Consider the following 113094-nt stretch of genomic DNA (forward strand, 5'->3'; position numbering starts at 1 on the left):
GGCCAGAAGCCCTTGGAAAAGCACCCATCCCGACAGACCACGCACGGAACCTAGGCGTCATCCTGGATTCCTCACTTTCAATGAACAGACAAGTCAACGCCGTCTCCTCATCCTGCTTCAACATTCTTCGCATGCTCAAAAAAACATTTCGTTGGATCCCTACCGAAACTAGGAAAACGGTCACCCACGCTCTGGTCACGAGCCGACTGGACTATGGAAACACCCTCTACGCCGGTACTACCGCTAAACTCCAGAAAAAACTCCAACGAATCCAAAACGCCTCAGCCAGGCTCATATTGGACATCCCGCGTAAAGAACACATCTCTGGTCACCTGAAAAACCTCCACTGGCTCCCCGTCAATAAGAGGATCACTTTCCGGCTCCTAACCCACGCACACAAAGCACTCTACGAAATCGGACCAGAATGCCTCAACACACGACTGTCCTTCTACACCCCCTCCCGCCAGCTACGATCTTCCAACCAAGCCCTTGCCATTGTACCTCGCATCAACAAAACCACCATGGGAGGTAGATCCTTCTCCTACCTGGCAGCTAAAACCTGGAACTCACTTCCCACTCACCTTCGCCTTACCCAGAACCACCTAGCATTCAGAAAGCAACTTAAAACGTGGATATTTGACAAGTAATCCCCCACCCCTCCTTAAGCGCCTTGAGACCCTCTGGGTATGTAGTGCGCTATATAAATTATCTGACTTGACTTGACTTCATTTCAGTAATTCATTTTCTGTTTACGCAGGCCTCCGTGGAAAGCTCTGATGGTTTGGGGAAGACACGGGGGTGTCCTGGTCTCGGGCCACCAACACTCGGAGACATTGTTATCCGACTCATTTGATTTTTTGAGTGCAGTCTTCATATTCAAACCCTTGTCCCACTTGGAAACCCCCCCAGAAAACACACTTAGTGTGGACTATTGAAAAGCATTTACTGTTTTACAAATACATGTTTTACAAGTAAACATCTATTCTAGCATGCACTAAGCGCATGCACTAAGCAGGTTTGGGCTCTGATCTTCCAGAAATACCAATCAATGGCAAAACAGCTTAGGCAAATATTATTTCATAAAACTGGCAATGAACAGAAATATACAAATACTCTTGCAGGCATGCATGCTTATGTGTGTAGTGTAGTTGGATTTTAACAAGTGCAGACCTGAAAACAAAGTGCTAAACCAAAATAGAACTCAGTATTCAGTATTAAAACCTAATTGTTCAGCCTGAAAAACACCATACATATCAGAAGTCATATGAGGATAATAACAGTGTATTTCACATTTTTTTCCTCAAATGAAGCCCATACACTGAAAGGGAAACGGATCTAGCGCTTTCCAAGGCTCAATCTGAACCTCATGTACTCCTTTGTATTATAAAAGCACAAATAGGGGGGGGGGGGGAGGATGCAACAGCCTCCTCTGAGAGCTTCCAAGCCCAAGATGGCCTAGTGTGTGCGCAGCAGTGACGGACATCTTGGAATGGTTACCTTTTTTGATCAACGAGTTCAATGTATTCAGGGAAATCTGAAAAGTATAAGTGAATACAAACATTACCTTTACTAGAGGGAGAACTAGAATACACCATTAAAGTTAAGCATTTTACATTAAATATATAATAATAATTCATAAATTACTGGTTAACATTTTTGCCCAACAATAAAATATTTATTTGAGGTACATTTACTAATTAATACATAAATGTCGCTTTTTGCCAGTTATTTCTCCTTTTCAGTTCAGAATATCACAATCAGCTCCGTTCTAAGATGGCGGCCGCCTTGCCCCGGTCACTCAGCCGTTCCTCCGTCATGGCTCCTCGGTTGGCGGAAGTGAATGGCGCACCAGGGGCTGTGGAGGTCTGTCTTGAAGTTTGTATCCACGGGGGGTGTCAGGGCGCCCTGCTTCTGGTTTACAAGGCCGGTCGGTACTCTGGGTCTCTTCCCGGTGTCGAGGGGTTCGTGGTACCGTGCACAGAGCGTGCCTCCCCGGCAGTGGTTGGCAGATGTGGCCCCTGACACTCTTCAGACTTTGCTTCGGGGGCAGAAGGGGCCCAGACCTGCCCAGGTCAGTGTAATGTGTACTATACATAGCCTAAGTTAGTTTGTCACCTGGGAATACAGTCCCTCCAAGACGCATCTGCAGAGGTTAATGGATTAGAGTTTTCTATTGTAAGCCCGTTGTATTCTGGGACTTGTAGTCCCGATTGAGCCATGACTGCAAATACCAATATTCAAAGCAAAAAACGTGCCCCTGACGTGTTACCCAACTCATAGAGTAGGTAACCTTGAGAGCTCTGCATTAGCTCCAGAAATGTAAGCATGTGAGGGCAAGATTACCTGTACGATTTAAAAGTTTGTTTATTGACATTTTCAAGAAGAGTAGACACTTTAAGGGCTCCTTCTTAAAACTGAAAGGAAAATACCCCAAAATGTTGTCAGGTTTAGTGTCAGAATACTGGACCACCACTTGGTAAGTGCTGTATCTTTCTGAACAGTATTCTAATGTCAAGGGCAGTAAATTTAAAAAAAATGGACAGTCCGTAAAATATGTTATTTTCCCTTTTTGAGATATCAACTTAAAGAAACAGACACGTGAAGAAATCACTTAAAAATAATGTAAGAGTTGACTAAATTATTTCTAAATGATTAGAAAAGCAAACTGGATTTTATTTGCCAATGAAAAAAAAGAACATTGTCCATACCACATAAATTTATGTTCTCTTACCAGCTCTTGCCACTTCTAGAATAGCAAATCAAATGAATGGCCTGTCTTTTTTTCTGACCAAGATAGCAACCTCATCAGCATGCCACCCAATGACAGAACCTAACCCTCGACCATCTGGATGGTTGCAAACCTGTACCCTGCGAAAGATGTCTTTCTGGGGTGGGTTGGGCTGGGTGTCATCTCCACGAGTAGGACTCCGCGTGCCATGGGAATATCTCCCTGTGTATTGGAGTGTGCTCCTCTGTGGCACGACTAGTTCCACTTTCAAGCTTGAGCCATTTATCAGAGCATTCAAATCTCCCCGGTCATTGTGTGAGTAGCACGTGCAGTGCAGGCTCAGTTTGCATTCTGTGATTTGTAATTCTGATTGTATTACTATATAAATTGGCAGCAAGTTCCAAGATGCAAAGTAAAAACCTAGCCAGAATGGTTTCTCAAGCATGGACCTGGGGGCTGTAACTTCCATTTTTTTAGAGTTTTATATAGCATGAACTAGACCCGAGACATTGGGCATCAGAGCGCTTTACATGAGCACCAGTTTCGTTACAGATGGACGCATTCATTTTTGATATGCACGGGGAGACTAAGTAATGTGCCCAGAACCACAAGATGTTGAGCGTCGTTGCCGAGACACAAACCCAGTTCCCCAGTTTCGAGGTCGACCGCTCTAGCCTTTATTGACTTTTGAATATCTGAATCTTGAGGGTGATCTTTCAGTAGTAGCTCCTCTCCAGGGTATTTAAGAAAGACCACTTTATCTTTAAAAGGTGTCCTTGTACCAAAGGGGCCTCCCAGCAGGAGACTGGAGGGTTATCCCTGGGGCTTGAGACTTTCTGGACCCTAGGTGTCTCTCTGGGTTTCAGTACCTTTACTAGGCCTAAAGGGTCGTCTTCAGAACAAAGGGATTTCCCGGGCATTGGGATGTGTTGTTTAAGTTGTTTTGCTATTGTATTGTTCATCCAGGAACCAGAATGACCACCTCATGCTAACGATGTCTCCTAGTATCTCTCTCTGGGGCGAGTGACTCTCAAGGTGGAGAGAGGAGTCTCTTTTCCTGCCTGAGGAGGGGGTGTCTCTGTCCTAGGAGACATGTTTCTCTGGGCACTCTAGTTTCCTAGGTCTTGCATTTACTGAGTTTCTCAAGCATGGATTTGTGATACCTGAAAGCTCCTGGCTTGTGTGAGTGGAAGTGGACTCCCTTGTAACTAGGCTTTTTCACTGAAGATGTCTGTCCTTCCATTGGCAGCAGTCGTTGGTTAGCTCACATAAAAACAGAAATATTTGAAGTGGCAAAGCCTCGTGCGCATTGCACCCACCTCTGAATGTTTGCAGACTTTGGTATATTTGCATTGCCGGGGAGTGAGCGCATGAAATGTGTTTGCTTTCTATCTCAAACTGTTTGTTCCTCTGTCCTTTAGCCACAGTGTGATCAATGTATTTTTTTCTTTCATTAATATTTTCAAAATGCATGACCCCTGTAACGAAACCTTTTATGTTATTTATTTCGTTTTTTATCAAATATACATTTAAATCAATCAAAATTATTATTTTTTTAAACATTCAAGTTGTGTATTTTATGCCAAATTTAGTTCCTGTAGGCTTACATAACCTTCCTGCTGTGCTCATGTAAACTGTTAAGAAATAACTTATTTATCCAAGACATGGGACCCTCGTCCGGCTGTGTTGTAGGAATCAAGGTGCGCCCGAGAGAGCTTCAAAAAGGCAGAGTCCTTTCTGGGGAGCATCTGTTCCTTTACATTGTGAATATTACATAGCAGTTCTGGATGGTCTTTTCCTTGTTTGGGTTGCATGGCCATGATCGATTTATATATTTTTGTTTTGCGCCTGTCGGGGTACAGTATGTCGGACGGAATGCCACATGGGGCTGGAATTAATTCCAGCTTTTAAGGCTTCACTATTTTTACATAATACACTATACTTTGGGTAAGGTCAGAGGACAAAATTTAAAGACTCAACGGGATATTCAGCCCCAATATAAACGTTAAACACAGCATATATCCCGGGGTCTACAAGTAAAGAACACAAATACTATGACTATCCAAGACTCATTCTGAAGCTAAATCCTATGGGATATACAAAAATTGTATGGATTCCCATCACTCGCCATTCCAGGTGACATGCTTCATCATCTGGGTCTCCTTTAAATAGGGCTTCAACTCCACCCTGTTGATGGAGGAGCCCAAGGATGTTTTAAGTCTTAATACAGATGTGAGCAAGTGTTATTATAGAGTGTATGGGAATAGTGCAGTGCAGTTGAAAATGTGAAGTTTAAAATTGAAGCGTGTACAGACCACAATTTATTCTTGTCCGACACGATCAGTGGTTAAAAACAGAGCATAAGAACAGTTTCAACAGATAGCTGTCCGTAAATAGTCAATCGGTCAACATGTTTCAGCACCCATAGGCAAATGTACACCCAGTGCTTTCATCAGGACCTATTAAGTATTGATGCTACTGCAATAGTGAAAAGTAAATAAAACATGAACGTGAAAAATACCATAAAAGATTTACTGTGGAACAATACAACCTTCCAGCTTGGTTCTCACAGTTCACAATCCTCGTATCTCTTGAACGATCTACAGGAAATACAAGAAGGTACATACAGGTAGAACAGTCTTGGAAGACATTGTGTTTCTTATATAAAGCCTTTGTAACTATAATTAGTTGTCAGGCTAGCCCTCATAGTGGGCACTCATCCACCGAACCTTACCTCAAAAGTTTGGAGGAATTACCTCACCCCACCTGGCAACAGCTCAGGGTAAAGGAGGCACCGCTCTGAAAAGGGGAACAGAATACACCGATATAATAATATGTGGTGCACTGTTCACCTTTAACGTTTCCCACACAATCCGAATGTCTGACACACAACATGAACAAATGTAACTCTAACACACAACATATATCATGTACAGTCCCCAAAAGTTTTTTTTTCATTTTTTTCTTTAGCACTAGATAGTGCGTTTGCAATAGAACATTCTATGCTGGAAGTCTAGGCAAATAAAAGCTTCTAAAGGAATAGCAGTCCTACAGTAAACAATAACCGGTCTCCCAAGATTATCTATTGGTATGACCATAATCCATAGTGATATACTGCCAAAATATAGCCGCATCCGCAGCAGATCAAGGACTGTAAGAATGTCTAATTATACAGCGTAAAACAAGGAAGCAGGGAACTACCAAAGTGAAAGCCTTCCCTTTGTAGATAACCTATCCCGCGAGTCAATACAACGCGGTACATGAAAGAAAACCAACTACGAACTAGAAACCATCCTGATGACAGGCACCCCCAATCACCTGTGAATGAATGAGTACGGATTTGTAGAGCGCTGGCTACCCGGAGGCATCCCAGCGCTTTTTGACCCATAACAGAGCAACAACATTCAGCAGAACAGGAAGGTCTTCAGCCGCTTTCTAAACAATAAATGATTAGGTTCAATCCGGAGGTTATCGGGAAGTTGATTCCAACTTTTTGCTGCATGAACTGCGAACCGGCGGCCACCTGTACGAGAGCGCTTGACCCTCGGAACAGAGAGCAGATTGCGATGGTTAGATCTTAGAGCTCTGGACGCTTGATGATGGCAGAAAAGAGGGCGCAGGATGGCCGGACCGTTGTTAGTTATTGACTTATGGGCCATACACAAGGCTTTAAACCGGATCCTTTCCTGCACCGGTAGCCAATGCAGAGATCGCACGGCAGCCTTCGCCGAGCCATGTCTCGGTACCTCCAGGAGCATACGGGCTGCACAGTTTTGGACGGACTGAAGTATCTTAATAGTGCCTAAGGGTGCACCCAGATATACCGCATTCGCGTAATCAAGTCGCAAAAGAATCAGGGACTGGACAAGGATCTGTATCGCCTCGAACGGAAGAAGGGTCAGCACCTTCCTTAAGATCCTCAGAAGGCCATAACAAGTCAAGGCGACCGTACGAGCTTGAACTTGAAAGCCCAGAGTGGGATCAAGCCAAACCCCCAGACTCTTGATCTGGTTCTTCGGAGTAGGAGAGGGGCCCAGACATCTCGGCCACCAAGAGTCAAGATTAATGGGGGCCTTATATCCCAGCAACATGAACTTGGTTTTTGATCCGTTGAGCTTTAGAAAAGAGGTATCCATCCATTCGAGGACCTCGGTAAGACAAGGGGACAGATTGTTGGTCCCAGAATCCACAGCATCCGCCCTAGCAAGGGAAACAACCAACTGCGTGTCGTCGGCGTAGGTGACCAACTGGATTCCCCAGGGAAGAACCACATCAGCCAAGGGCCTCATGTAGATGTTGAACATGGTCGGGCTCAATGAAGATCCCTGAGGAACGCCGTAATGCAGTGGGAGTTGTTCGGATGCTGCTTCATCTTCAAAGACTGAAAAGGATCTCTTCGATAGAAAGGACTGGAGCAATTTAACCGCATGCGCGCTAGCGGTTTTCCCGCTGTACGCGGCGGTTTTAAAAAACCCGCGTTACATGAAGAGCTCAGCTCGTCATGAGCGTCGAAGGTGTTAAGGGCAGTCCCTGCGATGCCAGCCTCTCGCAAACGGTGAATCAGGAGTGTGTGGTTTACCGTGTCGAAGGCTGCGCTGAGGTCCAACAGGACCACCGCCGCGCAGCCTCCTCCATCCACAATTTTCCTAGTCTCCACCACAGCAACCAGAGCCATCTCTGTTCCATGCCTAGTTCTAAAGCCCGTTTGAGTGGCATGCAGGGCTCCCTAGTTTTCCAAGAACGCTGATAATGCAAGGTTGACATGCTTCTCTGCGATTTTACTAAGCCCTGGCAGGAGAGAAATGGGTCGATAGTTAGACCAGTCTTCCGGGTCTAGGCTGTTTTTTTTTTTCAAAAGAGCCTTAACTCTGGCCTGCTTCCATGGAGGGGGCACTACACCATCCACCAGAGAGGAATTGATGACATCCCTAATAATAGGAGCAGCAGTGGCCGAGGCCTGTTTAAGTACAGATGGCGGAGCGATGTCTAAAGGGGAGCCGGATTTAAGATTCCTAAGGAGTCTTTCCACCGTGGGCAGATCTAACACAGGGAAGGACTCAAGTGCAATGGGGGAACAGGCACAGTCAAAGGGACAGTGGTCTCAGTAGTGTCAAAAGATGGAAAGGCTGAGTATATGTTGGCAACCTTCGTGGCAAAGAAATCGGCCAGTTCAACGCAGCGTTCCTGGGGGTCAGTTACTTCATTAGAGGGACAAGGGGGAGTGACCAGGGACTCAAATATTTTAAAAATTTCCCTAGGTGAATTAGCGGCATCAGCTGGTAGTTGGTAAAGAAATGGTCAATTAAGTGCCCCGCCAAATGGGTGGGTCCAGCTATAATTTGTTTGAGTTGCAGCATCCCCAAACCTTCCAGAAGAGCTTGCGAAGGAGGGGCAACTGGATCATCAAGATTTATATTAAAATTTCCCAAGATCGTAAAATTGGGAGTGCTGCTGATAATATGGGTGATTTTATCGTAAAGATTGTCGCAAAAGCTAGTGTGTGCACCAGGGGGCCTATACGCCACAATCCCTGAAAGGGAACATGTGGGAGAAAAAGTGATTGCATACGACAGACTCTCACACTCAGAAAGCGGGCTCTCCGAGGTACGACACCCAAATGAATTTCTATAGATAATTGCCACCCCTCCTCCCCGTCCACTTTGGCGATTATATCTACTAATTGCATAGCAGGGGGGAAGGGCGCAAACTAATTCCAGGTCAGAGGCCTCTGTTAGCCAAGTTTCCGTGAGAAACAAGACATCCGGATCTTGCTCCTCGAGCAGCATGCGTATTTCATGTGCATGTTTCGGAAGGGAGCGACAATTCAAAAGGAGTAATGAGTATATTTTAGGTTTAATAGTTTTCAAGGTGCCAGTATCATGAGGACCCAACAAACCCTTACAATGAGGGCAAGGAATCATTACCTCCTTAGGAAATATCAAGTGAGGACAGGAGACAGCAGGATCAACTCTCAACCTGTGATCGTATGTACTTAGATCACCGGTAGAACTCGGGCCACTCTCATGCTTAAAAGCATTCACGGGCGCTTACCTGGCCGTCGGTACCTCTGACGGTCATCCAAGCCGTCGGGAAGGTACCGACACCGGGAGCCCGAAGAGTTTATGAAGGATAGCCCATTGTGTTCCTGTCTCGGAATCGGCCGCCGCGTCATCGCGCCGAGCGTAATCCCGCTCATCTCGAGATTACGCTAGTACAACATATAATCATGGGAATTGTAGTCCCATAGATAGAAGTGCGTAGCTAACAAGAGTATAAATATGTATTTTCTTGTTTGCATTCATAAAGATATTGCCACAACAAAAGGCATATGTTAAATAGAGAATGTACCGGTATGCTGATGACGTTTTTTTTAAGATGATCTAATAAGTAAATTACAAACAAACGTCCGAAAATTGCAAAAAATGACATGAACGCTACCACAAAGTAGTGAATTATCCTGTTCTTTAGGTAGGGAATATATGGGACAGTGTTGGTGATATTAAATAATCCTCTATCAGATAAAAACGATGTATGTCAAGGGGAAGGTATAATCACTTAACAAGATCTCTATTCAATGTAAAGATGTCACTCCAATCTAAAATGCAAACAGGCATTGCAAATACCAAATACAATTTAATTCAAGGCCATAGAACCTACCAAAGAGCTAGAAAAAAGACTCTATATGTATTGTCGGATACAACAGTATACAGTGTAGAGGGTTTGTGTTACAGGATGGTCCGTGGAATCGAGTCATTAAGACCCTTAGTATCGCTTTTAAGCCTGAACACCCATTTCTGTTCCCTCAATAGCAGGAATTTGGATATATCAGTTATATGTTATGGAATGTAAGGTTTCTCTAAGATAGTCCAGGACAAGTCCTCTGGTCGATGGTTCATTTCCAGAAAATGAGTGGTCAGTCGTGTGGCCTGTTTTTTGCACCTCACGGTGCTCATGTGCTCCATTATTCTGAGTTTAATTTTTCGAGTGGTCATCCCCACATAGTTCAAATTGCAGGGGCAAGAAATTAAATAAACCACCTTCTCACTGTTACAATTGGTAAATTTATTCTGTATCCATGGTCGGTCGGTCCCAATCTCAATGGACTTGGATTTTTTGGTAAGAGGACATACTTTACACGTCCCACAAGGAAAATGGCCCTGTAAAGCTGGTATGCCCCATATGGTGTCTTGAATCTGTGGCTTAGGACTATAGGGTCTAGTGTGTACAAGTTTGTCTCGCAAGTTGCTATTTCTTTTGAAGCCAAACAAAGGTTCGGGTAGACGTTCACCCCCCCCATGTTCAGTATTTTCCAGTGTTTTTGTACCGTTTTCTTGACTTCATTTGACACTGTACTGAACGTATTGACAAAGGTCAATCTTGATGTTGTTTCCTTGGGCGCACAAGGTTCTAAAAGAGCTTCTCTGTTGTTGTTACTTGCACGTTTGGCCGCACATCGTACCAATTGTGCAGGATAGTTCCTTTCCACCAAATGAGATGATAACTTCTGGGCATGTTTCCGGAAGTTGTCTCTAGTGGAACAGTTCCTGCGGATCCGCAGGAACTGGCCATAGGGTAAATTGTCTTTCAATGCCCTGGGATGGTGACTCTCATAGCTCAGAAGAGAATTCCTAGCCTTGGGTTTGGTGTTCAATTCGGTCTCAAGGCCACTAGGAGAGGCTGTGATCAATAGGTCCAAACATGCCAATTTGTGTTTGTTTACCTCAACTGTGAATCTAAGAAAGTTATTACGACTATTCAGCCAAACCAAAAAGTTGTTGACACTGATCGTATCACCTCGCCATATGACTAGAATGTCGTCAATGTATCGCTTCCAAAGGCGTATAGAATCACGGAACGGGTTGGAATCAATTAGCACGTGCTCCTGTTCGAACCCATGGACATAAAGATTCGCCAAGCTGGGAGCAAAAATGCTTCCCATGCTTGTACCTGATGTCTGGAGGTAGATTGTATCCTCGAATATGAAAAAGTTATCTTTCATGGCGATTTGTGCACAAGCCATGATGAAATGAGTAGGTGTTATAGAGTTTAGATCCCGCTGTTCTAGTAACACATTCACTGTGTCCAGTGTCTCATCTTGCGGAATCGAGGTATATAATGACTCAACGTCAAATGAGACAAGTAGATCTGTTTCAAAAGTAAACTCAACCCCGGGTAACAATCTCAGCACATCTTTGGTATCCTGTAAAAATGTCGGCATTTCTTTGACCATGGGACTGAGGAAGTGGTCTACGAAAGTAGACAGTGGTTCTAAAAGTGATCCAATCCCAGAAATGATTGGACGACCCACTGGTGGTCTGGTGGGTTTGTGGACTTTAGGAAGAACATAAAAATCGGGCATCACTGGGTGCTTCCAGCATAGAATGTTCTATTGCAAACGCACTATCCAGTATCTAGTGCTAAAGAAAAAATTGAAAACCCCCTTTTGGGGACTGTACATGATATATGTTGTGTGCTAGAGTTACATTTGTTCATGTTGTGTGTCAGACATTCGGATTGTGTGGGAAACGTTAGAGGTGAACAGTGCACCACATATTAATATATCGGTGTATTCTGTTCCCCTTTTCAGAGCGGTGCCTCCTTTACCCTGAGCTGTTGCCAGGTGGGGTGAGGTAATTCCTCCATACTTTTGAGGTAAGGTTCGGTGGATGAGTGCCCACTATGAGGGCTAGCCTGACAACTAATTATAGTTACAAAGGCTTTATGTAAGAAACACAAAATGTCTTCCAAGACTGTTCTACCTGTATGTACCTTCTTGTATTTCCTGTAGATCTTTCAAGAGATACGAGGATTGTGAACTGTGAGAACCAAGCTGGAAGGTTGTATTGTTCCACAGTAAATCTTTTATGGTATTTTTCACATTCATGTTTTATTTACTTTTCACTATTGCAGTAGCATCAATACTTAATAGGTCCTGATGAAAGCACTGGGTGTACATTTGCCTATGGGTGCTGAAACATGTTGACCGATTGACTATTTACGGACAGCTATCTGTTGAAACTGTTCTGATGCTCTGTTTTTAACCATTGATCGTGTCGGACAAAAATAAATTGTGGTCTGTACACGCTTCAATTTTTTTACTTCACATTTTCAACTGCACTGCACGATTCCCATACACTCTATAATAACACTTGCTCACATCTGTATTAAGACTTAAAACATCCTTGGGCTCCTCCATCAATAGGGTGTAGTTGAAGCCCTATTTAAAGGAGACCCAGATGATGAAGCATGTCGCCTGGAATGGCGAGTGATGGGAATCCATACAATTTTTGTATATTCCATAGGATTTAGCTTCAGAATGAGTCTGGATAGTCGTAGTATTTGTGTTCTTTACTTTTAGACCCCGGGATATATGCTGTGTTTAACGTTCACTATTTTTACTCCTGTGTATCCTCCTGACTGCTAAGATTAGAGTTGGTACTCTAGATTTTTATAGCAGTTTAAATCCACTTGATCCACGTTAGGTATCGGTTTCTTGGCTTGTCCTTTTATCCAAGACCCTGTCCTGGCTTTTCCCCTTCTTCCCTCCTGCGTTTAACTAGCTGTTCCATCTTTTTGATAATTCATGGACTTATTTTGTCAGGCAATAAAGCTCTTGTGTATGATATTCTGTACCTGCAGTATGCTGATTGTTTGTCGCTTTGTTTTTATGTTTCGTTATTAACCAATTTTCAGATTTTTGCGACGACCCTTCTGCCTGGATTCTTTGAGGAGCACAATTTTTGCCTTGTCTTCTGGACATGGGAAATGTGGCGTTGCTGTGATCAGAACAAGCGGCCCAGCCAGTAGGACAGCTTTACTGGGGTTGACAGGAGAAATGAAGCTGCCCCAGCCTAGATCTGCTACTCTGAGCCTCCTCTCGCACCCCAGCTCGGCTGAGCCCTTGGACAGGGGACTCGTGCTCTGGTTCCCAGGTAAGAGGCAACTTTCAACTAGGCCTGGGCGGAGCTCACGGAGTTCTACAACGCAGGACTCTGCAAAGTGCCGAAAAACCTCTGCTGCGCTCCACGGAGTTGCACAAGCGGTGGAGTAAGGCAAGTCACACTGCTCGAGCTGATTTTTAGCGCTAGGAGTTTGTCCTGTGCTGTAAAATCAGCAAAAACAGCACCATGCACAGAGCAAGAGGGCACTGCTTCTTTCTGACGCTCAAGTTGATGTTCTACTCGAGCGTCAGCTTCCTGAACTTGAGCGTTAGGTTACTCAACGCGAGCGCCAGCGGCCTGCCGCAACCACCCACATTGAGAAATGTTGCCAAGAGGTGGTCTAGCGTACACTTTTCTTTGCTCCCACTCTCCACCTTAACATTTGTGAACCATGCGAGAGGAAAAACTCAGAAGTTTATCGGAAATCCGCGTTCCATACAGAGCGAGGAGTGGGCAAAACTCTGCAAACTCTTCGAGCAGAGCAGAATTTTACACCCAGGCCTATTCTCGACTAGAAGAAATGTTAAGTCATCTCAGACTCACCATGTAATGCTTTGCCAAACTGACTTTCAATTGCATTTTACAGCTCCCGTTTTTATAGTACATCCTGGGTAGAAAAGGGACACGATGACTTAGCGTGCTTTCTCACAAGAGCTCATAGAAGCATATTTGCCTTTGCAAATACCACCATCCAACATCTGTTAGACTGCTCACTCTGTATCTACCAAAAATAAACAAGGGCATTTATCATTCTGTATCGGTGCTAGTTGGTCTGATGCCCACACACCACCAACCAACATCTGTTACACAGCTTGCAGTATGTCTGCTTAGGTCAACATTAGCTTGTGACCACAGCTGTTACCTGAACCTGCTTCTCCTGTCAGGGTAGCTCTCCTCAGCTTCCATCTTGAGCTATATTAAAGCAGTGGCGTTGAAAATGGATCCCGGTTACTTCAGTACTCAGACTGACACGCACTTACAAAAAGTCCTACTACCATAAATGTGTCAAAGCTTCACTTTACATGCGCTCGACATACACGCAGGATGTTAGCTCAAGGTTCAGGGTCTCACATAACAGCGGAACTTTGTACCTGAGGGGTCCATGGGCCACTCTTTGACTGATCAAGGATAAAAAGGTCTGATCATGCTGGGAAACATCCTTTACAACGCAACTTTTACAAAGCACTATCATTACGACACAACTTTTACAACGCAAGTCATTACAACGAATTGCGCTGGAGGGCGCTCTAGGATAGGGAATAGGTTAATTTACTATCCAACACCTTCCCTACTATCCACGGGGACTGGAGTTGGAATAGTAAATTAAACTATTCACTATCCAGCGCCCCCCAACGCAAGTCGTTGTAACGACTTGCGTTGTAAAACCTGCGTCGTATTGGCATGCGTTGTAAAAGCATGCGTTGTAACATCATACATCTGATCATACTACATATCATGAAGGAAGGTGCTCTGCACCCTCAGCTTTACGTAATAAACCCTAAACAAGGAAAGTAGTCCACAGTTAAATATAAGAGCACGCTTCGTGCGTCCCTCCAGGTCACAGGACGGACCAGGACCTGATACATATGTCTCTCTAATTAGCAATATATGTGTCTCTGTGAGCAAAAAAAAAAAAATTGAGAGCAAAACATAGCAATCATGAGGTATGGCGTATATTGTGCGCATTATCAGCCTGATTCATGAACGGGCCGTTTTGCGAGCCCCTAATAGCGATTCATAGCGAATCGCTATTGAGGACTCGCAAAACGGTATTCATGTAGGAATTGCTAAATTAATAGCGATTCCTACACATTCCTTATTTGCGAGTAACAAGTTGCTACTCGCAAATAAGGAATAACTCCCCATTCATTCCTATGGGCCAAAAGGCCCATAGGAATGAATGGGGAGTATCCCTTATTTGCGAGTAGCAATTTGCTACTCGCAAATAAGATAGCGATTTAAAGGGTGCCAGGGGTGTCCTAAGGACACCCTGTAGCACCCCTTAAATGCAAATTGAAACAGGTGTTGCGCACACACATGTCCAAAGGACATGTGTGTGTGCAACATGCAACTTAGAAAAATGCTTTTAAAAGCATTTTTCTAAGTTTTTGCTATTTACCGAGAGGTCTGACCTCTCGGTAAATAGCGGCCCAAAAGTGCAAAATCGCAATTTTTGGGTTTCGCCTGCCGAAGGCTGCGCTCTGCGCAGCTCTTCAGCGCAGGTGAAATCCTATGTCGACAATAAGGAGTTCTGGAACGTCCCCCGGCTCTCATTGGCTAGCTCCATAAATGGAGGCTAGCCATTGAGTGCCGGATCTGTCCGTCAAGGCCGGACCAGATTCGGGGGCGTTCCCGAGATTTTTTCCCAGGGCGTAGTTACGTTTTTTCCCGTTCCCTCCCCTTTCACTGGAAGTCTGTCCATTCCCGCCCCCTCCGTGTGCCTTTCCGCCCCCCCTCCCCCCCCTGTCCTGTGCATGTTTCCCGCCGTCCGTGTCCTCTCCCGCCCCCTCCCGCCGTCCGTGTCCACTCCCGCCCCCTCCCGCCGTCCGTGTCCTCTCCCGCCCCCTCCCGCCGTCCGTGTCCTCTCCCGCCCCCTGTGTGTATTCTCCAAGGGTAGTCTCCCATCTTTGCCCGCCATCACTGCCTCGCCGGTTTTCCTTCTCACTAGTTGGTTTCTACCCATGGCGGCTCAGGGGCTGCCGGATCTCGCGAGAGCGGGTGCCGCGGGACGAGAGCAGCAGGCTCGAAGCGCCCTGCACAGGCCTCTGCAGCAGGGGACATGGAGCAGCAGCAGGAACCGGAGACCGAGGTCGCGCCCGCGGGGAGCCCGGCGGCAGTGATCTCGGAGGTGGCAGAGAGCCCGCGCTCTCCCAGGGCTGGCCTGACGCGGATCTGTGACTTGCTGAAGAAAAAGCGGAGGCGACGAGAGGAGCGGGGCGAGCAGCGCAGGAGCCGCACGGCTCACACCGCCCCGGCCACCACCAGCAGCAGCAGCGAGAGCAGCGGCAGTGAACCCAGCAGCGAGCGAGAGGAAGAGCCGGAGGAGGAAGAGGAGGTGTCCGAGGTGAGACCCGCTCGCAGCTTATTTCCCATCCCTTAGCATCCCCTTATGAAAACCGTACCCCTGTCCGGCAGAGGGACCCTTCCACGCAGAGTGGGATCTGCCTTTCCAGGGTTGCAGACAGGGGGCAGCACCTTTCAGCCGGTGTCCCCCACTTGACCGTGAGTGACCCCAGCTCTCCCCGGTGATGCAATCCTGCAGCAGATCCGCAGTGGTCATTGACCGACTCGCCTACTTTCTACCCCCTTGAGTAACTCAGACGGTGACACCCAGATCCATACTTGTAGGATAGTACCAAGAACGCGACATGGCACTTTCCGCTGTGAGGATGATACACATGGATGTTTACATATCAATTCCACGTAAACCAATCAAGTTCAAGAAATCATCTTTTGGTATCGTATCCGATTCTGTTTAATGCTTTAGTCAGCAGATCCATTTGTCGGTGCCAGATGGTCGTTGATCCTCATTTGTTACTAAAATGTCGATGTACGCTGGCATTGCCTCGCTTTAAAAAAATATATATTTCAGGCATCTGAGGCTTTCATTGCATTATCCTACTTTGCTGAATCGCTTTTAGCCAATTTTGTTGCTTTTCGAGTACTTTCGCGTTGCGCTATTCCACTTACCTGCAACGGGTGCGGGGCATTCGTGTCAGTTTTACATTCTACCCATTCGCACATTAATGATCGTTTCCTAGGTAAGCACGATAGTGGTTACAAAACACGAATTATAAAATGCAAACCGTCATCTCTCAATGTTCTTTATGAGGAATTGCTTTTTTTTAAATACCAGTAGACGTATGCTCATTTATTCTCAGAGGTGGGTTTCACGGTATTGAGTCACCTCACATTATCCAGTTACGTTGCAGATAAGGAGGAACGGCTCATTATTTGAACGTAACACTTAAGAGAGTGTCTGAAGGACTTCCACGCCTTTCATCTTCGTTAGGGCGGGAACATTTCGTTGGAATTTATTTTCTGCAGTCTGATATTTAACGCCTCCACCTGAAAGTCTTTATCCTGCAGCTGTATACCAAGCTCCACCTTAATGAGTTTTTTTATTGCTGTGGGACGAATCAGGTTTTCGTACCTGTTGTGTTGATATATCAATTCGGCAAATTATTGCTAATATGTTCTGAAACTCGAGACATGTTTTATTTGTTTCCCTTTCCGTTGTTTTTCTCTTACCTCATCTCATGTTTGCTTGTAAAGTTGACCCAGACAGACATTGTCTGCTCTGCGTCATGGAATTGGACCTTTAATAATGTTGACTATTGGTTCAATGCTCAGTTTATTTTTGTCTCGACTCAGGTTTACAAGAAAGGTGTTTTTAGCTGTAGCCATGGCCGTCATTTAAGTGGCCTTTTTTATTTTGTCTATTAATAAAAAATATAACGCATGAAAATACTAGAGTAGAAATGCTATGCAGATCTGTTTAATGTAGAAAATGGATGGTGCCTAGAAAAAAGAGCAATTGCTACCCAACATGTGCACTCATGTCAAATTCAACCTCTGGTAAAAAGTTCACCATCATTAAGTTACCTTTTAAAGTTTGTGGTCGGGAGGGGGAACATGCCAATATGCATTAGGGTGTAGTGGAATGACCAGACAAACTGGATGACTCGCTTATTGCAAGAGACTGAGTGGTTCAAGGTTTACATATGTTAGTTACATTATTTTGGTCTTCCCAACGGTAATCGGAGCCCGAATCTGGCTTATTTTTTTCTCTCCCTTTTAATTGTACTTTAGAAAAACATTCTTGAATTACAAGACAGCTGTCAGTTCAGTTCTATATGCTTTATTCGGGTTGTGGAACACCCATAAAAGCGATTTACAGAATAAATAACATTCTTTTGAAATCTAGAACACGACATAATGACCGACATATAGTGGAATCATCAAGAGCCAAACGAAGCAAATTCATAACGGCATGTTACAATCTCACATTAGGTCTATTTCATGCGCCTTTTTGCCCATTCATCTCCTTCCTCGCGCCGCATCCCACCTGCTGACAGGGCGCTGATTGCCTACCTAATGCTCGAGTGACCTAGTTTCTAGTTTAGCATTGTCAAAAAATTATGGATTGCTTAAACAGTTCGCGCACAGGAAGAAAAAGACTGCAAATCCAAGAATGCTTTGAGATTTAAACGTGTGCCCATGTTTCTCGTTTAAATCTTTCTCTTGGCAGTGGTTTACCTGGAAGCTCTGATGACATGCACTTGAATTCAATAAAGTGAGGGTGTATGTGGCGCTCGAGCAGCAGGGAGAAGACAGTCCGCAAGACAAGGGCATTAGTGATGAGCATTACAGAACAAGTGAGTTTTGAGAAGGGACCTGAAACGTGCGTAGGGAGAGGCATTTGCGAGAGATTAAGCTAATGGCAATGTAAATGACAATGCCATTTATTTCTGTTTTCAAAACCAACACATAAATACAAAATTTGTCATTTACAATGCCAATAGCTCTAACTTTTCCAAAGGCGAAACCATTGCATTGTAAATGCTTGTTTATTGTGTCATGAATAGCATTTGAGGAATCTCTATTAGAGATTCCTTAAATGCCATTCCTCGCAAATATGCGAATTCTTACATAGCGATTTTTGCATTTGGGATGATGAATACCAAATGCAAAAATCGCACTCGCAAAGGGCCAGATTCTCAGAATCTGGCCCTTTTGCGAGCGCTTTCAGCTACATGAATCAGGCTGTATATGTAATAAGCGGCCAATTTCAGGGATTTTACGATGTTTGTATCCACTGAATCATAACTAACCAGCAACTCTTGTTTTTTAAGTGAATTTTTATTTTTATGATACTATGGCTCTCCCCACCATGTACGCATCCGGCTCTGGGCACAGCCTTGGATCTTTCGTGTCTCAACAAACAAGATGAGCCCACAATCCTTTATTTGCTATTCTTTGGAAACGTAGCGTTTCTGTATTACGTATACTGTGTTTTTGCATCATCTGTGCTGGTGGCATTGTCAACTGTTAAATCTTTGCCCAGATTTACAGTTTTAATTTGTCCGCCTCATCCACCCCGCACCACACCCGGCCTCCTACCTCTTTATTTATTTTTTAAGGGATATTGAACCCCTTGTAATCTAAAAATGCAACATGACGTGTTAGGGTAGGGAATCTTTTTAAGCATATGTAACAAATAAAAGGAGTAGTCTGTGAAAAGCTGGTTTGTGTACTAGAATTGAAACTTTCTCTGCACTTTGAATTATATTGAGATCTGATTGATTTATATATAAATCTCCCACATTTCTGCACAGAATGTAAGAGCTGTCTACAAAGATTTGCACACTTAAAACTTTCACACAAATGTAGATTTTTACACAGTGCAGCAGTTGTGCTTAAACATTCAACCGCTTTCATAATGGCGCAAATCCCACTTGAGTTTAAAGTACTTGCTCATGTTCAAAAAGTGTCTCTCTCTGTCTCACTCTCTATCGCTCTCTACATATATATATATATATATATATATAGATATAGATATAGATATAGATATAGATATAGATTTATATTTACTTCATTTCTGGACCCACTTGCTTGTTTAACTTGTTTGTCTTATGCAGCGGGCTGAAATGTGTATGTATAATGCGCTGTGGAACCAAACCTGTATTACTGAAAGCCTCTCCGTCGATCCCGTCTCACAGGATGACTCGTCTGTGGACTAACAATACCCAAGGGGGGGGTACATTTTTGCCCACAAGCACTGAAGAGCCTGGAACTCTGTTGCTGGCATTCACCACACCCCAAAGGATAGTCATGAACTTTACATGTCAGTTTTAAGAAATGTAGACCTGAAGCATGCTTGCCCTACGTATGTAGGCATTTTATCCAAGAAAAAGCAGGTCAATTTCTCCCAGAAGAATGCTGCACCATTTTGAAATTTTGGAAAACTTGTAGAGTGGGAAATCTGAAATCTTGGCTTTGCTCTGATAATATTTTATATTGCCCAAAGCAGAACAGTAGTTCTCTTTATCCTTCCACTGTTCAATGTGTAGAATCTGTAGGGTGTTACTAGAAACTTTTTACTGTGGGAGCTTTGCTAGAGCTGATGAAACTGGCTTCACCCCCCCTCCCTTCCATTAGAGTTTACATCAGGTTTGTCAAACGTCTGTCCATGGCGATGAAGATGATTCCAGATTGTGAGGACGACCACATAAAGGTACATAATGAAAGAATGAAAAACTTATTAAGCGCAACGATTACACAGAGTTGGCTTAGCGCTAAGCGAGACAAGAGGCAGTGAAACTTATTATTTATGTACAAAGAGCCAGGTTTTCAACCATTTCCTAAAGACAAAGAAAAGTTCAGGAGGAAGCCGGTTCCACTGAAGTACCGTAGACCTAAAAGAGCATCTATTGCCCCAAGAAGAGCGTTCGACAGACCGCACCTCCAAATACGTAGCAGAGCTGGAATGCAAAGTCCTGCCAGGCGTATAGCACCTCAAATTCTTCTTAAAGTAAGAAGGGCCTTCGCCTTGAAGGGTCTTGTAAGCCTGGCACAGAGCCTTAAAAATAACACGTTGCTTCACCGGCAACTGGTGTAGTTTGATGATGGCTTCTTTTGCTGATTGAAATTAAGTTTTGAGACTTCAGCATTTTGAAGAGTTTTCAGTTTTTTAAAGAACCTTTAGACAAATCTAAATAGAGACTATTTCAATAATCCAGTCTCGCCGGAACAAGAGCTATGACCACTGTTTTTAAAAGACCGAAAAGGTAAAAATTGTGATTTTTTTTATCTCTCTATTGTTATGAAAAGAGACTGGTGTAACCCTAGTCATGTGCTTATATTTTAATTCATTGTGCACTAGGACCCCAAGATGTAACTTTAGAGACAGGTGTTGGTAGTGGACCCAGGTCGGGTGGTCACCATACTGGGGTCCAGAAAGACAGGTTGAAAAACCATTCGCCTTGTAATTAAGTTGACCTCTGCAAAGTATAGTTTAGTGAATAGGATAATTGTTCTCTTTTGATTGAATGTTTTTAGAAACAGAACTGGCTTAATTAATCTGTATAATTTGGTAACAATCCATATACGGCAACTTTATTACCTAAAGCTCATGTCTTTTTAAAATGAAAATGAGAATCTGTAATTTTATTTCAATTTTTTGGGTGTGTGGAATTGTGTTTTAATTATGTATTTTATGTGGAATTCTTCGGAATTCTGAATCATAATAAATAATAATTGAATTGACAGGTTATTCCCAAACAGGATAACCTCTGTCTTTGAGGATTTTAACTTAAGACAATTGCATCCATCCATTTACTTCCTGCGACCACACAATTCCTGAATACATCTTGAGTGGGCATCATTCTTTGAAAGAGAGACCACAATTTAGGTATCATCATCATATTATGCTAATGAAAAACCAAATGATTTGATTAGCCTGGCCAAAGGAGTCACGTACAAACTGAATAACAAAGTGCTCAACGATGAGCCCCGCAGAACTCTACGAGGCAGAGAATAGGGCTCCAGAGTGAAAACACCCAGAGAGACTGCTTGTCGCCGATTACGGGGGAAAGACTGCAGTAGGGCAAGTGCTGGTCCATGTATCCCCTGGCTGCACATACGTTCAACCCAGAGCCCATGGTTGACCGTATCAAAAGCCGCTGACAGGTCTAGCAAGATGAGAGCGGCACTTCCTCCTCTATCCAGTGTCACTCCAGTGTCACTCCAGCTTCTCTCCAGTGTCACTCCAGTGTCACTCTAATTTCCTCGGTTACTCCAATTAATACTGATTCCGTACTATGACCCTGTCTATAGCCAAACTGAGTGTTGTCGAGGAGATGATTCTCATCTATAAATGAAGCGAGTTGCACGTTCATCACCTTCTCCACCATCTTTGCTGGGAAGGAAAGCCGAGATATTGGGTGGTAGTTGTTCGATTCCATCACTTTAGGTTGAGTTTTTTAAATACTGGGAGCACTGACGCTGATTCCCACAAAGAGAAAGATCCATGTCTTAAACATAACAGAATAGGTTTTTGACATGCAACGATTCAAAGTGCTAGTAATTGACAGACATTGTTTGCCCTTAAATCATGCTTTATTCAGCCCCTGCACCCCTACTGCCATTGCTGAATAATTCTATCCTGCTTCTCAGGCACTGCAAGGGATAGAGGGACTGAGAGGGAAGTCTTGTTCTGCAGTGACATCTAGTGGCCCTTCGAATGTATAGCAAGTGACTTTGGACATTGCTGGATGTTGAGTGGTGTTCTTAGGGAGCTGATATGTCATTTCACTCACTAACTGCCCTACACATACAAGGATCTCTCATGACGGCAGAAAACATTTTAAACATGTATTTTACTGCCTTCTGCAGGCTGCTGGAAGTGGGGGGATGGCAATATAATCTCTGCTTGGCAAAACATTTATTGATCAGTAAACCCCTGTCTGATTAAATGCATGGAAGGTTTATCAGAAAATTGACAAGTGTTTGAAAGCCCTGTTAATGACTCTGCCTATAAAAATGTCTTGCTTCTTGTGACCTCCACGCTTTCCTTCTCACATCTAATGCTGATCCCTACGGTTTGAGGAGCAAGGCCTGGTCGCGCCAGCCTGGTGGCTGCGGGAGAGCTTATTGTCTTATTGTGACCCACTTTTTCAGGTCCCAAGAGCTTCACGGGTGAGGACTGCTGCGAGTTTCACGTTCACGGAGGCCCAGCTGTGGTCAGCGGAGTCCTGGAAGCCTTGGGTGAGTCCCCTTTAGCCAATATCTGCAAAGTGTGGCTCAATGGTTAGAGTGGCAGACCCTGATGCAGAGGTCTGGCCCGGGACCAGGGTTCAATTCCCGCCTCGGCGGGTCTTGGGCTCAATTGTCTCGGACCTGATAATTCTCGCTTCGGTGCCTATTCCAATCATGGGTCCCACTCTGCAACTCTGGGCAATAGCTTGCTTAATCTCCACAACGGCCCCAACAGCGCTGGGATGCCTGGCTTCACCTTGGGGGTGCCCAGGAGTGGGCACTTCACAGGGAAAAGCCAGGAAGGGTTCCACAGCGGTATTTGTACAAGCGCCGAGATACCCCAGCTGGGGTCGATTCGTGCGCTATACAAGTACACTACATTTACATTAACATCAGAAGATGAATACTGACTCCAAGAACTTACTATCTTGGCACCGCAAACACATGCGTGAGCCATGTCTAGGCCGCATTTGAAATAGTATTTATCAATCACATTAAAAGTACGCTTTAGATGCATATAATTGATTTAAAAATACAGTTTAAAAAACGATCCCTTTAAACCAATATAAGTAGGTCATTCAGCTCTTAAATATATTCACAATCATCTGTATTTTTCTATTTTCGGTGCTTTTGCCTTTTCTAAAGGAGTGTTGTTCAGATTGTGAATCCACGTTGCAGTCACAGGCAGTCCATTAGGCCTAGTAACACGATACAATGTTTACGTTGGATATTTCAGTGTCCTAAACTGCTGTTCCTAGTGTAGTTTTGAAAGCCCTAAACCAGAGTACAGAAAGCGCTTCGATGCATCATTAATACAGATTGCGTGCTACACAAGTGCCAATAATCGATAAATAACTACTGTCACCTCGCCGAGACATCGATGCAGCACCATAGGTCAGTGTGATCAACATAGTGTTGTCGTGAGCTTTCTCAGAGGTTCAAGTTTTATCAACCTCCAAAGAATTGGAGACAGACTGGAACCAGCCAATGCAAACCTGTGAGCTTTTGATAACAGCTAGGTCTCAGCAGTGGGTGCATTAGGCCACTGAGATATCCTGTCCATTACTATCTAAGAAGATACTTATCACTGTTTCATATTTGCTTATAGTAGCATGAAACTTGGGAAATAATGGTTAAATCGTTTATAGCATTTTTCTGCCAGTGTCAGTGCAGTGCATAATCTGTATTCCACCAGTCTGAACAAGATGAGATGTATCACTGCTGCCCCCTGGTGGAGAGGAGCCTGTATCTCTTTATATGGCACTGCATAACCAGTGCAGTTGTTGGCAGCTCCAGGAGCTCCCCTCTTAACCCGTTTGCTGCTTAGAACGTTCAGCGCCAGTGCTGAACGTTCGAAGAAACGGGTGCGGCCGCGGTTGGACGTGCGCAGCACCAGTGAGGTAGCTCGCGCGACGTCCAACGGCAGCAGCGAAGGGGTTAAATAGCCGCATGAACTGTTGTCTCTCTCCCTGTTCCTAGTGCTTCCTACCTCCTCCTGACCCTGGGCGAGGCAGGGCTGGACTCCCCCCCCCCCCCCCCTAGTCTCGGTTGTTAGTCAGATTCCTTTTTTGGGCATGCCTAGTCAGTTCTATTCCTCTAGAAGCAGCTCTTGAGATGCATTGTGATTGGACGATACATCTCCATTAATTTACCATTAGCCAGGCACGCGCTGGAACTGATTGGTGGGAAGTCGCATCGCTCGACACCCTGCGGACTCTTTTAATGGAAGTGACCTCATCTGGCTGATAACAGTTCAGGGGGCACATGGACATTAAGGCTTCAATGTCTGCACACTCAGGCATGATTCTGTGGTCAGTGTGTTTAGAAGAACCAACTCCGAGATGGGGTGTAGCGCCCCAAGGAGAATTGTATGCGGTTAAAAAGGACGCACGCACACTGGTGGGTAGAAGGTGCCTAGACTGTACCCTCCCTTCACCCACCTCTAGACACTCTTCTCTGGGACATACAGTATTCTTCTGAGACTCACGGCTGCGTCCCCGAGTAGCAGCTACTGTCCTCTGCAGAACATGTAACACAAGTGTCTCCAAACAGTCAACCACAAGCTACCAGGAGCCTCCAGACACCTTCAAAGTAGCTTACAGCCTTGAGTTCATTATTAAATAAGCACAGGCTCGCATCTGTTCTAGGCATGTGGGCTGCTGAATTCATATCTATAGCATAGATCGCCACCTAGTGTTGGGTCCGGATGATTGCACATTGTTGTCCTGGAAGAGTCTTCGAAGTATCACGAGATAGGTGGCTCCTCCCCTGGACTACAGTGCGCATGGGCATCGACTCCATCCCCAGATTGTTTTTTTCCGCCATTGGGTTCGGATGTAATTTTGTTATGTCCAGTTCGGAATCAACATAAACTTTTTCGAGGCCCGAAGGCCTTTTTCGAACCGTCGGTATTGTTTGCGTTCGGTGCCCAGTTCTGTTCCGACTTAGTTCCAAAGTTGGACATCCGGGGAGTCGCGTGGCTCTTCGGTGATCGAGGCCCAGTCGACGCAGCAAGACCTTCGATGACACAACATGGAACGGAGCCCGTTCAAGAAGTGTCCCGTGTGTGGATCGAAGTATCCCCACATCGACGTCCACCCGGTGTGCAACAAGTTCCTGTCGCCGGACCACGATGAAGCCAGCTGTATGGCGTGTTCCAGGTTTCGTTCTAAGAAGACGATTCGGCTTCGTGCGTGGCGCGCATGGAGGCCCGGCTGTCGGCCCCCGGCGGACATCTTCGTCAACGAAGAAGCAGACGAACACGAGGTTCAGATGCAGATTTCACCTCCAGCGGAGGAACTCGACTACGACTATGAAGCGGATGTCGAAGGCCTAGAAGTAGAAGAAGTCGTCGACGAGGTAGGAGACGACAATGAGGCCTATGGGGCCATGGAAGATAGCTCAGAGGAAGAGCTATGCCCCGTTCGAACAATTACAAAGGCTCAGGTCGAGGGATCGCCACACGGCCTTACGCAAGACCTTACACCTGGATCCACGGCCCCGCCTCCAGGCCCGGTTACGGACACTTCGGCAGAGCCGCCATTGTCGAAAACGAAACCGAAAGTGAAACCATCGGTATCGACAAAACCGAAAGTGGTTGAGACGCAATAGAAACCGAAGACGTCTGCTCCTCTGTCGACACCCTCGTCTTCCGAGGTGTCGGGACAACCCAAGCCGAAGAAAGCTATTGACCCGGTGAAGTCGGGCAAAGGCGCCGTGCCAAAGGTGGTCAAGGGCGTCGAGCCGAAGTCCAAGAAGGGCATCGAGCCGGAGTCACGCAAGAGAGTCGAGCCGAAGTCCAAAAAGGGCGTCGAGCCGAAGTCAAGCAAGGGCGTCGAGCCGACGACTGGGGCACCGAAGCCAGTAATCCAGGCCGCCGATCGGAAACAGCCGGAGTCGATGTCTGCTGCCACGGAAGGAGGGTGTAGCGCCCCTAAGAAGGATGCTCCTACACCTCGGCCGGAAAAGCCCAAGTCATCGACGCTCGAGTCTTCACATGTTAGTGGATCGAGATCGTCTGTCGGATCGACGAAGCCGTCCGCTTCCTTTACGAAGCAGGTCTCGGACTCCCTGAAACGCATCAGGGACAAGGTTTCGGCAGAAGAACTGAAGACACCTTCCACCCCGAAGCAATCGGTCCCAACGCCAAAGTCTTCGACGCCAATCCTCTTCACGTTGCCGCCGAAAGTGGCACCGAAGGCCTTCGCACCACGATCGGTGCCCGAACCGCACTTGCAGAGATCTGCGGGGTCGAAGCCAGCTCACCCGGCTGGGGGCTTGAAGCATCGACCACCCTTGGTGGAGGAGCAGTCGAAGCATTTCATCGATGCCGACACCGGGAAGCTTACGCTTTACAAAAGAAAGATCACGGCGACACAGCCTTTGGAGTCATACACAATTCCTCTAAAGCGCAAGAAGCCTGATTCAAATTCACCAGTGTTGGTAGAGCCACTGGTTCCTCGGACTGCACGACTTGCCACACCCTCACCCACTTATTCTGATGTGGAGGATGCTGGGGATGAAGACGAGGAATACAACTTTCCTGCCAACACGGATCCTGATGAACAACAGGACTCATGGGTGGGGGCAGGAGACCAAGGGGATCAGCAAACCGCCCATTACCCTCAGGTGTACAACATCAAGACCTCTCCCACTGAGGATTCTGCGGCATTTAATGCCTTAATCGAAAGGGCGGCCAAAAACCACGAAGTGGAGCTCCACGCTGACCCTGTGGAGGTGGACTTCCTCTTTGACACTTTTTCAACAGCTGAAAAGACTGTAAAGACTCTCCCAATGCTAAAGGGGGTCCTGAAACATGCTGCGGACATTTTTAAGGAACCCACACGGTCAAGGGTAGTCAACCCTAGAATTGAGAAAAAATACAGGCCGGCACCTGGCGATCCTACCTACATCAAGGGCCAGTTGCCAATGGACTCTCTAGTCGTTTCTAATGCCCGCAAAAGGGCGAATTCGCAAACCACTGGTGAAGCTCCTCCCCCGGACAAAGAATCCAAAGTGTTGGAGGCATCAGGAAAGAGAGTAGCAGCTCAGGCGGCCAATATCTGGCGTATCTCTAACACGCAGGCCCTCTTGGCTAGATATGACAGGGCACACTACGACACACTAGAGACCCTGTTGCAACATCTACCTGACCAATATAAAGAGGCAGCGGAGATGCTTATCCAGGAAGGGAAACTCATCTCCAACGCTTCCATTAAGTGTGCACTAGACGTTGCGGACACTGCAGCCAGGGCAATTAACACCAGTGTGATGTTGAGACGTCAGGCATGGCTCAGAATCTCCGGGTTTAAGTCGGAGATACAAACCACCATCCTCAACCAGCCGGTGAACCCTGACAGATTATTTGGTCCTGAGGTGGATACCACCCTGGAAAAAATAAAAAAGGATACAGAGACTGCTAAGTCTATGGGAGCTCTCCAGTCCTAACAGTTTAGAGGGAGCACTTTTCGTCGCTCAGGCAATAGAGGTGTTTCCAAATGTCCCAGCAAACGCAATTCAATAAAGGTGGGGCGCAATCCTCCTACACCAAGCAAAATAGAGGAGGATACCAGGGCAACAGCGCCAAGGGCAGAGGTCGAGGAAACAACAACTCCCGCTCCTCCGCCACCAACAAACAGTGACGCCCTGTCACTGCCCCCGACCATACAACACCTGTCTGGGGGAGACTCCAGCGGTTCCTGCCAGTCTGGAAATCCATCACCACAGACAGGTGGGTCAGAAAACGTATCCAGTTCGGTTATTGTCTGGAGTTAACATCCACTCCACCCAACATGCCACCAAAACACCGTCCTATGTCCACAGAGCATTTGCACTTATTGCAGCAGAGGTACTCGTCATGCTGCAAAAAGGGGCAATCGAGCTCGTGCCGGTGGAGGAAGAAGGCACAGGAGTGTACTCCCTGTACTTCTTAATCCCAAAGAAGGACGGGTCCCTCAGACCCATACTGGACGTAAGACCCCTAAATCAGTACATTCTATCAGAACACTTTCATATGCTCACACTGCAGCAGGTTCTCCCGTTGCTCAATCAGGGGGACTTCCTCGCAACCTTGGATCTCAAGGATGCCTATTTCCACATTCCACTGCATCCATCACACAGAAAATACCTCAGGTTCACCATTCAGGGTCACCATTATCAGTTCAAGGTCCTCCCTTTTGGGGTGACCACTGCGCCCAGGGTGTTCACGAAATGCCTGGCGACAGTGGTGGCGCACCTCAGAAGGCTTAGTGGAGAAGTGTGGCTCACTGGTTAGAGGAGGCAGACCCGGACGCTGAGATCAGACCCGGGACCAGGGTTCAATTCCCGACGCGGCAGGGTCTTGAGCCCAAAATGTCCACGGACTCGGTAATTCTCGCTTCGGTGCCTACTCGAATCACAGGTTCACACTCTGCAACTCTGGGCAATAGCTTGCTTAATCTCCACTACGGCCCCCTGTGGCGGGATGCCTGGCTTTCACCTTGGGGATACCCAGTAGGGGCTATCTCACAGGGAAAAACCAGGACGGGTTCCCAATGCAAAGCGCTTTGAGACCTGGCGGTGATATTGCGCTATATAAAAACCTATCCATCCATCCAAGGCAGAACGTTCACGTTTACCCTAATCTGGACGACTGGCTTGTCCAAGCAAAGACGGCCCAGCAGTGCGCCACCAACATGTCCCACACCATTCACCTTCTTCACGATCTGGGATTCTCACTAAATTACCCAAAGTCGCACCTTCGGCCAGCCCATGTGCAGCAGTACCTGGGCGCAACTATAAATACTCTGGCAGCCACGGCTCAGCCGAATCCTGTGAGAATAGACAGCATTCAGTCGCTGATCCAGAAGTTCAGACCGCAACACTCGCTTCCAGCGAGAGTGTTCATGCAGTTGATAGGCATGATGGCCTCCTGCATCTTCATAGTCCCGCACGCGAGGCTACATATGCGTCCGCTCCAAGAATGCTTGGCTCATCAGTGGACTCAGGCTCAAGGACAGTTGAACGACCTAGTGTTGGTGACCGGTCGGGCATACAACTCTCTGCATTGGTGGAATCCACACAACCTTTGCAAGGGCCGACCGTTTCAGGAGCCTGTGCCACAGATTACCCTGACGACGGACGCATCTCTCCAGGGATGGGGAGCTCATATACTCCACTACACGGTGCAGGGACTATGGACTACGCAGCAGAAGAAGATGCACATCAACTACCTAGAACTGATGGCAATCTTCATGGCATTGAAGTCTTTCAAAGTACATCTGTGCAACAAAGTCGTGTTGATCCGGACGGACAACATGACGGCCATGTACTACATTCAAAAGCAGGGAGGAACGCACTACCCACAGTTGTCTCATCTGGCTCAGAGCATGTGGAAGTGGGCCATTCAGAGGAACATCTTCCTCGTGGCGGAACACCTCCCGGGCAAGGACAATCAGATGGCGGATCTGCTCAGCAGATACAGCCACCAAATGCACGAGTGGGAGTTACACCCATCGGTACTCCGCCCGTACTTCCAGCAGTGGGGTCATCCAGAGATAGACCTGTTTGCCACAAAGGAAAACGCAAAATGCCAAAGCTTTGCTGCCAGGTTTCCTCACCCACAGTCGCAGGGCAATGCGATATGGATGAACTGGTCAGGCAGATTTGCGTACGCTTTTCCCCCAGCACCTCTCATACCGCTGGTGGCACGAAAGCTAAAGCAACACTCAACGACGCTCATCCTGGTTGCTCCAACGTGGGCGCGCCAACCATGGTACACCACGTTTCTAGAACTCTCTGTGGTACCGCATCAAAGGCTGCACCTCACGCCCAGGCTTTTGACGCAGAGCCATGGCGACATTCAGCATCCAGATCCGCAACAGCTCAACCTGGCGATCTGGCTCCTGAAGTCTTAGAGTTTGGCTACCTTGACTTGCCTCCTGAATGCATGGATATCATACGAGAGGCAAGAAAGCCCACTACCAGAGCTTGCTATGCAGTCAAATGGAAGCGGTTTGTCGTTTACTGTACTGAACACAACATCAACCCGCTAGATGCATCCACTCCCAACATCATCTGTTATTTGTTACATCTTTACAAATGCAATCTAGCATACGCTCCCATCAGCATACACTTATCTGCCATAGCGGCTTATCTCCAAAACAGGCAGCATCTCTCCGTTTTCAGAGTGCCTGCCATTAAAGCCTTCCTAGAAGGCCTGAAGCGGGTCATCCCTCCCAGGACCCCGCCAGCTCCTGTATGGAACCTCAATGTGGTCCTCACCAGGTTGATGGGCCCACCTTTTGAGCCTCTGCATTCATGTGAGATTCAGTTCTTAACATGGAAAGTGGCTTTTCTCATTGCCATTACGTCTCTACGACGTGTTAGTGAGCTACAGGCGCTCACTGTACAAGAGCCATTCATTCAAATTCACTCCCAACAGGGTGGTGCTGCGCACTAACCCTAAATTTCTTCCTAAAGTGGTTTCGCAGTTCCATGTCAATCAGACCATTGAACTGCCCGCGTTCTTTCAAAACCCAGAGACAGTAGCCGAAAGAATGCTCCACACGCTTGATGTCAAACGAGCTTTGATGTACTACATCGATAGGACCAAAGAATTTAGGAAGACACAACAACTCTTTGTTGCCTTTTCAGCCCAGCACAAAGGTAACCCCATTTCCAAAGCAGGTATAGCCAGGTGGATCGTTAAGTGTATTCAGATTTGCTATCACAAGGCTAAGCGTACTTTAACGGTCCCCCCCAGAGCCCACTCCACCCGCAAGTTGGGGGCCTCCATGGCTTTCCTTGGTAATATCCCTTTGGAAGATATTTGTAGAGCAGCCACATGGTCTACACCACACACATTTACTAAACACTACTGTGTAGATGTGCACTCCAAGCAGCAAGCAGCTGTGAGGCAGGCTGTTCTTAAGACACTTTTTCAGACGTCTGCAGCTGGCACAGGCGGCCGCCGTTAATGCAGGGACTGCTATTTATTCTATGCTATAGATATGAATTCAGCAGCCCACATGCCTCGAACTGAATATGCTACTTACCAGTATGCATCTGTTCTTGGCATGTAGGGCTGCTGACATTCATATCGCCCGCCCTCCTCCCCGGCGCCTGTAGCGGCTGCATAATTTACACTTACTCTTAGCATGGTCATCGCTCACACTGTTACACTCCATCTTCGCCACAATGGTTAAAAACAATCTGGGGATGGAGTCGATGCCCATGCGCACTGTAGTCCAGGGGAGGAGCCACCTATCTCGTGATACTTCGAAGACTCTTCCAGGACAACAATGTGCAATCATCCGGACCCAACACTAGGCGGCGATCTATGCTATAGATATGAATGTCAGCAGCCCTACATGCCAAGAACAGATGCATACTGGTAAGTAGCATATTCATTCTTTTACGCGAGAACAAAGGTGCCCCTTGATCAAAATTACGTGGTCTGGGAGAAAAGGGGTAACAAAGACTGCAAATATATAAACCTCCCACTCGACCACTCACTAATTCCCTTTGGCCAGAAATGGCTCTATTGTGCTATCCCTCAGTAATGTAAGGTACAAAAATTGGTATTACAGAAGATGTATACTTTGCATTCTTCTTAGAATTTTTTATTTTATTTTATTTCTTTTATCTCTTTTTCATTTGTTTTTGCAATAACATTTCATAAATAGTGAGACAATCATTTTTTCGTTTGCTATCTACATATACAAAAATTCAAAAAGGCATGATGATACCTATAATCAATTTACAGATCTAAAATACAAAATATTAGCAAAATATCACATCTTTCTTTTACCATTAAGGGAAGGCTGTGCTTATTTTACATTATTATCATCAGGCTGCAAAAAGCAGGGCCTTGTAGTGAACAATGCTCAGTAAGATTTATGACCCAGGCCGGGTCACAGAGGTGAAGAACTGAAGTATTTATCTCTTAAATAAGTCCTTGTCGACTCAATAACAAAATTATGTTTCTGAATGCTTTGAAATGGGGAAAAAATGAAAAGTTACCTTAATGAATAACTCTTCATTTTAATTTTATCCTATTTCAAAATGTATTTACAGGCAGCAGGCATTTTGCTCCCAGTTGCCAGTAGACAATGCGCCATATTTATAACTGAAAAATAGAATTTTTTTTCATCTGGGAGAAATTTAAAGTGAAGAAAACTTTTTCTATGAAACAATACAGCCTTATAGCCCGCCATAGCGGGCTATACCGGCTATTAAAGGCCCGCTCCAGCGTTTCGGCTCGGACCTTTAACAAGGGAGCAGGACTTTAATAGCCGGTATATTAGAACATTCTGCCACTAGAGGGCAGAATGTTCTAACAAATAAAACAAAGGCCCCTCGAAGCCAGAGGGGATTTAAATCCCCTCGAGCTCTGAGAAGCCTTTGTAACACATTGGAATGTTGCTCTGCGGGCCTTTACTGGCCCGTAGAAGCACTGAGCACTCCATTGTCTTCAACGGAGTGCTCCACAGTCCAATAAGTATTAAGGTATGTCTCCATTTTCAATTACGCCAACTACATCTTCATGTTTGGTGAAGCATTCCTCCCATTTAAACAAATGTTTTTTTCCGATACAAATATGTCACCATGTCTACAGGCCACTGATAGCAAGCTGCTTGGTGTCTGTAAATATGAAACTTGTAAATGGAAGAAATTTTAAATGAGTTTTATGGAATCCATATAAACAAAGTTAACTTTTCAGTTTAATTTTTTGGATACAGTGGCATATTTATAAGTGGAAAATGCTGCCATTATTTTAATTTGAAGAAATGTAAAGTGCAGAAACATGTTCCATAATCGGAACATTTTTGCAGAACATTTTGACTGCACTTTAAATTTTGTTAAACATGTAATGGTGTCACATATGGCGAATTGATGACCTGTGCCGCAATTACATATGAAACAGTCTCTCGGTCACTCGTACACATATATCCCATATACACGCACACATGTTCATACATTCCCAAAGACCACGCTCTGACTAACACACATGGCAGTCCTTTCATAGTGCCCCGAGTCAACGTATTTTGTTCAAACCATAGCATCTGGCTCTATGGATATTAGGCTTAAAGTCAATTCATCTGGGTGTGGGGTGTGTGTGGTAACCATGTACAAGTTGCTTAGCTTTCAGTTGCTCACAATGATTTCACTGATCAGAAGTAGTTCTCACTATAGAAAAGGTTGGAGACCCCTGACGTAACATAACACACCGGTCTTCACTTTAGCTCCATGGCTCTGTACGTCATCTTTGGATCTTGTTTACCCTCAGGTGCGATGCCAGGCTTGCGGCCTGCTGAGGCTGGCGATTTCACCAAGCGAGCCTTTCTGAATGGGAAGTTGGACCTGACCGAAGTGGAGGGCCTGGGGGACCTCATCCATGCGGAGACCGAGGCGCAGCGGAGGCAGGCTCTGCGGCAGATGGCCGGAGACTTGGGACACTTGTACCGACGCTGGAGTGACCAGCTGCTCAAGGTCAGCCCAGCTTCCCTCCTTTGTGTCTAAATAAGAAAGTGACTTTCCGTACAAAGAGAGGAAGCGGTGATTGAAGTCTACAAAATACATTGCAGCGGAATGCGTAAATCACTCCCTTGTCTCCCTCATTTCCTCAGGATTGGCCTCATTATCCTCAGTGGGGTCTCACTCATTGCCTTTCAGTGGCCTCACACCCTTCATTTTCTTATCACCAGCATCAAACATCATAATTGGGTCTTCTAAACATCATGAGTATAATTGTAGTATTGGCCACTCCACAATCTCGGTGGATTAAAGTGGTCTCCAAGAGTGGCGCACTCCATGACTGCGGCCGCTGTAACCTCATCTTCCAGGGGCCACGGGGGTCTCTTCCTCAACCTCCCATCAGCACCACCAGAGCTGCATTTCAGCAGTATTGTGTTTTTTACTCCAGTAATACATTCTATCCAGTGTTTGTAGGAGGACGCATGTCCAACACAAAGCTTGTGTGGCGTGGGCTGACGTTGCTGTCTGTGCCCGGTTGCTAACATTTGCTTGTTCTGGCTTTTTTCAGGCTCTGGCCTACATCGAAGCCTACATCGACTTCAGCGAGGAGGACAGCGTGGAGGAAGGCGTGCTGTCGCAAGGTTAGCGTTCTTGGTAATAGACTGGCTTCTCAGCGCTGGATGGGAGATTTGATACTAGCTCTGTAAGCACCCTGAGAGTAGATTCTACAGAACTCTGTACTCAAGCCTCTCAGACTTGTAACACCAGGTCTCTCTGCACTTCCACTACAGCTCTGTTTTGCACCAGTCTTTCTATCCTGTTACAAGCTGCTAATGGTGATATCTACATACCTCTACAGAGCCCTCTGAGAGGTCCGCAGGGGCATTTGAAAAGGGTTCTTCATCAGTGGAGAGGCAGGGGTTAATGGTCAGTGGCAGTTTTGGGGAGGAAGGGGTATGTCCTGTGACAAGAGGTACTTTTTAGGGTTGTTTTAGAAACAGCCACTATGTGTGACCCCCGGAGCTGTGTGTATTTTTATGATTCTGTGAAGGTGCCTTGGGTGTCATCCAGGAATGGTTGAAGGTCACAGCAGGAGTGGTGGAGAGAACGAGGAAGTAATTTGGTGGTATGTAGTTCTTGGAGCTGTGAAGGAGCAGGAACACAGACCATTCTCAGTTATTCAACCAGTCGAAAAATAGTATCGGTGAACTCCCATGGTCGGTACAGGGACAGAACTAAAACGTTTGCTACCCTGTGGATGTACTGTGGTTCCTGCTATAGTGGCAGAGCATAACAGAGTGGTTGGATCAGTGGCAGAGAAGTAACAGATTGGATGGGGCAATGGCAGAGGAGTAACAGAGTGGGTGGTGCAGTGGCAGAGAAGTAACAGAGTGGATGGTACAGTGGCAGAGAAGTAACAGAGCAGATGGTGTAGTCTTTGAGAAGTAACAGTGGATGGTGCAACGGATGAGAAGTAACGGTGGATGGTGCAGTGGTAGAGAAGTAACAGAGTGGATGGTGCAGTGGCAGAGAAGTAACAGAGTGGATGGTACAGTGGCAGAGAAGTAACAGAGCGGATGGTGTAGTCTTCGAGAAGTAACAGTGGATGGTGCAGCGGATGAGAAGTAACAGTGGATGGTGCAGTGGTAGAGAAGTAACAGAGTGTTTGGTGCAGTGGCCGACAAGTAACCGGGTAGTTGGTGGCAGAGAAGTAACAGAGTGGATGGTTTAGTGGTAGTTCAGTAACAAGTGGTTGGTGCGGCGGCAGAGAAGTAACAGAGTGGATGGTATAGTGGTAGTTCAGTATAGTGGTAATTCAGTATAGTGGCAAAACTGTAACACAATGTAAATGTGGGTGGGCCTGCAAATCTGTGGTACACTAAATTTTATCCAATAATGAAAACTAATGTTGTCAATGTGTGTGCGTGCGAAGCAACGGGAAGGGGTACCACCCCCCTAAGTATGAATGAATGAAGTGAGCCCCTGGAGACCAAGGGCTACGCTGCGCACAACTCTCAGGCCAAAGGCCTATCAAATTTCTGCTTCTGTTTTAAACAAATGTTTATTCAATTTTCTTGTATGTATTTTTTACCATACTCGAACATCAAAACTCTCAAAATATCAAAAGTAAAACAATTTCTTACTCCTTAAAGCATAAATATCAAAATATAACATGACATTTCTTGTTTGAAAAATTCAATCATGAAAATTAAATAATGAGAACCCAATGCATTTCGGGTTCACACTGAACCCTTCATCAGGGGTTGTAGTGACTCTTGATAAGATTGAAGTTCCTCGGGATAGTTCAGTTTCCGTGTCTACAACAAAAAGATTAATGTTTTACATTGTAAAAAACATACATGGTTTACATGTTATCCCCTTCACCAATAGTCTCAGGGTTTGCATTCCTTCTAATATCACAAAGGTTCTTAAAAGATCAAGTGAGGTTAGTTAAATAAGTGAAAAAAAGATCTGGGGAAAAGAACTAGTACTGAGTGCTCACGAGAACATGAGTTCTTCTAATGAATACCAAAAAGAAGTGTGATTCCTATGATGTGAGATTAATTGAAAAATAGGTGCGCAGAGACCTCCTCCTGAGTAAATTCCTAATGGTCATAATCAAAATAAATAAAAAGTACCTCTAACTTTCAAGAAGTCTATCAGATCATGTGCGTTCCAAGACCTCGAGTTTTTCTTATTCTGTAAAGTAACATCACTGTTTTAACATTCGCCTCTCTCGTACTTAACACCATGTGTTCACCAAGGTCAAAAATAAGTGAACCTACCCGTCAGACCCACAGTACACAACGAAAAACCAAGCTGTTTTCATCGAAAGTTCCATCCATTGTAAACATCCACAATCTGTGTGAGAAATGTGAATACTGAGTGAGTTCCCAGTCTAAATGTATGCTGACTCATGCATTAAACGCCATATAAAACACGGAGAACAAAGTCCCCACCTTACCCATAGGAAAGGTATTCTTTCTCCTGCCCTTGATTTCTCTGTCCCTGCCCTTGATTTCTCTGTCCAGGCTACTAAGACTGCTGCCACTTGCTTCGGACTAATGAGGATGCTCCGGCGGGTGCTCCCTTTGCTCCCTTTCCAGGCGAGGAGGATCATGGTCCAGGCCCTCATTCTCTCCCGCCTGGATTACGGGAACGCTCTCTACCTGGGAGCACCGGCTTCGGTTCTTCAGAGGCTTCAGGTCACACAAAACAGTGCGGCCCGCCTATTGTTCAATCTGTCCCGTCGGCAGTCGGCGAGGAAGGCTCTGAAAGACCTCCATTGGCTCCCAATGGCTGCCAGAGTCCAGTTCAAAGCTCTGTGCATCATGCACAAATCCTTCCACCGTGTAGGACCAGCGATTCTGCACCCTCTGGTTACGCCTTATGTCCCAACACGCCCCCTTCGGTCTGGTACCCTGCAGCTGGCCACCTCCTCTAAAATTAACAAAGCCCGTTGGGGTGGCCGCTCTTTTTCCCATTCGGCGACCAGACTCTGCAACGCCCTCCCCTTTGCCATCCGGGGTAACAGCAACCTCCTCTCGTTCAGAAAGGCCCTAAAAACGCATTTGTTTGCTAAATCTCGCTGATCTGCCCCGAGCCTGCGCTAAAACCATTTTATCTTCAAGCGCTGCGAGGCCCCAGGGCAGTTATGCGCTATACAAATGCAATTTTTCATTTCATTTCATTTCATTTCATTTCACATCTGTTTAGCAACGAAAGTCTCCAAAGCTCCTCCTCCTACAAATGAACGAAATCACACTAAGTCCTGAATCACAAGTCAGGTTCACAAATTGTATTCTTACATGACTTTCAATGTGTTGAGAAGTGTTACCTTCAAAGCGATCGTATCACCACCGGATAGGAACCCCTGTGCTCTGCTAGTCTCCACGAGTCCGTGAACCGTCCCAGCGGCTCCAATCCATTTTAAGATTACGCGCGTCGCGTCGTAATCATCATAAAGAAAGGACTGTCTATGTCAAATAGCCTGATCCAAGATGGCGCTCAAAAGGCGAATGCGACCCTGTCCAATACCCGAGTTCGAAACTACACTTGAACTCTAAATGAAAAACTACAATGGAGGCAAAGTTTAGAAATGTATAAGAAAACGAGACTTATGAAGGAAGAATAGATCAATTATTCATCGGTTGTGTATTATAATGAATGCAATATACCCCTTCCATTTTAAAGGTTCAGATAATTCACAAGAAGCATAACAGTTCATAATGGTCATTAAGACCCCCCCCCCGGGATTACGGTTTCAAGTCTTTTTATCCATTCAGTTTCCTTACGAGCAAGTGTGGTGTTTACATCTATGCTTGGAAAAGGTGTGACATGTTCTAAAATAGTGAATCTTAGTTGTGGAATGGTATGAGCGGCATTTACCCAATGCGCTGCCAATGATGAGTTCATATTTTTATTCCTGATACGACTCTTGTGTTCCACTATTCTAGTTTTTATTTTTCTGCTGGTTCTCCCCACATAAACCAATCCACATGGACATTTTATTGCATAGATGACATTTTCAGTTGTGCAATCTGAGGTATGTTTTAAAGGTATAGGTTTACTAGTCTTTGGGTGTTGAAATACTTTACTCGCAATCACATTCCCACATTGTCCACAATTGTAGCATTTGCGCATCCCCCTGAATTGTAACATTTGTGGAGTCCTGGTAGTCTCTTTTAGTAGCTCGCGCAGATTTTGAGCACGAGTATGTGCGAATAACGGAGGTTTGGTAAAGATATTGTGGAAATCCGGTTCATTCTCTATTAATTCCCATCTTTTCCGAATGATGGCTTTAATTTTGGGGGCCTGTGTTGAATGTTTCAATACATAAACTTCTCTTCTCTCAGTCGATTTGACTTGTCTTTTCAAGAGTTCCACCCTACTTTTTATAGACACTGTTCTTCTCGCCTCACATAGTTTGGTGTCCGGGTAACCTCTACTTCTGTATTTCTTTTCCTGTTCCTCAATCTCTCTTTCGCATTTATTTTCGTCCGAAGTTATTCTCTTTATTCGCACCATTTGTGAAACTGGTAGGTGTTGGTTCTGTGACAGTGGATGACTACTTGTGAAATTCAATGCACTATTCACGTCGGTTGGTTTATGATAAACCTTGGTTTCCAACCCCTTCTCGTTTCTCAAAATTTCAATGTCCAAGAAATGTATCTTGTGTTCGTCAATCTCCGATGTGAATTGTATTTTGCTGTTGAAAGTGTTCAATTCAGTTAAACACTCCTCCAATATCTGCCTTGGACCCTGCCAAATGACCAAAATGTCGTCAATGTATCTCATGAAGAGTCTAGCATGTCTTCGCCACTCTGGATGATTTAATATGTGTTGGTGTTCAAAGTGTGCCATGTACGTGTTCGCATATGCGGGTGCCCCCAGAAAACCCATGGAGGTTCCCGTCCTCTGTACATAAAAATCATCTTTCCAGCGAAAATAACTATGATATAAGGCATAGTGTAACAGCTCAAGTAAAAACACACTTTTCTCTTCTGCAAAGTTTGATTGTAGTAATCTCCATTCAGTTGCCTCCAGCCCTTCTCCGTGTGCTATTGACGTATATAACGCCACCACATCAACGGGAAATAGAAAGATGTTCTCATGAAATATGTCTTTTATCATATCAAGTTTCTGTAAACAATCCGTGGTGTCCCTCACATAAGTTGACCACGCTTGAACGAGCGGCTGCAAATGATAATCAAGATAGTAGCCCAAAGTTTCGTGAATAGATCCGCATCCAGCAACTATGGGGCGGAAGGGTGGGTTGTCTCTATTTGTATGCACTTTGGGCAACATGTATATTGAGGGAATTTTAGGATGTTGGTTGAACAAGAATTGTCGTGTTTTGGTATCAATGACTCCCATTTCCACTCCTTTATCCAAGATTTTTATGAGTATTTGCTGAAATTCCTGTGTGGGATCTTGAGTCAAGTGGATGTATGTGTCTTCATTTTGGACATGTGTATGTACACTTTGAATTTACTCTTTGCTTCAAATTTTGAACAGAGGATCATCTTTTGTACCTACATATACTTCTAATGAACTGGAGACGGAGGTGTCCCTATTTAAATTTATGAGGAAGTTGAGATTGCGTTGTTTTTTTTCAAATGAAGTGACTGTTGAAACAGAACCCCTCTCTGAAAGATAATTTAAACCAAAGAGTAAATTCATTTCACCAATATCCCACAAGACATTGGATAATTTTGAGGTACTAGTCAAAAAAGATCTTGAACAAATCACTTACAGACAATCTCCTTATTCGAATTTCTCCACACAAGAACGGAGGATTTTCAACAAATTAAGACAGGATTCATCCATCACCTTTCTGCCGGCAGACAAGGGAGGAGCTTTAGTTGTTTTGGATTCTGAATTTTATCATCAAAGTGTACATACACATGTCCAAAATGAAGACACATACATCCACTTGACTCAAGATCCCACACAGGAATTTCAGCAAATACTCATAAAAATCTTGGATAAAGGAGTGGAAATGGGAGTCATTGATACCAAAACACGACAATTCTTGTTCAACCAACATCCTAAAATTCCCTCAATATACATGTTGCCCAAAGTGCATACAAATAGAGACAACCCACCCTTCCGCCCCATAGTTGCTGGATGCGGATCTATTCACGAAACTTTGGGTTACTATCTTGATTATCATTTACAGCCGCTCGTTCAAGCGTGGTCAACTTATGTGAGGGACACCACGGATTGTTTACAGAAACTTGATATGATAAGACATATTTCATGAGAACATCTTTCTATGTACCGTCGATGTGGTGGAGTTATATACGTCAATAGCACACGGAAAAGGGCTGGAGGCAACTGAATGGAGATTACTACAATCAAACTTTGCAGAAGAGAAAAGTGTGTTTTTACTTGAGCTGTTACACTATGCCTTATATCATAGTTATTTTCGCTGGAAAGATGATTTTTATGTACAGAGGACGGGAACCTCCATGGGTTTTCTGGGGGCACCCGCATATGCGAACACGTACATGGCACACTTTGAACACCAACACATATTAAATCATCGAGAGTGGCGAAGACATGCTAGACTCTTCATGAGATACATTGACGACATTTTGGTCATTTGACAGGGTCCAAGGCGGATATTGGAGGAGTGTTTAACTGAATTGAACACTTTCAACAGCAGAATACAATTCACATTGGAGATTGACGAACACAAGATACATTTCTTGGACATTGAAATTTTGAGAACCGAGAAGGGGTTGGAAACCAAGGTTTATCATAAACCAACCGACGTGAATAGTGCATTGCATTTCACAAGTAGTCATCCACTGTCACAGAACCAACACCTACCAGTTTCACAAATGATGCGAATAAAGAGAATAACTTCGGACGAAAATGAATGTGAAAGAGAGATTGAGGAACAGGAAAAGAAATACAGAAGTAGAGGTTACCCGGACACCACACTATGTGAGGCGAGAAGAACAGTGTCTAAAAAAAGTAGGGTGGAACTCTTGAAAAAACAAGTCAAATCGACTGAGAGAAGAGAAGTTTATGTATTGAAACATTCAACACAGGCCCCCAAAATTAAAGCCATCATTCGGAAAAGATGGGAATTAATAGAGAATGAACGGAGTTCCACAATATCTTTACCAAACCTCCGGTATTCGCACATACTCGTGCTCAAAATCTGCGCGAGCTACTAAAAGAGACTACCAGGACTCCACAAATGTTACAATTCAGGGGGATGCGCAAATGCTACAATTGTGGACAATGTGGGAATGTGATTGCGAGTAAAGTATTTCAACACCCAAACACTGGTAAACCTATACCTTTAAAACATACCTCAGATTGCACAACTGAAAATGTCATCTATGCAATAAAATGTCCATGTGGATTGGTTTATGTGGGGAGAACCAGCAGAAAAATAAAAACTAGAACAGTGGAACACAAGAGTCGTATCAGGAATAAAAATATGAACTCATCATTGGCAGCGCATTGGGTAAATGCCGCTCATACCATTCCACAACTAAGATTCAACTATTTTAGAACATGTCACACCTTTTCCAAGCATAGATGTAAACACCACACTTGCTCGTAAGGAAACTGAATGGATAAAAAGACTTGGAACCGTAATCCCGGGGGGTCTTAATGACCATTATGAACTGTTATGCTTCTTGTGAATTATCTGAACCTTTAGAATGGAAGGGGTATATTGCATTCATTATAATACACAACTTATGAATAATTGATCTATTCTTCCTTCATAAGTCTCGTTTTCTTATACATTTCTTATACATTTCTAAACTTTGCCTCCTTTGTAGTTTTTCATTTAGAGTTCAAGTGTAGTTTCGAACTCGGGTATTGGACAGGGTCGCGCTCGCCTTTGGAGCGCCATCTTGGATCAGGCTATTTGACATAGACAGTCCTTTCTTTATGATGATTACGACGCGCGTAATCTTTAAATGGATTGGATCCGCTGGGACGGTTCACGGACTCGTGGAGACTAGCAGAGCACAGGGGTTCCTATCCGGTGGTGATACGATCGCTTTGAAGGTAACACTTCTCAACCCATTGAAAGTCATGTAAGAATACAATTTGTGAGCCTGACTTGTGATTCAGGACTTAGTGTGATTTCGTTCATTTGTAGGAGGAGGAGCTTTGGAGACTTTCGTTGCTAAACACATGTAGGAGAAAAGAATACCTTTCCTATGGGTAAGGTGGGGACTTTGTTCTCCGTGTTTTATATGGCGTTTAATGCATGAGTCAGCATACATTTGGACTGGGAACTCACTCAGTATTCACATTTCTCACACAGATTGTGGATGTTTACAATGGATGGAACTTTCGATGAAAACAGCTTGGTTTTTCGTTGTGTACTGTGGGTCTGACGGGTAGGTTCACTTATTTTGGACCTTGGTAAACACATGGTGTTAAGTACGGGAGAGGCAAATGTTAAAACAGTGATGTTACTTTACAGAATAAGAAAAACTAGAGGTCTTGGAACGCACATGATCTGATAGACTTCTTGAAAGTTAGAGGTATTTTTTATTTATTTTGATTATGACCATTAGGAATTTACTCAGGAGGAGGTCTCTGCGCACCTATTTTTCAATTAATCTCACATCATAGGAATCACACTTCTTTTTGGTATTCATTAGAAGAACTCATGTTCTCGTGAGCACTCAGTACTAGTTCTTTTCCCCAGATCTTTTTTCACTTATTTAACTAACCTCACTTGATCTTTTAAGAACCTTTGTGATATTAGAAGGAATTCAAACCCTGAGACTATTGGTGAAGGGGATAACATGTAAACCATGTATGTTATTTACAATGTAAAAAATTTATCTTTTTGTTGTAGACACGGAAACTGAACTATCCCGAGGAACTTCAATCTTATCAAGAGTCACTACAACCCCTGATGAAGGGTTCAGTGTGAACCCGAAATGCATTGGGTTCTCATTATTTAATTTTCATGATTGAATTTTTCAAACAAGAAATGTCATGTTATATTTTGATATTTATGCTTTAAGGAGTAAGAAATTGTTTTACTTTTGATATTTTGAGAGTTATGATGTTTGAGTATGGTAAAAAATACATACAAGAAAATTGAATAAACATTTGTTTTAAACAGAAGCAGAAATTTATTTTATTTTTTTATTTATTTGAAGGTTTTTATATAGCGCGAACAAGATCTTTGCATATATCAGAGCGCTTTACAAAAAGCACAAGAAAAACAGGGGGTAGGAAAAACAAGAGAGCGGTTAACAACTTTTGAGCAAAGAGTACTTATAGGAATGAGTAGCAGAATAGGGTATATACATGAGGGAGCATAGTCAATCAACTAAAACAATAATACAAGTAGACAGTCAGATAAACGATTATTCGAAAATCGATAGACCTTTGGCCTGAGAGTTGTGCGCAGCGTAGCCCTTGGTCTCCAGGGGCTCACTTCAAAACTGTAACACAGACATTCTCAGCTGATAAACTGAGGTGATTGGTTGAGTGGTGTACTATTAGTACAGACCATTCTCCGGTGATGTTGCGCTGAGGTGTGTGGTTCCGCAGTCGAACGCTAACAGAGTGGTTGGTAAAGTAGCAGAACAGTAACGCCAGCCCCACTCTGGTGAGGTTGTTCTCAGGGGTTTTGTACACATGCACAAGAGTAACATAAACTCTTTCTCAGTTGACCTCGCAGTGAGGTCTTTGCAGGCGGAGATAGCAGCCCATTTGCAGGACAGCCGTCGGGGAGAGCGGTTGCGCAGTGGTGTGCAGGTGGTGATCGCAGGAGCAACGAACGCTGGAAAGAGCAGCTTGCTGAATGCGATCTGTGAGTACTCTCAATCACTTATTCCATATGTGAATACTGATAGTGGAGGACTCGAGGTACCAGCTTGCCAGTGCTTAATTTGTGCCAGTGTGTTCCAGTGCTGGGCATCGACAATTATTTATAAACACCAGCACATACTTATGAGAAGCTTCCACATGGTGGCGCTGTCCGAGCGTATTTGTAAGAAAATTTCAATAGTGGATCATTATATTATTTGATATATCCTTAAAAAAGTGATAATACTTGAACTTAAACCTGCAGTTTAAAGTGGTGTGGGTTGTGCCAGCTGCAGTGGATCAGGGAGTAATACCATGAGCCCTGGCAATTCATTTGTTTACAAACCAAGCATTGGAGCTCACCCTAGAGGAACCATGGGCTGTGCGAACTGAGTGTGGGCCGCCTTACTCACCATAAAGGCAGAGTACTTGCAGTATATTGAACTTCATCTTATTCCCACTAGCAGATCACTGAATGCCCCAGCAGGGGGTGCTGTGCTCTCAGATCCCATGAGCAGACTCTGTGTCCAGCCAGAGACCTTCCAGTGCCCCCTCCTGATGCATTCTTGTGTGAAGGGGACATTTACTGCGCACATAGCTGGTTGACTCGCCAAGTTGGGTGGGACCTTAGCTGTAAAGGAAGCCTTTTCCGCGACCCTAATATTTATATCTTTTGCACATCCTTTCTTTCTGTGTTTTTCTGGTTTGTTTACACAAGCTGTCTGTGGCACTTCATTTACAAGAATAGTGCTTGTTTCTGCTTTGTTTGCTTAACTTTATCTTGACACTCTCCTTGTTTTTGTTATATTCTGTTGATACAACACTGTGTGATTGAGACGGCTTCTGTTTCTGACACCCATTGGCTGAGAGATCTTCTGAAAACCCACAAGGACTCTTGCAGGAAAAGCACACCACAAAATAATAAAGTTTGTTCTAATAAAGACAAATGAAAACTGCTTAAACACGAGAGGGGCTCATTCTCTGCTCCCAGTGCCAAGATCCCTTCTTCTGAGGTTAAGAAGTGAGTGTGTGTTCTTTTCAAGCATTAAAAATGTTCAGCCAAAGCATCCATTCAGTTTGCATTGTTTCCAAAAACTATTCCAAGGGGAGAACCTGTTCCAAAGACCCTTCAGTAAAAATGATGACCAACAAAGCTGATCAGGCCTACATGTTTCCCCATTTCTGGATCTGCCGCCGTGCTTTCAGGCCTTACTCAGGCACTTATCTAAATGAGCGGTTTGTGGTGCACAGAATACAGACAAGTCAATTTTTTAGAACTGCATTTTGATGTCATTCGTTTCCACACTGGGCAGTGGTGGAACTATGAAATACTTTGGCTCCGCCCCTGTTTTAGAAACCACTGCGTGTTGTACGGTTGGAGACCCTCACCATGTAAACCTGAGTATTGTGCTCGTATTTTTACAACTTTTACTCATTTGCTTTTGTATACAAGGCTTTTAGAACATTTAAGCACCGAGATCGAGGTGAAACTCTCATGTGTGTTATTATATATCGTGACTGTAGATTCACGTAACCGCACAGATTGGATTCGTAGCGTGTTACAAGAACCTATTGGCGATCCATCACTGCTGAGAGATTCATAAATACTTAAAAGACTTAAAACAAACAGAACAGGACCCCCCCCCCCACTCTGCTTAGCTGTATTGTTAGAAGTCTGCCACCTATATATATAGGCCCCCTGGGTTATTTGCCTATTGCCCCTTTTCCCTACACTCAGTGTGGCATGAAAATAATGGTGCAACCCTAGTGTCTTATGGAGCCGCACCAGCTCCGGTTGCTCTGCACCTTAGTCATCAATTACCAGGAAGAAAACATTGCTGCACATATTAGCGGTGTACGTTTTAACCAGTGCTTAATTTGAGCCTGTGTTTTCTGGTGCTCAGCACCGCTACTTAATTGCTGTCACCACACTTAAGACACTCTGCCACATGATGGCGCTGCTCATCTAATTTAGAGATGAACAGAACACTGGTTCTTTATGAATACAATACACATAAAAAAGACTAATACCTGCCTCCTTAGTCATTCCTTTAGCTTTGGGTACCTGGAATAATCTTGACTGTTGCACTTTCAGGCGAGAGAGGTGGTTAGTAGTTGTTTTGGTGCCCTCACTGGCAGCAATGACGGGACATTGGGTGGTGCAAGCTGCAGTGGCCTCCTGCTCAGGGCCCTAGCACAAATTATTTTACAAATTAAGCACTGGTTCTAACGCCTTCTTTGCCAATTATCTCATTTAGGGCTCATGATCCCATACAATAGTAGTGTTGCAGTCCCCATCTACATCAGGACGCTGCCACTTAATTTAGCTTCATCTTTGGTGGCCCTCTGAGTCACTGACATTTTAAAAATCTTTCTTTAAAAATCTTTTCTTGGCTGCTCCCCACACTGCTCCATTTTCACCCTTTTCATTTTTCTTTTTCACTGTATCACAGACACCAGTTTTAATCAGTGGTTTACTCTGTCCATTCACCTGACTTTTTTGAGGGGTCTCTAAAGAAGTTACATCTGTTTTGAAACTTTCGGCCATGAGTGCGATCTGTAGCCTGTAAGATGTAGCTGATAAAATATGGAAATGCGTTCACCTGCGTAAAGCCCATCTATAGACTTCTCGTTAAAATCTGACTTTAACTTGGAAAGCCCATTTTCTATTTTTCGAGACATCATTGTGTTTTTGCAATAAATAGATTCACTTCAACACAAGTAGTGCATTGGAAAAAGTAGTGTAAGATAGCCACCTGGAAATCTCTCTGGAGCAAAAGAACTACTGTCATTTGGGAAACAAAGACAATGCCCTCTCCCCCTTTCATCCTCCCCACCCCACGATTGTCTTGCTTTTCTTTTTCTTTTTAAAACAAAACTTGCGGTTGTCTCAATGAGCTCTTTTAAAACTCTATATAACACATTAACAACCAAACCTGCAGCATATCCAGGCAGAATGTTATTCACCAAATGAGTAAGCACTGATTTACTCTTCCATACAGGTGTGTAGGGAAATCTGTTTATTGACATTATTTTTTCCATCCTTCAGAGTAAAGTACTTTAGTTAAACTTCCACATTGTTGACCTCAGTTTCTTTTTAAAAACATTGCACCTGTCTTTATTCAGCCACTGCTAGGTGTGTTTGAAAAGTTGAGTCTCTGTAGGACTCGTGAACCCCCTCTTTCCTGCAGCACAGATTCTATGTTCCACATGTATCATGTAAGTGTCTCATGGGGACAGCCTTGAAGGTTTAAGAAATAAGGCTTTAAAAAGAGGCAGAATGCTCGACAGCCTTCTGGATTGTGAGTCGACACCTAAAATGGCTGCCGCTTTGAGAGCCCTGTGACGTAAACACAAACTGCGAAAAACATTTTCGTGTCGAAGAATGTAGCGTTCTTTCTACCATCTTTGAATTCTATTTGAATATGAAAGTTGTGTGCTTTCTGCTGCTCCCAGACCATCAATTGCTGATATTGGTAACAAATTCTCAATGTTCTCACCTCTGTAATTGCTGAACATGGCAAGCAAGAGGGGAAAGATGGGCAGTTTACTTTTGCAAAACCAGAGACCTGCATTACATTCTATATGCAACAGTCTTTTACGTTTCAGCGAGGGCCAGTTTTTTTCTGAGAGTATTACGTAAGGAAGGAACGCTGTACTGTTTGCACCTGTGCTATTCCTCCTGGTCTGTAATAAGAAAGCTTGAGAAATTCTTTCAATATAAAAGCAGAGCCTATTTGCAATGTTGACTTAAGATTCATTACAAAGGGAACCTTGGTTGCACAGGCTTGGTTTGATTTTTGATGCCAGCGATGGGGCTGCAACGACTAACGTACACGGAGGAGCACTGAAGGTTCATGGGTGCTAAAGCCCCCCCCGAACCACTTACATAGGTTCATGTCCCCCTTCGGTTGGTTAAATATTTTGCTCCTTTCGGACAGATGGTGCCAAACATTGACCAACCCTTTAATGTCGCCTAATGTGGAGGTAATGGTGAGGTTTGGATCAATGAGGACCCTCTAATGACTCATGGAGACCCCAAAGTTTGCCCACACCCCAGTATGCCCGCTTGCTTCCAGAGACCTTGGTGTGTCTTTGCTGAGAGCCACCAAGGGCGAGGATGCGACGACTATTTAATTTTATCTGAAGGCGGACAGCTCAAAGCCCCATTGAAGCCTTGCGTTGTGTCGGGTCCATATAGCATTGCGGCAGCTTGGCGTTGGCGCGACTCCGTCACTGCTGAGTTTCCAGATTTGCAGAGGAAGGAAAGGATGGGACAGTAATTTCCTTACAAGTGAAATGGCCTCTGAGATAAGGGCACTCCCAGCTCGTTCTTTAAAAGCCACATTTTGTGCAGAAGGCGCGGAGTTCTCTTGGGATTAATTCATCCAGCATCACAGATGTGCGTGGCGTGTCGACAGATTACTGTTTTGTCAGCATTTAAAGGTGTCGATTGACATTTTTGTTTTATTGTGAATCAGAAACTTGATTCTTGTTCAGTAGGCTGTTCTATGGGGGCAACATGGGAGGTGCTTTTGAGGACATGTTTTAAGGGGTCTGTAACCTACTGTTATGTGTACACACCTCTTTTTTTATGGGTCTGTCACCTATTGAAATGTTACACACCTACTTTTAAGGGGTCTTAAGTGTACTGATAGGTGTGAGTGGCTTCTCTGTGGGGGTCTGATAAATGTAGGTTCTCTTAATTTAAGCCGAGGTAGAGCCGAGCAAGTGTTCCACGAGATATAAATAAATTAAAAATAAATGTTCTCTTTAGGGAACTGCAAAGATAATGCTAAAACTTTATATGAAGTTAAGATAGACACTGCTGTCGCTGTGAGCATAGGTTAAGACTTTTTTGTGTCTGTGTCTCTCACTATGAGTTGGCCCTGGGAGAGGTGGAACCAGAATGGAGGAGACTGTCTTTCCACTGTGTTTATTGTTGAGGAGGCCTCACCTGGAGTATTTTGGCCAGGTCCAACAATCATGTGTCCAGAATGCTAAGGGTGGGTTAGACCCACCCAGGTGCAGAGAAAGTGTAAGGTGTGCACTGAAATCTAACAGAGTTGTGAGGCCTCACACTGGCCTGATGATCTGGAAGCAACAGAGTAGATTACAGAGTATCACACACCTTTGTGTAGGGTTTGCGAGTTTTCATTGAGTTGTATCTCATCGCGGCAACAACTCTTTGCTTCGGTCTCATGTACATTGGATTTACCTCCCTGTCAAATCAAAGACCTAAACTCAACCAAACTGATTTTCTACAGAGTTATATAAACAATGTCTCACCCTTCAGTAAATTTGGTGTCATATTTTACACATAAAAGTGTAAAACATTGATGCTTTCTCTGTTTCAACAAACAGCTGCCTTAAAATTATGTTTCTGAATTGTAGACTACTGAAACAGTTCGATCATTTCTTTTCAAGTATTGTTGCTAAATGTAGTTAGTGGTACATTTTCAACATATTTTATGCAATGCAGATCTATAGTTAGCATTAGTTGCATAGCGCATGGCGGTAGTAATGACATGCTTTATTATACCATATGATTTCACAATTTTTGACATTGTAAAGCACTGTTAATAAGGTGTCGAAATAATTAAATGCTGAGAAGTTTCTACAAGGATTCAAATGTGTGACCTGCTGATCAAATCAGATGTCAGCAGCGAGTGGTTTAATTCGCTGAGCCGTCTTTCTAGCCATAAAAATGATAAAATATTGCTAAAGTATAAACATGGCTATTTAAGGCTTGCAAAATTAAGTCATTTGTTCCGAGTATACATAGATATTTTAAATAACTGTTGAATGTCATATTTTACTACATTTTTGGTTAGCAAGTAGAAGTGATTTTGTTAACGCAGAGAAGTGTCCCAGCAGCGGGGAATGGTCTGTGGTCTGACACCCCTACTGCCCTGGTCAGCGGACCCCTCATTGTTCCTCGCGCCCCTGTTTCCTGTTCAGTCTCACAGGATGTGACTCTAAATTTACCCTCAGGGGTCAGAGGTGTGCACCACACTGGCTATTTTTGCATTAAGGGGCGTGGAGGGCTGAGCTCCCATTCTGTGCTGATGGCTCTTGAGGTCTCTGACTTCCACCTATTCAGACTGAGGATGGCAGCTACTCTGGGATTTCTGCGTCGGCCACTAGCAGCGATACCCCGTGTCCCCCCTCACCCCAGAGTACCGACTGCTTCTGGTCTCTCAGTGGAAGCCTCATCCCTAGGGTGTTGGGCCGATACCGTCAGCGCAACATCCCTTGTGCATTTTTACGTTGCTCTTCCTTCTGTGTCCACATTAGTGCCTTGGGCACCCTTTACTGAATAGCAGGGCCGGACTGGGAACCGACACCAGCCTTGGCGAACGGCTCAGCCAGCCCCCGAGGGGTGTGGAGGGGAGCTGTTTTCTAGGGCCGGTTTCGTACGATTTTGTTACAGGCGGCCTATATTGCTGCCCGGTATCTAAAACAGACCTCCAGGGGCCCAAAACCACACCCCGCGACCCACCAGGGAAACACCCGGTACCTGCTACGGCCAGTCCGGCCCTGCTGATCAAGACAGGGGGAAAGGTCTCTGCTGTACATTTCGTGTGCTCCACAGAAAATTTGGAAGGGGGTTGTCTCTTGCATGCAAGGTGCCTAATTCCATCAAGTCATTTTCGATCAGTAAATAGTACATTTCTTGTATTGGATGAGCTCTGCAGTTTTGTCCTACTCGGAGGGCCTGTGGTAGTCATGTCCTCTGAGTGCTCTTAGTTGGTAGCAGTTTGGTTTTCTTTTGCAGGCATGTGGTGAAGGGTTGTCTCCTCTTGCCAGGTGGCATTGATGGGCAGACTAGGGTGTGAGGGCTTGTCTCCTTTAGAGTGTGAGCTGGTTGTTTGTATTGTCTCTTCTGCGATGTGAATCAACATTCGTGGCCGCCCTCTCCACTTCCTGGGGTTCAACGCACCCAGCTGATGAAGGGCGCCAACGCCCATCAGCCGGGTGGAGTTTACGCACACCGGTACCCGTGCCTGCAGACATCTTGAGAGATTTCTCAAAACTAGCCTGCCGCCCTGCACAGCTGACACGTCACTGACTGTGCATTGGCCATTCCCGATTGTAGGGTACCTTACCAGGCCTCTTTGAAATGGACTGTTTCCCCATATACTAGTCTATCACAATTGTGTCACCTTTACAGCCAGACCACTGGCAAGTTCTGGGAATATTTTCTTTGGCACCCAGCCCACATCTCTTACTTCCCAAACTGCCGCAAACCAGCGTACCCCCACTGCCTTCTCGTTTATCTAGATCAGCTCACTTTATCTGACTAGTGATTGTTTAGAAGTCAACTTATAAAAATGCATAGTGCAAAAACAAACAAACTAACATTGTTTATGATCCTCCGCCCCACATCTCTCTCATCACCAGGGCAGTCCAAATACAGAATTGTTCCTCTTGAAACAGAGGGGCACATGCGTCAAGTCATGCCTTTGCGATCCCTTAATTGCGATAATTGAAGAAATCGCAATTAAGGACTCGCAAAGGCCTATGCATGTAGGAATCGCTATTAAAATAGTGATTCCTAAATATTCCTTAATTGCCTTCCCGTTCATTTCTAAGGGCCTACAGGCCCATAGGAATGAATGGGAAATTGCATGCGCAATTTGCGAGTACCAATAGGTACTCGCAAATTCTGCATGCAATTCCAAGGGTGCAAGGGTATCAAAAGGACACCCTGTCGCGCCCCTGAAAGTGTGATGTGCATACATGTTATGCACACACATGCCCCAAAGGCATTTTTCAAAGTTTTTGCAAATTACCGACCAGTTTAATTGCCTGGTAATTTACGGCCCCAAATAGCGAAATCGCTATTTAAAAGTGCTTCTTGCAGTACATTTAAGGAATCGCAAATTGCGATTCCTTAAAAGCAATCTAAATTTGGGAAATGGCAAAAAATTGCGATTTCCGAAATTGCGCATCCCAAATAGTTCCATGCATTGCAAAAGGGCATTTTGCGAACGCAAACGGCCAATTTTTGCGAATCACACTGTTTGCCATCACAAAATCCATTGATACATGTGCCCCAAAGATCCAGAGCTCTTGAGTCAGTTCTGTTCCTTGGAATCAACATGGAAGTAAAGCTCCTTCCTCTAAAAATGATTGTGCCGGAATGCACCTGGAAACACGTGCCAACCTCTGGGTTTATCCCGCCAGTGTCTTAATCTCGGAAAAGTTTGTTTCTTGTGAAATCTGGTCACACCACAGCCAGATCCTATATGTTTGTTTCCATATAGGAAACCCCATGACCCCTGAAACTTATGTATCGTCACCCAGAAACACGAAATGATACGACCTGTGTAAACTCATTCTACACAGCGAGGAAGGCTGGGCGTTCTTGGTGATTCTACATCGTCATCTAACGTAATTTAGTGAGTTGATGCTGTGGCGTTAAAGTCATATTCAGGTTTTCGCTTTTATGATCTTTATTTGGAATCCCTACACTGTACCGTACATTAAAACACGTTACACACCATTAAAGCCAATAACTAAATTAATGTGAGAAAGTGCAATGTTCATTTACAGAAACTAAAAGGTCATGATAGTCAAAACCAGTGTCAGTCACTCAAGCACTTTGTACAACAAGTTCTAGAATGTATGGACACACATTTTAATTGCATCCTGAGTAGTGGAAATTGAATTAAATATGTTTTCTCAAATCAAGGCACCGTAAAGCTTCAACTGCTAGACTATTACACAAATACTGGCTAAAAGTCGCTATATATATATATATATATATATATATATATATATATATATATATATATATATATATATATATATATCAATATCACATAGTGGGCAGTTATAACATCTTTCTACCTTTAATCCAGATAAACCAATATTGGAGTATAATACACTCTAAACCATAAAAACAACTCTGACAGGTAGTTGGGTGTAAAAAGTAAGTGAAATAACTGTGTTTCTATTTCACAGAGCTAAGACATATTTCTTCTCCACCCATAGGCCGATGTTCAATGTCACAATCCTGATTAAAATGTTGATTTCTTATCTCTTTGCAAACCCATCTTAAATACACTTTTTTTTATAAACAATATTCAACCATACTTGGGTTCATATACAGACATGAACCAAATTTTCCAAATATCTTGCAGGTGGATTGTACTTGTTGATAGGTATTTCACTCCATGAGATAGCTTATGGAATGTATTTCAGAAAGACTTAGCAGTGTGGAAGCTGTGAAGATGTATTCGGGTAGCCTCCTCCTCTGATTTATCAACCAGACCATGTCCCAGCTCTTGTCTGATCAGTGATTGTGGAGCACTTTTCCTAAATCTATGTCGGCGCTAAGTATCTACAAAAAAAACGTGAAATTAGAGGATCTCTAGTTTCATCCCTGCGCAGGCACACATACATGTCTTTGTCTTGTCTAGAGAAGAAAGACTTCCAATCAAAAGATTTCTTTGAACATTGTTTTATATTTCATTTCATATTAAACTTGAGTTTCCAAATGTATTGTGTGATAAGTTCAAATTCATGATATGCAATTTTCACTTCAGGCAATGTCTTTATAAACGTGTCCAATGCATTTCGGGCATTGCTTTCATGCCCTTCGTCAGGGAATAGACACTGTGGAACAATGATATAAATAACTGTTAGTGTGACTCCTAACAGTATCGCTATGTATTACAAATGATGTCAACAAACAATGTGATTGAACATAAACAAACTGCGTTGTGCTATTCATAGTGCTCATACATGTGCAGTGAATCAAAATAACTGATGGTGCACTCCAATGATATGTTCCTAAATGAGCGAGGACTACTGAGGGTAAATGGAAAGGTGCCGTGTCACTTACGTGCCTGTCATGGAAAAATGAATCGGGTTCTGTAAAAAATTGAGAGGAACACGGTCAAAACGTGCTGCTGAAATCTGTGGGTGGAACGTTCAGGATTTGCGGTAGTCAAATTCAATAACTAACCTGAAAATGGGTGTAGCGTTGTTGTGGTTCGGTTATACGTCTTCACGGAACGCCGGTACAGCAGATCCTGCCCGCGTTTGAATATTTAAAGAGTAGCTGGTCATGTGACGCGTCGCGTGATAAACACAGTAAAAAGACTATGGCGGTCTATGCCGTCAGCGAAGAAATGTTGTGGGGACATGTAGGGTTGTCAAAAAAGGTGTAATAAGGTTATCCGGAACCTGAAAAAGTGCAGTGTAAAATAGGCTTGCTGGAGGGGTGAAAAAATGAAAATAAAAGTGAACCATGTAACCGGTGAAAAAAAGGCAGGTGTCAGGTTGGGTTCGAACTGGGGCAATGTGGTGACGAATAGACTTGGAGATAGCGTGGTGTGCTAACGAGGTGTGCTAGTACTGCGGTGGTATGGGCTGGGTAAAGGAGCAAGGATCAGAACAGGCAATGCAATCAAACTCAGAGTGAACGCTACTTGTGACACGAGTAACCTGATCTATGGGATCAAATGCCCTTGTGGCAAGATGTACGTTGGAAAGACAGAACGACGCATCAAAGTGCGTCTCACTGAACACAAGTCGAACATTCGACTCAAAAATTTGAAGTCATCATTATCATCTCATTATGTTAAAGAGCAACATAACGTTTCTCAAATCAAATACATCGTCCTGGAAACTGTACAAAAAATGGAGGGCACAGACAATAACAGACACCTCCTTAGAAGAGAGAACTTTTGGATCCAAAAATTGTCCACACAAAAACCGATGGGCCTCAATGAAAGAATTGAACTGTCATGCTATCTTTAATTATTTGCTCCACAGACTGTAACTTGTGATTACTGTGTTTGTTCATCACACATCTAGACACCTTCACACACTCCCCTGTTCTGATCCTTGCTCCTTTACCCAGCCCATACCACCGCAGTACTAGCACACCTCGTTAGCACACCACGCTATCTCCAAGTCTATTCGTCACCACATTGCCCCAGTTCGAACTCAACCTGACACCTGCCTTTTTTTCACCGGTTACATGGTTCACTTTTATTTTCATTTTTTCACCCCTCCAGCAAGCCTATTTTACACTGCACTTTTTCAGGTTCCGGATAACCTTATTACACCTTTTTTGACAACCCTACATGTCCCCACAACATTTCTTCGCTGACGGCATAGACCGCCATAGTCTTTTTACTGTGTTTATCACGCGACGCGTCACATGACCAGCTACTCTTTAAATATTCAAACGCGGGCAGGATCTGCTGTACCGGCGTTCCGTGAAGACGTATAACCGAACCACAACAACGCTACACCCATTTTCAGGTTAGTTATTGAATTTGACTACCGCAAATCCTGAATGTTCCACCCACAGATTTCAGCAGCACGTTTTGACCGTGTTCCTCTCACTTTTTTACAGAACCCGATTCATTTTTCCATGACAGGCACGTAAGTGACACGGCACCTTTCCATTTACCCTCAGTAGTCCTCGCTCATTTAGGAACATATCATTGGAGTGCACCATCAGTTATTTTGATTCACTGCACATGTATGAGCACTATGAATAGCACAACGCAGTTTGTTTATGTTCAATCACATTGTTTGTTGACATCATTTGTAATACATAGCGATACTGTTAGGAGTCACACTAACAGTTATTTATATCATTGTTCCACAGTGTCTATTCCCTGACGAAGGGCATGAAAGCAATGCCCGAAATGCATTGGACACGTTTATAAAGACATTGCCTGAAGTGAAAATTGCATATCATGAATTTGATCTTATCACACAATACATTTGGAAACTCAAGTTTAATATGAAATGAAATATAAAACAATGTTCAAAGAAATCTTTTGATTGGAAGTCTTTCTTCTCTAGACAAGACAAAGACATGTGTGCCTGCGCAGGGATGAAACTAGAGATCCTCTAATTTCACGTTTTTTGTGTATTCTCTGACGCCGTCGGGCCCTCGGCGTCACCTGGCGGAGCACCTTAAAATTTCCTCATAAAAAAAAGTACAGTATTTTGATGAAACATTTCTTAAATCGCTGTGCATCTATCCAAATCTTATTTTCATTATCCTACTCGGCGCTAAGTATCTAACATACTGATGTAGTGGAAATCACCAGAATGAACCTTAAATAGTTTGTCTGCCGCCACTTGCCTTTAACGATTGTAATCTAAAGATTTCCATATTCGGCCCAAGTTAAATTAGAGTGTAGAGTTATATCACAATAAATACCTTGATTTACATGTTCTAGATGACTCCTGTAATTGACCATGTACATTTATTATTAATCTTACCAAACAACACATTTTTGTGTCAAAGATAAGTTCACTGTTAGAGAATTCTTTTTACTCTGACTATGTAGAGAAGTTAAGAGGTGTTGAAGACCTATCTGGTTGGTATCCTTGTAGACCCTCAAACTCTCTCCGTCGCCTGCCGCCACCACCGCACATGGCCAACCTTTTTTCAGAAAGATTCTTGACCTTATTTTAAAAGAATGATTCAAGAATCTCCTCTCACTGACTCCTCCTGAAAAAAAATCGAAGTGTTTTCACCGCTTGTCAGGCTCTTGAAACCACTGATGTCAACATGTGACGTGAATACTTCTCAGATACTGTGACTGCGCAGCCTGGACAGTCATAATGGGTAGCGTGAAGTTAGAAGTAAAGAGGAACCAGGTGACATAGATCCGCCAAACGGGAGGAAATATCATGTAACTCAAAAACATACAGAGTCCCTTATAATTTAAGCTACACACAATTTACTCTTAATGTGTTTGGAAGCACAGTAATCACAATATTATAGTTTATCAATGGCCAACATTCCTGTTGTCCTGATGAAGGCCTGTTTGTATAATGTAGGGCCAAAACACTGTCCACACATTGGATGACAGTTTATAAGTTTAATATTTGTTTTTACACAGTTGTATAGAATACTTACACTTTCTCTCTACTTCAAATTGCAGCATTACTTGTAAACGCTGATTCAATGCCAAGCGGACTATCTTCGCTTTTTACTTGACTAATCTCTGGGTCTGTTTCAAATCACAGTATCTGCTATTTCAGATGTTATAATCATTGGTCTTGTTCTTACAAAGGGTTGTCATTATGTGATGTGGTCTATTTATATTTAGATATGAGGCTGATTTGTCATCCATTAAAATATATATACTGGATATGATGTTTGATCAAGCTCTCAGTGCTTGTGTTTAAGGGATGTATGTTTTAAAACTTTAGCAAAACTTGTTAAACAGAGAAATAACGAGGAACACATTATATGGCTGTGCTGTGGTCGAAACGTGGCTCTCACGAATAATAATAATAATCCACATTTATAAAGCGCGAACAATCACCCGTAAGGGTCTCTAGGCGCTGGGGGCCGTCGGGAAGATTAAGCAAGCTATTGCCCAGAGTCACATGGTGCTGGGCTAATATGCCGCCGGCCCGGGGATCGAACCGTGATCCCCAGATTCCGGAGTCAGTCGCCCTGGCGCCACACCTCTTCCAATAGAAAACTGCTTCTTTCCATTCGCCTGCAGTGGACGCGAGATATGAATAAAAGGCTCAGCCATTGAAACAAGAGTTTGGTACTAGGAATAGGGTCAGAATTCACCACCGTGTGTAATTTTTGGCCATGCTCAGGTCATGTGCTACTCTTTTATATGTGTTTCCAACTTTACCAACTGAAATGTTTCCCCAAAACTTCATGGTAACACCACTCGTCCACATACAGGGATGGTGAAGCCGCCTCATGCAGTGTGTCCGGTTCGACAGCGACTGCATGTACAGCATTGGTCACAGACGGTGGGTGGAAGCAGTGTTTCCCACCCCCCATGATTCAGGCACAGTAGCTGACAGTGAAGTTACAAGCCCTCTTTGAGCCCAGTTGTCAAACGATCTGTTGTGTACATTATCAGTACTTACCGTGGACTTTTTGATAGCCATTTCTTACCATTGGTTTACTGTCTTGTCAATCTCATTTGCTTTCTTTTAGTTTGATGACTTTCTTTCCTTGTTATATGTTTGTACTTACCTGAAGCACAGGTTTCTTTACCATCCTGTCGACTGGATGACTTGTATCCTTACCCTTCTTTCATTCAGGGAACTTCTTTTTTTTCTTTCTATTTCAGAACTCCGTGGGAGCGCACATGTATTTTTTGCTGGCTACCCCTTGTGGGACTTGCACACTTGCATCACACACCCAGGGCTCGCCTTGTTTTTAACGCACTCGCCCCTTCACCCGTGCAATTTTGTTGCTTTCCCCATCCATACATACTTGTCTTTTGTTTGTCTGTTTATTTTTTTCAGTTTCAGAGTCCTCCGGCTACTCTGTTTTGGTTGGTTCACCCTCTCCCTAGAAATCCTCTGTTACTGCCCCTTTACCTTTTTTTTTTATTTCTTGTTTTTGGAGGTCCCGCATCTACTAAGCTGCTTTGTTCTTAAGTATGCATTTTTTTTACACTTTTGATATCTTGAATTATCACATGAAGACTGCTGTCTACCTTCAGGGAACTGTCGAAGGTAAAAAAAAATATACAATGGCCACAACAGCATCATGATGCATACGTCAACATGCGTTGCAGCTGTGCAGCATCAGCCACAGGCATTGGCGGGACAAAGAGTTTACCAAGTCCTTTCAAAGCCAATTCCTAGTGCTTTACAACTGCTTGGTTTACCAGTTAACTGTTTTTTTCACAAGTTTCTTTTGAGTTTTATTAGGACAATTGAGTTCCGCTGTGTTGGCCATCATATAATCACCACACTACCTCGGAGACTGAAGTGTATACACACTGACTGCTAGATTATGAGACATATTCCTTGGGAATTTACAACATTATACTGGCTTTGCTTCTTGTTGTTCGTCCTGTGCACTTTCAGGCTGTGTGCTCTCTTCAACGTTGTAGTCCTATGATGGTATTATATTCTAGATATCCCTCCTGCAGTCGTATGTTGAGAACCGCGTCCGCTTTAGTAATGGCGCATAACTTTCCTCCTGAAATTGCCTGAACGTGTCTAGCCTGCCGTAGGACAAAGAAGACACTTCAGTGATGTGTGTTGTCCGCTCTTGGACACTTAGTATCAACATTTTGATTCCTTTCGATAGGCCAAAAGCCTGCAGCCATCGTCTCTCCGATTGCTGGGACAACGAGGGACGTGGTGGAGACGGCACTGAATGTTGGAGGCTATCCTGTAGTCCTAAGTGATACAGCCGGGCTTCGGGTAACTCAAGACTTTGTCGAGCAGGAAGGGGTGCGACGCGCACGCGGCAGGTAAGGGACACTATTTGACTGCTGATCGACAGCTCTATCAGACCTTTGATGAAGTTAATTTATTACCTTATAATGATCTCATTGTGTTCTTTTTTTAGGTCGAGCTGACGTTAGCATTCATGCGAAGCATGAATGCTGTCAGCTCGACAACTAATGTGATCCGTTTTTAGGAGAGTGGACACCAAAGTGTTACGAGCGTTTTCAGTGCCGGATTTCACCTCGGGAGCGCGCAGCATTGTCTGCAGTGGCAGTGTCAGTTTCGCTTTTTTATTACTTTCGTTTTTCCCGAGGCTGGCTGAGGCTGGCTTGGAATGAACAGGCTTGCCCCCGCGCATGCGCAGAGTAACTCACAGCCCTTGTTTATATTTGTTTTAGTTCCGTGATGCTCCGATCTTTGCCCCTTCCGAGTGGAGCTTCCGAGTGGAGCTTCCGAGTGGAGCTTCCGAGTGGAGCTTCCGAGTGGAGCTTCAGAGTGGAGCTTCAGAGTGGAGCTTCAGAGTGCAGAGTGGAGCTTCAGAGTGGAGCTTCAGAGTGCAGAGTGGAGCTTCAGAGTGGAGCTTCAGAGTGGAGCTTCAGAGTGGAGCTTCAGAGTGGAGCTTCAGAGTGCAGAGTGGAGCTTCAGAGTGGAGCTTCAGAGTGGAGCTTCAGAGTGGAGCTTCAGAGTGGAGCTTCAGAGTGGAGCTTCAGAGTGCAGAGTGGAGCTTCAGAGTGGAGCTTCAGAGTGGAGCTTCAGAGTGGAGCTTCAGAGTGGAGCTTCAGAGTGGAGCTTCAGAGTGCAGAGTGGAGCTTCAGAGTGCAGAGTGGAGCTTCAGAGTGCAGAGTGGAGCTTCAGAGTGGAGCTTCAGAGTGGAGCTTCAGAGTGGAGCTTCAGAGTGGAGCTTCAGAGTGGAGCTTCAGAGTGGAGCTTCAGAGTGGAGCTTCAGAGTGGAGCTTCAGAGTGGAGCTTCAGAGTGGAGCTTCAGAGTGGAGCTTCAGAGTGGAGCTTCGGAGTGCAGAGTGCAGATTCGGAGTGGAGCTTCAGAGTGGAGTGGAGCTTCAGAGTGGAGCTTCAGAGTGGAGCTTCAGAGTGGAGAGTGGAGATTCAGAGTGGAGATTCAGAGTGGAGAGTGGAGCTTCAGAGTGGAGCTTCAGAGTGGAGCTTCAGAGTGGAGCTTCAGAGTGGAGCTTCAGAGTGGAGCTTCAGAGTGGAGCTTCAGAGTGGAGCTTCAGAGTGCAGATTCAGAGTGCAGATTCAGAGTGCAGATTCAGAGTGCAGATTCGGAGTGGAGCTTCGGAGTGGAGCTGAGCTTCAGAGTGGAGCTTCAGAGTGCAGAGTGGAGCTTCAGAGTGGAGCTTCAGAGTGCAGAGTGGAGCTTCAGAGTGGAGCTTCAGAGTGCAGAGTGGAGCTTCAGAGTGGAGCTTCAGAGTGGAGCTTCAGAGTGGAGCTTCAGAGTGGAGCTTCAGAGTGGAGCTTCAGAGCGGAGCTTCAGAGTGCAGAGTGGAGCTTCAGAGTGCAGAGTGGAGCTTCAGAGTGGAGCTTCAGAGTGGAGCTTCAGAGTGGAGCTTCAGAGTGGAGCTTCAGAGTGGAGCTTCAGAGTGGAGCTTCAGAGTGGAGCTTCAGAGTGGAGCTTCAGAGTGGAGCTTCAGAGTGGAGCTTCAGAGTGCAGATTCAGAGTGCAGATTCAGAGTGGAGTGGAGCTTCAGAGTGGAGCTTCAGAGTGCAGAGTGGAGCTTCAGAGTGGAGCTTCAGAGTGCAGAGTGGAGCTTCAGAGTGGAGCTTCAGAGTGGAGCTTCAGAGTGGAGCTTCAGAGTGGAGCTTCAGAGTGGAGCTTCAGAGTGGAGCTTCAGAGTGGAGCTTCAGAGTGGAGCTTCAGAGTGGAGTGGAGCTTCAGAGTGGAGCTTCAGAGTGCAGAGTGGAGCTTCAGAGTGGAGCTTCAGAGTGCAGAGTGGAGCTTCAGAGTGGAGCTTCAGAGTGCAGAGTGGAGCTTCAGAGTGGAGCTTCAGAGTGCAGAGTGGAGCTTCAGAGTGGAGCTTCAGAGTGGAGCTTCAGAGTGGAGCTTCAGAGTGGAGCTTCAGAGTGCAGAGTGGAGCTTCAGAGTGGAGCTTCAGAGTGGAGCTTCAGAGTGGAGCTTCAGAGTGGAGCTTCAGAGTGCAGAGTGGAGCTTCAGAGTGGAGCTTCAGAGTGCAGAGTGGAGCTTCAGAGTGGAGCTTCAGAGTGCAGAGTGGAGCTTCAGAGTGGAGCTTCAGAGTGCAGAGTGGAGCTTCAGAGTGGAGCTTCAGAGTGCAGAGTGGAGCTTCAGAGTGGAGCTTCAGAGTGGAGCTTCAGAGTGCAGAGTGGAGCTTCAGAGTGGAGCTTCAGAGTGGAGCTTCAGAGTGCAGAGTGGAGCTTCAGAGTGGAGCTTCAGAGTGGAGCTTCAGAGTGGAGCTTCAGAGTGGAGCTTCAGAGTGCAGAGTGCAGATTCGGAGTGGAGCTTCAGAGTAGAGTGGAGCTTCAGAGTGGAGCTTCAGAGTGGAGAGTGGAGATTCAGAGTGGAGATTCAGAGTGGAGAGTGGAGCTTCAGAGTGGAGCTTCAGAGTGGAGCTTCAGAGTGGAGCTTCAGAGTGGAGCTTCAGAGTGGAGCTTCAGAGTGGAGCTTCAGAGTGGAGCTTCAGAGTGGAGCTTCAGAGTGCAGATTCAGAGTGCAGATTCAGAGTGCAGATTCAGAGTGCAGATTCAGAGTGCAGATTCAGAGTGCAGATTCAGAGTGCAGATTCGGAGTGGAGCTTCGGAGTGGAGCTGAGCTTCAGAGTGGAGCTTCAGAGTGCAGAGTGGAGCACTCTACAGCACCCCGCACTCTACAGCGCCCCGCGCTCTACAGCGCCCCACGCACTACAGCGCCCCGCAGCGCCCTGCACTCTACAGCGCCCCGGGCTCGACAGCGCCCCGCGCTCTACAACACCCCGTGCTCTACAGCGCCCCACACTCTACAGCGCCCCGCACTCTACAGCGCCCCGCACTCTACAGCGCCCCGCACTCTACAGCGCCCCGCATTCTACAGCGCCCCGCATTCTACAGCGCCCCGCACTCGACAGCGCTCTACAGCGCCCCGCACTCTACAGCGCCCCGCACTCTACAGCGCCCCGCACTCTACAGCGCCCCGCACTCTACAGCGCTCCGCACTCTACAGCGCTCCGCAGCGCACTGCACTCTACAGCGCCCGCACCGCAGCCTACAGCGCACCACAGCCCCCCATACTCTACAGCGCCCCGCACTCTACAGGGCAACGCGCTCTACAGCGCAACACACTCTACAGCGCAACGCACTCTACAGCACTCTACAGCGCCCCGCACTCTACATCGCCCTGCACTCTACAGCGCCCCGCAGCGCCCCGCATTCTACAGCGCCCCGCACTCTACAGCGCCCCGCACTCTACAGCGCCCCGCACTCTACAGCGCCCCGCACTCTACAGCGCCCCGCAGCGCCCTGCACTCTACAGCGCCCCGGGCTCGACAGCGCCCCGCACTCTACAGCGCCCCGCAGCGCCCCGCAGCGCCCCGCACTCTACAGCGCCCCGCACTCTACAGCGCCCCGCACTCTACAGCGCCCCGCACTCTACAGCGCCCCGCACTCTACAGCGCCTCGCACTCGACAGCGCCCCGCATTCTACAGCGCCCCGCACTCGACAGCGCTCTACAGCGCCCCGCACTCTACAGCGCCCCGCACTCTACAGCACCCCGCACTCTACAGCACCCCGCACTCTACAGCGCTCCACACTCTACAGCGCTCCGCACTCTACACCGTGCTCTACAGCGCACTGCACTCTACAGCGCCCGCAGCGCACCGCAGCGCACTCTACAGCGCACCGCAGCGCCCCATACTCTACAGCGCCCCGCACTCTACAGCGCAACGCGCTCTACAGCGCAACGCGCTCTACAGCGCAATGCACTCTACAGCACTCTACAGCGCCCCGCACTCTGCAGCGCCCCACGCTCTGCAGCGCCCTGCACTCTACAGCGCCCCACAGCGCCCGCACTCTACAGCGCCCCGCACTCTACAGCGCACCGCACTCTACAGCGCACCGCACTCTACAGCGCACTCTACAGCGCACCGCACTCTACAGCGCACTCTACAGCGCCCCGCACTCTACAGCGCCCCGCACTCTACAGCGCCCCGCACTCTACAGCGCCCCACACTCTACAGCGCCCCACACTCTACAGCGCCCCACACTCTACAGCGCCCCACACTCTACAGCGCCCCACACTCTACAGCGCCCCGCACTCTACAGCGCCCCGCACTCTACAGCGCCCCGCACTGTACAGCGCCCCGCACTCTACAGCGCCCCGCACTGTACAGCGCCCCGCACTCTACAGCGCCCCGCACTCTACAGCGCCCCGCACTCTACAGCGCCCCGCACTCTACAGCGCCCCGCACTCTACAGCGCCCCGCACTCTACAGCGCCCCGCACTCTACAGCGCCACGCACTCCACAGCGCCACGCACTGCGCCCCGCACTCTACAGCGCCCCGCACTCTACAGCGCCCGCACTCTACAGCGCCCCGCATTCTACAGCGCCACGCACTCCACAGCGCCACGCAGCGCCCTGCACTCTACAGCGCCCCGCAGCGCCCTGCACTCTACAGCGCCCCGCAGCGCCCTGCACTCTACAGCGCCCCGCACTCTACAGCGCCCCGCACTCTACAGCGCCCCGCAGCTCACCGCACTCTACAGCGCACCGCAGCGCCCCATACTCTACAGCGCCCCGCACTCTACAGCGCCCTGCGCTCTACAGCGCACGCACTCTACAGCGCACCACGCTCTCAGCGCCCCGCAGCGCCATGCACTCTACAGCGCCCCGCGCTCTACAGCGCCCCGCAGCGCCCCGCACTCTACAGCGCCACGCACTCTACAGCGCCCCGCACTCTACAGCGCCCCGCACTCTACAGCGCCCCGCACTCTACAGCGCCCCGCACTCTACAGCGCACTCTACAGCGCCCTGCACTCTACAGCGCCCCGCACTCTACAGCGCCCCGCAGTGCCCCGCACTCTACAGCGCCCCGCACTCTACAGCGCACCGCAGCGTCCCGCACTCTACAGTGCAACGCAGCGCCCCGCACTCTACAGCGCCCCGCACTCTACAGCGCCCCGCGCGCAGAAACTTTTACAAATAATAGAAATCCCACCATCGACAGTAGTCAATTTATCCACGAAAGTATTGACAAGGGATGAGGAATCTGTCCTCAATCTAGGTTTAAAATGTGTTCCCAGTCAGCAAACATACAAGGCAGCTCCAATAATATCCTATTGGCGAGCTAGTCCTGACAATAGTGAAGAACGAAATTAGCAGTATTTCACTATCATGACATGTAATACATACCTACACATGTCCCACCTTTAACATACACTGCACCCTGCCCCTGGGAGTGTCTTGGGCCTACCTTAGGGGTGTCCAACATGTAGTAAAAGGGAGGCTTAGGGCCTGGCAAGAGACTGCACTTGCCAGGTCGACTTGGCAGTTTAAAACTGTACTCAAAGGCACTGCAATGGTAGGCTGGAGACACGTTTACAGGGGTGCTTATATGGTTGGCACAATCACTGCTGCAGGCGCACTAGATGCATTTGATTTACAGGCCTTGGGCACACACAGTGCACTTTACTAGGGACTTACCAGTAAATCAAATATGCAAATTATGGAGAACCCAGCAGAATTAAAAATGACAGAGGTAGCATTTGCACTTGAGCACTGATTAGCAGTGGTAAAGTGTACGGAGTACATAAAACAGCAAAAAAGAAGTCCAGCATAACATCAAAAATACAGGTGGTAGAGCAAAAAGACAGAGGAAAACACGTCAAGGATGCCAGGTCTTGCAACTGCTTAGAGATCTTTGAGTGATGACAGGTCACATTGCCTCTCTCTCATCGTCTCATGACCCCAAAAGACAGAGGTCAGTCGCAGGTGTCTAGGGATAATTGGTGCACCTGAGCCCACTACAAGAGAGCGCTTCGATCCACGAGAATCCACTGCAATAATCAATCTAAATTACACCGCGCTGTGTTTGTTTACACTTCCTCTCTCGGGTGGGTTCTTTTCAGATGTGATCCCATTTGTAGCTCAGCAGACAGCAGCTTACCCTGACAGAGCAAGAGAAGGATGATCCGCACTCTGCTGCTTTTGGTCCAGCTCTCTCATTTATGTGTATTTTGTTGCCTGCGAGTGTTGTTTTTGTTATCACAGGAGAGGGGCTTGGCCTGATTCTACTCCCCACTACGAGCAAGGAGCCACGTGAATATCACCTGTGTATGTCCATTACGAAGTGATGCTAGAACACGTTTTATTTTAAAAATGGATTAGGCCCCAGAAGGTGTTCAAACAATTTCGAGGCATGGTGCTCATCTTCTCAGCATGAGAAGGATGAAATGCTGAGCCGAACTTGCTTTGATTCCAAACTAGTGGCCATTAGGTTGCAGTTGCATCATTGTAACAGGTGCATCAACCAACTTTGCTAGCTTGAAAAATTCCGGAGTGCAAACATACTAGATTAATAATGTAAGGTTCCTTTTGTAACACCTGCTTAGGACAGCTGCTAATCACCAAACATCTGATGCAGAGACACGCATTTTTTCCTTGACTGAAGCAACTATAACGATGATGCATATGTCATAAGTACATAGAAAGCTCACGAAAGTAAGCATGTGATGCTGAACATTTAAAAACATGATGGAATAACAATCTAGTATTTTAGCTATTCATCTTAACAAGACCAATGCATTGAACACCGTTACGTTGGCTGATAAAAGCGCATTTTATTTACAGTAGTCTAAAAGAGCAAAACTGCAGGAAAATGACCACTATACAAAATAAAAATAGCACTACTCTGCGCGCCGCCACTCCCGTGCACCATTTTAATTATGAAGACCCGGCCCGGCTCCAGTGCGTACCACTACCAACTATTTAATTAATTTTAAAAAGGCTCAGGCCAGGCCGGTAGGGCGTGCGCACCACGGCACCATAATTAATGTTTATAGGCCGGGGCCCGTTACCATCCGTCCCTGGCGTGCGTTGCGCACTGTAACTATTATAATATAGGCTTGCCTGCTTGCTTGCTTCAGCAGCAGCCGAGGGCAAATGGAGCAGGCGAGGAAGCAACAGGGGTTGGGGGGCTGGTTGAGTGCAAGGGCGAACCCAATATGGAGGGAAGCGGCACACAGGCAAGAACAGAGAGCAACACTGAGTGCGGCCCCGGGAGCAAAGAAGTACAGAAGCGAGAAAGCATGTTCTATAGGAGGGACAAACACGAGTGACAAGTTGGGACATAAATAAGAAGCAGGCAAATGCGCGACAGGAAAGCAACTAATTAGTGCACGCAGCAGGCCTGGAGGCAGGCAGCCAGCAGCAGCCCTGCCCCGCCGGTCGGTGACGGAGACGGAGTGACAGACTCTGAGTGACTTACTTTGGTCTTCGGACTCGGATTCGGAAATCGGACAGGGCAGCTCAGCGTGGGCGGGCCTGGCCGCCTGGCTGCTTTGTCTTGGACTTGGAAGGCAGTTAAGTTCGTAGTTTTCGTTGTTCTTCTCTTGTCTTCTTCTTTGGCTATGCGCGCCGCCTGCCGCGCCCCATATGCCACGCACAGGGGCTTACTGCTTATTGGCCCGCATGATGTTGTGCGTGCCCTGGGGCTGCCTGGCATTGCTCACCACCACTCAGCAGCAGCCAGCCCTGCTGCCCACGCCCCCCACGCACGCGGCACGCGCATACGCGGCGGCGGAAGTGCGGAACGGAAAGTGAAAGAAAAGGATAAAGGCCTGTCCCGCGTCCCGCCGCCATTTCATAGAATCAGGCGGGCTTAGACTAAGATAACAAAAAGTGCCTTACACACTGTGTAAGGCACGGTTTGTTATCATTGTCACTTTTGCCTCATGTAATGTAACGTTTGCCTTTGTATTTTGTTCACTAGTAATGTTCTCATGTATCAGTTCTGTTTCTATTGTGAATTCGCTCTGACACCTTCGGGTGAAGTCCGCACATCCCTTCTTACTCGGCTTGCTTAGCTGGCAGAATGGTGTTGCAGCGTTGGCTAGGAGTTTATTATAGTTGAGCTTTTTTCTTTCAGTCAAACAATAAAGTAACATTCATACAACCTAAATTCAGGATGCTGCCTCCCTGCCAATGTTTTAGTCATCTCTCTTTTTAAAGTCGGGAACATTCTGTTAAAACAGCTGTTTAGGATGTAAGGTATTACTTCTCACGAAACAGACTGATTTTTGATAATGTCCTGAATGCAGCAAGGACCGTCTGAATCAATGTAAAGAATTGCAGTGTTCCTAATGTTCTATATGCGATTTGCCTTCAACTAGTAATTACCATTGGATCATTGTGTGCTGTCTCACTCTTAATGCCTGTTTAAAAAGAGTGCTCTATATGCTGGACCCAAGTATGTTGCTATTTAAACAACACCAGCGATCAATGCACGCTTCCACCACACGCACACAGAACCAGACGTCGGTGCACGCTTTCACCAGGCGCACACACACACCACCAACCGTCAGTGCACACTTTCACCAGGCACACCCCATCAGCCGTCAATGCACGCTTTCACCGGGCGCACACGCCACTAGCTGGCAGTGCACACTTCCACCAGGCACACACACCATTAGCCATCAGTGCACATTTTCTACAAGCACACACACACCACCAGCCATCAGTGCACGCATCAATGGTTAGCACATCCACAATTAACTATTGTAGCAATCGCAGTATGGCGCACTTTACCTCTAAACATGTCAGTGCACGCTTTTCCACCATGCACACACACCATCAGCCATCAGTGCACACTTTCAACAGGCACACACACACCACTAGCCATCAGTACATGGTTTCATCAGGCATACCCACCACCGGCCGTCAGTACACACTTTCAACAGGCACAGACACCATAAGTCATCAGTGCACGCTTTCACCAGGCACAAACACCACCAGCCGTCAGTGCACGCTTTCACCGGGCACAAACACCAACAGCCGCCAGTGCACCCTTTCACCAGGCACAAACACCAACAGCCGTCAGTGCACGCTTTCACCGGGCACAAACACCACCAGCCACCAGTGCACCCTTTCACCAGGCACAAACACCACCAGCCGTCAGTGCACACTTTCACCAGGCACAGACGCCATAAGTTGTTCGTGCACGCTTTCACCGGGCACAAACACCACCATCCGTCAGTGCACGCTTTCACCGGGCACAAACACCACCAGCCAATACAGAGTTTGGAAAAGAATTCATGCAACACATTGTCATATACAATGCCAATAACTCAAACTTGAATGCTGCGAGACCTATTGCATTGCAAATGCTTGTCCATCTAAGAGATTTATTTGGAACGTTCAGGTCATGAGTTTGATTTCCAGCCATGCCACCAATCATCTTTGTGGTACTGATAAAAAGAACATTGAGTTGGGGTAACAATATTGATGATGTTCAGGCTGAGGAGTGAATTTGTAGCTAGTGTACAGGTCTGCAGTCAGTCCGAGCAGTAGTAGTAGGTGACGGCCCCCTCTGACCACCCCAGGCTATCTCCTTGATGTTAGCATGTGCTGCTCAGTGTGTACCAGGCTACTCTGTCTTCTAGAAAATGGAGACATCGAACCTCACATTAATGTGTACATTTTTAGAATGTTAGAAAACATTTAAAATAACTCATTCGAGAGGATGGCGTCCCACAAATGATTCATTTCCAATGTGTTTCTGCGGTTGGATACAATGATAATCTTGGGGTGAGTCAGGGATAAGAAAGGGATGAGAGGCTGTGGGATAGGATATCGCTTCGAGGAGAGAGGTTGTGAGGAAGTTTGTGGAAGATTTCAGGGCAAAGGTCTGTAACTGTAGGAGTAGATGTGAGGAGTAAAGAGGCGTTGAGCTTGGAGATGGGCGTTTCTATTGAGGTGAGTGATCGTGGGCAGCGATGCGTACTCCGCGAAACAGAAGAGAAGCGTAGTGTTAGATGGTAGTGGAGTTATCACAGTTACACATGTATTCTTCATGGCTCCTACAATGTTTTGCTTTATGCCTGTTTGCAGATTAATCATTTACAAATGTTTAAAAATTATAAAAGCATTGAGCTAACACAGGACCTTGTAGAATTGCAGCGATCACTTCACACTAACCAGAAACTGTATCTTTTGTACTTTCTTGGTGATAACTTTCAATCCTTGGCCCATTTTCAGATCTGATCACAATTTGATTTGATGTAATTTGGAAATTGTCCTTTTGAGCAGATCTGTAGCGCCCTCGTTTGCTAGATTGAGGTACCCTTGCCACCTTATGTGGCAGAGCATGGAACACATTATGAAGGGCATTGGGAAGGCGGGCAGAAGGACAAGGACCGAGCACCAGAGTTGTTACGATGGACCACATGTACTTCCTTTGTATGGGATTGTATCAGAATTCTCAATTTTTTGGGGTTATGATCATTCCGTTACTATGGTTTTGAAACAAATATATAATTATTTTTATTGCCAAAGCTTTCTAATATTTTGTAATTGCAAATCATATTAGCCTGCGTCCTGATGAACAAATGAATGGCACTTTGTTTCTCACGCTTCTTCTGTCGCATTGTCCTAGGTTGGAGGAAGCCGATCTCATACTGGCCGTGATCGATGCTACAGAGATCCCTGCCGGCTTGGTGGGCGGTGGGCCTTTCTTGGAGCGATGCCTTGAGGACATCCTTCCATCCCCTCCTTGTGAACTGTCCCCTGAGACCAGGGACCCGCCAGGTACATCCTGCATCCTGGTCTTGAACAAGGTGGACTTGCTGGGAGCGACGGCTCCGGACAGCCTACGTGAGATCTGCAGCAGCAGGAGCCTCCCATCGGTCTGCCCTCTATCCTGCCGAACCGGAGAAGGACTGAAGAGCTTCCTGCATGTGCTCACGGGGAAACTGGAAGAAATGCAAGTGTCCTTTTTTTGTGTTTATCCTCCCTTCCTGCTTGTCCTTCTTTCATGTTTGTCTTCTCTGCTTGCTTTTGTATTTGTCATGTTGCGACTACCAGTTGCTCGAACAGCCAGGGTATGAAACAGCACGACACCCGAGCAATTTTGAGTTCAAAATATTTTAATGATAAGGCAATAGACTAAACAAAAAAGAGCACCGATAAGATGCATTGAAATTTATGATGTTACATTAATATAAAACTTGTACCTATACATTGATAATTGCAGTATAATAAGAACTAAAATTAAAAAATAATAAAAAGGGGGGAAGCAATAACAAGTATATCATAACTGAGCTACATAATAAATTCTAACAGACTATACTTATTATATAATATAAAACTTTAATAGTATAATGCTATATAATTCTCAATTGATTTCCAAAATGACTGGTAAGTAGATGTGTTATGAACAACACCCAACATAGTCAGACCAGCTCCTTTTCTGGTAAAGGTTATCCATGACCGCCATGTATGAATTGACAATAATGAAACATTTTGCCAATTGACAGTTATTGATGTTAGAGCAGCGGATAGCAAGAAGTCAAGGAGCTTGTTATTTGAATCTGACAGTTTTGTTGAAAGCAATATCAATTTACAAATCAACATATTATATGAACGTTTTTCCGATGTTTTTGTAATAACATCCCAAACCTTTTTCCAAAACGTAAAGACAGTATTACATTTGAAAAATGTTTTCATGAACCTGGAACCAAATTACAGCACCAACAATTAGGCAAATTTAGTAGTTTTAAATTAAAAAATGTTAATGAGTCCGTAAACAATTAAATATCATGAAATGATTAGTTTGATATAAGCAAAACCAAAGGAGATGATGGACAGAGTATTGGACAATGCAAGCACTCACCCCCAGTCAACTGATCTGGGTTTAATTCATCATCATTCTTTAGCTCACTCCGCCACCCCAGTTCAGATCTCTAATCAGCCGTCTTCAGCCAGGCTTGCTTGAATCCAGTGGCAAAGTGAGCAAGGGACCCACGTCTGAGCATACCCCGCCAACTTAGGGCGAACAAAGCAAAACCAAAGGGGATGATGGACGGAGTGTTGAATAATACAAGCACTCACCCCCAGTCAACTGATCTGGGTTTGATATAAGGACACCGGTAACCATCCAGAGACACTATTACCACCTGAGCAGTTTTAACTGCTATCTGTGGCACAGAGCACTCTACTCTTAAGAATTCTCTTCACAGACATTTATGGTACACCGTTCATGCCCTGTTTGTGCCTTGTTCAGAACACAGTCGCTGTCCATGGCCGAAGGTCATCACACATTATGTTAAGGAGGTCATCTCGAGGGCTCAACCTGGCCGTGCTGCATGCTCCGCCCTATTCTTCCTATGCTCCATTAGCAGTCGCTGTGCGGCTTTCTACAGCTGAGTCTTGAATTTGCCCGTCACTCATTTTTTTTTAGGTCTCGGACTAGCGTCCCACGAAGTGGGCGGAGTCCGAGATTTTATGTGGTCTAGTATTGAGGCTTGAACCCGCCCCTCTTCTTCATTGGCTGGCCTCGTAAATGCTGGCCAGCCATTGGAGGAGAGGGGCGTCACTCAGTTCAGGCCCGGTCTAAACGCGATTCGGGGGCGTTTTTCTCTTTTTTTTTTAAGCCCCTCCCCTTTGCTAGTAGTGGGCGTTACACCCTCCCTCTCGCCGAGGTCCCAGTCTATTACTCCTGTAATGTACCTTTTGCTACCTCTTGTTTCTTCTCCTTTTCATGTGTGTAGGCAATTAAATACAAAAGGAAGGTGGCGGCCGCCTTTACGTCGTTACCGGCTATGCAGCTTTTACGTCGGTTACACCTTTAAACACGTCCGCCGCCGCCTTGCTTTTCCATTTGTTTACTTCTCTAACATTCAGCCAGGCACGATGGGAAATGTAGTCCACGCGCCGATCGGATGTGGCTCCCTCTCGCAGAATTTCAGAATACTGAAATACAAACCCCAGCAATCTCCCTTGAATCCACGCGCAGTATGGGTATCGGTAAAGTAACCCAGTATTCCTTGGCTGCGGTTACCGGTATTCGGGTAGTTAGAGGTACAAAGTGTACCAAATATCACGTTTTAAAGTTGTGACGCAGCAGTCATTTTCCAAGGTGTATTGCCGTGCCCACCCTATAAATTTAGGGACTGCGTGCGAGGGAAATCCCCGCCGTGGGCCCATTGTTTATCCTCCCGCGTTGGCTGGATCAAGCCCGTGCTGTAGCGCCCGTGTTCCCCCTGGAGGCAGCGACACCGCAGAAGCTTTCCACATCCGGATACGACGCGAGCGTGCGCCGCCGCATTACTAACAGCAGTACGTCTAAGGTAGTGGTTGCTGTGCAGTCAAACACATGTTTCCTCTTATTCTGTGCACTTCCTAAACAGACTTGGCGACCAATCTTACACTCACTGCGAGTTGTTTTTTAAGCACAAATATTGTCGGAGCAGGCTGCACTGGCGCCGGTCGTGATTTTAGCACACGGCGTTAAGCGTGCGTGAGGACTGCGGGCTTCTAAGCAGAGGGTTCATGCGTGCTCCTCAGATTTGACCAGCTCGAAGATAGTGTTAGTTGTAGGAATAGCTGTTTGAAGTCCCAGCGCTGTCTTTGAAGCCTGTGTCATGACTCACGCAGACCATCTCTGGCACGCCGTGGCTTTGTTCTGGGAGTAGTATTCGGAGAAGCAAGTAGGTGATTGCAGGTGGTCTGTCTCACATACATAAAGACATGTTAATTGCGACACTAAAAAGACACTTGAAACCGACCCAACGGGCCCATCAGACCCGGCAGTCTGTGCAGATGTAGAGCCGGACGATGCAAACCTATGGGCTGTGCCCAGTGTTCCTAAAGTCTCGTCGCCACTGCATTGCCAACTTTGGTCCTATCGCGCTAAGAGGTGCTTCCTATGTCAGGAGGCTGTGGTTGGTGAAATCACCAAGCACCGACGGGGGCTTCTAGGCAGGAGGCATGTTTTTGAGCCTATGGTTTTATGTGGCGTGCTGCAGAGATGTGCTGGATCCCTGGAGGGAGGGAGAGGAGGGGGAGGGTTGGTCTCTGCCCACACGTATCGGAGCGCTTTATATGACGACCAGTTGCATTACAGAGGGGTACATTCATTTTTTAGGCACTGGGAGATTAAGTGATTTGCTCAGAATCACAAGATGCTTGAGCCTCCCTCTAGACTCGAACCTAGTTCCCCAGCTTCAAAGTCGGCCGCTGTAGCCGATAAACCACATCCTCACCCAGCTGGAGCAGTGAAATTAATATAATTCCTTACTAGGAGCGCTGTTAGTGATGAAGCAGGTTTCTGTAGCTCTAGCTGTCCCACTGCCACACCATGTTCCTTGGGCGTTAAATGGCAGTCGTTGAAGTACTGCGATTTAAAAGCATATGTCAGCGCTCCAGAAAACATCCGAACCAGTACTCTGGTGAGTTGCTAAAGGCAGCCAGCGTGGGGACTTACTCGTGCAGCCATTAAGTACCTCATTTTTGCTACCGACAACATGTCTGCATCATCAGAACGCAAGTGCAGAAATGTTCTGGTCAGAACACGGATGCGAAAAGATCAAACTCTTTATTCCAAGAACCTTGTTTTACGAGCAATCATTTTGAAGAACACGGTGGGACTTTAAAACATGTTCCTACACACAGAATTTTCTGCAACTAGACCAGGCGTTTCCAACCGTTTCTGTAGTAAAAGCTACTTATGTTCAAAGAAAATTATCCCGAGCTACTGTAAGTGATGTCAGTCCATCCAAGACCGTGGCAGTGATCCCATCAGTGATTAGGCAGGGTTGTCAGCAGTAAAGTAAAAGAACACCAACACTTTGGAATGCATCTACATAGGTAATACATAACAGCTGTAGCTGCAATTCCCCGGCACCAAGGTAATACGAGTAGTAAATGTCCAACTCAAATAATAGCTTTACATTTATTTTGAAAATTGAACCATTTTTCTCGTTAACATCAGCTTATAAGTTCTCACAATACACACATTTTCATCTCAAATAAATGCTTTTTAATTTTGACGTACAAATAATAATATAAGCAAGCACAGGCTTTCGTGTTAGTAGCCTGAGATGCACACTTACGAGCTACTCACATGTAGCTGGAGAGCTACTGGTAGCTCACGAGCTGCTGGTAGGAGACCCTTGAACTAGACCATTGCGAATAGAATACAAAAATATTAATGCAATGAATAATCAAACTTTAAAAAAATGAAAGCAACCAAAAATTGCTGAAATGTATTGCGTTTCAATCTGAGCCTATGGCCAGCAACATACATGTATGAAAAAAATCAGCTAAAGAAAGAGGATCACAAAATCTCTGTTGGCTGGGGTCCCCAACTCTTTTGGGGTCGAGTGTGAGGTATGTAGAGGCTTATGTTGTACCCACCAGCTGTGTCCGAGCCTTGCAAGTTCTGTAAGTGGAGTTGTGAGGACTGAGAGCCCTTCTGAACCAGGGAGCCCTCCTTAGAATGTGTGTGCTGCTGTGATACCACTTGACAGGGCAGGGTCATCAAATACTACTGTATTCCTGTATATACGTTGTCGTCTGTTCCTGGGACTCTTACTCACAGATTATGGACTCAGGTACTGGTAGGCTGCACCTCTATTGTAGCTCACTCTGCACAAACATGGGCCCAAAGGAGTGTAAAGCAGGCTTGTAGATTTCCCACAGATTCTTATTCTGTCATATCTGCTCCAGCATTGCAGGTCTACCAATGCTCATTCTTTTTTTTTTTTTTTAAACCTTTATTGTGCAGATATAGCTGACAAATACGGGCCTACAACCCATCGGGCCGGCCACCACACTGTATTAGCACAGAGGCCAGGAAAGAAACTCCAGCAGGTCTCCGATATAACAGATGCAACAAAGCAAAGCAAATAGCCACATGGAAACCACAGTGAGAAGGAAAAGTGAAGGTTAATTTTATAATATAATAGGGTGAGGAGCAGGAACATTGCAGTTATTAAAGTCCAAAAGTCCGTGGCGGGTCGTCAACAGGCAGTGGAACAAAACACAGCGAGTTTCAAAAAAAGGAACAGCTACATCATAACAAGGGCAAAACATGAGTCCCACATCAGCAAACAATACCATCCACTGCCCAACGCCCACCCGTTACCACAAGAATACGCATCAATACATAGAAAGGAAGTCAGGATTGCAATACGAAGCCATCCGCTACATCGACCCAGGGAAAGAGAGAAGGAAGGGGAAAAAGGGGAAAAGAGCATCAGAAAAAAGGGTTGAAAAAACAGGGAAAAGAGGATGCGGCCCCACAGTATACGCCCCATGGCAAATAAAGCACACGAAAAAGGGGCAGCCCACGGAGCCAAAGGAAACAGGAATAATGGATGCGCAATGAACATCGGTAGCAGGGAGGCCGTGTGCCCACGCTAGCAAAAAACACCCCAGGAGGCCTACATGCAGACGCAGCGCCCTGAAAAAGAATACACAAGAGCCATAGAACCAAGAACAAAAGAAAAACAAAAAGACAGACTCCCCCCCACCCACCCCACCCTGCACCCCTGCAGAAGGCTACGGCCTACCCCCCCAGCAGCGTCCCTGTCGCCCTAACCGGAAACCCGAAATATAGAAGAGTCAAAAAGTAAGGATGAAACCATGTAGGCAAAAAGAGAGGAAGGGGAAAGGAAGAAAAAAAACTATCGGGAGAGGAGACACATAATCAAAACTATCAGCCCCCAACTCCCCCGTCCGAGCACATTCAAAGCCCACGAGAAGATAAAGTCATTGCAAAACAATAAACAGGTACCAGGAATATGAAGAGGAAGCAATCATACATGTAGAGCCGCAAGGCGGTCATCCGGTCACGCCACAAAGTAATAGTCCGGCGGTGCAAGGTCATCTCAACCCTGTCCTCGTCTATCCAGTGCCATAGGCACAGAGTGCACAAAGAACCAGAACATGAGGGGGCAGAGGTGAAAAACAGGGATTCCAAACGTCGAGCTACTACACAAGTTATAACGGCTTCGGACCGGATGAGTAAAAAAGGACAGCAACAGCAGCAGGCAACTCAAGCGCAGCTCCGCAGACCAAGGGGAAAAAATTGCCCCGGTGAAACAGTTACAGGATCTCCGCTCGGCAGGCCGAGGCAAAAAATCACCGGGGGACCCGGCGAGACCGATCCGGACGGATCTCGGCTGGAGGCTCTCCAATGCATCCACCACAGGGGAGAACTCTTGACAATACCAGGCAGCAGGCATCTGAACGTCCAAACAAGCGGTGGCCTTAGTATTTTCAATTTCCAGGAAATGCACCGCAGCACCCTGAAGCGGCGAAGCCATACACGCAGGGGACGGCCCAACGAGCCGGGAACAAAGGCTACCATCCAGCCCATCGACAGGCACAGTCATGGAAGCACGCCAAGAACACAAGGCGGCGAAAACGTCGCCAACTGTAGGCTCACCTTTACGGTATTCAGCAAACGTGCCGTGCGGCGAGCCAATGTCGCCGTCCCCAAATGGCCGTAGATGCAGGGTGTGGGCCGCCATCTTTGCAGCCCGGCGCGGCCGCGGCAATCTCCGACCCCAATCCGGCCACCAACAGAGCTCGATGGGACCCAGCCGGCAACAAGCAATGGAACCCTCAGGGCAAAAAGGCAGGCCACCAGAATATTGAGGCAGCCGGCGCCACCGACCCACGGGCGCCGCCCGCCGAGACCGGGCGGAGGGTGTCAAGATGGCCGGACAGGAGAACAAAGGGGAGACGAGTCGCCCATTCGGTCAACCCCCGTCCGTGGAAGGCAGCACTCCACCACCAGGTCCCCAGACAGCCAGACCAGGCCCGGTCAGACGCCACCGGTCCAACCGCACAATGGCCGCTCCGGCCGACCCCGCTCCTCCACCAAGGGGTCGGCCCCGGCGCTCCGCCCCGCCTGGGCGCCGCAGACGAGTACCAGGCCTGCCCGCCCCGGAGGCCACGAAGCGAACAAGGGCGCAGCTCAGGATCCGCGGCACTTAAGAACATCCGGAGCAGACGGTGAGTGCCAGCAAACCGTCATAAGTCCATATTCCAGCAAATAAGACTTCTCGGGGCAGGATAAGGTACAGGATAGACAGTTCATGCAGGAAGGTTTGACGGAGCCGAGCTACAACGCGGCCATCACGGTCGCGAGCTTGGCTCCTCCCCCCCAATGCTCATTCTTGGATGCCACCAAAATGGCCTCACTCATCCACAACTTGTTTTTAATAAACAATTCCATATATCATTTTGAAAATAAAATATACGACCAACAAGGAAACAGACCTCCTCCTCCACAGCAAGCCTTGGAATGTATTTCTCAGTGGCTGGGGTAGTTTAAGGAGACCCACAATGATCCAGAAAAAATTATACATGCTTTGTTTGTTTCACTCCTTCTTGGGGCCCTTCTCTGATGCATTTGTTCGCTAGTAGATAGTTTGACATCAGGTGCTCAGTATGTGTGGAGTGCTTCGGGCCTTCTCTAATAAATGCACTTCAGGTACACAGCAGCAGTCATTTACATTTATTTTCCCGATGAGTGTGGTTTGTAAATTAGAGACATTTTCAAGCTGCAGCGGGCAGACTGTCCCGACCCTTATTTATTTTTATTTTTATTTTTAGAGTTTTCTATAGCGCGAACTTGAACCGATAAGGTTATCAGAGCGCTTTACATAGCACCAGTTCCGTTACATATTGTCACAGCAGTTTACATAGAATCAGTTACATTGCACATTTCAGGCTCTTGACCCGTTTATGTTATCAGAGCGGTTTACATAAGACAGCATTCGATGTCCAGTGCCCTCCTCCGCCGTGTAGCGGGGGACCTCATCCAGCCCTCCGAAAGTCGTCGAGCTGTCGGGACTAGGCTCCAGGAATTTCAGCTGACCTAGGATCACACGCGTTACAAAAGGTGCAGATGGAAAAGAAAAAAATTGCAAATGTACAAGAGATAGAATCACAAGAGACATAAGACAGCATTCGATGTCCAGTGCCCTCCTCCGCCGTGTAGCGGGGGACCTCATCCAGCCCTCCGAAAGTCGTCGAGCTGTCGGGACTAGGCTCCAGGAATTTCAGCTGACCTAGGATCACACGCGTTAGAAAAGGTGCAGATGGAAAAGAAAAAAAATTGCAAATGTACAAGAGATAGAATCACAAGAGGAGGAGATACAAATGGATATACTCTAGGCCCATACGAAAGGTGCAGATAGAAAGAGAAAAATTGCAAATGTACAAGCGGTAGAATCACAAGAGGGGGAGATACAAATGGATATACTCTAGGCCTGTACTGGTCAGAGGCAATAAGAGAGACAGTAGGAAAGTCAGAAGGACAGTGAGAGGTCACTAAAATGGTGGACGAAAAACGTTGGTAGAAGAGGCACGTCCTATAGAGATAATGGCGGGGGAGCGTGAGGGTCCGAGTCCGAAGGTTCAGAGAGAGGGCTAGCATAGCCAGCAGGTCCAGGGGGGGGACAGGCAGTCCGCAGCAAAGTCGCAGCCACATAGATCATGAGGAGCTGGGCAGGGGAGTTCAATCCGGAGACCAGTGGAGGGTCAGGGGAGAAAGACCCCCGGCGCCCAGGCAGAAATGGAAGGCAACAAAGTTAGGTTTAGGCAAAGGTTTCCCCTGGCATGCGTTCGTGTCCCTTGAGCCAGTGTCTCCTGTGTCCGCCGGTCATCGGGAGAGTGTCCCCCAGGGCGCCATCTTGGAGTCAGGCACCTTATGCGCGAGGCAGCGTGGTCAGTGAGGGGGGGTGGGGAGGGGCACATTTCTGACCCCATTCTGACGTCTGTTGCGGGCGGAAACAGCGAGCAGCCAGCGATCCTACCACCCGGGATGTTGTCATCGGGTGGCCGATCGCAGAGGCAGATGTAGGCGATGTTCACCGCCAAGGGATCCATGAAGAGGGCTCACCCCCGCAGGCAAGAGCCCCAGAGAGAGCATGCGGAGTCGCCCCAGGGAGTGGCAGCAAGCGCTGGGGCCAGATAGTCCAGCAAGCAGGCAAAGGCGCCGATCTTTGGCTGGGAGTCACATCGGGCCGCCATTTTAGAGTCAGGCAGGCGGGGGAAGGCAGATTCCAGCCGTGGCCACCCTCGGTGTTTTGCCGCTTCAGAGGCCCCCGGAGACTATCTTGAGATAGAGGCAGCCCCTGCGTTCCTCAGATTGCGCCCGTCAGCCCATCAGCGTACCTCTTGTGGATAGTTGAGGTCCTCGGCGCTCCGGCCACCATTTTTCCCGCGGCCGTCCTCCACTCGCGTCTCCTCCCGATCTAGCTGCCGTGGCGCCAGGGGCGATCGGAGCAGCCCCGAAGGTGTCCTGCACCTTCCGATTCCTGTGGGTGCCGAATACAGCCCCCGGGCCACTGGGGCACCGCCAATCCAGGCTCCCGGGCAGCGCCGGAGCCGGGAGCCTTCCTTTGATAACCCCTATGAGGGGAGCCCAGGTACTCTGGTGTCTCCCTCTCTGTGAAGGTCAGCTGACGGGCCTCTCCAATCATTTTAAAATGGGCACTTGCAGTGTTAGAGCCAATGTGTACCTTTACTTTTTTAAGCTTAACAGTTTTCAGACGCCGCTTGGCAAGACCTCAATAGGAGCATCACAGCGCTCTGCAAATTGGGAAAAGCAGTGAAAAAAAGAAAATTATCAAAGTAAATCAAGATAAATAGAAGTATCAACTTTGTTTTTAATACGAGTGTTACACAATATGGAAAAGCAATAATAAGACAACCAGATGTTAGCTTGTTGAAGGGATACTTAGTTGAACTAAAAAGGATGAGATCTTCAGGGTACATGCCCGCAAAATGAATGTAGAAAGTTCCAACATCTGTAGGTATGCATGCATACATTTCGACACAGTATGCAGCATAGCGCCACGGGACAGGCAGTGAAGATGTGCAGCTCTGGACCAGCAGCGCGAGCATCCCTCCCTCCCGAATACCTATAGCACGGCCTCGGGGGTGGAAAGTTCCATCGCACAGCACAAGTCCAGGGCAGGTGGTGGCAGCCAGAGTGCACGGTACCCTCACACGCGCCTAGTGCAGCACAGGATGTAGCAGTGCGACTTCCATACCCACTCTCTGCCCTGGGGAGAGTGGACAGCCATCTCAGCTTTTTTCTCTCTCTCTGCCTGTCTGTCTATATATTCCACGTTCTCTCAACTTCCCTCCCGCAGTGTGAGAGACCTTTTATTATGTTTTGGTTTTGGCATTGTTATTTGCAATGTCAGTAGCTCAAACTCGCATAAATACGCGACCTATTGCATTGCAAATGCAATAGGTCTCGCATTTGCGAGAGATTGAGCTATTGGCATTGTAAATGACAATGCCATTTATTTATCTGTTTTCAAAACCAACACATAATTAAAAAGTTTGTCATTTTTCTCTTTCCCGGCACCCTTTTGTTCTTTTCTTTTGTTGCCCCTTCTCCGCATTCCCTTTTTCCTTCGAATACTTCCCGTCTCTTTTCTATTTACTTGCCTCCATTTCCTTCCATCCCATCTTTCTTGCCCTCTTTCTTTCTCCACTTTTCATTCTTTCTCGCCTTGTTCTTTTCTTTCCTTCTTCACCAGCTTTCTTTTCTTTGTGCAGATGTATTTCAAAATCCTTTACAGGATGCGGTCACGTTGCTTTTTAGCATCTTTTGATTTTTGTGTAAGTAAAATTATTAGTTTGACTAGACCAAGCAGCAGCAGACGCACATCTCCCCGGAGCTGGCTGACTGCCCCGTACAGGTCTCTGCAGTCCTTTCTCATGCTGGAGGCTGCCTTAGGGAGCGGTGAAGAGCTTCTGTATATATACTTTGCATGGGACCTCCGGGTGACGTAGGACTGCCATCAGTGCATTTTGGGCCCTCGCCAGTCACCTTAAAGTGCTTCCTCATTTCCTTCTCAGTTTCCCTGTTGGGTATGCCTCCTGGCGCCCTCTGTGAACCCCATTTTGCTTGAGGCTTTTGGTACTTTATTTTCAAAAAAACAAAAAAATGGAAAAAATGCCATTTGCAATGCCAATAGCTCTAACTTTAACAAAGCCGAGACCATTGCATTGTAAATGCTTGTTTATAGTGGTTTGAGACTGTGGGCCTGAATCGCACATAATTTGAAATTCTTTTTCTAACGTTCTAGTAGGGCACTTTTATCAATTCCCACTTGTGTTCATGGGAACAGCTTTCTTCATGTGCAATTGTACATATTGTACAATTGCATATGCAAGAAATAATTTGGAAAATATGAAAATGTGCTTTTTTTCTGCAAGGAAAATATCCCCCCAATCAGAGAGCCACTCTCCCTCCCCGGACAACCGTTTTACACTATACACCCACCACTGTTGGAAGTTTACTTTGCCCATTCCTGGACTTGAACCTGCCTGTGCAATGAGTAAATCTCTGTCCTTATCCAGTGTGTCAATAGTTTGGAAACATGTTTGTGAGTATCCACAGGTTTGTAGGAGGGTTCTCAAAGTTCCACACCATTCTCACCCTGCCACGTCAACAGCCTTCCATTTTCGTAATATTACACAATCCGGTAATAATATGCATACATCTCTTTGCACATGAAAATTCTGGTTTTGCAAACAGCAAACTTGGATTTGCACTAATAAAACAAACCATTTCCTCCTGTTTGTGGATCTTACATGTACAAGAGGTTTTGCGACTCCAGACGTTGTATAGTAAAGCGCTCTATAACTGTACTGTTTCTGTACCAGCTGTGTCGCGCCATCTAGAAATTCTTACCTGAGCCTCACTGTTTGCTTTTGTCCTTCCCAGGTGTGGGAACCCTCTTGTGGGCTCACCCAGTCTCACCCAGACCCGGCACCGCCTGCACCTGGGCGGCTGCCTCGAGTGCCTTGCCCGGTTTCACCGCCACAGGCACCTGGACCTGGCCCTGACTGCGGAAGAACTTCGGATCGCCCTGCGCCACCTTGGAAAGATCACCGGGAAGGTGGGCACAGAGGACATTCTAGACGTCATATTCCGGGACTTCTGCATTGGGAAGTGAGGTGGGTGTCCGAATGTGAGACTTCCACCCCAGATCCGGCTTGGCACCGTGAGGGAACTATCGGTGTCCCTCAGAGCTTCAGGAAGCAGAGGTCGAAAGAAGGTGTTGCTTCAAGGAGCTATGGATGTGTTGAGGCAGCTGGGTCCTGTTTCTAGATAAAGGTAGAGGCACAGTCTCTCTTGTGTGTGGAGTGTGAATGTACAGACTGCACCAGGTGTTGAAGCAGGGCTGGATTGAGGTGCACTGTCAGATCTCTGCATTGAACAGCTATACGAAGAGCAGGCAGACGCCTCTGCCTTTCAGGATAGAGAGGCATTGGCAGAGCTGTGCAGGGCTCTCAGCACAAGAATGACACAGACTGGTTGCTGCAAGCAGTGATAGACATGAGCTGACAGAGCTTGCATGGTTGCTAGGGCAAGGATGTCACTGGCTGTGTGCTGTCGGTTTTGGGTAGAGGTGCGTCGGGAGAGGTATGTGTATAGGCTGAATACGAGAATGAACATGGCTCAGTAAACCAGGCTAGGCATGCTTTTGTGACGATTGTGCAGGCCACACAAATGGAGTGTAGTGGGGGATGCTGCGTGGTCATCTTGTGATGCACTAGGAAGCTGTGCAAGTCGATTTGATGACAGGCACTTAAAAGTTTGCAGCTTAGTACTGGAGCACTCTGCCAGAACTGTGTGTGGTCCCGGGACTGGAAAGGTATTGGGATGACATGTATTGAGAGAATTGTTTGTGATTCAGTACAGAAATAGCCGGCAATGCTACAGGTGAGGAATGAGGTGCATTGACAGAGCTGTGTGAGGTCCCGAGGGTACAGCAGGTCAAGAGAGGATTGCACTGAAAAGGTGTCTTCTTTCCAGTGCCGAGGCACAAAAGTTTTACTACGGGTCCGGTTTGAAGTGCATAAGTAAAGCTGTGTCCGCTTCTAGTACTGTGGGAACAAGGGCTGCTGCAGGCCAGATTTGGGGTGCCCTGGAAAAGCTGTGTTGCTTCAGTAGCGGAACAGCAGTAGGTTCTACGGTTTACATGTTTCGGCTTCCGGTACTGAAGGAGTGAGGACTTCTGCAGGTCAGGATTGAGGTAGCCCGTTCTGATGAACAATACATTCAAGCGACATTGAAGAATACTGACCCATGATATATGGCTGATGTAGCTCCCAATCGCCTTAAGGAAAGCCAACTGCTGACCGCAGAGAGCTGCAGGATGTCCCTCTATAGGTTAAGCAAAGATAACTGCTAGTCCAGGCTGGAAAGGGTTCAGAGGCCGCATTGCACGGTCTCACGGCTGCAGGAGCATGCAACTGTGCAAGTGTTTTTATATCTTCACCATGCTTCACTGCACAAGTAGTCCTGCAAGCAGAGGTGTAACACAAAAGGATCCCCCCACAGATTGTGAAGAGGGGCCCTAAGCTTCCCATATCTCACAGATGTTCATTAGTTTTGGCTGAATGTGGCCCCCTGAAGGGTTGAGGGGCCCCTGAACAATTCCCCCTTCACAGCAGGGGCTGCAGGAGCCTGTGTTACACCCCTGCCTGCAAGGGCTGTAATAAGTGTGTCATCAAGGCTTCTGCCAGACCACTGTTCTAGTACATACTCGCCAGCATTCAGTGACTCTTGTGGCACATACATTTTTATTAACATCCTAACAGTTGTGCATCTAACGTCTCCATGCAGGCGTTCACCCAGGATCAGTTACAGAATCGGCTGGATGACCCTCAATGGAAAACCGTTGTGTGAATGTTTTTTGTACAATAAAGGCTGACCTGCTCAGTGTGTTTGGTTGCTCTTTGTACAAGTTTGGGCCCAGACTGACTTCGTAATTTCCATCTTGCTGTGGTAGCTTTATCCTTACCGAGACCTGCATTTTGAATCCTAAAGCAAGCATTTTCCTCAGGCATTAATTGTAATGTCCTGATGAAGATCCAGTTACCTAGTAAAGGGATCGAAACATCGTCGACTCCAGCACCTTGACGCAATTGAGAATTTTGTTGTTATAAAGTGCAATGGGGCTAATTAATGTGTATGTTCCGTGGCCCAAACTACTTATCTGTATCCTGGCCAACATGTGCAAAGCCCGAGTATGGCAACCTGTTTTGTTTGTTGTAAACTGTCCCACATGTATGTTCTTGCATGTTTCTTATATTGAATAATAAACATCCATTTGGATATATGAACATAGATGTAATTGTATCTCTGTGTTAAACGAGAAAGTACATTTATGTTGTGAGGCTCCAGTGTTCCTATACAAATGCTCACACCCAAGGTCCCTTCCAGATAGCTTGGGTGCCCTTGTTTCGTCAAAAGATGTAGAACTGTGAGGGGCAGCTGCAGGGCTTCCGTTGTCCCTGTCATGCCTCCGAAGACCTGAGGCCGCAAACACCTGACTACCGCCTGGGTTTGCAACCAATAGGAACCTGCATGAGGCTGCGCTGGGGCTTCAACATATCCACACATTCCCAGCTCTTGATCTCTGTACTTCCAGAAACAGGTCCCTTCCCAGGAGTCAGAAGTGCACAGGCCTGCACCCTGAATGAGCTCGACCATCCAATGTACTCCCCGGTTAAGAACAAGGATCGCACATATTTTTTATTTCAATTATTTTAGTGGTTTTATAGAGCGCAAACAAGATCCTTGCGGATATCAGAGCGCTTTACAATGAACAAAGATGATTATAACAAATGAATAGCAAGACACAATATAGACAACAAGCATGGCATGAATAAAATAAAATAAAACACACAGAAAGAATCGTAAAAATACCAAAGCATGGGATCATTGTTGTTCCAAGAATATATAAATTGAGTTTCGGATGAAAAGGTTCAGGGCCGGGAAGAGTGGTCAAGTAAATTTTGCCATGAGAATCGCTTTTACTTCCTTTTTGAAAGATACGATAGAAGAATTCAATCGGGTTTCAGGGGAAAGAGTATTCCAAATCCTCGGCGCCATCCCAGAGAAGGTTCGTTTATATGTTTTTCTTTTATTGAATCTTTGAGGTTTCAGAAGCAGGTTATCTGCACTCCTAGAGGACCTGGAGCCACCAGAGATTGTCAATTTCTCTTTCTCTTAACTATTACTGTTCTGTCAACGACACCTTGATGGACTAATCTAAAATCATACGTTTTGTACGCTACTTTTTTCTGTCAAGCAAATGAGCAGCAACGAGAAGATAAATGCACTCGCGGATCGATCCGGCCACATTTCACACCGCCTGCAGATAGCAAGCAGAAAACTGCCCTCACACAGTCTGCGATAGGGCCCCTCTTTCTGAGGTCCGCTGTCAGCCTTGGATCCACTTTCTGCATCTTCTGAAGTTGATAGAGAATTTTTTTGAGAATTGCACATGAAGAAGTTGAGCATCGTCTAATCTTGTCTTGACTCTTGGATCGATCACTAGAGCTCTACTTTTTTTTACGTTCGTGTAGCTTGAAGGACGTATTCTTCACCAGTGAGGTGACTTGCTTCTAGAGATGTACCTTTGTACAAAAGGATTCCTAAACCACTTACACTTGACACATTAAGTATATTTTGGTGAGAGCACAAAACTGAGTGAAAGTTACTTATTTTGTAGAAAGCAAAACACGTGAATACTCAAGAATCAATTAGATAAAAGGAAACGTGAAGGGCGCAATTTTCAGCCACCGGTTATTCCTCACGGCTGCGGAGGAGTCCATCATTTTTTGCCCACTGTGTCATTCTAGATATGGACAAGCTCTATGCTGCTCCTACTCCAGTAAGAACAGGCCAGCTGGGAGTGCCAGACCACATTCCCCTGGACAAGAACACAAGCAAACCCAATCTGGTTTCGACCTCGTTGAACCTCATCGGTGAGGGTCTGCTCCAGGCTTCGAACTGCGAGCATGGTACCCACTTCTGGCAGGACCCATCGCAGTTAGGGTCTTCTGGCAAAAGTTAAAAATGTGATGGGTGGAATTGTTGAAATAATCTCAGCCACTGGTAAATTCTCTGTATTCAGGTCCATTTTTTGTCAACAATGCCACTTTTAAAAAGGGCTGGACTATTCCCATGAGGCACAGGGTCAAGGCTGATTTGCATATGGCCATGTCTGAACTGGGGTGGTGTGGAGTGCAAAAAAACGATGAATTTAGGCCCAGATCTCTGTACTGGGGTGAATGTATGACATTGTTCTGCATTCTGTCCATCAATTGTTGTTTTTGCATTTGTCACCCCGAGTGGGATGGGTATGTTCAGACGTGAGTCCCATGCTCTCCACACCACTGGAGTCAAGCTATCCTGGCTGAAGACGGCTGATAGCCAGAAACCGGTCCTTGGATGCTTGATTCCGGTCCAGGAAAGACATGGCTTGGCAGTTCGGGCTGGACTGTTCCCATGAGGCACAGTGTCAAGGCTGATTTGCATATGGCCATGTCTGAACTGGGGTGGTGTGGTGAGCAAAAAAACGATGGATTTAGGCCCAGATCTCTGTACTGGGGTGAATGTATGACATTGTTCTGCATTCTGTCCATCAATTGTTGTTTTTGCACTTTTGAAAAGGGGACAGCTGGATGCAAAAAAGACTTTATACCACAATGGTTTTAAATCTACTTCTAGAACAGTCATGTACAAGCACTGTGAGGCAATGAATTCCTAAAATGTGGAAAATTGTTTTGGAACCACATATATTTGCTAGCCGCATGACTGAACTACTGGCCTTTTTTTCCAAAGGGCTATTAATTGTTTTGTTTCAGACAAACAAACTGGTACTTACGAATGTTGCTTTTTTCAGTCCTAAAATTGTGCCAGAATATTTCTGCCTGTTTTCGAGCTTTTTTGTGATTTTTCTGTTGAAAGGGCTTGTAATTAACAAAACAATAAATTGTCAGAAAAAGAGACAGAGGAACAGAAAGACCAAGCACAGTCTGGATGACCGCAGACCTCGCGAATGTCTTGTTGAAAGAGTGATGCCTCTCAGATGACCAGATCATTCATCACCTGAGAACTGAAAGCCACCTCTGGGCAGTGGATAGCCACACACAGCTCCAAATATTCTGTTATGTGTGGAATTCACTTCCTTAGAGACTTCCTGCTCATTCAACCAGCACAGACCAGCATCATGACCCAGAGAGGCTTGTGCTGTGGACATCTGCAGGGCTGCAGCTTGCCCTGGTCTGCCTTGCCCTGTGGTTGTACCCTCGAGACACGATGCTACTTCCAGTCTGGGGGCTTCATGCCACCTGTTCCCTGGAATGTTGAACTGGGAATGCCCTGAAGCCCTCCAATTCAATTTATTTATTTTGTTTTGGAACTCCAACGGAGGTCCACAAAAACACACTAGCAATTTAAAAAGACAAACATTGCATACAGTACAAAATTCCTTCCTTATACATTACTATAACATGATATCAAACGTAATGTGAAATGTGCAAATAATGCTATAATACGTAAAACAATCACATAACCGGCCAATAAAATGTCTTATATACATACTAAGTAATGTGCAAATGATGCAATGAATACATGAAGCAGTTAAGTAGCCGACCAGTTGATATTTAATCGAAACCAGAGTATTACTGTTAGACAAAATTCTAATAAATAGGCAAAAATGTTCTAAAAAATTGGTATATCTTAAAACAAACCATTTCATTCGGGGGGGACAAGACCAGAGAACGTGCATCCTGAGCAGAGTGAATATTAAATTTGATAAATACTGGTTTTAAAAACACTCGCCTGGCACTTTGCAGTTTTGAACATACAACTAAGACATGATTAAGATCTTGGATTTGCAACTGGCACAGTTCACAAATTCTCTTCTCTCTATGTGTTTTATCCCAGATACCAGTGACGTCTCTTAAAGTCAGCAGATTAAATCTCAGTAGGAGTATCAGCCTTCTAATCCCATGAGGGATATTCCAAGTTAAATAAGGCTGTGGTTTATTCCCCAATGTACTCCCACTGACCGCCACGTCACTAGGCCCTGAAGCCCTCCCTTGGCTGTTTAGTTTTTTTTAATTTATTTAATGCCATTTTATATAGCGCGAACATTACCCGAAGGTGTCCGAGCGCTTTACAAAAGAATCAGTTCCGTTACATAAGGGCTTTGGATTACATGAGTTACATAAGAGATATAAACAGGAGAAAAAATTGCAAATGTACAAGTTGTAGAGTCACTCAAGGAGGAGATACAAACAGATAAACTCTAAAATCACATAGGAATGGTAGTGAGTACAAGGGTCTACTACATTGAGAAGTAGGTGTCTTCGTGGTGACTTCAGAGCTCTCAGTCCCTGTTCTTCCTCCTCCAGAGCGCTCACCTACCACTCCCCTCCGCATGCATGCCGTGCTTTAACCTTACATGTTGGAATGAGCATTTAGAGGCTGGGTGGAAATGACTGGAGACGCGCTGTGTGTTCTTGGTACAAGGCATGACACCTGTGCGGGCAACATCCTTTACGACGCAAATGTCACCCCGCAGTACCGTTACAACGCATATTTTAGAACGCAAGTCGTAACCACGACTTGCGCTGGAGGGCGCTAAAGGACAAGGAATAGTAGATTTACTATTCCAGCACCTTCCCTACTGTACGTACGCTGGTATTGGAATAGTAAATTAAACTATTCCTAAGTCCGCACCCCTACAGCGCAAGTCTTGGTAACGACTTGCGTTGTAAAATACGTGTTGTATCGGTACGCATGGTAATACCACGCGTTGAAACAACGTACATCCCACCTGTGCAGCCGTCTCCTTCCAAGGTCTTTACGTTTACAGTATCTTTGGAGATGCTCCGTCCTTGCCTTTGGGTGCTGGCGTGGCCTTCCAGGCAAAGAAGGAAGAGTCAGGATCAGCGGTACCAGAATCCTTACTTATATCACTTCTCGTGAGTTCACAGGCTGCTCACTGTGGAAGTGTAGGGGACCAGTCGGTGCCGGCATGAGCTCCAGGTCATTGTCCTGCTAGTACCATGTGTGTGTCCTCCTCAGACTCCAGGCCTTCATTGCTCAGGCTAACGGTCACTAGTGACTGGGGCGGAGATGAGCTACTCACTGACATTACTCACTCCTTGCCGTAGATCCCTCTTGGAGTGACCCATACACTGAAATCACACTCTGCTTGCAGCACCTCACTCATGGAGGCATCACACACTGACATTACCCACTCCTTGCAACAGCTCACTCATGGAGGGCCCCAGAGGAGAGGGCTCAAGCCACACACTGAAATTACTCACTCCTTGCAGTAGCTCCCTCATGGAGTTACCCATACACTGAAATCAAGCACTGCTTGCAGCAGCTCACTCATGGAGGGATCACACACTGACATTACCCACTCCTTGCAGAACCTCTCGTATAGAGGGACCCAGAGTAGAGGGATAATTCCATACTCTGACATCACACATTCCATGCAGCAGCTCACTCATGGAGGAAATCAGGTTCATGATAACATCATCTTTCATTATTTTACAGACCGCGTGGCCCGGCTAGAGATAGCCAGATGAGCTCCTGTCACCAGGAATCTGCTTTTTTGCAAGAATTAGGGGCTGAGGTACTCGAACCCAGTCAGGACCAGATCAGAGCCCTGTTCGCTGGCAGCTTGAACACTGGTACATACTTGTGCCCTCGAGCCTCTGAACAGATTTAGGAGACCTGATCACTGGACTTGCACGCAGCCTTCCCATTACCTGGACCAATCCGCGCTCCCAACACTTTCTGGTCAAGCCTAAGCTGGGCACTTCCTCACCATAGTGTGGTTGTCAAGATTGTTGCCAATCTCCGTGAGCTGCGGCACTGCAGCACCACCTCTGGTCTACAAAGGTGCCCACATCCAACCATAAAAGTTCTGGTATGTAGTGAGGCTTAACCAATCATAACGGTAGGAAGCTGGTTCTTTGTGTGAAATATCACAAATCTGATATACCATGTAATGAGTCCAGGAGTTCCCTTACTAGTGGACAGGGGCTTCATATGCAACCCCAAAGTGCTTTATTCAGGGATAGTGTGGTGGAGCAGCCTTAGGCTTAACACAAAGGAGTGTAAGACATTTGCGAATACACACAATGATCAATAAATGACACACGGGACTCAAGAAGGAGATCCACACCAATTTATAAAAATACCAAGTACCTTTATATATTTTTAGGCATCAGAGAAAAATCGTTCAGGTCAGTACGTTTTTAAACACAAGTTCTTTCTTCTTTAAAAAATGGACACAGCAATTTCTGAATTCTGCAATGTTACCCTATAGAAGGAAGAACACGTTTTGTAAATCGGTAGAGTACAATGACTTACAAGACCAATCGCCAGGAGTTCATGTGAGTGGTGGGCAAGGTCTGAGGCAGCACAAGCAGTACACCAGCTGCAGCATGGGGGCGGCAGAGTGCAAGGTGCAAATCAGCGTCAGGCGCCCAATGTATTTTAATTGAGATCGGTCACTGAGGAAAGATGCCGCGGGCTCTGGCCAGGAGGCCAGTCCAGCTGAACCAGCAAGTGGGATCAGAGCTTGTGATGCTCGGGGATGGGGGAGGAGGGGGAACACCTTTCGTCCTATTCTCCAAGGCCCAGGGGCGACGGATGCGAGGGTGTCCTTAGGCGTCGGTTTTTCCTTACAGAGCAGTCACATTTTAGGGGTCCTATGTGCAGAGGATGTAGGTGACTTTGGGGAGTACCAGGTCAGCTGCATCTTCTCTCTGCTTTTGTGGCTCTTGTGTGTCATATCTCTTCTTAGGTCATCAGTGTATCCTTCTCTGGTGACAGGGCCTCCCCTAAATACTGAATTTACGGGTGTTAGGGGAGTCTAGGCTAGTAGACAATGGACTACTAACCCTTGGGATCACTACGCCCCCTATATTACCACTTCCTGTGGGAAGTCAGCATAACCTTGTCCCAGAATTCCGAAGTATGCCAACACAAAGACGGCTACTTCTGAAAAATCATGTCCACCTCACAGTAGCCCACCCTAGGGGTGTTACTAGCCTTGAGGTGGTACGCTTACATGACTAGCTAATTTTCCCACATGTCGAGGTGCTACGGGTGTCCTGGGCAAAGGGGCGGAGGCTTCTTCTCCTGTGAGGGGCGCCGTTTCTCATTCCAGAGGCGACAGCTCTTTGTAGCTTGCCGAGCCAAGAAGGCAAATCAGCAGGTCGTCGTGTGGGAGGTGGTGTAAGACCCTTTTACCTGACAGGCCTTTTGTTTTGGGTCTCCTGAGCACAAAGGCTCTCCTCCGAATAGGTCCGAACAGTGTCTCTGTGGCAGGCTGGCAGAAACCAGCCTGCAAAGACACCAGTGGCTGGTAGGTTTTTAGGGGGCACCTCTAAGGTGCCCGCTGGGTGCATGTATTGGTAAATCCTAACACTGGCATCCGTGTGGGTTTATCAATACGAGATGTTTGATGCCAAACATCCCTATTTTCAGTGAAGCCATCATGTAGCTGGGGAACTCGTATCCAGCACATGTTCTAAAATGGCTTCCCTGTCCACTTGCAGTGGCAGTAATAGGACTGACCAACACCGGGGCATGTCTGCTCATGAAGGTATGCTGTCACGTGTAATATTCCGCACCCTGCCTTAAGGCTGTCAGTCTTGCTGCACGGGTGACTTACAAATATCACATGCAGAGTTAGGGGACATGGCACACAGGGATGCGTGACATGTCGTGGTTTCACTTTTGTCTGCACCAAGACACGCAGCCTACGAAGGCAGTCTTGCATGGTCCAGGAGAGGTGTCCCTTCGGGTGGCACAATTTGTGCTGCAGCCCTTAGGCTCCCTCTTTAGTACCTCAGACCCTAGGTACCAAGGGTACCACGTACTACCGACTTACAGAGGGTGCTAGAGGTTTTGTCAATTGGGGGGGGACAATTGTACCGTTTTTTTAGGGAAAGAACACTAAAACTGGGAACCTGATTAGCAGGAGCCCAGCAAACTCCAGTCAGAGTTGCATCAAATACCAGGCAAAAAGTGGGGAAGTACTGCAACAAATCCCAGTTTCCTACAATAACGTTTTCAGAAGGCAAAAAAAAATAAACATTAAAAGTCTAAAAAAAAGCAAGGCCAGAAGCTGCACATTTAATGGTTAATTGGCGCCATAGTTCTCTTCCCCACATAGTAGAACTTTTAGCAAGCAAGCCCTGGCTTAGCAATGAGTTTCCTTCCCTTACAGCTGTCCAAAAATGTACCCAAGTTGGAGAGTTTAACCCGGAGACTTTATCTATTAGAGCAATAGTGTGGCTTCTACCTGGCACAGACCACAGTATCGGTGCGATGTCCTTTGTCTTCACGCACTGAGTGAGCACTGTATGATGTTGCTGTAGATATGTAAATATCCTACAATCGCTTTGTTATTCCTCGGTGGGTCTGTTAATAAAATGTAGGCATGGCTTCCAGGTTTTTTTGTCCTCCTGGACTATTTCCTGTTTCTTCCTCTCTCTCCTTTCTCCCCTTCTTTCCTCACCATTGTTATGTTCTTCTGTACCCCCACACCCTTTTGCATATCCACCTACAACCCCTGTGTATGTCCACCCACAGCCACGCCAGTGCACTCTACGAGGTCAGTAATTTCTGAGTGGTGTGGTCACCTTGCCATCCTGCGGGCATCAAAGCCGTCCACCACCCATAGTCTTCTGATCTGCCCCTTTGCACCATTGGTAAGAGCTGCCCATTTTGAAAGCATGGTTGACATTAAAGGGGGTGAAGTGCACAACAGAGTGTTGTTTCCCATGTTCCAGTACCCCATCACCCCTCAATCTTGTTTTCGGAAAGGGAGCAGCCAATCTGGTTCCGGAGGGGCTATGGTACCAGACCACCCCTGCCATCTTCAGTCCCAAAGTCTCCTAACGGGAACGTTGGACTGGGCTTGTCGAGGGGTTCATAAGAGCGTGAACACGAGGGAAGCGCTGTCCATTCCTTGGCTTGGCAGTCACTGACTCTCTAAGTACTATTACCAGGGGTTTAACGTTGTTTTTAGGTGGGCACCGCCTGCCTCAAAGCTCAGGACTGGGCCTATCCGGGGCAGGATAGAGGGTGAGCGAGTGTTTTGTAAGACTGGCAAGTTAGATTTTCTCTTATAAGGTAGAGTTTCAAAGGCCGAGAGCAGCGGGGCTAGGAAGGGGCCGAACGTTGACCGTGATTTAGGCGTGGTCTCCGATGTGCCCCCTCTCCCAACCTCCGCACCCTACCAGGTGCCCTGGGGTCCATGCCCTCTTCAAGACACCCTTGAATACAGTGAAAGAAAGTCCTCTCGTGACCCTATTCCAAGAGCTCAGAAAGGCGACATGAACCTAAAAGGGCGGAAGGTGCTGTCGTAGCCTTGGTTTAATGGCGGAAGTTAGATTGTGGTGGATGGGGGGTCAGAGGGCGGTGAAGGCGGTATGGATACCTCCCCAGGCCTCTTCTGGCAGACAGGACACTTCTGAAGGAATACCCGGTGAACCTTGCAAAAGGCGTCCATCTTTACAGCTGCCCATTTAGTTGCCAAGTCCCTTTCGTCTTATTTTGTTCTGGTGGTGGTAGGAACAGGCGAGCGTCAGGATGAACCAGTTAGTAAAAGTGTCGGGAGCTCGGTGCACGTAACTGCTGCACACCTGCTTTCAAGTTGCTCTTCCAGTTTCATGGCAAATTGCGGTGACACATTTTCTAGGAAGAGGAATTTGTTTTGATCCTACATTATAGTTGTAGCCCATGTGATCAGTGCTCCGGCTGCCACCAGGGTGGAGTTATAGGCGAGCCAAAGGCAACTGGTGCTGCAAAGCACTCCACAGAGGGCTGCAAGGTCTCGGTCCTTCAGCGGGGTCTCACGATAAGGAACAGTTGATTGAAAATATTGAGTACGCGTTGGGCAGGACAATTCCAAGCCAATGGTGTCCAGAAGCAGGTCTGAGTCCACTCCAGGACTTCAACAGTACCAGGTCTCAACTCACGTGGACAACAGCTTAGGTCACTCATTGCACGGTGTTGCCTTTAAATTATATTGTAATTGTACTTATATAGCGCTTACTACCCCTGATGAGGCGTTAAAGCGTGTTTTCGGCGAGTAGATGAACCCCAATCTTTCTTTAATACATCAGCCGCATGCCTTCTTCCTACCAAAAGCATGTGTTTAAATTGCACTTATATAGCACTTACTACCCCTGAGGAGGCATCAACGTGCTTTTTCGGCGAGTAGATGAACCTCAGTCTTTCTTTAATAAACCTGCTGCATACCCTCTAACTACTAAAAGCAATTGTGTGTTTAAATTGCATTTATATAGCGCTTACTACCCCTCACGCGGCATCTAAGTGTCTATTGCTGGTATGAATGAATGAATACGCACTTGTATATAGATAACTCTAATCACTAGTATATGCAGTAGTCCTTGGTGCTCTCTGCCATTCCTATGTGACTCTTAGAGTATATCCATTGTATCTCCTTGTGTGACTCTACATCTTGTACATTTGCAATTTTTTCTGTTTGTATCCTCTATGTAACGCATGTAATCCTAAGTCCTTATGTTTTTCAACTGGTCCTTATGTAAAGCGCTCTGACACCTTCGGGTAAAGTTCGCGCTATATAAAATCGCAAAAGTAAATAAATAAATAGCGCATGGCTACCCAAGGGCATCCCAGCGCTAGAAGGAAGGTATCACCTTCCACGCTTGCAGCTTCAGTGCGCTTTGGCTTTCAGGGATGGCACACAGTTCCTCAAGTGCATCTGCAGCCTGGGCTGAGGTAGGACCGAATTCTCCTCTTCCGGTGGGCCGGCTTCCTGTATCCGGTATGAGAGGGGTCCGCACTCCGCAGGCTGTTTTATGTCGATGGGGGCTTGGGGAGGAAGTGGAGAAGTGTGAGCCGAGCGCCCCTCCTTCCACGCTGCTAAGCAGCCCCCATGAAGGGGGGGGGGGGGGGGAACAGGCCGAGGAATGCGGGGTTTCCTCTGGGAGCCAGCAGGGCAGGGAAGGCGCGAATTAAAGGGCCGGAAGTGGGGCCTACTTAGGGAAGCCGCCGGGTGGTGTCCCTTTGTCCCACGCAGGGGCCTTTCCTGCTTATCTGCAGATCCTATCAATGGCGTGCCACCACTGCTGGCGCACAGCGCCTGGGGTGGGGACTTCTAAGCACTTGAGGGGCCTGGAGAGCTCGTTTTCTGCTTAGCTGTACCTTCACATGGGGGCGTGCTCCACGCGTGCACACACCTTCACGACTGTGGTGACATATTAGGAGCACGACACTTCTCATCAGGAGGGACACACAAACACCTCCCACGAAGGACTCACTACACACACTGACCCTTCCAACCAAGCACTACCTGTGGTCCTCCTAAGGTGCCTCGTGGCCCTGCTGGGAGGTAGGAAGCGCTATATAAAGTGACAACAATCGAACACCTGTCCTTGTGTAGATGAGTGAAACTTCGTCACTGTGGGACTTCTCCCGAGCCACCCCAGAGCACCAACACCCACACACAAGTACTTACCTGCAAACCGTTAACTTCATTTTACTCCATAGGAATACATTGACTGTTTTTCCTCGAAAATTGTTTTAAGTGTGGAGTTGGTTTGTATGAACATTGAAAAACGGCCTATGTACTAAAAGTGAATTACCGAACTTTGTGTAGGAGATGTCTGTGTGATATCTAGTCATAGAACACTGATTAGCAAAAGTAATCTAAAAAGTAACATACATAGTAATCTGTGTTTTTTTGTCCTTTTACTCCCACTTGATGATAATTTTGTATTTATATCCTTCCTTCCATCCTATTGTGAAGCGCTCTGATATCCCTCGGGATCTTGTTCGCGCTATATAAAACTTTATAAATAAATACATGTCAGACTCCGAGCTGGTGGATGGTTCTTGCCCACGCCATGACAGGGCTGAGATCTGGGAAACCTATTTCACGACAAGCCCTTCCACGTCGGGGCCCCCATACCTCACATTCACGACCCCATGCTTGCCCCTGAGGAGGGGGGTGGGGGGTAACACACAGTGACAGTGGGTTTCACACCTCTGGGCGTGTTTCCAGTGTCCCTGCCTTACAGTGGGGTTGGCACTCACAAAAGTCAATTATCTCTTTATAGTTTTTAAGACTCGTGTCTGGATGAAAGGAGGAGCCCGTAGGGTCCGAGGGTGTACAAGGGTTTTTGGAAGATGATCATTTCCATGTTCTGTTTGTATTTGTAGAGGTGACCATGGCTGGGAACCAAGAGTGCAGGTCATTGTGCTAAAGTGTGACCCCACTCCAGCCAGTGCTATCGTAAGGATTTTGGCGACATATGGAAAGACATATTTTTGTATCCCAGCGGGGAAAGCAGTTGAATCTTATTACCCATTTCCTGCTAATTCAAGCCTGCATGATGCCAAACAATACTAAATTATATGTTAAAATTTAACCAGGTAAATAGAGGCCTCTATCGAAGAGTGCAAGGACTTCCATCCAGGGAGCACAGCTTCTCCTCGTAGAATGCACGCCTCCATCGAAGAGTGCATAGGCTCCCATCTAGAGAGCACAGCTCCTCCTCGTAGAATGCACGCTTCCATCGAAGCGTGCATGTGCTCCCATCTAGAGAGCACAGCTCCTCCTCGTAGAATGCACGCTTCCATCGAAGCGTGCATGTGCTCCCATCCAGAGAGCACAGCTTCTCCTTGTAGAATGCACGCCTCCATTGAAGAGTGCATGGGCTCCCATCTAGAGAGCCCAGCTTCTCCTTGTAGAATGCACGCCTCCATTGAAGAGTGCATGGGCTCCCATCTAGAGAGCACAGCTTCTCCTCAGAGAATGCACGCCTCCATTGAAGAGTGCATGGGCTCCCATCTAGAGAGCACAGCTCCTCCTCGTAGAATGCACGTTTCCATTGAAGAGTGCGTGGCATCCCATCTAGAGAGCACAGCTCCTCCTCGTAGAATGCACGTTTCCATTGAAGAGTGCGTGGCATCCCATCTAGAGAGCACAGCTCCTCCGCCTAGAATGCACGCTTCCATCGGAGAGTGCACAGGCTCCCATCTAGAGAGCACAGCTCCTCCGCGTAGAATGCACGCTTCCATCGGAGAGTGCATGGGCTCCCATCTAGAGAGCACAGCTCCTCCGCGTAGAATGCACGCTTCCATCGGAGAGTGCATGGGTTCCCATCTAGAGAGCACAGCTCCTCCGCGTAGAATGCACGATTCCATCGGAGAGTGCATGGGCTCCCATCTAGAGAGCACAGCTCCTCCGCGTAGAATGCACGCCTCCATCGGAGAGTGCATGGGCTCCGATCTAGAGAGCTCAGCTCCTCCGCGTAGAATGCACGCTTCCATCGGAGAGTGCATGGGCTCCCATCTGGAGAGCACAGCTCCTCCGTGTAGAATGCACGCCTCCATCGGAGAGTGCATGGGCTCCGATCTAGAGAGCACAGCTCCTCCGCGTAGAATGCACGCTTCCATCGGAGAGTGCATGGGCTCCCATCTAGAGAGCACAGCTCCTCCGCGTAGAATGCACGATTCCTTCGGAGAGTGCATGGGCTCCCATCTAGAGAGCACAGCTCCTCCGTGTAGAATGCACGATTCCATCGGAGAGTGCATGGGCTCCGATCTAGAGAGCACAGCTCCTCCGCGTAGAATGCACGCTTCCATCGGAGAGTGCATGGGCTCCCATCTAGAGAGCACAGCTCCTCCGCGTAGAATGCACGCCTCCATCGGAGAGTGCATGGGCTCCCATCTAGAGAGCACAGCTCCTCCGCGTAGAATGCACGCTTCCATCGGAGAGTGCATGGGCTCCCATCTAGAGAGCACAGCTCCTCCGCGTAGAATGCACGCTTCCATCGGAGAGTGCATGGGCTCCGATCTAGAGAGCACAGCTCCTCCGCGTAGAATGCACGCTTCCATCGGAGAGTGCATGGGCTCCTATCTAGAGAGCACAGCTCCTCCGCGTAGAATGCACGCTTCCATCGGAGAGTGCATGGGCTCCGATCTAGAGAGCACAGCTCCTCCTCGTAGAATGCACGCTTCCATCGGAGAGTGCATGGGCTCCCATCTAGAGAGCACAGCTCCTCCGCGTAGAATGCACGCTTCCATCGGAGAGTGCATGGGCTCCCATCTAGAGAGCACAGCTCCTCCGCGTAGAATGCACGCTTCCATCGGAGAGTGCATGGGCTCCCATCTAGAGAGCACAGCTCCTCCACGTAGAATGCACGCTTCCATCGGAGAGTGCATGGGCTCCCATCTGGAGAGCACAGCTCCTCCGCGTAGAATGCACGCTTCCATCGGAGAGTGCATGGGCTCCCATCTAGAGAGCACAGCTCCTCCGCGTAGAATGCACGCTTCCATCGGAGAGTGCATGGGCTCCCATCTAGAGAGCACAGCTCCTCCTCGCAGAATGCACGCCTCCATCGGAGAGTGCACAGGCTCCCATCTAGAGAGCACAGCTCCTCCTCAGAGAATGCACGCCTCCATCAAAGAGTGCACAGGCTCCCATCTAGAGAGCACAGCGCCTCCTCGTAGAATGCACGCCTCCATCGAAGCGTGCATGGGCTCCCATCTAGAGAGCACAGCTCCTCCGCGTAGAATGCACGCTTCCATCGGAGAGTGCATGGGCTCCCATCAAGAGAGCACAGCTCCTCCGCGTAGAATGCACGCTTCCATCGGAGAGTGCATGGGCTCCCATCTAGAGAGCACAGCTCCTCCGCGTAGAATGCACGCTTCCATCGGAGAGTGCATGGGCTCCCATCTAGAGAGCACAGCTCCTCCTCGCAGAATGCACGCCTCCATCGGAGAGTGCATGGGCTCCCATCTAGAGAGCACAGCTCCTCCTCGTAGAATGCACACCTCCATCGGAGAGTGCACAGGCTCCCACCTAGAGAGCACAGCTCCTCCTCGTAGAATGCACGCCTCCATCGAAGCGTGCATGGGCTCCCAACTAGAGAGCGCAGGTTCTCCTTGTAGAAGGCATGCCTCCATCGAAGCATGCATGGGCTCCCATCTAGAGAGCACAGCTCCTCCGCGTAGAATGTACGCTTCCATCGGAGAGTGCATGGGCTCCCATCTAGAGAGCACAGCTCCTCCGCGTTGAATGCACGCTTCCATCGGAGAGTGCATGGGCTCCCATCTAGAGAGCACAGCTCCTCCGCGTAGAATGCACGCCTCCATCGGAGAGTGCATGGGCTCCCATCTAGAGACCACAGCTCCTCCTCGTAGAATGCACGCCTCCATCGGAGAGTGCACAGGCTCCCACCTAGAGAGCACAGCTCCTCCTCGTAGAATTCACGCCTCCATCGAAGCGTGCATGGGCTCCCAACTAGAGAGCGCAGGTTCTCCTTGTAGAAGGCATGCCTCCATCGAAGAGTGCACGGGCTCCCATCTAGAGAGCGCAGGTTTTCCTCGTAGAATGCATGCCTCCATCGAAGAGTGCATGGGCTCCCATCTAGAGAGGACAGCTTCTCCTCAGAGAATGCACACCTCCATCGAAGAGTGCACAGGCTCCCATCTAGAGAGCACAGCTTCTCCTTGTAGAATGCACGCCTCCATCGAAGAGTGCATGGGATCCCATCTAGAGAGCTCAGCTCCTCCTCGTAGAATGCACGCCTCTATCGAAGCGTGCATGGGCTCCCAACTAGAGAGAGCAGGTTCTCCTTGTAGAAGGCATGCCTCCATCGAAGAGTGCACGGGCTCCCATCTAGAGAGCGCAGGTTTTCCTCGTAGAATGCATGCCTCCATCGAAGAGTGCATGGGCTCCCATTTAGAGAGGACAGCTTCTCCTCAGAGAATGCACACCTCCATCGAAGAGTGCACAGGCTCCCATCTAGAGAGCACAGCTTCTCCTCAGAGAATGCACGCCTCCATTGAAGAGTGCATGGGATCCCATCTAGAGAGCACAGCTTCTCCTCAGAGAATGCACGCCTCCATTGAAGAGTGCATGAGATCCCATCTAGAGAGCACAGGTTCTCCTTGTAGAATGCACGCCTCCATCGAAGAGTGCACAGGCTCCCATCTAGAGAGCACAGCGTCTCCTCGTAGAATGTACGCCTCCATCGAGGAGTGCACAGGCTCCCATCTAGAAAGCACAGCTTCTCCTCGGAGAATGCACGTCTCCATCGAAGAGTGCATGGGCTCCCATCTAGAGAGCACAGCTCCTCCTCGTAGAATGCACGCCTCCATCGAAGAGTGCGTGGCTTCCATTTAGAGAGCACAGCTCCTCCTCGTAGAATGCACATCTCCATCGAAGAGTGCACAGGCTCCCATCTAGAGAGCACAGCTCCTACTCATAGAAAGCACGCCTCCATCGAAGAGTGCATGGCTTCCATCTAGAGAGCACAGCTCCTCCTCGTAGAATGCACATCTCCATCAAAGAGTGCACAGGCTCCCATCTAGAGAGCACAGCTCCTCCTCGTAGAATGCACGCTTCCATTGAAGAGTGCGTGGCATCCCATCTAAAGAGCACAGCTTCTCCTCGGAGAATGCACGTCTCCATCGAAGAGTCCACGGGCTCCCATCTAGAGAGCACAGCTTCTCCTCGGAGAATGCTCATCTCCATTGAAGAGTGCACGGGCTTCCACCTAGAGAGCGCAGCTTGGATAGTGCACGCCTCTATCGAAGAGTGCGTGGACTCCCATCTAGAGAGCGCAGGTTCTCCTCGTAGAATGCACGCCTCAGTCGAAGAGCGCATGGGCTCCCACCTAGAGAGCAGAGGTTCTCCTCGTAGAATGCACGCCTCCCATTTAGAGAGCGCAGGTTCTCCTCGTAGAATGCACGCCTCCATCGAAGAGTGCACGGGCTCCCTTCTAGAGATCGCAGGTTCTCCTCGTGGAATGCACGCCTCCATCGAAGCGTTCATGGGCTTCCATCTAGAGAGCACAGGTTCTCCTCGTAGAATGCACGCCTTCATCGAAGAGTGCATGGGATCCCATGTAGAGAGCACAAGTTCTCCTCGTAGAATGCACGCCTTCATCGAAGAGTGCATAGCATCCCATCTAGAGAGCAATGGTTCTCCTCGTACAATGCACGCCTCCGTCGAAGGGTGCATGGGCTCCCATCTAGAGAGCACAGCTTCTCCTCGCAGAATGCACATCTCCATTGAAGCGTGCATGGGCTCCCTCCTAGAGAGCACAGGTTCTCCTTGTAGAATGCACGTCTCCATCGAAGAGTGCGTGGGATCCCATCTAGAGAGCAAAGGTTCTCCTCGTAGAATGCACGCCTCCATCGAAGAGTGCACGGGCTCCCATCTAGAGATCACAGCTTCTCCTCAGAGAATGCACGTCTCCATCGAAGAGTGCACAGGCTCCTATCAAGGGAGCACAGTTTCTCCTCGGAGAGTGCCCGTATTCACCGAAGAGTGCGTGGGCTCCCATCTAGAGACCACAGGTTCTTCTCAGAGAATGCACGCCTCCGTCAAGGAGTGCATGGGATCCCATCTAGATAGCACAGCGTCTCCTCGTAGAATGCACGCCTCCATCGAGGAGTGCACAGGCTCCTATCTAGATAGCACAGTGTCTCCTCATAGAATGCACGCCTCCATCGAGGAGTGCACAGGCTCCCATCTAGAAAGCACAGCTTCTCCTCGGAGAATGCACGCCTCCATCGAAGAGTGCACAGGCTCCCATCTAGAGAGCACAGTTTCTCCTCGGAGAATGAACGTCTCCACCGAAGAGTGCATGGTCTCCCATCTAGAGAGCACAGTTTCTCCTCGGAGAATGCCCGTATCCTTCGGAGAGTGCATGGGCTCCCATCTAGAGAGCACAGGTTCTCCTTGGAGAATGCACGCCTCCATCGAAGATTGCATGTGCTCCCATCTAGAGAGCCCAGCGTCTCCTTGTAGAATGCACGCCTCCATTGAAGAGTGCATGGGCTCCCATCTAGAGAGCACAGCTTCTCCTTGTAGAATGCAAGCCTCCATCGAAGAGTGCATGGGCTCCCATCTAGAGAGCACAGCTTCTCCTCCGAGAATGCCCGCCTCCATTGAAGAGTGCATGGGCTTCCATTTAGAGAGCACAGCTTCTCCTCAGAGAATGCATGCCTCCATCGAAGAGTGCATGGGCTCCCATCTAGGAAGCACAGTTTCTCCTTGGAGAATGCACGCCTCCATCGAAGAGTGCACGGGCTCCCATCTAGAGAGCACAGTTTCTCCTCGGAGAATGAACGTCTCTATCGAAGAGTGCATGGGCTCCCATCTGGAGAGCACAGTTTCTCCTCGGAGAATGCCCGTATCCATCGGAGAGTGCATGGGCTCCCATCTAGAGAGCACAGGTTTTCCTTGTAGAATGCACGCCTCCATCGAAGATTGCATGGGCTCCCATCTAGAGAGCCCAGCTTCTCCTTGTAGAATGCACGCCTCCATTGAAGCGTGCATGGGCTCCCATCTAGAGAGCCCAGTTTCTCCTTGTAGAATGCACGCCTCCATAGAAGAGTGCATGGGCTCCCATCTAGAGAGCACAGCTTCTCCTCAGAGAATGCACATCTCCATCGAAGAGTGCGTGGACTCCCCATCTAGAGAGCACAGGTTCTCCTCGTAGAATTCACACCTCCATCGAAGAGTGCGTGGGATCCCATCTAGAGAGCAAAGGTTCTCCTCGTAGAATGCACACCTCCATCGAAGAGTGCGTGGGATCCCATCTAGAGAGCACAGCTTCTCCTCGCAGAATGCACGTCTCCATCAAAGAGCGCATTGGGATCCCCTCTAGCGAGCACAGCTTCTCCTCGGAGAAGGCACATCTCCATTGAAGCGTGCATGGGCTCCCTCCTAGAGAGCACAGGTTCTCCTTGGAGAATGCACGCCTCCATCGAAGAGTGCATGGGATCTCATCTAGAGAGCACAGCTCCTCTTCGTAGAATGCATGCCTCCATCGAAGCGTGCATGGGCTCCCATCTAGAGAGCACAGCTTCTCCTCTGAGAATGCACATCTTCATTGAAGAGTGCACGGGCTCCCACCTAGAGAGCACAGCTTCTCCTTGGATAGTGCACGCCTCCATCGAAGAGTATGTGGACTTCCATCTAGAGAGCGCAGGTTCTCCTCGTAGCATTCACGCCTCAGTCGAAGAGCGCATGGGCTCCCATCTAGAGAGCACAGGTTCTCCTCGTAGAATGCATGCCTCCATTGAGGAGTGCATGGGCTTCCATCTAGAGATCGCAGGTTCTCTTCGTAGAATGCACACCTCCATCGAAGAGTGCATGGGATCCCATGTCGAGAGCACAGGTTCTCCTTGTAGAATGCACGTCTCCATCGAAGAGTGCACGGGCTCCCATCTAGTGAGCACAGGTTCTTCTCAGAGAATGCACGCCTCCACCAAGAAGTGCATGGGATCCCATCTAGATAGCACAGCGTCTCCTCGTAGAATGCACGCCTCCATCGAGGAGTGCACAGGCTCCCATCTAGATAGCACAGCGTCTCCTCGTAGAATGCACGCCTCCATCGAGGAGTGCACAGGCTCCCATCTAGAAAGCACAGCTTCTCCTCGGAGAATGCACGCCTCCATCGAAGAGTGCACAGGCTCCCATCTAGAGAGCACAGTTTCTCCTCGGAGAATGAACGTCGCCATCGAAGAGTGCATGGGCTCCCATCTAGAGAGCACAGTTTCTCCTCGGAGAATGCCCGTATCCATCGGAGAGTGCATGGGCTCCCATCTAGAGAGCACAGGTTTTCCTTGTAGAATGCACGCTTCCATCGAAGATTGCATGTGCTCCCATCCAGAGAGCCCAGCGTCTCCTTGTAGAATGCACGCCTCCATTGAAGAGTGCACGGGCTCCCATCTAGAGAGCACAGGTTCTCCTTGTAGAATGCATGCCTCCATCGAAGAGTGCATGGACTCCCATCTAGAGAGCACAGCTTCTCCTCCGAGAATGCCCGCCTCCATTGAAGAGTGCATGGGCTTCCATTTAGAGAGCACAGCTTCTCCTCAGAGAATGCATGCCTCCATCGAAGAGTGCACGGGCTCCCATCTAGAGAGCACAGTTTCTCCTCAGAGAATGCATGCCTCCATCGAAGAGTGCATGGGCTCCCATCTAGAAAGCACAGCTTCTCCTCGGAGAATGCACGCCTCCATCAAAGAGTGCACGGGCTCCCATCTGGAGAGCACAGTTTCTCCTCGGAGAATAAAGAAAAACCAAAGGTGGTGATGGACGGAGCGTTGACAATACAAACACTCACCCCCAGTCAACTGATCTGGGTTTAATCCATCACCGTTCTTTAGCTCACTCCGCCACCCCAGTTCAGACATGGCCATATGCAAATCAGTCTGACCCTGTGCCTCATGGGAACAGTCCAGCCCGAACTGCCAAGCCATGTCTTCCCTGGACCCGGAATCAAGCTTCCCAGGACCGGTTTCTGGCATTCCAGCCGTCTTCAGCCGGGCTTGCTTGACTCCAGTGGCAAAGTGAGCAAGGGACTCACGTCTGAGCATACCCCGCCAACTTAGGGCGAACAAAGAAAAACCAAAGGTGGTGATGGACGGAGCGTTGACAATACAAACACTCACCCCCAGTCAACTGATCTGATCTAGAGAGCACAGCTCCTCCTCGTAGAATGCACGCCTCCATCGAAGCGTGCATGGGCTCCCATCTAGAGAGCACAGCTTCTCCTTAGAGAATGCACGCCTCCATCGAAGAGTGCACGGGCTCCCATCTAGAGAGCACAGCTCCTCCTCGGAGAATGCCCGTCTCCATCGAAGAGTGCACAAGTTCCCATCTAGAGAGCACAGCTCCTCTTTGGAGAATGCCCGTCACAATCGAAGAGTGCACGGGTTCCCATCTAGAGAGCACAACTCCTCTTTGGAGAATGCCCGTCACAATCGAAGAATGCACGGAGTCCCATCTAGAGAGCACAGCTTCTCCTCAGAGAATGCACATCTCCATCGAAGAGTGCACGGGTTCCCATCTAGAGAGCACAGGTTCTCCTTGGAGAGTGCATGGTCCCACCTTTGAGGGTGCTCTGTCCCACTTTTGAAGGTGTAGGGTCCCATGCTGGAGAGTTCAAGGTCCCATGTTTGAGAGTGCAGGGTCCCACGTTGGAGAGTGCAGGGTCCCACCTTTGGTGTGCACTGGGAGAGCGCAGGGACCCTCCTTGGAGAGCGCAGGGTCCCACGTTGAAGAGCGCAGGGTCCCACGTTGAAGAGCGCAGGGTCCCACGTTGAAGAGCGCAGGGTCCCACGTTGAAGAGCGCAGGGTCCCACGTTGGAGAGCGCAGGGTCCCACGTTGGAGAGTGCAGGGTCCCACGTTGAAGAGCGCAGGGTCCCACGTTGGAGAGCGCAGGGTCCCACGTTGAAGAGCGCAGGGTCCCACGTTGAAGAGCGCAGGGTCCCACGTTGAAGAGCGCAGGGTCCCACGTTGAAGAGCGCAGGGTCCCACGTTGGAGAGCGCAGGGTCCCACGTTGGAGAGCGCAGGGTCCCACGTTGGAGAGTGCAGGGTCCCACCTCTGAGGACGCCAGGTCCTACCTTTGAGGGCGCACGGTCCCACCTTGGAGAGCGCTTGGAGCCACCTGTGAGACCCCAGGGTCCCACCTTTGAGAGTGCACGGTTCCTCTTGCAGTGACATTTTAATATTTGGAGTTTGCCTCTCGACGTGTCTGTTCCTTTCCCCCGGTTAGCAAAGCGTCCATATAGAATTACACAACAGTAAATGTCCCCTTCTTGAAAAGTGTTTTTTTCTTTCATAGCTATTTTTCATTTCCAATGACCTGGGAAACAGGAAGCGCATTTAGATAAGATTCACAGCAGAGGTCTGAAGTGGAGGCCCGGCTTCTGTTTTGTCCTTGCTGAGATATGAGCCATTTCCTCCCAGAGGGGCATTTGTCTCCCAGTGCCAGGTGCCAGCCTCTTTCCTCCTCTCGGGGTCCTGGCGGACTGTGAACTGCTGTGACTGAGGCAGATATCTGAAGGGGGGAGCCCTTTAAAGCTGGGTCTCATGAAGTGCCAGGGAAAGGGGTGGCAGTGGGTCTCAGCCCCCAGATGAAGACACAGCAGGCTCTGGAAGATGAATCTACTGGAGCACTTAAGTGATCCACGGCCAAGATAGAGAGGTGAGGTGGACCTCTGGACAGTGCCTGCAGTGGCCACGGCAGCCATGTTCAGGCTACTGCTGGATAGGGATGTATGACGTTACAACGCATACTTTTACAAAGCATTGTTTACAACGCAACATCCACTATAACGCATTCCATTACAACGCATGCCATTAAAAAGGATTTTTTTAAACTACCTTTACAACGCATCCCATTACAACGCATCCCATTACAACGCATAACATTACATTGCATTGCATGTATGGTAAGTGTTGGATAGTGTAGGGGTAAAATTACTATTCTAACTCCAGTGGGTGCAACAGTAGGGTAAGTGTTGGATAGTGTAGGGGTAAAAATTACTATTCTAACTCCAGTGGGTGCAACAGTAGGGTAAGTGTTGGATAGTGTAGGGGTACAAATTACTATTCTAACTCCAGGGGGTGCAACAGTAGGGTAAGTGTTGGATGGTAATTGTATGAGTTGTAATGGTATGCGTTGTAATGACTGTGTTGTAATGACATGCGTTTTAATGGTGTTGTAGTGTCATGCGTTGTAGTGTCATGCTATGTAATGGATGTTGCGTTGGGAAAGTTTTATTGTAATGGTAGTGCGTTGTAAAAGTTGCGTTGTAAAGGTTGTTTCCCACTGAATGGATGGATGGATAGATAGATAGATATAGCATCGGACTACATACCGCTTTTGCTGTCTATTTCAAGCTCTCGTGTGATCTTTACACGGCCATAGCATTTAGCTTTTGGTTACACTGTGCAAGTCGGACGTGTTGGCTTTGCCAATGGTTTTTCACGATAGCTGTGTATTCAAGATTTTATTTTGGGTGATCGGTCTTTTAAAAACAAAAAACATTACACCAAATAACATTTTTAAATAGTACTACTACATATAAACACATAAAATCATTGGCAGAATCTTACAAAATTAATCTATAAGATACTTTAGTGCGTCAAATATTTAAAATTTCATTTTTAAACGAAGGTTTAAAAAGTTCATGTCTTTCTAATATCGTTGGTATTAACCGCATTTAACTCTTTGTAATTTTCTGGTTGTCCAATAGTTTTTAAGAGAATCTTTTTTGCTCTCCACAGAGCAAAAACCATTACACCAAATAACATTTTTAAATAGTACTACTACATATAAATACATAAAATCATTGGCAGAATCTTACAAAATTAATCTATTAGATACTTTTGTGCGTCAAATATTTAAAATTTCATATTTAAACAAAGGTTTAAAAAGTTCATGTCTTTCTAATATCATTGGTATTAACCGGCATTTAACTCTTTGTAATTTTCTGGTTGTCCAATATTTTTAAAAGAGAATCTTTTTCACTCTCCACAGAGTTTCAACCAATTTCCTTTAAATACACATTTAAAAGTTTTACCCCCCCTGCATACAAGGGGGATTGAGGTCCCGCCGAGCCAGGTGATTACGGCTTCTCTACATGATAGCTGTGTATTGTATCTGGTTATTATTTCAGACTATCCCCATTTTTGAGGGCATTGTGAGTGTGGGAAGACATATCTGTCTTTGGTACTTAAATTGTAAAAATGGGTTCAGGTGCCCTGCAGGTTTCCTTAGGTGCCTACAATGGGAGCCGCTGAACGCCGGGGTAGCCGCATAGCGAAGGCGGCCTAGTCTAGATTTCACCATACGCCATTTGGTAAGTCGTATTGCAGGGTTTGCACTGTTAACGTCAGGCTACAGTGGTAGGCCTGAAGCCATGTTTGCACCGCCATTGTAGTGGATTGCACAGTGTGTGCTGCAGCCCCCTGGGGGCATTTAACTTACACTCTGTACCATATACTATGGACTTTCAGGCACATCTGATGTGCCAGTTACAAATAAGTCAATTCAATCATGTTTAAACGGGGAGCTCAAACACGTTTATTCCTGGTTAGCAGGTGTAAAGTACTCCTAGTTTTAAGGCCAGCAAAAATATAGGGTCCAATAAAGGTGGAAAATCCGGGGTGAAGGGCCCCTGAGGGGTTGGTGGTCCTCTGAAGGGCAGAGTGGCCCCTGAGGGGATAGGGGCCCTCTGAAGGGCACAGGGGCCCCTGATGGGGTTAGGGACCCTCTGAAGGGCAGAGTGGCCCCTGTGGGGGTTAGGGACCCTCTGAAGGGCAGATATGCTTTTGAGAGGTTAGGGACCCTCTGAAGGGCAGAGTGGTCCCTGATGTGGTTAGGGGCCCTCTGAAGGGCAGAGTGGCCCCTGAGGGGTTAGGGACCCTCTGAAGGGCAGAGTGGCCCCTGTGCGGGTTAGGGGCCCTTTGAAAGGCAACGAGGTCCCGGGGGGGGGGGGGGGTTAGGGACCCTCTGAAAGGCAGAGAGGTCCCTGAGGGGGGTTAGGGACCCTCTGAAAGGCAGAGATGCTTCTGAGGGGTTAGGGGCCCTCTGAAGGACGGTGTGGCCCCTGAGGGGGTTAGGGACCCTCTGAAAGGCAGAGATGCTTCTGAGGGGTTAGGGGCCCTCTGAAGGACGGTGTGGCCCCTGAGGGGGTTAGGGACCCTCTGAAGGGCAGAGTGGCCACTGATCGGATTAGGGACCCTCTGACGGGTAGAGTGGCCCCTGAGGGGGTTAGGGACCCTCTGAAGGGCAGAGATGCTTTTGAGGGGTTAGGGACCCTCTGAAGGGCAGAGTGGCCCCTGAGAGGTTAGGGACCCTCTGAAGGGCAGAGTGGTCCCTGATGTGGTTAGGGGCCCTCTGAAGGGCAGAGTGGCCCCTGTGCGGGTTAGGGGCCCTTTGAAAGGCAACGAGGTCCCGGGGGGGGGGGGGTTAGGGACCCTCTGAAAGGCAGAGAGGTCCCTGAGGGGGGTTAGGGACCCTCTGAAAGGCAGAGATGCTTCTGAGGGGTTAGGGGCCCTCTGAAGGACGGTGTGGCCCCTGAGGGGGTTAGGGACCCTCTGAAGGGCAGAGATGCTTTTGAGGGGTTAGGGACCCTCTGAAGGGCAGAGTGGCTCCTGAGAGGTTAGGGACCCTCTGAAGGGCAGAGTGGTCCCTGATGTGGTTAGGGGCCCTCTGAAGGGCAGAGGGGCCCCTGATGGGGTTAGGGACCCTCTGAAGGGCAGAGTGGCCCCTGTGGGGGTTAGGGACCCTCTGAATGGCAGAGATGCTTTTGAGGGGTTAGGGACCCTCTGAAGGGCAGAGTGGCCCATGAGAGGTTAGGGACCCTCTGAAGGGCAGAGTGGTCCCTGATGTGGTTAGGGGCCCTCTGAAGGGCAGAGTGGCCCCTGTGTGGGTTAGGGGCCCTTTGAAAGGCAACGAGGTCCCGGGGGGGGGGGGGGGGTTAGGGACCCTCTGAAAGGCAGAGAGGTCCCTGAGGGGGGTTAGGGACCCTCTGAAAGGCAGAGATGCTTCTGAGGGGTTAGGGGCCCTCTGAAGGACGGTGTGGCCCCTGAGGGGGTTAGGGACCCTCTGAAGGGCAGAGTGGCCACTGATCGGATTAGGGACCCTCTGACGGGTAGAGTGGCCCCTGAGGGGTTAGGGACCCTCTGAAAGGCCACCTCAGGGGTTTGTGGCCCTTTGAAGGGCAGAGAGGCCAAAGAAGGGTTGGTGTGCCCCTGTGCTGCAGAGACCTTCCTTTCACCCCTGGTTGTTGCATGTGTGCACCTCCATAAATGCCAATAGACCAGATTCAGGCGGGACACTACCGATTTTTCAAGCCAAAAATGGCTTTATTTTAGCTGTCTCCCGCCTGAAATTGCATTTTCTACAATAGAAGTCAATGGGGAATTTTCATTCTGCCGAGTTTTTTTTACTTTAAATCTCCCACGTCCCTGGCTGTCCTAAAATGTTGGCATGTAGGCACCTCCCCTCTGTGGGCTCCAGCAGCGGTTCGATACCAGAGGGTTTAGGCGCTATATCCAAATATGGAAATCCAGCTGTGGCCGGCGCGCGCCCGAGCCCCAGGCGCTTTTACGCAGCCGCGCCGCCGCTGTCGCAGGAAAGGCACATTTAACGTCAGGACGAACAATGCTGTGTTTTTTTTCCTTCTTAAAGAAATGGATGTGAAATTTCCGGCCCTTGTCTCACGAGAGCTGGAAAATAAAACATTTAACACCTGACCTTGGCTCCCGGCCGGGGGCTTCTGTAAACTTGGCCCGCGCGCCTGTCCGCGGGCGCACGCACTGCTGTTCTGTATATACCCGTGTATTTATTTTTTTAAATATATTTTAATAGCGTCGTTTAGGGAACGGGCAGCGCCTGCATGTCCGGACACCACACTATTTACGTAAAGCGCCTCTCGAGATAACAATATATCCGAAGGCTGGAGGGGGCCTGGCCGGGACACGGTGGCGGCCAAGACAGCTGCTAATGTTAGACCCAGTAGCCACCCTTAAGGTGGAGTTATATATATATATATATATCCAAGCCTCAAACTTTAGAAAGAGGGAGTGAAAGGTCTGCAACTGGGGGTTTCTTATTCTAAATGAAAGTGAAAAGCTTTGGACACAAAATAGTAAAGTGGTTTTAATTAATGGTAGATTTCCCCCTTAGATTGGAAGAAATCCCTGATTTTTTTTAAGGATTTACATAAATTGCTGTACATTTACGTGTGCGCTTCTAGTGCCTAATTCACTCATGTGATACAGAAGGGGATGATGAACGGAGCGTTTGAGCAAATCAACCACTCACCCCCAGTGAACTGATCTGGGTTTAATCCATCACCGTTCTTTAGCTCACTCAGCCACCCCAGTTCAGACATGGCTATATGCAAATCAGTCTGACCCTGTGCCTCATGGGAACAGTCCAGCCCGAACTGCCAAGCCATGACTTCCCTGGACCGGAAACAAGCATCCTGGGACCGGTTTCGGGTTCATAATCCTCATCAGCCAGGTTATCTTGACTCCAGTGGCAAAGTGAGCAAGGGACTCACGTCTGGGCATACCCGCCACACTTAGGGTGAACAAAGCAAACACAAGGAGATGATGGACGGAGCGCTTGAGCAAATCAAACACTCACCCCCAGTCAACTGATCTGGGTTTAATCCATCACCATTCTTTAGCCCACTCAAACTTATTATTTTTCTTTTTTTCCTCAATCAAGATAATGTTTCCTTTGGTGGAAACTTCTTTCCCTGTATCCCTGTGAAATTTTCAGGCGTCCCCTTCTCTGTTCTGCCCTAGAATTACATATATTAGTGTTTTTTATGGGTATGTTTACTTGCGTCTCCGCGGTGGGCCTGGCTATGGTAAATGCGTGTGGAGCGGACAAGTGCCAAAGAAGATAGTGCCTTTATCTCCCCAACATCCCTCATGTGAGGCTCATCTCTGCCCAGTGGACTCCTCACATCGTGTGCTTTGTCATTCTTGCTGGTTTTCTTCCAGGCCGCTTTCTCAGGGGCGTCCAGAATGTTCCATAGAGAAGTATCAGCGACAGCTTCAGACCTTTATTTATTTTATTTAATGCGATTTTATATAGCGCAAACTTTACCCGAAGGTGTCAGAGCGCTTTACATAAGAACGTTGTGCAAAACATAAGGACTTAGGATTACATGCGTTACATAAAAGATACAAACAGAAAAAAATGCAAATGTACAAGATATAAAGTCACACAAGGAAGAGATACAAACAAAGAAAAAAATGCAAATGTACAAGTAGTAAAGTCACTCAAGGAAGAGATACGAATGGATATACTCTAAGAGTCACATAGGAACTGTAGAGAGTACAAAGTTCTACTGCATATACTAGTGATTAGAGTTATCTCTATATACATAAGGAAGGGATATGAATGGATATACTCTAAGAGTCACATAGGAATGGTAGAGAGCACAGCGGTCTACTGCATATACTAGTGATTAGGTCTCTTAGACAGTCGCTTACATTAGAATTGTGAGGGTTTGCCTCGTGACTGGCTTAGCAACTTTGCAAAACTATACCCCTAGGTTTTACAGTACCTTTATTCTCCAAAAAAGAAGGTTTTCCATCATATTGCAGTTGCGTTTATATAGTGTTTCATACCACTTACCAGGTGCTAAAGTGCATTGGTTTATAAGGTAAAGGTTTGCATGGTTCTTTGGCGTGCCTTTCAGTTAAATAGAGATACACAGAATGGGCGCAAGTTGCTTTCAAGTAATTATGTGAAATTTGGATATTATGCGAAATGATACATAATTACGTGGAATGTAATTCTGTCATTTGGGGCCAGATGTAGGTAATCCCAGATTACCGATTCCGGTATTTAAGAACTGGCAATTGGGATGTAGGTAATTTTACCGATTTAATTACCGAATCAGTATTTACCGATTCGGTAATTGCCATTCATTCCTAAGGGCCTGGAGGCCCATAGGAATGGGTAAACATTGAAGGGTGACACCCTGTTGCACCCCTCAATTGTGCATGGGTGCACATGTTCTGCAACATGGCACTGTTTAAAAAGCAAAAAAAATGCTTTTTAAAGGGTTTTCATTATTTACCACCAATAACCAATTCTTAAAACCCTGTAGCACTGATTACAGTGCTACCTACATGTCAAAATACAGATTCGGTAATTTTACCGAATCGGTAAAATTACCAAAACTGTATTTTAACATGCCCCTACATCCCAAACTCCAAATACCGGTCGGTAACGGCCGAAATCGTCCGTTACCGACAGGTATTTGCCTTCCTACATCTGGCCCTCAGTGCTATATATTAGCATGAAAAGCATATGTGCATCAATTTTAGAACGCATACTTTTTTTTACTGCAAATGATGCGTATCACACCAAATTCATGAAATATGCACCAAGTGAAACTCATGAAATTAAGCGAATTATTCTGACGAAATTTAATTGTCACCCAGGGCTATTTTTATTTGGTTGGTGTTTGGTAGAATACGTCAGTTCCATTAGTCTATACTGTTTTTAGTTACTCTCATAGGTACTGCGGGTGAACCCGACCATTACCTTAATTCTGCAGGGCTGATTTAGTTTAGCACACACTTGTCTCAGCTCCAGCTGATAATCAAAATCAACAACGTTTATAGAAAATAAATAATAAAAGGAAATGTTATATCTGTGCTTTGCACCATAGTAAAATGCATTGCAGGTGCTATCGCTAGAATGTAAAAAAAAGTCAACGTGTATTGTGCTTCAAATGTTTGAAGCTGTGTGCCAAAAATGTTGGCTAAAAAGTAACTGCACAATCATATATTCAATACTTTCTTTATAAAACTGTTTTTAGACGTAGTCTTGTTCATGCACTTTGTTCTTTCTTGAATCACTTCGCCGCCACGCCGTTGAGTGTATGTACTTTGTATATTGTACATTTGAACTATATACAATCTGGGATTCACCTGAGTGAGGATATAAATCTTCCCAAAGTGAAACCCAGGAACTATTGTTCCTAATTTACTTACACTCTTCCTGGAATTTTTGTGCCTTGAC

The 113094-nt window shown here is 47.0% G+C and overlaps 1 protein-coding gene across 2 annotated transcripts; it reads left to right on the forward strand.

The window, feature by feature from the left end:
* The first annotated feature begins 1817 nt into the window (after nucleotides 1-1817).
* GTPBP3 (GTP binding protein 3, mitochondrial) lies at nucleotides 1818-83613 on the forward strand. 2 transcript variants are annotated; one of them, XM_078669643.1, is made up of 9 exons: nucleotides 1818-2071; nucleotides 12422-12660; nucleotides 22351-22437; nucleotides 33197-33399; nucleotides 33953-34025; nucleotides 43556-43699; nucleotides 58763-58928; nucleotides 69500-69826; nucleotides 81608-83613. In XM_078669643.1, the coding sequence occupies exons 1-9, from the start codon at nucleotides 2010-2012 to the stop codon at nucleotides 81837-81839; spliced, it is 1533 nt and encodes a 510-aa protein (XP_078525769.1). In that variant the 5' UTR covers nucleotides 1818-2009; the 3' UTR covers nucleotides 81840-83613. The 2 variants fall into 2 exon arrangements, with proteins under 2 accessions (XP_078525769.1, XP_078525770.1); XM_078669644.1 differs by lacking the exon at nucleotides 22351-22437 and having other exon boundaries at nucleotides 1894-2071.
* Nucleotides 83614-113094: the final 29481 nt, after the last annotated feature.

The sequence above is a fragment of the Lissotriton helveticus genome, chromosome 12, assembly GCF_964261635.1.
Source record: "Lissotriton helveticus chromosome 12, aLisHel1.1, whole genome shotgun sequence".
Lineage (NCBI taxonomy): Eukaryota > Metazoa > Chordata > Amphibia > Caudata > Salamandridae > Lissotriton > Lissotriton helveticus.

Excerpts from the sequence above, each read along its gene's own strand:
- GTPBP3 (XM_078669643.1), top strand. The coding sequence starts at position 2,010 with ATGTGGCCCCTGACACTCTTCAGACTTTGCTTCGGGGGCAGAAGGGGC. Across the intron at positions 43,700-58,762 it reads CAGCTTGCTGAATGCGATCT|GCCAAAAGCCTGCAGCCATC; the intron begins GTGAGTACTCTC and ends TCCTTTCGATAG. Across the intron at positions 69,827-81,607 it reads ACGGGGAAACTGGAAGAAAT|GTGTGGGAACCCTCTTGTGG; the intron begins GCAAGTGTCCTT and ends TGTCCTTCCCAG.